Source organism: Aedes aegypti, chromosome 3 (assembly GCF_002204515.2).
Source record: "Aedes aegypti strain LVP_AGWG chromosome 3, AaegL5.0 Primary Assembly, whole genome shotgun sequence".
Taxonomy (NCBI): Eukaryota; Metazoa; Arthropoda; class Insecta; order Diptera; family Culicidae; genus Aedes; species Aedes aegypti.
The window spans coordinates 26077460-26221638 of record NC_035109.1 but is presented as its reverse complement, the minus strand read 5'-3'; the positions used below and the strand labels follow the sequence as shown (position 1 = coordinate 26221638).

Here is a 144179-nt window from a genome sequence, read left to right as displayed (position 1 = left end):
CGTAACGTGTTGTAACGGTTGCATGGATGAACCAATTAAATGAAATTAATTTCAGATAAAATAAACACAGTTTCTATGTTCAAACGGTTGATGCAAGTGCGGAATAGTCCTATCTTTCCAAATGACATGCGAATTGAGTTGGTCTCTCTATTAAAACTGGGAATTATGTAGGAAAAGGGCCCAGGGGTCCAAAATATATAGAGGTTCAAAATATATTGGTTACCCTATTTCTTTTTAATTGTAATGCTCGTTCTTTGAATGGTAAAGAGGCCGAGCTGATTAATATTCTAACAGCTACTAACATACATATAGCAGTTTTTACTAAAAAATATTCGAAACCTGAATCCAAACTCAAAAGAGATCCAAACTTTTTTGTTTATTGTAATGATCGACTTGATGGGGTATGTGGGGAGTTGCAATCAATTAAGTCCAAATGCCCGCGGGACGGACAGATTTTTACCTTTGCTTTCATCGGTAGCGAAGAGTTTGATATGAATTCAAAATTTTCAGCATGGATTAGACAGATATACTACCAAGCTTCCTTTTGAGACTAATTTTGTTAATTTCGGTCTATTCTTGTGAACGCACCAACCATTTATGTCGAAAAAGAGCCAAAAAGGTTGGGCAGGCCTGCTTTACTGCATCCTTCGGTATATAAGCGCTGATTACTGGCGAAATCAGGCCACACCTCAAATAAGCTAAAGTTATCGCAAAAACTTTCGTGCAACATATGAGAAACACTATTTAAACAGACAAACTGTCGCTAAAACATGTTTTCGTAGTTACATGGTGCGTAATGTCAAACTCAATTATATTGCAACTGGATTGAAACAAACAAATTTCTAGCTGTCAAACATGTAGTTCAGTGCAACTTTCGCGCAACTGGGATGAATCTTCTTGAGTAGTGGGCATTGAAAGAGAACTTGAATGCAATAAACTCAAGTTGCGGATGCTTTTTAAGTGAAAGTAATTTGAAACATACCCAAGTAACACACGAAACATCTTTCAAAGCATTCTAAAAATGGAGTAGGGCCTGGCAAGATGAGCACCCTAAGGATAGACCGTTTTTTACTGAATGTGACCATTATTTGTTCCAACATGACTGCGGGGCAAGCTATACATTTTTAATTTTGTTTGAGCAGAAAATTCTTAACCCATTTCACACTTTGGAGATATAAATGCATTGCCTATTTTATATTACTATAATGAAAATGAAAAAGGACTACCGGGTACCCCTGTTGGTTTGACCATAATAATCTGAACACTTTTTAATCTGTACCCCGCTAATTTGCACATCGTTCAGATGAAAAATGGTTCAAACGTCATTTAGCTCATGGAACGGAGTGAAGTGAGATGGAACGCTGTGAAACGGAACGCAGAATCAAAACAAAACAGTGAAAGAGGTAACCAGAAACACGTTTCTAGGGTGACTAGATGTTCAAATTAAAAATGAACCCCGGTGGTTTGCATGAGGTACCGTTCAAATTATATAACGACTCATTTTTTGAATACAAGCTAACCAACAGATATCATAAAGCTAAAGCATCCAGTCTAAGCATTGATAAGCATATTTGAAACATTTTGAAAAAAAAAATCTTATTTCCGTATGGGGTGCTGATCTTGCAACGACTTGTAAAAAAATACTTAAATTAAGTAAAGCACTGTAACATTGTTTGATGATTTTTTTCTTTATATACTAAAGGACTTTCGAAAAGTTTTGGAATTTCGGCTGTGTACCAGAAACTTGGTCAAAATATTGTTAGACGACACACTCAAAATAAACTTCTCATTTGATTCATGTGCCAACCCATATGGATTTTTGCAATGGGGGTATGCACATACATATGTATGTGCGAAACCAATAAATCAACACCAATCTTAATCTTAATTGAAATCATGATTACTTCATATTTAATCCATAATCGAAACACATACTTTTCATAGCTTGCTCAAATGGAATATATTGGTCACCTATATCGACTTTTTTCTTAGCATTAAAAGCAAGAATTTCCACTTTTGGTTCCTTGGATCAGGAATATTTCATCGGAATCACACACACACACATGATTCCAATGAAATAAAATCCAAGAAACAATAAATAATGAACAGTTATAATGAGCATACGAAATAAAAATTTATTAAAATAAACTTATTATTAAAAGATTATTTATCACGCGGAAATCATATCCGCGTATTAACATTCTTGGTGGAACTTATCTTCGATTTCATTTATGGCTTGCAACATTTGGTCCCGATACTATTCAGGAACTCTCTGTTTCATGATTCCCGCATCTGCACAAATGTAAATAAGTGTTATACACTAGAATAGATTTTTTTTTCTTTTATACCTGTATATTTAATCAAGACATCACCGAAATACTGCTATTAGAGTATACCGAGAAGATCACAATCACGGAAAAAAAAAATCAGAGACCATGTTTGTTTACTCCATGTGTTTCAGAAGGGTATGAACTTTGCACATACTTTGAATGTTCTTCATACTGAATATGAGGTACACATACAATTAATGAGAATGAAAATTCGACCAATGTATGTGCAAATGCACCTTTATTTAAGGGGGCTGTTTTCTTGAGTGCAGAATTCTTCAATTTGTTCTGGTTATTTGTTATAAGAAAAATCAGTGTTATCATAAGTTATGATAATTTACTCATATTTTAAAATTCATATTATGTTTAATAATGTTTATCAAGTGGTAGTAATATGAACCTCAATTCAGCAGTGTATAACGATATTTTATTCAAATTTATTCACTCAGTATCAAAATTGAGGGTTGCTCATCTTGCCCCGGGTGGCCATCTTGCCACGTCCTCCTCTACTTTTGCACTTCTCTATACGAGCAACGCGCGGCTGGTTTGTTCCTGAAAGTTCAGTACTCCCTAGCACCACTTGGTGGCAAAAACTGGGTTCTCTCTGGTAAAATAATTATAGATCTTGAGCTACTGAAAAGCTTTGTCGAAAACGTCAACTTTCTAAGTTGTCAGGATCCTGAGATATTTTCAAAACGAAAATTTCGAATTCCATTGCTCAAACAATGATAGTCTTGAGATACTGAACAACTTTGATGAAGACGCCATCTTCCTAAGAAGTCAGGATACCGTTTTGCATAGAATTGCCGGACGCTTCGAAAGCCACCTTGAAAGTTTGCATAATGTATGTAATATTCAAGCAAGTAATTGATACACAGCTTGATTTTGTTCAAAAAATGATCGAAATAATTAGTTTTGCTTAAAATATGACCTCCCTTGCGCCTATATATAGTAAACCTATTGAAACTTATTGACGGATTTCACGCCAACTCGACAAAGGGATTGGCAGCACCCCTTCAGAATTCAATGAAACTTTCTGGGTGTGAAGACTATGTGAAACTAAGATACTTTACATACAGATCGATTCGTTGGAATAAGAAGCTTATTTTAAGTGTTAATGCATCGCAGTAGGCTTTTAAATAGTTAAAATAATAACAAAAATGTTGTGCGTGTCAAATCGTTCGTGGATTTTAATCTCTGGTAAACAATTTGTTAAGACTGGTGCTCAGTCAACATACAATCAGATTTGGTATCCAATATTCGTTTCTATTCCATTCAATGCGATAAACAGAATAAGAAAAGTGTATTCACGTCGGCAGGCAGTGAAATTCACTGGATTATGTGTTAAAATAGTTTTTAAAACGATTAAATGTCTGCGTTCGTAGTACGAAGCATGATTTTCAGCTGCTTCAAAAGCCGGACACCATCGGATATGGAGTGAAATGTGCTTTTAAATATTGCTGTGTGCGTTTGAAATCCAAATATCAAATGCGGGAACACTAAACGCGGTAAGATTTTTAAGTAGAAGCATTAACCTAAGAATGCTAATGTCGCTACTGTTCGTGTTACCAACATCTAGTTTGCCACGCGGTGACAGCTTGAGTACCGGTCCTCAAAGTGTCAAATAAATTTTAAAATCATCCACAACAACATGGCATCGAAAAAAACAATGAAAAGATACAGTTAAAGGTGATAATAAACTAATTCAGTTTTGTGAGAACAGCGCCATTAGCGTTCTACTACTAATATTTCTATTGATTTTTAACAAGGAAGGCGAAGTCAAAATTTGATTTTCTATGCTAGGGTGGCGGTGATATGGGTCATGGTTGCTAAGTATCCTTTGGTTACTTTGTGTTACCGCATTTAGCTCAGTTAGACTGGATTTGCACGTCATTTTGTGGTGTCAGAAGTGCTTATAAAACTGTCAGTTAAAAAATGTGTATGTTTTATTTTTGTTCTGGTGGAATAATTCTCTAACAATGGGACGAGTTTAGTTCTAGATGCTACATGTTGCTGAACGAGAGGCAGCAATAGGAGAGAGTGGTTCAAATTTCCCACAACGCTCACCATATTTTAGAATGCTCATAAACAAATGTAACTGGAGCATGTACGGAAAACTGGTGAAATTATCTTTGATAAAGTGCACAAAATTAGTAATTTCTATTCAAATTGAATGAAATACTTACAAAATCTTTAAATATAACAGATACACAGAAGTGTCCGGAATTCTAAGCATACACTCCCGTGCATAAGTTTGGGTTCACCCCCTAAAAAACATACACTGCAAAAATTGCATTCATTTTCTGTATGTGTAACGACACATCATTGTTAAAAACAATCTCACACATTAATTTCAAATAAATAGGATTCATCCAAAGTTCATGACAGAGTGCTATTAAATCAAAAATATGTGTGAAAACACATACCAAAAATCTATGTAGTTTCACACATAATGCCTATATGGAGAATGAACCGTCATGAACATCGACAGACAAGGTCGAAACTGGACAGCAACCATTTTGTTGTTGCTCATACTTGTGTAACCGGCAGGAAAATTTTCAGTCAGCATTTAATTCAGTAAGTATCAAAGATACAACATTATCATTCAGTTTATTACAGAGCTTGATAATTCCATTTCAGCGATTCGTGATTACCGGTTTCGTTTGATCGAATTTCAAGTTTTGTGACCAACCTGAAAGATACCCAGTATCATAAGCAGCATGAAAAATCGGCAGCTCTTCACATTGTTCCTGCCAACTATTCCACCAGGGCCTGGTTTCCGTGGTGCAAGTAACTTGTTTCCCCTTTGAGGACCCAGATCATCTCCATCAACTAATTACCGATGCCCTCGAATCTTTCCTTCGAACGAGTCGGAAGGTTTTGCCTGTACCATGCAATACAGTGTAGTGCTGGATTCCAAATCACGAATTTTAGTCAACAGATTTATTAGCGGTAAATCAAATGCAAGAAAATAAATACATATAATTGCAAAAAAATAGTCTTCTGATTTAGAATGTCACTGAACCAACTCAGAATTTAATATGAAACCTGCATTCATTATAAACATTAGTGAGGTTGATGTTTTGTATTTGTGCTGACACATAAATTCAATATCCGTTAAAATGAACCCCAACTATTTGTATCACACATAGGTACCATTTTTTATCACAAATTGCAAACATCTATGTGGGCCACACATGCTGACAATATGAGGAATTTTATCAGTATACAAAAGTGTTCAGTCTATATCTCTGCAATTACACGTTCAATTGAAACTCTCTAAGCCGCATTTGAAAGGCAAAGAGTTATTTTTACTTCGTATGTATTTTTTTAAAAACATTCTTTGAACTTTGTTTACTATTTTTTACTTGAAGTTGTAACATTTTTCAAAAAACACACTGAAAAAACATTTGTAATTTCCTCAGCATTACTTACTTACTTATTTGGCTTTACATCAATTATTTTGATGAAGCCTCGCCAACAATATTACGCCAATTCACTCGGTTCATGGCCGCTTCTCTCCATCCTCGACTGTGACCCATGCTCTCCAGGTCCTGGTGCACCTGGTCAATCCACCTAGCTCGCTGTGCCCCACGCCTTCTTGTTCCGACTGGATTCGTAGCGAACACCATCTTTACAGGGTTGTTGTCCGGCATTCTTGCAACATGCCCTGCCCAGCGTATCCTTCCAGCTTTAGCTACCTTCACGATACTGGGTTCGCCGTAGAGTTGAGCGAGCTCGTGGTTCATCCTTCGCCGTTCTCCTGCACGCCGCCGAAGATCGTCCTTAGCACTCGGCGTTCGAAAACCCCAAAAGCTTGCAAGTCCTCCTCGAGCATAGTCCACGCCTCATGCCCATAGAGGACTACCGGTCTTATGAGCGTTTTGTACATCGTGCATTTGGTGCGGGGGTGAATCTTTCTTGACCGCAGTTTCTTCTGGAGCCCATAGTAGGCACGACTTCCGCTGATGATGCGCCTTCGTATTTCCCGACTAACAATGTTGTCAGCCGTCAACAAGGATCCGAGATAGACGAACTCGTCCACCACCTCGAAGGTATCCCCGTCTATCGTAACATTGCTTCCTAGGCGGGCCCTGTCGCGCTCAGTTCCGCCAACCAGCATGTACTTTGTTTTCGACGCATTCACCATTAGCCCGACTCTTGTTGCTTCGTGTTTCAGGCGGGTGAACAAATCTGCCACCGTTTCAAATTTTCTCCCAATAATATCCATGTCGTCCGCAAAGCAAACAAATTGTCCGGATCTCGTGACAATCGTGCCTCGGCTGTTAAGTCCGGCTCTCCGCATAACACATTCAAGCGCAATATTGAACAACAGGCACGAAAGTCCGTCGCCCTGTCGTAGTCCCCGTCGAGACTCGAACGAACTGGAGTGTTCGCCCGAGATCTTCACGCAGTTTTGCACACCGTCCATCGTTGCTCTGATCAATCTTGTGAGCTTCCCGGGAAAGCTGTTCTCGTCCATGATTTTCCATAGCTCTACGCGGTCGATACTATCGTATGCCGCCTTAAAATTGATGAACAAATGGTGCGTAGGGACCTGGTACTCACGGCATTTCCGGAGGATTTGCCGCACGGAAAAGATCTGTAGGCGAATTCCGGCGCGTATTTTCTTCGAAGAAAAGAAAATTTTCTTGCTGGTACGTAATGGAAGAAAATTTCTTCTCTTCGAAGAATTTGTTCGCCGGAATTCACCTACTGGTCCGTTGTCGAGCGGCCGTCGATGAAACCTGCTTGATAACTTCCCACGAACTCGTTTGCTATAGGTGATAGACGACGGAAGAGAATCTGGGATAGCACTTTGTAGGCGGCGTTTAGGATGGTGATTGCACGATAATTTTCACACTCCAATTTGTCGCCCTTTTTGTAGATAGGGCATATAACGCCTTGCTTCCACTCCTCCGGTAACTGTTCCGTTTCCCAGATTCTGACTATCAGCCGATGCAGACAAGCGGCCAACCTGTCCGGGCCCATCTTGATGAGTTCGGCTCCGATATCATCCTTGCCAGCGGCCTGTTGAATGGCATCCTTAACTTCCCCCATCGTGGGAGCTGGTTGGTTTCCGCTGTCCGCTGTGCTGACGTAGCCATCGCCTTCGCTGTTCTGACCTTCTGTGCCTGTGTTCTCTGCGCCATTCAGGAGTTCATCGTAGTGCTGCTTCCACCTTTCGATCACCTCGCGTCCGTCCGTCAAGATGCTCCCATCCTTATCCCGGCACATCTCAGCTCGCGGCACGAAGCCTTTACGGGATGTGTTGAGCTTCTCATAGAACTTCCGCGTTTCTTGAGAACGGTACAGCAACTCCATCTCTTGGCACTCCACCTCTTCCAGGCGGCGCTTTTTGTCCCGAAATAGGCGGGTTTGCTGCTTCCGCTTCAGTCTGTATCGTTCCACGTTTTGCCGCGTTCCATGCTGCAGCATTGCAGCCCGCGCTGCATTCTTCTCCTCTATAACCTCCTGGCACTCCTCGTCGAACCAATAGTTTCTTGAGCTCCGTTCCACATATCCGACAACGCTTTCGGCAGCGTCGTTAATGGCTGCTTTGACTGTCCTCCAGCAGTCCTCAAGAGGGGCCCTATCGAGCTCGCCCTCATCCGGCAACGCTGCCTCAAGATGCTGCGCGTATGCATTGGCGACATCCGGTTGTTTCAGCCGCTCGAGATTGTACCGGGGCGGGCGTCGGTACCGTACATCATTGATGACGGATAGTTTTGGGCGCAGTTTCACCAACACCAGGTAGTGGTCGGAGTCAATGTTAGCGCCACGATAGGTTCTGACGTCGGTTATGTCAGAGAAGTGCCGTCCATCGATCAAAACGTGGTCGATTTGCGATTCTGTCTGCTGAGGTGATCTCCAGGTGTACCGATACGGGAGGCTGTGCTGGAAATAGGTGCCACGAATGGCCATGTTCTTGGAGGCAGCAAAATCTATCAGTCGTAGGCCCGTCAGCCGGTGGGCGCTGAACTTTCCAATCGTCGGTCTGAACTCCTCCTCCTGGCCAACCTGAGCGTTCAAATCTCCTATGATGATCTTGACGTCGTGGCTTGGGCAGCGGTCGTACTCGCGTTCGAGCTGCGCGTAAAATGCGTCCTTGTCATCATCAGTGCTTCCGGAGTGTGGGCTATGCACGTTGATTATGCTGAAGTTAAAGAATCGGCCTTTGATTCTTAACTTGCACATTCGTTCATTGATCGGCCACCACCCGATCACGCGCCTTTGCATATCACCCATCACTATAAAAGCTGTTCCCAGCTCGCGTGTGTTGCCGCAGCTCTGGTAGATGGTATGATTACCTCTAAACGTTCGCACCAATGCTCCTGTCCAGCACACCTCCTGCAGCGCTACGATGTCGAAACCGCGGGTCTTCAGTACATTGGAGAGTATGCGAGTACTTCCAATGAAGTTGAGAGATTTGCAGTTCCACGTACCGAGTTTCCAATCGCTAGTCCATTTTCGTCGCTGTGGTCTATGCCGATTATTCCGGTCCGTATTCTCTCGTTGACGTTCCTGTGCTGATGTGTTTTTACGGTTGGCTTGCAGGGCCTGACACCAACCCGCTAGATTTCCGGAGGACCATTCCCCCTAAATGTTCGGAGGGCCATAGTGCGCAGTTTAGCTTAGAGTCCTTCTCTGGCACTCGGACGATGATCAGCCGCCCCTGACATGGGGAACAGACGCTGTAGTGAGCCGCTCCTAACATGGAGTACAGACGCTCGAGGTTTGCAGAAGCAGAAGCAAAAGCAAACCCTCCCTTCCCTGTCAGCATACGACCAAAGTTCCCACCGGGGGTTGGTTACCCGATCTTCCCCAAGGTTACTCGTACCCCGGCCAGTACCACGAGGAGGTAGGGAGAGGAGTTGCTGGGCAAGAGGTTAAGGACCGCACAAAGGGGTCTATTTTATTCCTGCAGGTACGCGAGGTACCAATGGTACGCCATGCCCAGCCATTTACCGCGCCATTGAAGCGACCAAAATTTTGAAACACGGTGTCATTAGAATCGTAATCTTATATTCTCTGAAGAGCGCTCAAGAAATTTTTGCGGAAAAATCTGAAAACTATTCAAAATTAATGAAACAGTCATTCAAGTCATCGTGCAAAAGTTTGGGTTCACCTGAACTTACTTAAAACACGAAAAATCTGTGAAATATCAAACCAACCATGTACGCGCCATTATTTGCGTTTGAAAAAGCTGTAAATTATTAAAATCGGTTGAAAAATGGCTGAGATATTGACAAAAATGATTTGGTGAACCCAAACTTTTGCACGATTTGCATCATATTGATGAGTGAACCCAAACTTTTGCAAGATGACTTGAGTGACTGTTTCAATGATTTTGAAAAGTTTTCAGATTTTTCCGCAAAAATTTCGTGAGTGCTCTTCAAAGAATATAAGATAACGATTCTTATGATACGTTGTTTTAAAATTTTGGTCAATCCAATGCTGAGAAATTAACAAATGTTTTTTTCAGTGTGTTTTTTGAAAAATGTCACAACTTTAGGTCAAAATTAAGTATACAATATTCAAAAAATGTTTTTGGAAAAATACATACGAAGTAAGAATAACTCTTTGCCTTTCGAATGCGGCTTGGAGAGTTTCAATTAGACGCGTAAACACAGAGATATGGACTGAAGATTTTTGTATGTTTTTTAGGGGATGAACCCAAACATATGCACGGGAGTATGTGTCCAGAATTTGAATCAGCTCTAAAATGCTGTCCGGATTTCGAAGCAAGAGTCACTGTTAAGATTTTAATATTTTAATTGCTTTTGCTTAATATGTGGTTTTTTTTTCTGTTCATTATAACAAATAAGAACCTACAAACGTTGTAGAAATGCAATATGGCTTGTGTATATTTGAAGCAGGGATGGGAAAAGTACTGTAGCAAACATTTACCGCCTCTACATTTACATGTTTCTACACGACCATCAAAATCCAAAGCAAACCATGACCGTTCAAAACAAGAAAGTGTCACGGCTCTTCAAAGCTGTAATCTTCTTCTTCGCAACGTTTTTTCAAACCCGATTGCGAAATGACTCGAGCACAGTGGTGATACGATTTTTGCGGTTTTCGGGGTTTTGCATTTTTGCTCGATAAAGGCAGCATAAAATTAAACTTGTTTACACGGATAGAAATCTGATCCCCACACCATGATTTACAAATCATGAAATTCATAAATTGATTAGGTCATAATATCAGAATCACAAATCATGGTTCCTGAAGTCATAATCATGATTTCTCATAAGCGTAAGATCCAGTGTGAAAACACCAAGCGGCGCACTTTGCTTCATCTCATTCGTATTGATCACTCCTAATTCAAGATGACGAAGCGGTTGAGTGGTAGAGTATGTGGCTTTCAATCGGAAGGTTCTTTGCTCGAATCTCAATGTATGCTATTTTTAACTTTTTTTTTATTTTGTCGATCATAAACGGATGCGCGACTCAGCAATTTTGGCATTTGAATCATGATTCCGAGCAATCAGCAACAAAAACCTAACGTGTGTGTTGCGTTACGGCAATCTGACTCATGATTTCATGAGTCCAAATCATGGTGTATTTTCATAAGATGAAAACACACTAGAATCATGATATCATGAGTCATAATCTTGTTTTTGGATTCTGATTTCTACCCGTGTATATGCATCGCAATGGAATGATTGTGCTCTTGCTGTTAGAGCTTCTTCTTCTTCTTTATGGCGTTACGTCCCCACTGGGACAGAGCCTACTTCTCAGCTTAGTGTTCTTATGAGCACTTCCACAGTTATTCACTGAGAGCTTACTATGCCAATGACCATTTTTGCATGTGTACGTGTGGCAGGTACGAAGATAGTCTATGCCCTGGGAAGTCGAGAAAATTTCCAACCCGAAAAGATCCTCGATCGGTGGGATTCGAACCCACGACCCTCAGCTTGTTCATGCTGAATAGCTGCGCGTTTACCGCTACGGCTATCTGGGCCCCTGCTGTTAGAGCTAATAGATTTCAATTAGTTGAAAATACAAGCGAAATATTAGGGATTGAACTATTTAATATTTTTTTAGATCATTCACCTCGGAATGGCTGCCCGAAAACGATCATAGAGGAGAGTCAACAACATTAAAGCAGTGTGTGAACCGTTTGCACCGCAACGCCTGATGGTATGGATCTTGCTGGTTTTGGTTGACTGGCAGAATCGATGAACTGTGGTGAATTGTGGTCACAGTTCCCAAGCCTGGTTTGAAGTTACCTGTAATAGGGTAACAGTCGTATTTTGGACCCCCTAAGGACGTGGTTTTAGTTTTGTGTCCTAATTAATTAATTGCACAGCGTAACAATGTCAAAGAACATGTCAAAATGTAGAGAAAAACTTCCTCTACGAGATAAAAATACCCAAACGGTCATGTAGGATCCAAAAAACGTCGAAAATAATTGAACTGTGAAGCACTGTTTCTCATTATTTTGGACACACCAATACATTTTGGACCCTCAAAGTATATATTTTGGACCCCCGGCATTTTTTTATCGTTTGGCGACAAAGTCCATGACACTGGATGTATAATATGCTTGCCCATAGTCTAATCAATCGATCGACAATGGAAAACCGAAGAAATTCAACGCTTTTTGTCCAGAAATTTGAAAAAAAGTTTTTCTTTACATTTGAAAAATTTCTGACGGCTTTAATGTCTGTGTGTAACGTGTTGTAACGGTTGCATGGATGCACCAATTAAATTAAATTAATTTCAGATAAAATAAACACATTTTCTTTATACAAACGGTTGATGCAAGTGCGGAATAGTCCTATCTTTCCAAATGGCATGCAAATTGAGTTGGTCTTTCGATTTAAACTGGGAAATTTGCAGGAAAATGGCCAAGGGGGTCCAAAATATATAGGGGTCCAAAATATATTGGTTACCCTATCTAGAAAGATTCGCGAATCAGGCGAAACTGACAAAATGTACACAATTTAAGAAAATATAGCGTTGAAATTGTAGCTCGATTGTCTATTCACTGCACTTGAACTTTTCCCCTATCGATAATTTAACTTAACTATTCAAAAAACGCAAATTTGTAGAAGACGAAACTTCACCTCATGCCAAACCACACACTTTATTGATTACGCCTGTGTTTTTGTTTATCAAAGTGATGGGCGCATCTGAAATCGAAATCAAAACAAGGCAAGAGTAAACGGCGACACTGCAAACAAAAATTAAACAAGGCGTACATAAGGCAATCTGACGTTAAGTCACCCTTTCCTTTCCTGCTCACGCACGCATATGGATTGTTTTCATACGGAAACCGTTTCCGTATGAAAACAACAAACAAAAAATCCCATTTGATCATGTTGCTGGAAAGAGAAGGGTGCGATAGCCTTATGGCGGGCTTAATTGAAACCAGAATGTAAACACGGCGCAAAAGTAATAGGCGACACTGAAAATAATATCGATTACAGGCTCATAACATTGGGCGATACTGGCATTCTTGAGTGCATTTAAGGCGAAACCTTATAATTTTTTTTTAGTACGAAATAGCTAGGGAAATTGTAGGAGATGTGTGTGGTATTGATGAGGATTTTAAAACTAGGTTTATAAAATGTGTATTTAAGTGAAAAGGTTAAAGTTTGAGTATATTTTCTCCAATTGGGATTAAAAATTGCACATGAGAATTTCATTGGTTATTTTCTCATTGTTATTGAATTGTCAGATAGGCCCTTATCGCGAATCCCTCTCGATATGTAAGTTTGAAATTACACTACTTCTTAGGTGTCCGGATTTCGAAGCAAAACGGTATCAGAAAACCAAATTTCGATGCCCACTAATGCCACCTGGTGCTGGAATTCCGCATTTCAATGACCACCGCATGTAAGCCCTTAATCTACTGAACAATTTTGCTGAACATCATAACCCTTTATTTTGATTACTTTTTTAGATACCGTGATGAATCAATACCCGGACGCTTAAGACGACAGGAGTTTTCAAGCTCGTGTTTAAGTATGTTTTGTTAGAATTTTCTTGAAAATTTATTGTTAAACACTTTTCAACAAACCAGAACTTCATGAAAGTGATAAAATTTCCAGTATTAAACATGATTTTCACAAGAAAATTGATAAAATATTGGTGCTTACCTTGTCCTTAAATCCGGACACTGGATGCATAAGATGTTTTTAAATCCGGACACTGTTGGATCGAAATCCGGACATCCGTGTTAAAGCTTGAAATATTTGAATATTTCTTATGAAAATCATTTCAAACTCACTTAAATATCACTCTACAATCAAATCGATGTACGTATTCCCCTCACGGTGTTGCAAATAATAGCAAGTAAGTGATAATAATAATGGGTCAATAATGTCAATATTCCTAAATAATGGAAGCAGTGGTGAAAAGGCTCTACAGATGAGGAAAAAAAAGTGATAATAATGTTTTGGTTACCTGAACTGGATCATGTATAGCTCGAACTGAAGTATATGTGGCTTGAGTGTCAATAACGAAAGACATATGCGGTATGTCTTGCATTAAATCAAACCCTGATTACTCACACCGCTTTTCATGAATTATTTTTCAAATCTTCTCTTATATTTCCATTAAAAAAATTACTTTCACTTGTTAAAATAACGTCTTCCAAATCATGTCCGGATTTAGAAACACTGAATCGTAATCCCAGACAGTCTATTTACACACCATAAAACACAAATTGCCATAATACTCTTCAACAGTGAGGTTATCAAACATTCAAAAGAGCCTTCTGTAAACCATTATGTTCACAACACTTGCATAAAAAATGTTTCATAAACTTTTTCTTCAACAAAACGTTGTTGTCATTTGGCTTGTGCGTCCATAGATTTTGAACTTGGCTTTATATAGACCGCGACGAAATGGCGTCCAACAGGAACAACTAGTTTATTATAATTGTTATCAATTATTTGGCAATGGTAACTAGATTTAAAATAAAAGTACAATGATCTACAATATTAAAAGTAAAGAATATGAGTTATATCCAAATATATAAGTTTTGAAATCTAGCTTCAATTTATTAATATTGTTAGAGTGTCCGGATATTGGTACCGTCCGGATTTTGATTCATCACGGTATTGGTTATTTTTAAAAACGGTCGTTAATCTGAATTTCGGTTTTAAAAAAGTGTTCGTAAAAATAACCTTCGTAAAAAGAGGTGGGAGTGTATAGTACTAATAATTTACATAAAATTTTCAATGTAGAAGCATTAGAACGATTGTCGAATAAAATTATTAATAACTAGTGGTCCCGGCAAACTTCGTCTTGCCATAAAGTAGGCTGCTAAAAAACATGATGAATCGTCCCATACAAATGACAGTTCCTTTCACGCTCGTTTTTCCGACTTTCCCGGTGAATATCCTGAGATTTTTATACTCACAAACACGTCGGAACACTTGACGAACAAAACGGAAATATAATCATTTAAATCCGTTGACCCGTTCGGGAGCCATTTCGTGACATACAAACACCACTCCATTTTTATTTATATAGATTTCAGACAAAAATCGTTGTAATCTTCTAGTGCTATGATTAATGCGTTATGTATCTAGGTTAAGTTAGGTTATGTGAATTGAAAGCGATTCTTTCTTTTATAAGCAGGTGAAATCAACTCACCTGTAAAAACTCTGAACTGCTACGACAAATAAATGTAATATTTTGTTAACAAAATGTTAATAAAAACTTAATTTAGTTTTACCATATTAGGATGATAATGTTGTCTAACATAGAACACCTCGATGAATGTAATGTTTGAAATGATACTAATAAAGGAATAAAAAAAAAACAATTTTTCTCGGAAGCGTATCCGAGTGACCGTGAAAGTTTCATCGAGATAGAAACGCGTTGCAATCTTCTGAAACAATGCTTACTTTTTGCAGATAGGACTGACTTGCGATTCACGGCAGTTCAGTCCTGATGGTGATGGAATGAATGGATAGAGAGGGTGGACAGGTGGTAAGATCATCACATTTGTTCGATTACATCACCATCATAAGCCGCTCACCAGATAGCGTTGGTGCACATCAAGAAGGCGAAGGCTAAAGTGCCCCATGGGAGAATCTGCAACCCGAGCTGAGCTGAGATTTTGCAAATTCGGTTCGGGCTACTTAACAGGTTTCGATGGCCCATGCTAACTGCAGACTTGAATAGGTTTATCAATTCAGGGAGTCCATTTGATTGATGATGGAAACATGTTCTCCAAATTTGAAATTGCACCCTATTTGTAGTTCTTAAATGAAGTTGGTAACACATTTCCACGATAATATCATCAATCAAACCGTAGAAACCTTCTCAACACCGCTCAACCATGCATCCTAACCGACATTTAGCAACATATTATTAATCATTAGCTTGTAGTTATGCTTTTTCAGTCGTTGCATATCTAGGTGTCATCATAATTTCACGGCTCTTAACGGTTGCCGTTCACGTTGTTCGGTTGGTGGCGTTTTTCGTTTACTATACCTTACAGACGAAAAACCACACACCAAAGTTGGTGAATGACTGCGAGGTATGTTGGGAACCAAGCCTTCCCCTCAGAAGAGGGGACCCATCCAAACAAGAAAGATCTGCAATTTCTCACAACAGTAAGCAGCAAAACGCGACTTATCTGTCCGGGCAAGGTGCGATCAATCTTTAGCGCAATGTGGCAACAAATAAAAAAAAAACACACAATGAGACCAACTTTGAGAGGTGCTTGATGGGTTGGTATATATTATAATTAGGCGCGATGTCTGTTGCGATCTGCTTTGGACCACAGCTGCAGCTATGACCCGAATGAGATTTTGATTTGCAAACCGAAATGTTTGAAACGTTTTGGGAAGGAATGGAAACTGTCGCAATAGAAGGGGGAATTACCTTTTGTAATATTTGCATTGACAAAACTACAAGTGTTTGACATAGTGAGATGATTATCTAGTCGCAGTCATGTAATGCTGCCTAAACGATGCATTTCAAACCGAAATTTCGCAAAAGACGTCAAATGAACAAGCAATAACTATAAACCCAAATCGTAAAAAAGCATTACGATCTTGGGTAAACTGTAGATCAAGTATAATTGATAAGATCGCAACACGCGCTTTGGTTCAAAATGTGCAAAAGACAACGCATGTACGGCGCATGAAATAATTCAGGTGATGATAAGATCGTAGACTTACCCGATGCTGAAACTACGACCCAAGGTACTTGGTATGGGCGTGACGAATACCTATTATGGTAAAAAATCTTTCATTTAAGCATATAATAGGATGATATAATGGGATATGATTACCAATCTGAATGCAAAACTGAATAATAATTGTAGCTTTAGTCGATCGAAGCATATTTGAAGTATTTTCTTTTAAAACCTCCTAGTTCCATGGTCGAAAGGTCGAGCTCACACACGATGGAAAATGATCTGGGATAACACTTTTCAGGCTACATTTAGAATGGTGATCGCTCGGTAAAATCCAACTTGACACCTTTCTTTTATATACGACATACCATGACCAAAGACAAATTAAAGGCCTCCATGTCCCTTGCAGTTGCCCAAAATTTTATGGCTCATAAGGTAATCTAGAATGCCGTGAAATGTGTACTGCGATCTGTCAAACTTGGGTACCTTTTGCACTACCGAGTGACCAAATGCAGTACTAGGAGTGGTACCCAATCTGAGCCCGAGTGGGACCCATCAGTTATGGATCAATTAGTATCGAATCCAACCTATTAAATTCAAAAAACAGCAACATAATATTTCAATATAAAAGCACGAATTGAATCGTTTTAGATTGGAATTTCGGTTAGTAAACTATATTGTATGTAATACTCACTCAGAATTGCGTAAAAAATATCTATCAATTTCTGAAAACACTATTATGGATCAATTTTCATATTATGGCTCAAATTGTGACATATTATGGTGCAGTGAAAAATCGAGGGATTTTGAACTCAATTTATGGTGCGGTAGGGATATTTACATGTACAGTAGGAAAAGGAATTGGCATTGGATCATTAGTAATACCCGGGATCGTTTTTTAGATAGTTTACACTTATTAGAAACCATTGAACCATGATAATTGTCCTTGTTTTCACGCATAATATTATTTAACATCGTTCTCCTGCACGCAACCGAAAACCGTCATTAGCACTCGGCGTTCGAAATTCCCAAGAGCTTTCAGGTGACTATGAAGACTATTTTGATTAAAATATAGATCTTCATTTAAAATAGAGACTTTTTAGAGACTTGTAATTGAAAAAGGCCAAGTCTCTATAAAGAGACCTGCTACCAACCCTGAGGTATACACAGTGAACTGTCCAAAATCACGTAGACAAAAGTGTCTCTGCAAAAAACAGCTCGTCATTTTGTTACATTTTCATCTCGACACGAAAATACTGACCCAACATAATAACATGCATCGCATCCGCATGCAAGCCCAATTGTGTAAGACTTGACGAAGGTAACACAGGGCGCCGGAAAAAAAAGACCTAGTAAGAGTACTCGCTTCACTCGGTCACTGGATCACGGCCCGAGTAAAAATTTACAATTTATTTAATAGTTGAATTTATTAAAAGACTTTACAACCTATGGTGTACAATAGAGTATATAATTTATTTATTGATTTCTTTTCGAAAGGTGAATCAATTATTGTGTCTACTCAAAATTCACAATTGCTTCTGTTGTTTTCCTGTTTTATAGTTGGCTGTAAATACAACCTTATTTCAAAATTATCTTGATCTTGCTATTCCTGATCTAACGCAAAGCTAAAAAGTTTTGGAAGAAAAATCACCACAATCATGTTCTGATGAGATGTTTTGCAATTCAAAGTAGGTTATTATTTATTTAGTTGGTGTTACATCAATTAGGGTTTCAATGCTAGTAATGGACCCCTTAGTAGCTGAAATTCATTCTAGACGCTTTTCCGCAATGATATTTCAGAGGCACATACGTTTTGTGAAGTCTAACAACAAATTCAATGTCTTTACTTCATAGTACGTCTATGAAACATGCAAAATCATTCGATTTTTCCAGCGAAATATGCATTTGAAAAACTGTTGTCCGAATGCCTATTATGAACCCTCCCGGGGTCCATAATAGGATTGTTTACAAATTTGACGTTGCGTATTATGGACCCTCCATTTGATTCCCATGTAATCCGGCTCGCTGCCGACGAGCCTATTATGGACTCACCTGGAAATGCGTATTATGGACCCTCTTGTGTGATTTCATTTACAAAACTGTTCAAATATCTGTATTTATGCGTCTCAAACCAAATATTTTGCCTGAAACTGCTGACTAACAATGTAATCGAAGTTCCCCCGGTGGATTTTCATAGGAATAAGGTTGCTTTGAGTGTTAATTTTATGTTTTTCTGTAGGGGGTCCATAATACGCACAGGGTTCATAACCGGCATCGACTCCCTAATTTGATAAAACCTCGTTAACGATGTTACGCCAATTTACTCGGTCCATGGCTGTGTCTCTTCAACTTCAATTTTGGCCCACGTTCTCCGGATCTTGTTGCACCTGATCAAGCCACCTCGCTCGCTGCGCTGTGCAAATGTTCTGCCGACAATATCCATATCATCCGCGAAGCAAACAAATTGACTGGATCTTGTGAGAATCGTACCTCGGTTATTGGAACTGGCTCTCCGCATGACACCTTTTAGCGCGATGTTGAACAGCAGGCACGAAAGTCCATCACCCTGTCGAAGTCCCCGGCGGGATTCGAACGAACTGGAATGTTCACCCGAAATCTTCACGCTATTCTGTCACACTGTCCATCGTTGCTCTTATTAGTCTTGTGAGCTTCCCGGGAAAGCTGTACTCGTCCATGATTTTCCATAGCTCTTCGCGGTCGATGCTTTGAAATCGATGAACAGATGATGCGTTGGGACTTGGTGTTCACGGCATTTCTGGAGGATTTGCCGTACAGTGAAGATTTGGTCCGTTGTCGAGCGGCCGTTGATGAAACCAGCTTGATAACTTCCCACAAACTCATTTGTTATTGGTGATTAGACTGGCCCTTAAACAAAAAAGTTGTAAAACTCAACGTGGCACCCCCTAGATATGATGCGTTTAGTGGCTACCTCCAAGCTATGTTGAAGAAATACAAGCAGTATTGCATGATATACTTCAGATGGTTAAAACACAAACTTTATTAATTTTGATCATGGTACAATCTTCTACAATATTCTTCGCTATTACATCAAGTAGTGTTTTTGACATTCGGGGTCCAATTGAACGTGATCATCATTTTTCCTGAACCAAACAGTAGATGATGTGCTGTTGATCATATGTTTGAGCTGAAAATCCCATATTAACTTCAATTCAATTGCGCCAGCTCATAAAACGACCAAATGAGTTGAATTTTTCAGAAAGACTTCGTCTAACCCCAAGAAATAATCCTGGAGGGTGCCCCGTGGAATCATACAACTTTATTTTTCTCCCATACTGAGCTGGGCCAGTCTATTGGTGATAGACGACGGAAGATAATCTGGGATAGCACTTTGTATGCGGCATTCAGGATAGTGATCGCACGATAGTTTCCACATTCCAGTTTGTCGCCCTTTTTGTAGATGGGGCATATGACCCCTTGCTTCCACTCCTCCGGCAACTGTTCCGTTTTCCAGATCCTGACAATCAGCCGGTGCAGACAGGCGGCCAACCTCTCCGGGCCCATTTTGATGAGTTCAGCTCCAATACCATCCTTACCAGCGGCCTTGTTATTCTTGAGCTGGTTGATGGCATCCGTCTTTATCCCAACACATTTCGGCTCGCGGCACAAAGCCTTTTCGGTGTGCATTAAGCTTCTCGTAGAAGTTTCGCGTTTCTTGTGAACGATACACAGCTGTTCCATTTCTTCACATGCCGCTTCTTCCTGGCGGCGCTTTTTGTCCCGGAATAGGCGGGTTTGCTGCTTTCGTTTTCTTTTATATCTCTCCACGTTTTGCCGCGTTCCTTGCTGCAGCATTGCAGCCCGCGCTGCATCCTTCTCCTCCAAAACCTGCCTGCATTCTTCGTCGAACCAATCGTTATATGTCCTCCTTTCCACGTACCCGACGATGCTCTCGGCTGCGTTGTTGATGGCTGCTTTTATGTTGCTCCAGCAGTCCTCAAAAGAGGCTCTGTCAAGCTCGCTTCTTCCGGCAACGCTACCTCGAGATACTGCGCGTATGCGGCAGCGACGTTCGGTTGGGCCAGTCGCGCTAGGTTATACCGAGGCGGGCGTCGATACCGTACATTGTTGATGACGGATAATTTTCGATTGTGCTACTTTTCCCCGAATGTCGTTTCCCCGAATGTCGGTTCCCCGAATGCCAGTTCCCCGAATGACCCGTTTCCCCGAAAAGGGTAGCAGTTCAAATAGGTGCTATAATAGTTTTCAGTGACGGATGGTGAATTAGAAAGAACGATAAGCAATCAAAAGAAGGAGCTATTTAATCATTCTCAACTAAAAATATGTTGCCAAAAATGCTGAGGACGGTAAAACTCGTAAGAACCGCCAATCAAATAAAGAAGGGTGCATATTAGATAATCAGTACGTTCACCTTCCTGAAATGTATGAAGTTATGAAAAATATGAGTGCCAAAAACTTTTCGGGGAAGTGGGCTATTCGGGGAAACGGAATATTCGGGGAACTGGCATTCGGGGAACTGGCGTTCGGGAAAACGACATTCGGGGAACCGACATTCGGGGAAAAGTAGCACAACCTAGTTTTGGGCGCAGTTTCACCGTCACTAGATAGTGATCACAGTCAATGTTAGCGCCACGATAGATTCTGACGTCGGTAATATCGGAGAAGTGAGGAATGTAGGTACAGGGAACTTCAAATATTCAAATGAGATTGCAAAACATTCGCAACCTAACCTCACATGTGATCGCCAATAAGCAAATTATGAATGCCACGTCAAAGGTTTGCTTATCTCTGACGGTCTTCTGAATTCCTTGAAGTAAATTAACGAAAGTAGTTGAAAACAATAGAATAACTTTAAAAATAGTTGCAATAAATCAATGCAACGAATAGTCATAATTTTGATATTTTCAAATCGACGGTTGTGTACTTCTATCGGAAGTATTCATTACGACCTTTGTGTTTCATTGCAAAATAACGTTTCCAATTATTTCAATGGTACAAAACAATAGAATATGTGATAATTGAGTTGTTAAAAATACTTTTAGTTCTATTGTAGATTTGCTGGAAAATATGGTATTATAACAATAAAACCTATTGCATTTTTTCAATATTTTTATCAGGGGTACCCGATGGTAGGTTGGTTGGTTGGCCGGTCGGTGGGTCACTTTGCGCGCAGGGAAATGAATAATGAAGATCAGATGTAAAAACAGTCCATTAACCCAATCTGAGTCTCGCGCGACCTTTGGCAAACTGAGCCCAGGAGAGTTGTTGAAGAAAGAAACGAAAGGTAATACCTACTCTCGGCACGTCACCGACTCTTGTCGTGCCGTCGTCATCCACCCCCTCCCTGCTGAGAGGTAGGGGGAGGGGAAGCCTATGATGCTGCACGGAGTTTGCAGTGGGCAACCAAATTAACAAGCATTTAAAGAAGAGGAACCATCTGTGCCTTATCAAAAATTAGCCAAATAATAAGGCGTGAGCAACAGTTTGAAAAAGCAATAAACAAAATCAATAAAGCACTAAAATATATATTTTACCGATAAATCGATAAAAATAATCAATGATTTATAGTAAACTAATAATAAATAATTAAAAATAAGCACCAAAATTTTAGTATATTACAAAAAAAAATAAAATTAACACTAATTAATAAAAAACAACAAATAAAACTTGAAACTGAGCACTTAAAAATTCAAAATAAATGCCAATAAAAACTGTAAAAAATATTTTTGTTTTTAAGATTTTTAGTGCTATTTTTTTTTTTTTTTTTGTCCAATTTTTAATTTTCTAATGCATATTTTCAGTTTTTGCTTGATATATATTTACCTTTCAAATGCTGATTTTCTATTCCTATTTTTCGACGAAAAAACATATTCTTAAATGCTATTTTGGAATTTTTAATCGCTGGTAGACACATCATTATTGTTTCAAATTATTTGTTTTTCTGTTTTGGGTAAACTAGTGTTGATTATCCTTTTTCCAGTAAATGATAATATTTTCCCCATTTGCACTGCGAGTTTCGAATTCGTGTGCAAAAGTCTGAATTGATGATTTTGTTGTATAATCCTCCTAATAGGTTTGGTTGTCGAAATGGATGGCGGCGGGAAATCAGAGGCAAGCCGGCAGGCCGCGAATAGGCCCATTGAATTAAGAGTTAGATGTAATGAGTGGTGAAAAGAGCATCGTTGTTCAGAAGATGGTAAATAAAAGAAAAGTGTCTTCGTGATTGTAGCGACGATGATATAAATTGGTAGGTTTTTCCATTTCTAAATTGGGGGCTTTCGGTGGGCGGGTTCGCCATTTCCCACGCCTTTGAATCACGATGACTTCGCTTCAACAGACAAAGCTGAACAGTTTTCTTGGTGAGAAAGTGTGCTGTGGATTTTTTAGATGTTTTTCGGTGAATACAGTTAGAAGCCTACCACTCACTACCCCTTACAGCAATTCTCAGCTATAATTATCCTTACAAGTCCCTATTACAGAACTAGTCCTCACAAGTTATGCTTCCACGGGTCACCCAATGATCGACAGGTAAGGCTTGCTGTCTTAGTTGGTAGTGCAGCGTGAACACTGATGTTCAACTGAAGCTATCAGTACCGTAATCTGGGGTAACATTGATCAGTTTTTTGGATATTTCTTACACATTTGGGTTTATTCTACGATTGGCGTGAGGTGACACTTGTCGGTGTCGTATAGCGAGGTGACAATTGTCGACTCGAGTGAAGTGACTCGCCGTGTAAATCAAATGGAGAGTCACTTCACTCGAGTCGAGAATTGTCACCTCGCTATACGAGACCGACAATTGTCACCTCACGCCAGTCGTAGAATTTTATTTTGAGTTGCAATATGGTGAGTCGACAACCAGGAAGGAGCGTCCAACATAGCTCTGGTCCTCACAAGCCCCTACCTCACGCTTCCACGGGTCTAACGATGGCAAAGGCGGCCGAGCGTCTGGTCCATCTGACCAGGGACTCAAGCATTAGTATGGGTAGTGGACGCAAAAGTGTCTGCTCTTTAAAGAGAGCTATTTTTCAAGTGAATCTGAGGTGCATTAATTTCGTGCTACACAGTGTTGTGATTCTGTCATATGGTGCTCCAATGATTTGATGGAGTTTAAAACAGATGTGTTATTTTTGTCAGTGAAAACTCTGAAAATTTATTTGCCAAAGTTGCAAAACCAATGGCCGAAGATCATGTTGTGCGGTATAACCTACATTACAATGGTGTGGTAAATACCTACATTACAATGGAATGCGAAGAACGTTCCCCTTTTACATATACCACGTAACGTTCTATGTTATGTGTACTGTCTTCTAATATAAGTGAGATATATATGTGTTCACAGGCACTCAATCTGTGGTCATCATTGATGACCATTTCTCACCGGTACCGCTGTAAAATTCTGATGCTGATGAGTAGTTAAGGGCTTTAATTGCCTTTGGATGATTTTGCTGTCAGAAATAAAAAAGAGGTAAGTTTTCTGATTGTAAAATTTCAAACGGACGTTCCCTTCTGGAGTCACACAACTTCGTGAAAAGGTCATTTATGGATGTTATGATCATTTTGTCTCGAAACATGCAGAAACACTTTTTTTTTCGTTTCTACGTAATGGATGAAATGAACTTTGAATGTTCATTTGTCTTTACCATTTGTATCTCAATATACACATATGTGTGCTATTACATTTCAGTTGTTTTGCGTTGGTTGTGTAAAATGTGTTATACTGTGTAGTATGAATTGTATAATGTACTGTTAGCCTACAACAGACATATCTGTTTAAGTGTATCACACAACTTCATTAGGTTAAATGTGTGATCGGCACATACCAAGTAATTACGTATGTGGTCAGTTCATCATACTGATGTGATGTCACAAACACAATAGCATATCAATTTCATCTACACAATAGTGATTTTTGAAGTTGGAAACAGTTCTTAACGCCAAGCTCTTTCTTTCTTTTGGTGGATTTCATCGAGTCAACATCGTTGTTTCTCCCGAGCTGTGATATTCCATCTCTCGATTTTTTTTATTTCAACATGGCTGCCAACAACGTTCCTGAAGTCGAGATGCAGAGTGCTGAGGCTACATCTGGTAAGGTTGTGACCACCGAATCCCAGTGTTCTGAATCTGGCGATTCTTGTGCCATAAAAACAGGTTTACTAGCTGTGCCTTCTACTGCTGTGATTAACCCAGGATACGGTGTTGGTTTGCCACGTGCTGAAGATGTGCCTCCCAGTGAAATTTCATCGGAGGCCTCTAAATGGCGTTTTCAAGTTAGGCTTGAGAATGGCCATTTTACACCTGCGTTAAAAGACGCCCTTCTGAGGGATTTGAATGCGTGTCTTTACTCTTCTCCCTCATCTTCTTTCAACCCTAGTTTTAGGGGCTGTGGCCTTAGGTTTGGGGTTGTCTGGTTTTCTCCAGACAACGAACCTAGCAATAATTGGCTTATTGAAAAGCTCACAGCAATTAATGAAAAAGCTGGAGACCTTAAGTTCGTAATCGAACCTTACGCTGCACACCAGAACAAAATCTGTGTGAATATTCCTTGGGATCCCAAGGAAGGTCTGCGTGACGCAAATGTTTTGAAGAGATTGAAATTTCAAAACCCCTCAATTTCAGCTGATCGCTGGAAGGTTGTGAAGACTAGAACAACTGACAACAATAAATTGTTGTTATGTAGCATTGATGATGCTTCTCTGGATGTTTTGCAGAAGCAAAACTTCCGGCTGAACTACGGGTTCTCAAAGGTACAAGTAGATGTACTTCTGCAGAAGAAATCTGCTAAATCAAAACAAATGTAATTTTTATTACCAGTCTGCTTATATTAAGCACCAAATGTTGCATAGATTTCTATGCAATTAATTAACTGAACTTCGGGTTCCCATTTTTAAGCAACTTTTGTAGCTTCGTCTTACAATTGAGGAAGGGGCTGAAATGGGTTGCGCAACAAAGTGATGTGGCTGGTTTTGATAGTAAATCCATGTTATTTTCTATCAAATCCTTGCGCATCGCTGCGATACACATTGCAGTCCATCCTTTACAATCCGTGCGGCGGTTCTTTCAGTAACATCTCCTTTAGATGTTCTGATAAATACAAGTTTTCTCTCTACTCTTTCCTATCTTTCTATTACCATACCACCCCCATCCTTTCCCTTTTCCGCTCAGGTAAATGATGTTAAGGCTGTTGTTTGGCGAGGCACAAATCTCCCAACTGGAGGGGAACGTGCTGCCAGAGCCATTTTACTGATACCTGATACGGGTCTAACGATGACAAAGGCGGCCGAGCGTCTGGTCCATCTGACCAGGGACTCAAGCATGGTCTACCTAGGATGTGGCGGGGGTTCATCAGTGGGCTCTGGTGAATTTCTACAAAAAAAATAACACATATCTGCAAGTAACCCTGAACAAGCGATCTGGAACCGTTTCCAAAGTACCTTAGCCCTCTGGAGTGCCAACCGGCATATCAGAATGGATGCCAGTACAATCCTGATTATGGTATACTGGTCACAGTGCACAACAACGGACAGGAAACGGATTACGGAATGGATACGTCGACTAACAGTCGTGGGCTGGCAGTATACTCTGTTGTTTCCTGAGTAAGGAACGCCTACTTGAAACGGTGAGTAGTAGGCTCAGATGTAACATTCCTGACTTACGCCGATCCGGCTCTGAACACAACCCCCATGAAGGATTGTGTCAACCCTAGCATGACCTCCCTGGTTGCATAGACAACCATGGGATCACGAGAGGCGACTATATACATAGATAACCCGATTTTGTCAGCCCCTTTTTACAAAATGTATTTAGCTCTCCTTCAAAAAGAAAACAAGTTATCAGAATTCAGACGCGATAGTATTCGCAAGGAGCGGAAAGATGCAGAGATCGCCAGTGATACCACAGACGGTAGCAGCCAGCACTAGCAGATGCAGCACACCGAGTGAGCTACCGGGAAACCAGCGGGATGCAGGCTTCCTGAGTCAAGTGCTCACACCAAAGTCGGGGAATAGCACCGCTCAAGACGACCAGCAGCATGAGAAGTCGGAGCAGTCGGAAGTAAAGAGGAAGGTCAATGAACTCTATGAGTTCGTCAAGACGAAAAACAACGTCCACCTCAGAATCAAGCAGCTGGTCACGAGCATCAAGTCTGCCGTTACAGCCGCAGAACGCGGACAGAAGGAATTGCGTAGTAGAGCGTAAAAAGCCGAAAAAGCATTAATTTCGGTGAATGCAACAGGAGACGCCTAGGAGCAATCCGACCACCCGCTTGGAAAAAAGAACGAGGGATACACCAGGAGAACAGGAAGATCCCAAAAAGCAGAGAAGCGACAATGAGTGCGTCAGCAAGCAGAACGGCAGTGAATGGCGCACCGTGAAAGGTCAAAAGGAGAAGAATAAGAAGAGGAATAGGAAAAAAAAAGGAACCGAAGAAAAAAGAAAAGCGACGGTCAGAGAGGAAAGTGACAAGACAAGCTACGCGGCGATTCTCAGGAGAGTGAGGGAGGATCCAGAGCTGAAGGAGCTGTGTAAAAACGTGGTGAGAACCAGGCGCACCCCGAAAGGTGACATGCTCTTCGAGCTCAAAAAAGGTCCGTCGATCAAGAGTTCGACCTGCCGGGAGCTCGTCGCGTAGTCGTTGGGCAACAAGGCAAGCGTGAGAGCCTTATCCCAGGAGGCAGTGATCGAACGTAGAGAACGGGACGAGATCACAACAGAAGACGACGTGAGGGGTGCCTGTTATCTCAATGCATCCTGGAAGAAGCACCGCAGTCCATCCGGCTGAGGAGAGCGTACGGGGGTATGCAAATAGCGACGATCCGATTACCAGTCGCAGCAGCCAAAAAAACTCGTCGAGGCTGTTAAGGTCAAGGTGGGATGGTCGGTTTGCCCGCTGAAACTGATCCCTCGGGAGACAAATTCGGTGGAGAGATGCTTCAAATGCATGGATTTCGGCTACCGGGCAATAAACTGCAAAGGTCCGGACAGGTCCGAACACTGCAGGAAATGTGGTGAAAAAGGTCACGTTGGCAGGGACTGACTGAAGACACCTTGGTGCAATGCTGTGTAAAGTAGAGGAAGGTAACGCCCATACGACGGAAGGCTTCAAATGCCCCAAATATCAGAAGGCGAAGGCAGGGCAGTAATGATGATGAAGATAACGCAGGTGAACCTTAATCATTGCGACGCCGCACAACAACTGTTGTGGCAGTCGACAACAGAAACAAAGTGCGACGTTGCGATCATTGCAGAACCGTATCGGATTCCTCCCGATAACGGCAATTGGGTAGCAGACAGAACAGAGACGACGGCGACCCAAGCAATGGGCCGATTCCCTGTCCAAGAAGTAGTCGAACGCTCATGAGGCTATCGCCGCAGCCCTACACAGAATGCGGGTTCCCGGATATCTGAGTAAAGTTCTGCAAAGTTACTTTCAGAAACGGGTAATGGTCTACGACACAAACCAGGGAGTGCTAACCTTGCCACTGCCGAGTGGAGTCGAGATCGTCGGGTTCGCAGATGAGGTCGTTCTTGCGATAACTGGTGAGACTGCGGAGGAGGTGGAGATGCTGACGGCGGAATCGCTAGACACCATTGAAACGTGGATGACTGGAGTCAAGCTGCCGTTGGCTCATCATAAAACGGAGGTGGTGCTGGTCAGCAACTGCAAAGCGGTTCAGCAATTGGAGATCAACGTCGGAGGGCACGCAATCCCATCGAAGCGCTCTCTAAAGCATCTTGGAGTAATGGTCGACGACAGGCTAAACTTCAACAGCCACGTAGACTATGCCGAAAAGGCAGCAGATATTGCGCTTGAAGGTGTCATGCGGAGAGCCGGACTTAACAGTCGAAGCACGATTTTTACGAGATCGGGACAATTTGTTTGCTTCGCGGACGACATGGATATTATTGGGAGAAAATTTGAAACGGTGGCAGACTTGTTCACCCGCCTTAAACGCGAAGCAACAAGAGTCGGACTAATGATGAATGCGTCGAAAACAAAGTACATGCTAAAAAGCCACTAGTGCGACTTTAGGAGACTGTCCACTAAGGGAACACTTGCCCTATTCGCACTTTTTCTTAAATAACCGCGAATTTCAAGGTGTATTCTCGAAAATGTCTATACAGTACTGACCCGATTTTGTCAGCCCCCGATTTTGTCTGCCCCCGATTTTGTCTACCCCCGATTTTGTCAGCTTTTTGACCCGATTTTGTCAGCCTATTTTAAATTTGTCAAAAAATTGTAATCGTCATGTTTTATCACGTTTACATTGAAGTTAATGATGATGTTTGATGTCATACACGTATGGGCGTAGCAAAAGGAGGCAATGGCAATGCCTTTTATTAAAAGTGAAAAAATCGATATTACCAATATGAGGGAAGGGGGAGCCCCTGATAAAAAATCTAGCTACGCCCATGTCTATTGCCTTCTTAAAAGTCCATGTAACCATGTAACACGTAAAAATTTGAAAAACAGAAACAAAATAAAATGACCCGATTTTGTCAGGTTGTCCATTTTGTCAGCCTAAAATTCATCGAGGGGCTGACAAAATCGGGTCCTTACTGTATTCTTCAGTGCTAGTGAGGTAATTTTGTTTTATACAACGTCAAAATGATGTTCAATCCTATTTTGTTCTGAAAAATTTCCCTTTAGTTGATCCATAACTGTGGGATGACTGGAATACAGGACGAACATACAGGGCTGTCATCAAACATGGAATCCGCTTCGACGAACTTGTTTGTCCATATTTCTATATTTATCATCTCTTTCGGTCTCATTCACGACACAATAATAAAATAACCTATACATTAGTTAAAAAGATGTATTTTTGTATTTCCTCTTATGTTTGTTTGCTCTTTGTGTTGTATTTCAGCCGCGTACGCCCACCAATGCAGGGTTGACACGCCATACAAATACGGCACGTTAACATAGTACACTTGTAATAGGGCGAACGCGGCTGCTGCAACTCTGTCTCAGTGTAAATTGGTGTAGATGTGTGTATGTGTTCTCAGGTTTCTGTCAGTTTCGAAAGAAAAAAAATATGAAAATCGATTGTGGGGATTGATCTGGTTTATATTGTATGTCAGGAGTTTCATCTTTATTTGCCAAACGTCAGTTAAATAAATCTTCCCGTTTTTCTTCGCTTTAATGTATAAATCATACCTCTAAGATGGCAAAAATATTAATCTGAAATTCTTTAAGATCTTTGTTTTTCGCCTGAAGAAATCGAATAGAAATAAATCTTCTTATATGTGACTTAATTTGGACATTAAATTCGAATCATTTACCCGTCCGCATCTGATTCAAAAACTACTGAAAAAAAAAATAACTCGGGAACAAGTCAAATTATATTCCAGGTGGTATCTTTACACAAGTCGAACATTACAGTCGTGGTCCAGCAATTGGTGGTCAAAGTTGAAGAAATCAGCAAATTATAAACTCTACATTTAAATTGGTTTCAGGTCAGAGAATCCATATGACTTGCGCTTAACATCTATTACCATTCAAAGTGGTTCCATGCCTGCCCTAGTAAATTCTATTTTGCCTTTGTCTGAACAATCAAAAGAACGAAAAAAAGAAACATCAATATTGCCTAAATTTTCTCAATCTGCTGCTTTACAGAGAATCAATCTGTGTTGGAATATGTATCCATTGTACATACTAATAGTTTGTATGAATTTGTTTTTTGTTAAGAATTCCCGCTGCGCTACTCCCGATGGGTTTTAATATGTGTTATTCAAATAGCCTAAAATCGATTGCCGCAAGGAATCTAAAAACCATGTTCGGGTTCGCTATCAGATAATTAAGATATCCCGACTACTGCACATAAGTGAACAATGTCAAAAAGTGTGTGAGAAGTTTTAAGAAACGCACATCTTTTTTCGGAAGATGTTACCATTTTTGCATAACTTCATTCGGTGATTTCTTCGTCTATGGAGAGGGGGTTGACTGATCATATCGAAGACAGCAAGAAAGGTTGCGCAATCGAAGTTATGTCAACGTTATTGTATGTGTGGTTGTGTGTAGGTGTTGTTCTTAACTGTGTAGTTGAAGCGCTGAAGAAGCACAACTCCATTTGTGCCCACGGGATTTACTGTGCTGCCGCAGTAGGTTCGACCGCTGTCGCTTCCGAGGGAACAATTTTGGGCTCTGCTGAAAAATAGAAACGAATGGGGAACGTTAGGGTCATATAATGCTTGCAAGGTATGAGAAGTTGGGAAGTTGTTGGATGGCTTTTGGTTTTGTACCGAAAGCTTGTGGCAATTGTGACGAACCGATCAAAGTTTTAATGTTGAAGAGAACCATTTTGCGTTCTTGAAGACTTAAGACGTGGCTTCAAAGCATTTTACATAATTTGGTGTCTCCAAGCGTGAGATATATTTGAAACATTTCTGGAGCGATTTTTAGTTGAATTCCCGTAAAAAATCAGTAGAAACTCTCTTAGATTGTCGTTTATTGAACTTACTGAAGTCAACGTACGGAGACAATTCAACTTAAATTATATGAAACATTTGTTGCTACACTTGTATGGAATTTTCTCGTTTCACATTGTTTTAGTAGATCGTATCAGAGTGAAACTTTTAACAGCTACTGTTTGTTTAAACGTCATAGTTTGTATACACTGCAAAAATGTGTTTTGGTATAATCCTGGAATACTAAAATCTTGATATCTGTACTGTTCGACCAAATATCCAAACCCTGTCAGAAACACACACATAAATGTTTTATAGCAAGTCTGTGGATTAAATGAATAAAACAGACCATCGAGGTCTTTAGTTCTGGACTGTGACTGAGAGCAGACGTGTTTCTTTATAGTTCCGAAATATCTTAAAAGTTTATACAAAAATTATAAAAGTGGCGACTGTAGGAGAAGATATTTTTTTTCAAGTTTGGTGATTTGAGAAGTTGTGTAATATTTATCTCAGCAGTGGTTTGGGGAAGCGTGCATAATCAATTGCCCTGTGAGAGAAGAAATCAGTATTCAAAAATCTACATAGCGTGGTCAGTGGGCTAGGACAAAGCATCTGACACGTGGGTGTATATTAGGAAGAGATTGCAAAGTGATATCGACATTGGTTGGATAGTGAAAATCGTGGAATAGCGTTTTCATGAAAATTTCATGCCGTAGTTAACAGATAAGTTTCATTTAGATTCAATCAATTTTACGATCAATTCAGCCATTTTGTAACTTGGAAGTCAAGCCTTAGAAAATTTGTAAAGCTGATATCTTTTGTGTATGGACAATAGGTTGAATTGTGTATTGAACGAAGGATCAGTGCCAGCTATTATACGGTGAGTTGAGTGTGAGAGACACCGGCGGCCCGATAGTGAAGCGTGAGAACTGTTAAAGTGAGTATTGAGTATACCGAAAGGCTTTGAAGGCATCAGTGAGCGAGGCAAGGCATCAGTGAGCGAGAGAAGACATCAGTGAGCGAGGGAAGATATCAGTGAGCGAGAGAAGACATCAGTGAGCGAGGGAAGACATCAGTGAGCGAGAGAAGACATCAGTGAGCGAGAGAAGACATCAACCTTTGGTGAGCAACCAAGTAGAAATTGATTGAGTGACGGCTGAAATTAGTTATTGGAGAAGCAGAATGTTATAACTCCGATTAAGGAATACAACCAAGGCTCATCGAAATCAATTACGAATAGTTCCACCTCGACCAACGAGCACTACTATACATATTCCAATCCAACGAGAAAAGCGACGTTACAGTGAGAGTGAATCTGAAGAGGAGTTTCATGGTTTCCCTGATGTCCCGGCAATTCCGCATGGAGCACAGTCAGAAAATGTGGACAAACGACTCAAGTATACCCGACGAAGTCCGATTGCAACACGTAGCTCAACTCGATCGAAACTCCACCATGATTAGACAACGCCGAATAGACAGATCATCCAGTAGCAGTGAAGTACGTTCCGTATTCTCATTGAGTCCTGGGAACCGGCCAAAAATGAAAATATTTCATATAATTGCTTTATATTGCATGTGTTAAGTTATTAATTCAATGAATTGTCGAAATCAAGAAGAAATAATTACTAGTGGATAAGTTGAAAGTAAATTTTGAATAGCATAATTGAAATTTTAACATTATTAAAAGAAAATTAATGTTCATGTTCTACATGATTTCGAATTAGTTTATTTTTTAAGGAAATGTTCAGAGTAGTTACTTTAGGGGAAAGAATTGTACTGTTCGACCAAATATCCAAACCCTGTCAGAAACACACACATAAATGTTTTATAGCAAGTCTGTGGATTAAATGAATAAAACAGACCATCGAGGTCTTTAGTTCTGGACTGTGACTGAGAGCAGACGTGTTTCTTTATAGTTCCGAAATATCTTAAAAGTTTATACAAAAATTATAAAAATATCATTAATCGTTTTTGGCAAATTCAAACTGTCCATAACTCGATAATGAAGGGACCATCGAGTTAGGGAGATATCGTGTTACAGAATATACTAAACCAGTGCAAATATGCGATTCATCGAGATAGCCATGAACACCAAATTTTAGATATTGAGATACGGAGGTCGACTAAGGGAGAGTTGACTGTACGTGAGAGCACACTTCAACCTTCAAACTGACAAAGAAATTGTGAAGAACTATAAACGCGTTAAATTCCCAAAGACATTTTCATCTGAATACGAGCAACCGCCAATGTAAGACTGATTTGGCGAATCGATTTATGGCGCTGATCAAGAAGAAGTTTATGGAACTGATCTAAGATCTCGCTAATATGCTTCATGCGCTGTACACCATGCAAAGATTGAACCCACAAGGTATGTGCTGACATACGAAGCACCCTTTGGTCCCCTTTTCTGTGGGTTTGGTGTAAATTTTGACAAAATCATAGTGCCCGAGCATAGTGTCCGGCTATAGAGGACGCATTTCAGTGCGCACCGTTTTTGGTACATAATGTAATCCATTATAAAAATTAATTGTAAAAGTTTATTTTTGTTCTCATGTGAGTTTTTACTTCAAATAATGTGAATTTTTAATACTGTAAAAAATTACCGTTAAAACTAATGTAGATTTTAAAATATTACCTAAAAACGAAAAGTGTCCGGGCATAGAGAACTTCCCCCTATTACTGCTCTTATTAATGATTGCATTTTTTCATGATTTTCTCTAGGAAATTTAAAATTTATTCAGGTATCTGCCCTAATTTGCCTACAGGCATGCATCAAGTTTCATCAGGAGTTAATCTTAAAGACTCTTAAAAAAAAAAATTCAAGAAATTTGTTCAAATTACCGTCAAGAATTCAACCCTAGATTTTCAAAAAAAAAAAATATAAAATTCCCTCAAAAATTGTCGTTTTGTCGTCGAAATTGATATTTCTCGAAGAGGTCCTCGAAAAATTTAACCAATTTTTTCAGGGTTTTTTTTATAGAAACCATAGGAGTAAATCCGAAAAAAACCCGGGAGGTATCTATATCTCAAAGACATCACTAGGTGTGATAAAACTTCTATGATTTTTTTATATACTCTTGGATACTAGAAGAGGATTTTCTTGGATCTCTTGGAGGATTTTCTAGATAAATTACTGAGATAATTATTGAAAACAAACAATCAAATCCCTGGATTGTATCCTACAGGAAACGTCGGATGGAAATCATGTAGAAATCAAGGTGTCTGAAAATTAAGACCGGATTGTATCAAATTTGCGACTAAACGTCCGAAGATAGAAAGTTCTAATATTTGATTTGACTCAATACTATTGTAGTTTAACAACTATTGGATCGTAAAAAGTATTGGCATTGCTTTAATCTAACTACTAACTTTTAGATACGTTTTTCCAATTCTTAAGCTGTTCTTGGATGTTAAATATTAAGTAATGTGTTCTTCAAAACATTTGCTACTTTTCTAAGAATTTTAGAGATAATCAGCCAAGATTCTTTCATAGAATACACTAAAAATCTTATTGAAAATCCATTGATATTTTTTTTTTTAATCTTAAAACAAATCTCATTTCAACAAAAATTTTGCCGGATATATCTAAATCAATCACCACGGGAAGGGTTTTGATTAGTGAGGTGGGAAAAAAATCTTGGACTCACCTTTGCTCGGATATGGACCATTGATAAGAGGGAAAATAGGACTCTTACTATAAACTACCTAGTATTGTGTTTTTGTCTCGCAGTGAAAAGATATTGGTAGAAGATTGAAAATACTATGTCGACATTCATAATTTCGAACAATTCAAAGGTTATTTCATTCTTCTTCTTCTTTCTGGCATTACGTCCAAACTGGGACAAATCCTGCTTCTCAGATTAGTGTTCTTATGAGCACTTCCACAGTTATTAACTGAGAGCTTTCTTTGCCGATTGACCATTTTTTGCATGTGTATATCGTGTGGCAGGTACGAAGATACTCTATGCCCTGGGGATCGAGAAAACTTACGAAAAGATCCTCGACCAGCGGGATTCGAACCTATGACCCTCAGCATGGAAAGGTTATTTTAAGTAATCGCAAAAAAGGTATGTAGAGAGCCGGATCCTATTCCTGGCACTTTTGATTCACTTCGGCAGTGGGATTTTTTAAAGCTACTGAGCTCATGTGATTTCATGTTTAAACGTTGCGTTAATTGATGCTGCCTAAAGGTTTGTGTCGAAAATATAGTGACGAACCATCCATAGATTGTTTAAAAACTACTTAAAACTGTGTTATGATAAGAATGTGTAATAAGAATGAAACGAGATCACCAGTTCGTAATTCATCCACGACTTAATACGAATATTTGTTCGTACTCGCACAACACGAACCTCTGCCCAGCAAAAGCAAAAGAAAACGAACAAATAATCCACTCTGGCGACGCAACGAACGAACAACTGTCTTGCTTGGGCTTTGCAAAGCGCACTCTCTTGTTTGAATCTTAAGCCAGAAGCCAGAAGCTCACAAAAAATCGGAAATTTTGTGACAAAAATATGCCAAACATCTGTCCGGGAAACAAACGATTATTTTACATAATTTTGCTGAAAAAATACTACAAATTGTAAACTATCTAATTTACAAACTCACCAAAACTTTATCATACAGCGAAGTGCAAGTTGTCAGGCTGTCGTGCACAGTGCTGTAAACATTCGACACTTTGCGCGACGTTCGTTTCGTTGCCATGGTCAGCAGTCACAGCACAAGCTTCAGAATGAACGTCGACTAACACAAAAAAGTGTCAATTGAATGTCATCTGGCACGGTGACATTTGCATAAATCATAAGTTTTGCATAGAATTCAGACATCAGATCATAAACAACATGTAGGGTCGATAGGGGCAGTATGGTCCACCTAAACAAAAGCTCTTGAAAAGCATAGAAACACAATACAATTTAATCGTTCCATAAGGTTAATTTGTAGTTCGAAGTTTCTCCAGGTCCGTCACACTCGGGCTCAGATTGGGTACCACTTCTAGTACTGCATTTGGTCCCTCGGTAGTAGAAAAGGTACCCAAGTTTGACAGATCGCAGTACACTTTTCACGGCATTCTAGATTACCTTATGAGCCATAAAATTTTGGGCAACTGCAAGGGACATGGAGGTCTTTAATTTGTCTTTGGTTTCTCCTTTCATACGACAGTTGTATTTTGTAAAAAAAGTTACTTATAATTTTCTTGTAATTGTAATTGCTCAATCCACACCCTGGCAGACAATTATCCGCCCATCTAGACACGGGCTGGGTGAGGACCTACCAAGCCTCCCCCGTTAACATGTCCTATACCGTTTAGCACACCGGGATCTTCCACAAGCAGGCGCCGGAATTAAAGCGGTCCCACAAGCTTCAGATACATTAAATAGATATAGTCCCTCTGGCACTAAACCGAATAGCGGCCTTCATATCATCACTAGCACTGCCTATCCCGCACGCCAAACAAAATGCCGGAAGTAGCGTGCCGTGTAGAACATCCGATGTTCTACACAGCACATCACCTCCGACACCATGCTCAACGTACAGCAAAGACATCGCTAATAAAAAGCGGAATGCGTCATTCGATTCAGTGCCAGAGGGACTATAAATGTAACGAAGAGGAAATGAAAAGATAGTAGAGATGGTTTGGTTGTTGGATTGCTGAAACGAGAAGAAATAAAGTCATTACGTTAAAACGTGGTTTTTATAGTTGAATAAATGTATCGATAGTTTCTCATCTGTTTCTTTTCCGTGTCGTAGTTGCGTCGATTCTATCCTCCTCGAGTTTTGTCGTCTCCGCTCGAGCAATGAGGACCGCGATGAAATGAAAATATAAAATATGACCATTAGTGTTTATCTATTATTTAATGTGGTTCTCATTTGCTTTTAAATACCTAAGTAACATGTGAACTCTGCCTCTATCAGAAAATTCTAATGAATTATATTTTATTCTCCTGCACTTTCCCTAACACAAAGTATTCCTATTTAGTAAGACATTTACAAGTGCAAAAGCGCAAATAAAAGTGTGGGACCTCATCGAATCATGTTGATTCCCTCAAAGCACTCATTCTTCGATTTGCGAAAAATGAGTCCGCTGAAAACACCGACCCGACTCGACGCAATCGCGCACCTCTACCAACGCCTCCGCACATGTAAAAACTTCTGCGATAAACCTGTGGTGTGAAAGAAATGCGCAATATTATTTTAATTTCAATCCTAACTGCATGACCCGTAGGCTCTATGCGTATGATTGTTCATTATTTTAGCTAAATATACCAGTTATTCCTGTACATCAGAAGAAAAGAAAAACGATTAAGAATATCTTGCAGCGTAAAGTTTAAGTGATCAAATATTAATCCTTTCTTCGAACCTAATTTCATTATACATTGGGTTATGCTATGCTTCGCGTGTGATACGAACAATTAGGTTTATCAATATAATGCATTAGCATCCAAACAAATACCCTAGAAAATTTTCTTATTGTCCGACAAACATTTCAAAACAATTACGAACTGCAAAAAATCAACGGTAACTTTACTCAACAAAGCTTTCATTCGATCACCCTTAAAATACACAGTCATCAGTAGACCATGCACTATAATATCCTCCTAATATAACGCAGAGCTAAAAATCCTCTCTTGCGTTACCCAATCTGAACAAGAAAACATTTTCAAATACTTCCCATAATTTGTGCACGGCAAAACAGATTCCACTTTCTACGTAATGTAACCTAGTATGAACAGCTGCCCAACTCTCCAGACCTGCGCCCTCCAAGATCCAAGGTGCTGCTGCCTTACGTTCAAAACTTCTTTCCTCAAAGTCTGTCTATCAATTCCGAACTCTATTGCATACTACCATACCAATCAGACCCTATTCCTGACAAGACACAGAGTCATAACCCCAATGTGATGGATTTACCCAGTAAATCCACAACCTTGTCCTAACCCCTCTTACGTTTCGCTATCCTCGAAAGTCACCCATATTGATGCTTGGCAAAAAATATCAGTATTCAATCCACAAATCCCAAATTACACCACATTACGTTGGTCCGTTTGGCGTCGCCGGTGGATACCTGTTCTGACATTCGTTTCTTTTAAACTCCATTTCAACCATGTCCCTCCACTTTATCAATACGAATGTTGACGAATCACGATAATCTGAAGATCGTGACCAGAACGGAGGTAGGATAAATCACTAGGGACCAACTACCACCAAAAGTTACTTATAATTTTCTTGTAAACATTTTTGAAAAACGTTATTTTGTGTGTGGTATTACACTATACGGGGTGAAATGGTCCACCCTACGGGGCAATATGAGCCACCATACTGAATCTTATTGTTTTAATTTGAAAAATCCTTTCCAAGACATAATGTAGAATCTTTCAAAATAATTCAATAACATGGCGGTTATATTAGTGATTGCTATGAACCTTATTTCAAAATAGCTACAAGTGTTCAATAAAATCATAATTTTATTCAATGCAGATTTTATTCTGCTTCACAAAATTTAAAGCTAAAAGAAGGAGAGGAGGGACAGATTCACAATGAATTCGACTGAAATCATCGTCAAAAATACTGATTCCATGCCAAACACTTACCAGAGTTCTCCACCTTCGTTTCTTCCACGCTGCTCTCCACCACCGGGGCCACATCATTGTTCGTCTTTTCCGCCTCTGTGCTGCTGACCTCGTTGCCAACTGGTACCACCGCAGGTTCTTCCACCACAGGCGTCGCTTCCTCCGTGGCTGGTGTGGAACTGCAGTTGTCCTCCGTCTTCGATTCCGCTTCCTGAACCTGGGGGGCCGGTTCGGATTCCTGTTTTGGTTCTTCAGAAGCGACAGGGGCAGGTACTTCTTGCTTCTTTTCTTCTGCTTCCACTGGTTTGGCGGGTTCCGGTTCTGCAGGTTTTGGTGTTTCCTCGGGAGCGGCCGCTTCTGTCGTTGCCGCCTCTTCCGGAACTGATTCTGGTTTGCTGACTTCTTCCTTTGCAGGTTTCTCTTCGTCGACTTCCATCTTTTCAGGAGCATCTTCGACCGGCTTAGATTCCTCCTTTGGCGCTTCTTCCTTTTCCGTGCTGCTTACCACGGCGCCATCAACTTTGTCTTCCTGCTTCTTATCCGCCTCATCGTCATGCACTTCATTTGTGTCCTTTGCGGCTTCATCCTCCTTCTTGCCATCAGTTTCATCGTCCTTCTTAGACTCCTCTTCGTCATGCTTCTCTTCCGCTTCGGCCTTGTCCTTGGCCGAAGGACGTCCTCGCTTCTTCGGGGTTGCGGACTCGGTTTCCGGCGATTTTCCCTCATCGTCATCATCCTTATTCCCTCGACCCTTCCGCGAAGGAGTGGCTGCCGTGCGGGCCTTTTTGGCCGGAGGAGTGGCCGGTGTGGCTGGGGCACTGACTCCACGTGTGCTGGCTCGGGTTCGTCGTCGGCCACCATCCTCCGCGGGATCCATGCCCATGGTCTTTAGCAACTCTTCACTTTCCCGCTGGAATGCATTATTTTTACGCTTTGATGGCGTACGCTTGGTCTAAAAATAGAACGGAAACAACAACGACCGCATTAGTAAGTCTGGTTTTTGCATATTTTTATTTCCCGCCTCTTTCGAGCTACTGCCACTTGGGTTTCCAAGTTTCCCGGGATTTGCATTCCCGGGAAACTGGAATACAATTTTAGTTTCCCGAAATCTCGAGAACTTCTCAAAACCGTGAAAAATGTTACGTTACAAAATTAAGCAAAAGTTCATACGATAAAAATAAGATTGGAGTTCATATTTGACGAAGCATACACAGCTCAAATCATGTTGGAATGTCGGCCAAAAAAGTACTGGAATAGAAATCACTGGTTAACTAAAATTGTTACAAATGGCCTAAGCAAAAATTGAGCATATATTATAACAGAAAAAGTAACTTTCTTCATTTGAATAGATAAAATTAAATTAGTCGAATAAAACGAAGAACTTTTTTCAGTTTTGACAATTGCTGGATTATTTCTTGGGCCTTCAGTATTTATAAAGAATTGTTTTACCTTACACGATTAACGTAGTAGATTCCTCGATAGATAATTTATCTTGTTTTGCATAATATTCTTTCAAAGGCATGAATATCTCCGGAAGGATAAACATTTTGCTCAGTACTGTTTGATAAAGACTAGACCCTACCAGTAGCTGCAAGATTTAAATACAATGAATCAATCGGTGTTCAGTCAGACTGGACCACGTGTTTTTCGAAAGTTTCAGAAAAGCGTACTCCAATCATTCGAAATAACAAAATGTTTATTGGTAATATTGGAATCGGATAAATCAGAATTAGTGAAGTCGTTTACTTATCTTCACAAGACCAAAATATCATCTAATCCGATCAATTGAACACCGACCATAATTCTGCATGAAAACCTTATAAATGTTGTATAATATCGTTGCATGTACAGAACAAGTTAGGTTTCTAAGCAGTATTTGTATTAAAATCTTATATTTTCATATTCATAAAATAAAACCACATTTCCCGGGATTGGAAACCCCAACTGCCACGAATCAAAACAATCCCATCAGAACGGGGAGAAACGTGCCAAAGGATAGTAACCGAAAGTTCAAACACACAGATGTGTGCCGGGAAACTGCCGCGCGAACCAGTCGCAATGTGTGCGAGTAATATTTTTGTTATTAACCCCCGGATGTCTGAGTTTGTGAGGGCCGTTGGTTGCGAGGTCTCACCAATATTGTGGTAATGACGCATTACCTCACAATCATCACCTGGCTGCTGATGCAAATAATGCTCATGATCGTCGTCATCATCATCATGGGTCTGTCGGTTGGTAAACAACCAGTTCGTCATAGGAAAAAAAGGCGAAACCGGGCGCAGTCAAGCAGCTAGACGCGACAATCCGAACTACCTAAACTGACCACTCGTAATCCCAACAGTGTAGGTAACTACGGCGCGGTGGGAGTGGCGCAAAGGGGGTTCGCCGCACATTTTACTTCATATAGTGACACAGCATGACGATAGAGAGCATCGTTTGAACACCACGAAAGCAGTGATAATGGAACATGCAGCATGGACCAACACAAGGAAACGAGTTGTGGTTAAACGTTTCCCTCGTTTTTTTTCGGCTGGGTAGATTTCCAAGCCAATTGTAGATGGACCTAGTGGAAACTTCTATCAAGGTCCATTGTCTGGGTTGCGCTGAATCGCAAAGAACTATGCTGGTGTCCGGTCAAGTTTTTGTAAACTAATGACCCGTCCAAGCTGAAACGGTGCAGGGATCTAATCTCCTTATCTGAGTAAGAAACGTGTATAACATTTAAACATGTTTGCAATTACCTACAGTTAGATAATTAGCTAGCAAATTGAATGACGATTTCTTAAACAGATGGAACAGAGCTCGTTCTTCGATCGGCCACTGCAAAAGTGTCGGACGAAGCAAATATTGACCATCAACCGGCAGACAGAAGCTCTGTATCGGGCAAACATGGGGGCCTCATATTTGGCTAGGCGTTTTGAGAACCGAAATAAAACTGTGCAATATTTATGCAATCAACTCCATTCCAGCCGAGCAAAGCGCGGTTGTTCGATTGTGCCTGCACTACATGAAGGTGAAAGTCTCCCATTGCCTCGTTAGAATTTCTGCTATCCGTAGTCATTATTGTTTTAACCATACCCGGCTAAGTGCAATATACTTTGTAGCATGTTATCGCTGATTAGTATTGGTTACATGTAGGTATGTATACTTATAGATAGCAATAATACTAGTAGGGCGATCATGCAACTGGATTGAAAAGAATATGATCAATGTAATATTTATTTTACTGAGACTTTCAATTTTAAATCGAGAGTTAACTGTCTTCGATACAGCCTGCTTTTAACTTTGTGCTCTCGCGAACACTTCTAAAGATAGTAGAGGAATTGAATCATAGAAAAATTGATCAGATCATCCTGTGAAGAAACTTGAGTGGGTTTCTAGAAAAATCGCTATAAAAAGTCAAGTATTCGGAATTAAAAAAAAAACGATATTAAGGTGAAACAGCTTGGAATCATAATTCAATAATGTACCAACACTTTGAAGGCACAAATCTCGCGAAAGAGGCATCAAACTACAGTGCAATTTTAGCTTTGTGCACTAACAGAAAGCCTAAAATAAAAAGATTGACCTTGTACATTAATTATTTCAACAGATTAGTGCCTTTGAAATCGTGAGTAGGGGCACAAGCCGGCCATTGTACCTGCCATGTTTGGATTCCGAGATGTGTCACCTTAACGATCTACGCTCCGTCATTGCAATCATCATCATCATGGAAACTTCAAAAGCAGTTTTTCTGTTCAAAACTAGAAATTATTCGATGAAAATGTGTTCACTGTGTTTCGTTTGGAGAAAAGAATGTATTGCTTTGAAAATTCTAAAATCAATGACGGATCCTGCCCCCTTAACCTAGAGCATAATTTGCCAATTGTATGCGTTAATCGTTACAAAGTCGAGAATATTCCAGATCCAATAAGATCCTGACTGTTGATCTTACTGATCCCACACTCAAAATAATCCAAACGTCAAGGCTACGTGAAAAATCACGTAGATCCTTTGAAATGATTTTTTCTCCAATTTACCGGACAACGGTAACAATCACCTGAATACAAATCTATTTCAAATAAATCCTCAATAGGCCAGGAGAAGTGGATGAACTTGTCATTCATTTTTCTGTCAAATCTCATACAAAATCTACTTTTTCTCTGACAGAAATTCACTCTAGGTGAACCACTTCCCCTGGCCTATGATATTCACCGTTGGTGACCGTTCCTCTTACGTGAAAAACACGTACGCGTGAATGAACCTATATTTTGACATTTCAACTTCTTGTTCATTCTGTCTGCACAACGATTTTGAACCGAATGGTATCGTCGCACAAACTTTAAGTTTCATATCTAAAACTAATATAACACCAACATCAAAAGATTATGGTGAGTAAATTTATCTGCAAGATAAACTTTTACGCTTTTATTCTTTCTTGATTATTTTCTCGGATTATCCAGCGCTAAAATAAGCCAATTCCAGCAATTGGGATCCTAGCAGAGAAGATTTGCAATTCATAATCGAAAGTGTTTGTGTAATATTTATATGAATATGTTTTATTTATTCAATCAATAAAAACATTGTAGCAGCGAAAAAGTATCCTAACATGAACGTCATTTTCATTCAAAATTAGCATGAAAGTCACTGGGGAAATTGTCTAGAATCCAATAAAACCCCACTTGAAAGGTACGCACAAAACACTTGGCTGCAATGTGAAACTCCCGTGGATCTAGAAAAATTCATCAGTTCATGTGTTCATTCTGCTCAACCCCCCCGCGAAGTGACAGATAACGCAATAGGCCAGGGGAAGTGGTTCACCTAGAGTGAATTTCTGTCAAAGAAAAAGTAGATTTTGTATGAGATTTGACAGAAAAATGAATGACAAGTTCATCCACTTCTCCTGGCCTATGTTCACGTACCTACTTTCAACGTAAACAATGGGGCCATCCACTGCTGCCGGCACAATTTTTCACTATGGCAGATCGAAATTTTGTTTCGTTGTTGACGGGTGCAAAACAACGAATGGAATGGAATGAAATAAGGGCGAGTTTGATATTTTCGTCTGCCAATGGAAATAAATTCAATAAAATCACTAAATTTAAGCACCAAATGAATTTAAGAGCGTACCAATTCGTTTGGTGAAAATATTAAATGACCTGTTAGTGCTTTGTTTTGCGGAAAAGTAATCCATAAGAAATTACTTACAATACAGCCTAACTGATTTGTGGATCGCTTTTATGCTCTCAAAAGAAAGCGCTGGCCGTAACATAAAATAAAATAAAATAGTGTTGGCCTCGTGGCCGTGCGGTTAGTGTCGTTAGGCATTTAAGCGCATCGTGTCATGGGGTGTGGGTTCGATTTCCGCTTCGGCCATTGAAACTTTTCGTCAGGAATGTTTCTCGGCTGTGCCACTAGAGCATGCTTATCCATTGTCTAGTGTTAAGTTACATTCCGTGCAGCTAAATGGCTGAAAACGGTGTCCTTATCTATATCTTTTTATTTGAGATCGAATCAATTCGAAAAGTGATAATTTGTTTATTAGCAGTTCTTTTTTCTATGCAGATTAGAACACTTTTTCTCATACTCACCCCCAGAGGTCTAAGTTTCAATCAAATAAGCCTATGAGATACGTCACGTTGCAACTTTCAGCGTGAAGAAAACCTATACTGCGCGCGATGTATACAGAAAAATAAACGATTTCGATGCACATTCATCCACGCATTGTTCATCCGGTGAACATTCGTGTTGGCGTGGATGTCATTTTATGTAAACATATTTAGATCGGAAAAAATGGACAAGAAAAGAAGACCATTGGATGAACTATCCAGCTTTAAAAAAGCGGTAATGGCCGCCAAAAGTTAGCTTACTTTCTGGTAAGCATCCAACATATTGATGTTTGGCTTTGGTCCGGTCAATTGACTTGTCCACCGGTGTGATAAATTCACTCGGTTAAAGAATTTTGACACGGATCACGCTTCTAGATGCTTCCCACGTGTTTCGGTCAAGTGTCAAAATTCATAGGCCAGGAGAAGTGGATGAACTTGTCATTCATTTTGCTGTCAATTTTCATACAAAATCTACTTTTTCTTTGACATAAATTCACTCTGGGTGAACCACTTCCCCTGGCCTATGGACTGAGTAAATTTAGTGCACCGGAGGATAAGTCCATATCAAGCGACCCAAGTCAAACGTCAGATCACTAGATCCCTTTTTGTAAAAGTGGTCTAATTTTTGGTGATATTAGCGTTCGTAAAAGCGGGATACTTCATCCAATAAGCTTATCTGATTGAAACATAGACATCTGGTGGTGAGTATGAGAAAAAAAGTGTTCAAATCCGCAAAAGAAAATATACTGCGAGTTGATATGATCTTAGATTGATTTCAAGCTTATAACTACAGTCAATTTCTCATAAATTAATGATTATCGTAAATATCCAAGGGATGATTCAAATATTACGTAACGAAGAAATTTGCCAATTTAAACCCCCTCCCTCCCTGAAGTAACAGGTTTTGTATGGGAAATTTTAATTTATTGTATGGAGCGAAACACTACAAAATATCCCTTACCTGCCCTTGTTGTGTTACGTAATATTTGAACGATCCCTAACAAATTTGTCTTACTTTGAATTGCCAAGTGGTCAAAAAAATAATTTCGTAAACAAAGGAACGGTTACTATAAGCATCTTACAGTATGCGGACCACATCACACCACTATCCAAAATTCGCTCGTGGGCCATACAAAATCTTCCCGATGACCGTACAAATCCTTTTAGAGAATCACTATTTGGTGATCACTCGTTTATAATGATGTTACAAATGCCAAACAAGAATTGTAAAACTTTGGTTATGCCCATCAAGCATAATTCTAGTTTACGCCCTATTTTGAGCATACTCCATGATTTCATTGAGTTTGACAGTACCACGGACCAAAATTTTTCGGTACATTGACGTTGTACTGCAGCTGTCATGATGCTCCCGGGTTGATTCTGCTTCACCTATGATTCACGTAAGTGTTACGTGAAAAGTTCGATGGAAAAAAAACTACGTATGTTTTCACGTAGCCTTGAAATGTGGATTATTTTGAGTGCACGATCCTTAGCTAATCTAGCTCAGGGTTTCTCAAGCGGTGGTCCGCGGACCCCTAGGGGGCCGTGATGAGCTCTCAGGGGGTCCGTGAAGCCATTGAGAATAAGTGTCGTTTCTTTCGATAAAAGGAATCTGTTTCTAATATATTAGGCATTGTCCACAAGTAACGTAACTCTCGAGGGGGAGAGGGGGAGTAGGCTCAAACGTTATGGCTCATACAAAAATTCTCGCATAACTTCTGATCTCGCCCTAAAAGCCATTGGTAACCATGTGTGTAGCTCGTTGTTTCTGAGAATTTGAATGGATTTTCATGCTATTTAACAACGCTATGGGGTAGAAAGGATCGTTATCTACCTGCTCGTGGTGTTGGTTTAGATGCTGATTATTTCTTTTGCTCATTTTACGCGCAGCTCGAACGCGAGTACGACCGCTGCCCAAGCCACGACGTCAAGATCATCATAGGAGATTTGAACGCTCAGGTTGGCCAGGAGGAGGAGTTCAGACCGACGATTGGAAAGTTCAGCGCCCACCGGCTGACGAACGAGAACGGCCTACGACTGATAGATTTTGCCGCCTCCAAGAATATGGCCATTCGTAGCACCTATTTCCAGCACAGCCTCCCGTATCGGTACACCTGGAGATCACCTCAGCAGACAGAATCGCAAATCGACCACGTTTTGATCGATGGACGGCACTTCTCCGACATAACCGACGTCAGAACCTATCGTGGCGCCAACATTGAATCCGACCACTACCTGGTGATGGTGAAACTGCGCCCAAAACTATCCGTCATCAACAATGTACGGTACCGACGCCCGCCCCGGTATCTAGAGCGGCTGAAACAACCGGATGTCGCCAATGCGTACGCGCAGCATCTTGAGACAGCGTTGCCGGATGAGGGCGAGCTCGATAGGGTCCCTCTTGAGGACTGCTGGAGGACAGTCAAAGCAGCCATTAACGACGCTGCCGAAAGCGTTGTCGGATATGTGGAACGGAGCTCAAGAAACGATTGGTTCAACGAGGAGTGCCAGGAGGTTTTAGAGGAGAAGAATGCAGCGCGGGCTGCAATGCTGCAGCATGGTACGCGGCAAAACGTGGAACGATACAGACTGAAGCGGAAACAGCAAACCCGTCTGTTCCGGGACAAAAAGCGTCGCCTGGTGGAATGCCAAGAGATGGAGTTGCTGTACCGTTCTCAAGAAACGCGGAAGTTCTATCAGAAGCTCAACACATCCCGCAAAGGCTTCGTGCCGCGAGCTGAGATGTGCCGGGATAAGGATGGGAGCATCTTGACGGACGGACGCGAGGTGATCGAAAGGTGGAAGCAGCACTACGATGAACACCTGAATGGCGCTGAAAGCACAGGCACAGAAGGTCAGGACAGCGAAGGCGATGGCTACGTCAGCACAGCGGACAGCGGAAATCAACCAGCTCCCACGATGGGGGAAGTTAAGGATGCCATTCAACAGCTCAAGAACAACAAAGCCGCTGGCAAGGATGGTATCGGAGCTGAACTCATCAAGATGGGCCCGGACAGGTTGGCCGCTTGTCTGCATCGGCTGATAGTCAGAATCTGGGAAACGGAACAGCTACCGGAGGAGTGGAAGCAAGGCGTTATATGCCCTATCTACAAAAAGGGCGACAAACTGGAGTGTGAAAATTATCGTGCAATCACCATACTAAACGCCGCCTATAAAGTGCTATCCCAGATTCTCTTCCGTCGTCTATCACCTATAGCAAACGAGTTCGTGGGAAGTTATCAAGCAGGTTTCATCGACGGCCGCTCGACAACGGACCAGATCTTTTCCGTGCGGCAAATCCTCCAGAAATGCCGTGAGTACCAGGTCCCTACGCACCATTTGTTCATCGATTTCAAGGCGGCATACGATAGTATCGACCGCATAGAGCTATGGAAAATCATGGACGAGAACAGCTTTCCCGGGAAGCTCACAAGATTGATCAGAGCAACGATGGACGGTGTGCAAAACTGCGTGAAGATCTCGGGCGAACACTCCAGTTCGTTCGAGTCTCGGCGGGGACAACGACAGAGCGACGGACTTTCGTGCCTGTTGTTCAATATTGCGCTTGAAGGTGTCATGCGGAGAGCCGGACTTAACAGTCAAGGCACGATTTTCACGAGATCCGGACAATTTGTTTGCTTCGCGGACGACATGGATATTATTGGAAGAAAATTTGAAACGGTGGCAGATTTGTTCACCCGCCTGAAACGCGAAGCAACAAGAGTCGGGCTAATGGTGAATGCGTCGAAAACAAAGTACATGGTTGGCGGAACAGAGCGCGACAGGGCCTGCCTAGGAAGCAGTGTTACGATAGACGGGGATACCTTCGAGGTGGTGGACGAGTTCGTCTATCTCGGATCCTTGTTGACGGCTGACAACAATGTTAGTCGGGAAATACGAAGGCACATCATCAGCGGCAGTCGTGCCTACTATGGGCTCCAGAAGAAACTGCGGTCAAGAAAGATTCACCCCCGCACCAAATGCACGATGTACAAAACGCTCATAAGACCGGTAGTCCTCTATGGGCATGAGGCGTGGACTATGCTCGAGGAGGACTTGCAAGCTCTTGGGGTTTTCGAACGCCGAGTGCTAAGGACGATCTTCGGCGGCGTGCAGGAGAAAGGCGTGTGGAGGCGAAGGATGAACCACGAGCTCGCTCAACTCTACGGCGAACCCAGTATCGTGAAGGTAGCTAAAGCTGGAAGGATACGCTGGGCAGGGCATGTTGCAAGAATGCCGGACAACAACCCTGTAAAGATGGTGTTCGCCACGAATCCGGTCGGAACAAGCCTAAACTTAAGGGTTTGGTATCAAAATTGGGACAGGGCTTTAGGACTCTATTGACTCCTTGGAATATTTTTGTTGAGAAGCTAGTGGGATTTAAAATTTGAAGAATGTATATTATCCTTTGCACTTTTGTTTCACGTCGACAGGATATTTTGTAAGCTACTGAGCTCATATTTGGGCTAACATACGTTGTTTTGAAAAAAAAAAACGTTGTCATTTAAGGGAATCATTGTTGTCCCAAGTTTTTTTACTCTATTTTAAAACCGGACATAAATGCGATTTACTGCAGAATTTCAGATCTTCAGATGGAGAAGAATCCACAATGTTAAAGGGAAAGATGAAGGCTCCAAAGGGGTTTATCCCACTTGCCCTGCATTAATTTGCATTGGATTTTGTCAACAAGAAAGATGTCCAGTGCTTCGACCAAAAAGGTATCAGAGGAATCCGTAACGATAGTAAAAAGACAAAGTAGGCAGCAGAAATGGGATAACCCCACTGAAGGTACAGTATCGGACGGCCAACTGCGGAGTGCTATATCTCCCTCCTCCGTTTCTCAACCGATTGTTCTCATTTTTTATGTGACGAACTACCGTGATGCTACCATATTTCGCACCCGCTTCTAATTTCGCTCACTGCCATTTTAGCCATATTTGTTGATACATATTGGACTATACAATTGCATGTTATATAACCATGGCTAAAGTAAATTTATTCAAGAAACTAGCCAACAAAAATTTCTTTCAAAAACATGTTTGAAATGTCAGAGAGCGAAATTAAGAGCGCGCGCGAAATATTGGTACTTTATGGTACTACCTCAATTTTTGATATCGTCAAACTTTTGGCATTATCACATTTGTCAACTATGAGGATTTGTAGTTCTAAGATTTATGGATAGATTTCGATCATTCTTGCATATATCTAAGTTGTATAGGTATACGCAACATTTCTGTGAGACCAATCGAATGCAGAAAGTTAGCCCTGCCGAGTCTGATCCCCTGTAACAATGTTTAAGTCTGCTAGGGGAAGCAGTTTACCAAGGCCATTTTTGCTACATGTGTTGTAACACATTTACATATCATATTTAGATTTTTTAAGATCTGAGCAATTGCTGCGAGTAAATTTGCAAATATCAAATTTTGCTATGGTCCAGAAGTTCCAGGAAAAACAATGTTGTTATTATCTTCAGATCTTTTATATTTCATGTCAATCAAGTCAATATCACGATTTGATAGTCAGAACTTCGCTTCAACTCGGTGACCAAGTTACTACTGTAAGTTCGGTGAAATAAATTAACAGAGTACGGTAATTTTTTAGTTTTCGGTAAAATTTCAGCGGAATCCGTCGAATTTCGACGGAATGAGGGTGTTTTATTTTACCGAACTGTTCAGCTGTTGAAATTACGGTGAAATTTACGGATTACGGTAAAATAATTCAAGTGTGTATATCGTGTGGCAGATAGAATGATACTCTATGGATTGTAGAGTGATGCAATTTTTGAAATTTGGCTCCCCTATGCTTAAATGATTTTTATTATGGTAAATAGCATTATCCCAGAGTTTGAAATGATTCGGAAGAAATTTGACAGTGCACGCCATTCTAAGTTTATATGGAGATTACTATGGAAAATGCCAACCTTTTGTTTTCAGTTCTCTTCATTCTCTTCATCTCTTCGTCATATTTTATGGAAAAATGAACAAACTCTTCTCATGTGAAATCCTTAAGCTAAAACTTTGCCGAAGACTACATTTTGATTGCACGTCAGAATAAATTGTTATTCATCGTCATAAAGTGGGTTTGCATTAGCGTTGGGCAATTTTGAATAGATGTTCCGAAAATCGATGTTTCCTTTCCGATTAATCGATTTTTTGAATCGATGTTTGGAGCACCTAAAATAGGGTGAATCGATTCTCTTCATTCGATTCGATTCATTTTGTTGAAATCGTTGAATATTTCTTAATGAGTTTGTCGAGAAGAAACCATATTTTAAACTAAGCTTGAAGTAGTAAATCTGTTCGATTGATTTTCAAAACTGATTTGATTGAAAGATGTTGAAATCAAATGCAAATGTGTTTGGTCTCATTTCAAGCTTTATAAATGTCAATTTTTATCCGATTCGAATCTATTCGAAAACATCGATTCAAAGGATTCGATTAAATCGGTGAATCGATTCAGCAGTTCAAATGTGAATCGATTCAGTAACATCGATGTTTTGCACAAATTTGCCCAACGCTAGTTTGCATGCAATATGCTTCGCCAATTGTTCAGCAGGCAACAGTGGTGCTCAAGGCGGGAATTAATCCAGGGTACCATGTTCTACAGCAGAAAAGCAGTGTTGCTCTGAAAGTATTTGAATGATCATCTCAGCATGATTTAGACTTTGTTATCAATAATAACAAATTATCTTCACGTCACATCAAAAAATGGACTTCGGTAAAGTAGGAGCTGGGAAGATTTTACATGAAAAGTGTTTGATCTCTTTTCCATAGATTATTATGACGAGCAGTTAGAAGGCTGAATACAAAAGGTTTGCCTTTTCCATAGCTTCCATCGCTTCAACTCGGTGACCAAGTTACTACTGTATGTAGTGGGAAATCAAGAAAATTTCAAGTATAAAATGATCTTGGGCCGTCCGGTAATCGAACCCTGGGTTTTGTCTTTTATCCGCGTACGTTACCATAATGATAAGAATAAATAAAACCCCAATGGTTATTGCTATGAAAAGCATATTGTTCCACTTGCCCTACCATCTTTTCCTTATGAGCCACGGTAACTTATACCTAACAATTACGCTCTAAAAGTTGGACAATTTATTAGGTAACCGGCGTAACAAAAAAGCTGCCTAATAAAACCTTAGCTCTGCGCTAAACTGGCCACTAACTGCTACACTCATACGGCTCATTTTGCTCGTCGCTGTATTGGACAGTTTGAACAGATGCATTATTTGGGAAAATAGACTTCTCCAAGCAATTAATAACCAATTTTCCTCACCGACTGGCCAGCGTTTGCTCAAGTGACCTCCAAAGAGCGGCACTCGATAAACAAACACGGATAATAAACACATTTCGATAGTGTTCGGGGGGACCTACACGCAGAAGCTGAATGAAACCCACCGACTCTGCGTTATTATATCATACGGTGCGGCCATAGTAACGCGTCTGCGTCCGCGAACGCGATGCGATCAAAGGATTTCCTGTTGTTGATATTCTGCTTTGCGGGCTCGCACACGCGCACGCATCGCTCGACGCGTTTACTATGGCAGCGCCCATAGACCATACAGACACGCATCGGCCGAATCCGTCCGTTACGTTCCTGCGAGTTCAAATGATATCGACACACCCACACCAGAGCGCTCAGGCCAGCGTAAACACGCACGCACACAGAACGAGGCGCGGTTGAAAACTTGTGCTCTGCAACTGCAATACCACCTATCGCAATGACGACAATCATCGTCAGTGGCAGCACAACATGATAACTGCATCTTTTACATAAAACAATGATTGTGGGCAACGTATGCGGTAAGAGTCCGTCGCGGTACCCCTTATAACGAATGTACCAGCAATTCCACTTATGTCTTTCTCAGCGACGGTCATAGCTTCGCTTCAATTTCTGTAACTTTTTCTCATTTTCGCAGCGCGCACGCACATTCATGGGCCAGTGTTGGCCGTTTCGCGGCGGATAGACCTCTACAAGGTGCTGCTTTGAAAAAATACTCCCGCAATAGATTCACCATAAATTGAAACTTCGTTGATACAAACAACTCTCCATAACTCGATATTCTAATTCACGATATCGAGTAACACAGAACCATAGTGAAAAATGATTTTAACTGATTTAGTGTTCTAAAGGGTGTCCATTTAAAATCAATTTTACAATTCCCGGAATTTTCCCGGGTGCATAAAAATTCAATGATATCATTTTCCTTCGACTTGAAATTTTCTAAACGTTCCATAGAAAGTTTGATTACATGATAGATTGCCAAATACTGGAAATTGACAGCAATACCATTGCAGTGGCATAAATATTGGATTAATTAGAGTAGAGAATTTAACAGATGTTTAAAACCAATCATTAATGGGTTTTGTAAATTCTGCAGCCCCTCAGTGCTTGCTTTTGTCTTTAATTATTGAGTAGTACAGAATTATTTAAAATATTTACAACTTAATACTTTTTCCACATGACATTTTTCAATTCGGAGAACTTGATTCATGCATTAATTTTGATGCTTATTTTAAAAATATTGTAGGTTCAAAATGTTAATGGTTTGAATTTCAAGAGTGTTGGAAAAACATACAAAGGATTTTTGAAAAACAAATCATTAGAGATTTCTTCAGCGATTTTTTCAAAAATCTTCAAAACTGAAAGTTTGCTTTAGTTACCTTTAGAACATGTTTTATTTTTTGATGTTCAATTATCAATCCAAACTGTTTTTGTCGAAAAATCATTTATATCTTTTGGATCAGTTTGGCCATCCCCCGTGTAAAAACAGAATCGAGTACATCGTCAAAAACTATTTATTTGTTTTCCTATAAAACCTGCTAAAGAAATGACATATAGTGTGTATGTCTTTCACTACTGAACTGCGAAGTGTGGCCTTATAAGTGCGAAAGTGTAAATAAAAGTGCGGGATTACATCAAATCATGTTGGTGTCATCAGAGCACTTATTCTCTGATTTGCGAGGAATAAGTCCCCCGAAAACTTCTACCCGATTAGATGCCATTGCGCACTTTTATTAGCGTTTCCGCACTTGTAAAAACTTCTGCGATAGTCCAGTGTGAAAGAAATGCGCAATACCCAAAACAGCATCTTCCCAGAAATCTATCAAAAATTTTCTCAAGATATAAACAAAAATCTGTCCAAAAATTCTCAAGTGATCTCGACATGAATTCATTAACGATCTCAAATCAAATTCATTGAAAATGGGCGGAAGGATTCACTATTAATATTCAAAAAAAATATATCAAACCACGTCATACATCAAGAGTATTAGCCAAGCTAGTATTTCTAACTAAGCTCCGTCAAATATCACAAAGAATCCGCCGAACAGGAATACTTGATAAATCTGACTAGGATTTCAGTAGAAAACCACAAAAGATCTCCCAAGAGAATTTTTTTTTTTTTTAATTAACGACACTTTACACCGTTCGGTGCATTCGTGTCGGAGATAAAATTTCAATCATTTACATTACTGCAATATTACAATTTTTTCTTCGACCTGGTTTGGTATACTCTCCATTCCGAGGTTTTTTCGGGTTTTGGGCTGGAATGACTACATGGACGTTTTGGAAAATCCTTCCTGCTTAGCTCTTCACCAACCACTAAGAATCTGCTGTAAATGTCAAGAAAAATCAGCCAAGGGCCTTTAATAGAATTTACTAAATTTGTTATTAACAATCCTCTAAGCGATGTTCTAAAGAATTCTCTAGTAACTCGTCAATTATCGCTTATATTCCCGTTAGGATTTCCGCAAAAATCTCATACTATGCATCCTAAAAAAAGGCTATCAAGTACCATCAAGAATCTAATCGGAAATACCTAAGTACTCTTTTAGAAATTGTTCAAGGATTTTAATAATGTTTCATAAGATCTCATTCGAATTTGCTTCACATTTTTCCAGAAATGTACCAAGTATCTCATAAGAAATCTGTATAAGTTGTAAGAAAAAATATTGAAGATCTCTTAAGATAATCAACGATTTTAAAGGATTTTGAAAAAAAATACTGGAAACCGTTAACTACCCATCTTGCATATCATCAACAGTTAATCAGGATGCAAAGTTCGAGTCATCAGGCAGGCGTCCACTCAAGCTTTTTGTGTTTCGTCCATAGTAATTCATATTGAAACTAATCCTTTTTTTTGAATGGTATTCAGTTGGAGCTGCCTGAGTAGATTTTTTGTATCTTTCAAATTGACCGATTTAGAGCTTTTTTCTACGGTGGCATAGGGTGGTCCAAACAAAACTGGTTTTCAATTCAAATATCTCATCAAAGTAGTCTATGAAACACTTTTAGAGCTTTGAAAAATGCGTAATTTGGTGGGTAAAGAAACTTTTAGAACTTAAGTAAAAGCAAATTTACATGCAAAAAGATTGTTGATATCTCCTTTAGTTCAAAAGTTATAAAAGTTTTTGTGATAAAAATTATTTGTTTTTCAAGGAATTTTATTAGATCTACAAGAATAACATATCTGTATTTTTTGATATAATATTCAATTCTATGTTGTCTTTTGAATGCCGTCAAAATATATATTTTTTATGTTTGCCCCAATCAGACATATTCACAATCAAAGTAGGTATGTTTTTGTGAGAAAAACAACAATAACTCCTAAATGGAAGAAAATAGCGAGTTTCTTTTCTTTTTTTAAGCATTTTTATATGCTCTAAAAGTGTTTCATATGCCACTTTGATGAGATACCGTTTTGACTCATATTCCGAACACTTTTGGGCTTAAGTGACTTCAAATGCATCTCATAGCAGTCTTCTAAGAGCATCCTTCTACTCCATGAGTCAAACAAGCATGCTTTGAATTCATCGCAATGAGCGAGATCGTTTTGAATCCTGATTTTTCAAATCTCAGCATGCGCGATTTGTGCACGGATTCAATCCCAGGATTGAATCCCTGTCATTGAGCTCATGGGCAATCAATCAAATGGTTATAAAAAACTCTCCGTCGTGAAGTTAGATAGTTCATAGAGGATTAGAAGAAATGAAGTCTATCAAACGGGAGGCGGTGTAGTAAGGAATGCAATGAAATTATGTCGATCATTAGAAACGTTTAAATAATACAGTCGCCTCTCCACATCTCGATATCGAAGGGACCGTCGAGATAGGGAGAGATCGAGACAAAGAACAAATTTTTAATGAATACTAGATTGGAAAACACTCCGTTACCAAGAAAGTAATACACAAACATACGTTATTTTGCGCTCCTAATTTGTTTTGAATCCCAAAACTTTGGTCTATTAACCTTCGATATTGGTCATATCGACATACGGAGAGAAAATTGAGAACGAAAAACACACAGAAGCACATCGAGATATGGAGATATCGAGATAAGGAGGATATCGAGATATGGAGAGTGAAAATGTATGCAGACTGAAGGGACTTATGAAATCATCGACATAGGGAGAGATATCGAGATGTAGAACATCGAGATGTGGAGAGTCGACTGTATCACATATCTGAAAATTGGCCCTACTAGCGGTCATCATCAAATTCGGTAAACATGGTCCAGGATTTGTCCGTCACATCTATGTCTTTCCTCCTACTTGACATACTTCAGCACTCTAACCGTCTAATAAAATATTATGTATACTCTCCGTTCAAATGCAAGGAGTTCCGTCTACATGAGAGTTGCGTTGCAATCGTGCAGAACAGGAGGCAAACAGATATTGACGGTAGTCTGCAGGACATATTCCAGATTTAGTTCACTAGAACCAACTGTTCATGTTAACATCTTTCACATTCCTAGTGTCTTGCCAGGCAGAAATTTCCAATTAAAACTGACGGAAATATCAATGCCGACTAGATATTTTTGCCAGCAAACAATCAATCAAGGATTGAATCCTGGGATTCAATCCTCGCATACACGTGGCATAATTCATTGCATGCCTGGATTTAAATAAAAAATGCGCGCGGAATAAATCTTGCTCTGATGATTTCAGATCTCAGCAGCTCTTGGAGTGAGATTTTTTGAAGACTGTCTCATAGGCATACATTTGCTCATATTTGTGAAAATTATAATTTCTTCGCACAGGCCCAGATAGCCGTAGCGGTAAACGCGCAGCTATTCAGCAAGACCAAGCTGACGGTCGTGGGTTCGAATCCCACCGGTCGACTTCCCAGGGCATAGAGTATCTTTGTACCTGCCACACAATATACACATGCAAAAATGGTCGATGGCATAGTAAGCTCTCAGTTAATAACTGTGGAAGTGCTCATTAGAACACTAAGCTGAGAAGCAGGCTCTGTCCCAGTGGGGACGTAACGCCAGAAAGAAGTGTGCCGATAAAATTGTTTATTTAAACTTCTTGGGTATTGTTTTTACGTAAAAGTATGGAACAACATTTTGATTCAAATGCCGAACACTGTGTTCATTCTGTCTCATATTCCGAACACCTTCATTCGAATTCCGAACAGCACGAATAAATCGTGTTCAAACGAATAATTTCCTAAATAAATTTATCTGAGCTAGTTTTTCTGACCTCAAACTAGAGAATCATAACCACTCCCGAGGTCTAAAATAGATTTGAATATGTTTAAATTAAATTGCAATTTACCGCCATTTCCTGTCGATTTGATGACATATTTCAGCGAAACATTTCAACCAAACCGCCATACAGACACAGAGTGTTCGGAATATGAGTCTGTTCGGAATTTGAGACAAAACGGTATATGAATTGAAAACGCTAGGGCTCTAGAAACCCAGTTTTGTTTGGACCTATGTCACCGTAGGGAAAAAGCTCTAAATCGGTCAATTTAAGATATGTATAAAAAAAAAACTTTTTTTGGCGAAGTTGTTTGAAATTGAATGATCTACAACCTGAAGCATGTATAACAAAATTTCTTCAAATAAGAAAGTTAGTTACACAATTTCTATGAAAATGTTGTTCACCCTAATTTTCAACAACACCAAATAAAGGGCTGAACTAATATGAACTTTGTGGAAGACCATTTTCGTCTAATGTTTCATCCTAAAGCTCAAAACGCATATTTCCTCGTAAAACTGCTTTTTGGACGATAGTGCAATGTTACTTGAAATCTTTGAACTTTGCGAATTCTTGTGGAACTCTTGGGTTTAATGTTTCTAGAAGCAATCTTCATTGTGCTCTGGAGAATATTTTGGAATATTTATATTGATAGTTTTTATGTAACCTTCTCAAGTATATGATTCTTCTTTAAAGTTACCTAAATATCTGGCCAGATTCTTCCTTAAAGTTACCTAACGAACTTTTGGGAATATGTTGCAAAGACTATTGGAAAGATTCTTAGCGGACTTAGTAAACTCCAGATGATGTTAGAAGAAATCGCGTTATCTTTGATGGATTATAGACAAATCTGTTTGGTGTGTTTGCCAACGATATCCATTGTTTCATAACGAAATATTTGGATGTTTGTCATATAGTTTCGTTTTGGAATCATCCGTTCTTAGGGGTCCGCGAAACATGTTTAATACTTCTAAAGTTGCCGTAGCTTCAAAAAGGTTGCGAATCACTGTAATACACCCCTATTCAGCGTAAAAGCTAGATTTAAGCTACAGTCAAACCTCCATGAGTCGATATCTGAAGGGACCATCGACTAATGGAAATATCGAGTCATGGAACAGTAATCCTATGTAAAGCTGTTTGAGGGGAGCATCGTAGTAACCATGAAACTTTGCTTTTAGCATGGTTCCATGAGTCGATATCGAGTCATGGAACATCAACTCATGGAGTTTTCACTGTAGTTGAAAAGGGAATGGGTTTAACATAGGATTAATCAATATGGTACTGAACTTTCGATCAAGATAAGTTCTTTTCAAATGTTTCGCTAGAATTATTCTTATTGTTTACAAAAATAACATACACAAATTCAGAAGTATTCCACAAAACAACCAATCTGGCAGCCCTGCTTCACGCACACACTTCCTCCCAAAACGTCTCGCATGCACCAACTCACGCACACATCCAAACGTCCAAAATCGAACGTCTTTCCCAAGGCGGAGGGAAAAAATGGAAGCAAAACTAGCGCTACCGCAAATCCATTCCGGGGGCAAATCGGAAACCACTGGAAACGTTACTCGAATCTTTAGGACCTGCCCAGACGCTTCTACCCGTTGCGGCGCAGTATTTCCTGAAAGTTCGTGAACAACCACGCCGAATCGAGGTCAAACGCAGCCAAACACGCACACTCCCCCGGGATCCCTTCCGGGAAGCGAAGCGCAAAAAGACGGCTTTTTTCTTTACCATCTCCCGCCAGCCGAAATGCCAAGCGGGAATATCGATGATGACGATAACGAAAATCCAATCCTGCTGGAGGCTCCCCTCCCTTTAGGGTACTTACCGGCGTTTTCACCTCGGCTTCCGCTGGAGGAGCTGGAGCTGGGGCAGCTGCTGCTGGTTCCGTAGTGGCGTTTTCCGTGGCGGCGTTCTCCGTAGTATCCGACATTCTCACGGTGTATGTTAAATCCTTTTTGTTTCGCTTTCACAACTTCACACCGATTTCCGTCCTTCTAGAAATGATTCCGGATCCGCGCTTTGCACACCAGCAGGGTCAAAATAACATGAAACGTATAGCTAATCGCGAACGCGCTCTTTGCCAGTGGCTACTTCCAAAATCTCCGTCGAACAGTTTCTTCTCTTTTGTGGCTGGCTTGCTACTTTGCTGCTTTGCAAGGGAAAAGCAAACTCACGACGGCCGTAATTTTCGTACCGTTTCGTTCTCGCGCCAGGTCAACGGTATTCCCGTTTCACTCGACTTTGACGAAAGGTTGCACTGCTCACTCCACCAATTTGTAACGGGACGGTGAGCGAGAGGGAGATTGGCAAACAAAAATGCGCACACGGAGCGCGGAGCAAATCGAACGAAAGCTTGACGAACAAAATGGACGCCCACGGCGAAGCGGCGCGGCCGGTTTTTGAAGTTTTTCACCGTTTCAAAGCTTTGCGTCGTTTTGTGACGCTTGGGTGACGACTGCCAAGAGACGCAGACGAACAAATTAGACTGGCTCAAAAATAATAATTATAGCACAGACAAACAGACGTAACACTGACGAAATTTTCATCGACCACTTATTTAACGATCATTTCTAATTCGCTGTGTTACAAATTTCACAACCAGACGCGCGCGCATCGTTTTTCTTCGCGTTTGACGTTCCACACTACCGCCATCTGCCTGTCTTGTTGCACGAAACACCTTTTTGTGCAACATGCTCACCAGATGATGATAGTGTAAACTGGGCGATGGATTATGAAGAAATTTGTTCTAGGTGTTTCGTCTGTTTGTCTGTGATTATAGTTTACAGACCCGTGCAAAAGTTTGGGTTCATCCCCTCAAAAACATACAAAAGTATTTTGTCCACATCTCTGTGATAACACGTCCAATTGAAACTCTCTATTATGCATTCAACAAAACTTGAAAACAATGGTGCCAGTACCTGTCAACTTTGACAGGTACTGGCACCATTGTTTTCAGATTTCCCGAAGGAGAGAAAGAGAACGATTTTCTTATGACATCATCGTGCAATGGGCAATGGCTTACTCGAAACACAGTGAGTTAAGGGTCAAACACTGCAACGGCATTGGGCAAAACTGTTTTAAAATGAATCATTTTTTTAAATTTTTTTCGCCGTGTACATTGCTTAAATTTTGCATACAATAAGCTCGCGTTCAAAAACCAGGGAGTTCCTATAATTTCCCACAAAAAAAATATTACAAAATGATAAGCCGATTTATTTAGTTACTTGCGACGTTTCTGTACCAGTGTAAAATCGACTTAAGTAGTGTTTTGTTTTGATCAAGGATGGAAAAAATCAGCTCTAACGACAAACAATACGGTCCAAGAGGGCCATCGCTCTTGCAGCAACATGATTTCAACACCTCACCACGCGAGCGAATCATACACACTTAGATTTTTTCTCGTTGTTCAGTAATTTGTTTTACCGGAAACGTACTGTAAATAAATATTTAACTGAATCTTCGGTATTATAAACGAGATTTACCGAACACCCTTAAATATCAAGCATAATTCTTCAATCTGACGTATCTGCAAAAATAAACAAATCGAGATTTGCTTTGCGTGGGCTTGACAAACGCATAATCTACGCACTGAGTCTATAAAAATATTCCTACAACAATTTTGTTGATTTAAAAAAAAAATTCAAATTATGCCCAATGTGTACTTTACTCAGTGTTTTTATTTTTGGCTACATACACCCTTCGTTTGCAATTTTGTTATATATAAAAAATTAAAACAATATTCGTCCACTTTTACCGAAATCGTCGTTTTATTTACCGAAAAAAAACTGTAAATCGTTTAGATTCGCCGTAGTCAACACGATAGTATCGAATTCAATACCGTTTATTTTCTGTGATTGTGGCCATAAACACTGTTTTTTGAGAAAAAAAAAGGAGACTACGACAGCAGGATGAGCGTCTGGAACTACTTTTCCGTAAGTACGACCTGGGGGATTCTACTGAAAACCCTATTTTTAAAGGTTGAATAAAGTATTTTCGTTGTAGTATCCAACTGCCCAATCACGTTTCCGGATAGAATCGTCACATAAACGAGAATAACCACCCATGACGGAATCGGTGGTGGTTTTATGTAAAAGGGGTCAATAGCTGCAAATGAGCCGGGATTGTAGCCCAAGATTTGAAGCGCGCGCTCGAGTTGTTGGTGATGCCGCTGGTGGTTTCATCTTCCATCTTCATGAAACAGACAAGCAGTTCATCTTCGAAAGGTTTAAAAACTAAAACGCGAAATAAATCGATGAACATTTGCTATCAATATGGTTTTTGCTTTGTTTTGATCATCCTTTTCTATCCCGACTGCCTGCTGTTACGAACAATGCGTTCGGTAGTTTATTTTACAATTCGTTCGGTAATAATTCACGAGCATATTGTAATTTTTTGACAGCTGCGAGTCGATTGCAATTACAGATTGTTTGGTAATGCTTAACTTTACCGAAAGCATTACCGAGCGCTCAGTGGTTTATATTTCGGTTATTAAAATTACCGGAGTCGGTGATATTTTCTAAGTGTGTAAAACACACGACCTTGACGTGTAGATTTTTTTCAGTGTACTTCAGGGCTGATAGCGGCTAAATGTCTAAAAAGGAACTTTAGAGACATCATGCCTGAAAAGAAGAAACCAAAACGAGACTGAACAGTAACCATGTTTCGATAAGGATTCCTCTAATAATCCGACCAGACAGCTCTCGAAGCGTTTTTCTAAATGTTTCTGAGATATTTCACGATTTTCTTCAAAAATTCTACAGAATGTAAATCAGGTATTTGTTTAAAGCTATTATGTAATTTCAAGATTTCTTCAGGAGTACATGGAACGATCCTTTCACAGGCTTCTGAAGTAATTCCTCCAGAATTTTCATTCGAGGTACCTTGAAGAATTCAACCAGAACTTTTTCCAATGATCCTCATAAATTTATTTTTCCGATGATATCCCGGATAAAAACGTATCATTCAGTGAATGGAATAAACCATTAATGTACAATATAACGTATTGGATACAATACAGCGTATTGTAATTGAATGTCGAAGCAATATTATTCTTGTTTGGATAAACAATTCAAAAACAATATAATATATTGTAACAGAACATTGTATTGTTTTTAATTGGTTTTATACCTTACAATTTTGGTCAAATTCCTATTTTCGAGTAAAACAACTGTTGCTTTTTTCTATGTAGCTTTGCTGAAAGAAATAAACAAAACAAGTTCAGAAAGCAAGAAATGTTGGGTGAAAAATATTCAAAAAGTAAAAATAAGTAGTTTTTTAGAAGTCACTTGACATTAGCTGTAACGACGAATGCAATCATGATACAGTTCGTTGAATTGTTTTTGTATTGTACAACAATACACGAATTGCTAATCAAGACAATACATGAACAATATATCGTACTGTATTTTCAAAATGTTTGTATGAGAAAATATCTATATTTGTATTGTTACGATACTTAACCACCCATACATTATATTGCCAAAATCTCATATACAATACAGTGAACTGTTCAAAACAATATATTGTACTGTAATTGTATTGTCATTGTACAATATACTGTATTGTATTTCCAATATATTGAATGGTACTGTTGCAATACGCTATATTGTTTTTGTATTGTATTTTTTATCCGGGATCCTTAGAAAATTTCCCTTTCACAACCAGTTATGTTTCTAATTTCCTCATATATTTCCAGATAACAGATATATAAACCAGAGTTGCTCGATGTCACTATCAATGCTTAAAATTTGCTGATTTGTACAGCCAACTGCGATACAAATCGGATCATTCCATATCACATCAACATCATGCTGTCTACTCCATCTCCAGTGCATTGATGGTGATAGACTATGGATATCACTAATGGGTTAAGTTTAGCTTTAAGCCTGATTCGCTGCTGACAAGTAATTTCTCGGCCTATCTTGATGCAAGGGAAATTTCTGCAAGAAATCGATCAAGAATGTGCTTTTTTCTGATCGCAGTACGCAGTTGAAAAGAAATGTCAGTTCAAATGGGAGTCGCTGTAGATAATTTCTGCAAGGAATCGGCTAAAAATTTCTTCAGCGATTCCTGTTCAGCAGCAAATCAGGCTTTAAATTAGAAAGATAAAATGGCAATTTATCAGTACGATATTTTCGACAGTATTGCAGATAGATTGAAACTATGTGTTGGTCACTGGAAAACATTAGTAGCATGGATAATGACCACGTGATCACTCATTCTGCAGTGATTTTGATCTAGAGTGCGATGTCGCACCACTGCTGTTGGTTGTCAAATCAAAGTGATATTGTCGCGCGCCCACCAAATCGGAACGCGCATGTGGGACACACGACGTTTGACTCGTTCCCGACATAACTGCCATAATGACATGTGTGCCGCTGCATTCTTACGATTTTTATGCACACAGCGCACTATTCAAATATTAGTCGCGACACTTGGAGACTGAGAAAAAATATATTTAAAAAAATGTTTCTGTCGGATCCATAATATTGATAGCTCGCAAGTGATATTGATAGTTTTGTTTTAGACCATCAGCCATCAGCAGATGTGATTGATTTTAAGCAACTCTGATATAAACAGCGAAAATTCTGTGAATTTATGTAGGTATTTTTTTTTTTACTTTGTACCGAAAGTGACCGGCTAATCGCAAAAAAAATCAGAAGAAACTGAAGATGCTTGAAAAATGTTTTATCGCGTGGAAACTCCATCAAAAAATTTTATCGTATCTTACGACGTTGATCGAGTTTTTTGTATATTGAACAGATGAAAAATAGTTTAAATTAATTTTCAATCTATCTGCTGAATTTTTTTTGTCAAATCGTGGGTAGGGCAATTCTTTAACTGTTCTACCCAGGTGTTTTCGTGCGTAGTACACGTCCTACCTGTCCTACCCACTTCCCACTCCACTGATTGAGTTGTTCAGATAGGTTCAGAGTTGTTCAGATGTATTAGAGCAATGTGATGGATTTTACTAAGGTGGCGCAGATGATTGAAGCGTGCCACTAGTTCTCTCTTTCATTCTCCCGCTGTTCTTATGCAGCGCAAATAGTGACGTCACTATTTGCGCTGCATAAGAACAGCGGGAGAATGAAAGAGAGAACTAGTGGCACGCTTCAATCATCTGCGCCACCTTAGTAAAAACCATCACATTGGTATTAGAGTACATTTTGTACAATTTAGGCTGCACCGGCACGCCGGTTCCAATGGTTGTACCAGTAGATTTGACCATGGCTTGGCTATTTGTTGGTGGATACTGGATAGATCGCAAGGGGTGGATCACTTCTGATGCATCTGATATATCGCCTATATTTCATGCATTCAAATGCATTTAAATGCACACTCGATTGACTCACAATGCATGGCTTGCTCAAACCTTTAATTGTTGTTCTTGTCGAAGTGTCAAACTATTTTTTCCCTAAATTTGAGAAGAGCTGTGCTACCTTTCCCAAAACATGGTCGACACGGTTATATTAAGAGGACTAAAAACATTCTTCATTAAAGTACCGGATATCGACATTTAAGTAACTACTTCTTTAAAAAGCGCAACATTTATGAAGCTGATGATAAGATGGTCTGCAGCTACCGGGAACGTGAAATCGGTCACATAGTAAGAAAGGAATGCTGGCGTGCTCCAATAAAAAGAAAACTTGTCCGATATGAGTAGGGGTTGTTTTGTTGTAAAAGCAACTATTTCATAGACAACAGATCAAAAGCGAAGGAGAGTTTATCCGGATGTGACTATTAACACGCTGTGCTACGTGTTTCATTACCTAAAGACCAATTCTATTCTCTCTTACAAATCTGATGATAGGATATCGACTTGCTGTCATTCATCAACAGTATTATCAGAGACATGTTTCAGAAAATATCTGTCCCATAAAGAACATATTCAATAACTACGTGAACATGTTTGTATAACTAAGCCGAAAGAATATTTGTGTAAAGTCCAAGGCAAGACTTCCTAAGGCAATATAGAAATGATGAATAAGACGTTGATACTCAATTTGCCCCTAGTGGAATTTAAAGAAATAAAACAAGATATTTAGACAAATTATTTCCAATATTTTTTTCCTTCCTGCTAGATTTGTAGAAGTCGAAGCGAGTTTCTGTCCGTCACCTGTAAAGCACAGAATGTGGGTTACTCGGTAAGGCAGTTCCGATAACTTCTGATTTCAATTTGTATCTGCAGGGACGTGGGACGATGTATTCTTCATCAAGCTTTCAGTTAAAATTTAATATATCCGTTCTAAAGCAACAGCTTGGTAATCTGAAACGATTAAAATTTGTTGTTAATTGCAGAAAATCAGGAAAAAGTTTAATTCATTAGGCAGAGTAAAACCTAGTGACACTATTTCGAACCTTCAACAACAAACAATGACACGTTGCTATAGCACGGCACGATAGTACGGGCCAGTGCTAAGCTGATGTGAATGTCGAAAAAATGCATTTGATGCAAATTGATGTACATTAGATGTACAGTGAAAAAGTGATAGATCGCCTCTAGTTTAATAGATTTATCAAATTTCAGATCAGTGCGCATCGTACCTTCGTGCTGTGCGTACACGAATGGGGTCCTAAAATGTTTAATGAAATCTTTTTTATGTTTAATGACACGAAAGAGCATGTTACTGAAACTAGTTTAGCATTTTTTCCCGCTCAAATAACGGCTACATCATATTTAAACTTTAATTTAAAAATTGGGTCCATAAATGAACCTTGACACTTTTGATCATGTTTGACGTTCGCTTAATCGACAAAAACACCACAGGGCTTTTAGTTTTAACACTGGGGTTGTTCTTATCTGACATTTCGGAAGGGACACGGAAAGCAAAATACACCCAAAATTTGAGTTTATGCCAAGGAGTGTGACAAAATCTAAAAAAATGTTTTTTGGACTTAAACAAAAGAATAACATTAGAAATTTGAGTAAACATGTGTTTTTGGCCTAAACTTAAGCTTTGGCATTAACATTGGCACAGGCCTTTACGACCCTATTCTCTCTGCTCTTGGAAGTTTTCTTAAAAACTTAAAACAGTACTTTTCAGTGCTACAAAAACAGTACTTTTCAGTGCTAAAATTAAAAACGGTACTTTTCAGTGCTACTAAAACAGTACTTTTCAGTACTATTTTTTCTACTATTGATCCCTTTACGATCCTTGTTTGGACCCGTGCCTTCGATTTTTCGTTGGACCCGTTGGCGAAAGCTAGCGGTGGTAATCCTTCTTGGACACCGTCTTGGGAAAAAACCTCTCGAAGGTCACGTCTTCTTTCGTTTATTAATTAAACATGGTATCAACAACAAACAAAAGGAAGGGTGAATCTCTGAATTCACTACTTCCTTCCAAAAAAGTGGGTTTTAAAACTGTCACTACACGTGGCAAGAATGGAAGAAAGGACGTTTCCCCGGAATGTGAACTTTCTTCCAAGGGTGAAATGAATAATTGTATCGAAATGAGCAATCAGTTCGATGCTCTAGACAAATATTCCGAACACCAAATCGAAGCAGCCTCTAGCCCAGGCCATTTGATTCAAGTGAGGAAGCAAAGAGTGCCGCCTATCGTGGTCAGTTGTTCCGAATTTGCGGGATTTAGGCAGGAGATCTTGAACTCCATTAGGGGAATCAAGGTTTCCTTCCAAATCGCAAAGAAAGGAGACTGTCGCGTTTTGCCGGAAACTCTTAAAGATCGTGAACTTCTTCTCAAACATCTTGAAGAGAAGAAGCATAATTTTTTTACTTATGACGACAAAACTGAACGTTTGTTCAAAGTTGTCTTGAAAGGTCTCTCAAGTGACTATAAATCACCTGAAGAGATCAAAAATGGAATAAATGATATACTTGGATTTTCCCCAGTCCAAGTAATCATTATGAAAAAGAGAACCCAATCTGGCATTGTTCGGAAAGGGCTTTCTCAGGAATTTTATTTAGTTCACTTTAACAAAAAAGAACTAAATAATATTAAAGCTTTAGAAAAAGCAAAACTTTTGTTTGATGTCCGTGTGACATGGGAACATTTCCAGAAACCTGGAGGAAATTGGCTTGTTTAGGGGTATCCGGTTTTTTATATATTCTGATTCTACGTTAAAAACTGAGCCAGAATCCAAAATCTCATAATTTTCCGTGCCCTGGAGCTATTTTTAAAACACGTTTGAATTTAGTATGGAAATCGCGTTTGAATCACCCCTCGGCGAATTTTACTTCGGGACGAGCTGTCATTATGTAAATTGAAATGTCATTGAGCCGACGGAATGACAACTTTTTTAATCAATTACTGTATCAAATTGAAGATATTGAAGCGCAATAAAATCGTGTAACACTTAGAAAAATGTGCTCTTTTGATCAAGCTACAAAAAACGATGAATTTTTCATAACTAAACAACCCAATTACCAGAACCCCACTCAGTGCCGTCGGTGCCAAAAGTGGGGTCATGGTACAAAAAATTGTCGCATGGATGCTAAATGCATGATTTGCGGAGGTTCTTCTCACGCTAAGGACGTCTGTCCAGTGAAGGAAGATACCACCAAATTCATATGCTGTAATTGCGGGGCTAACCATAAGTCCAATTTTTGGAATTGTCCTTCACGCAAAAGGGTCATTGAGGCTCGTGCCAGGCAGATGAAAGATAATATCCGTTACGATAACGGTCGTTTCCGGAATTTGCCTGGTAGAGTATCGAACAATGCTCATTTTTCAGTTAACGATCGCTTGATCATGAATCATACCCATCAGGAAGATCATAATCATGCTCATTCACAAACTAATTTTAATCCGTCGGGTAGCCGTTCGAATCTTTCAATTTCGAATGTATCTACCCACGGTAAATCCTTTGCCGATATCGTAGCAGGAAATTCAAACTCCTCCCCTGTTCGATCCATGGGTACCCATTCTACTTGTTTCAAATCAAATGGAAAAAACCCTACCGCCACAGGTAATTCCGCTTCTTCGTCTACCGGAAATTCTAATGGGAAATCACATGACATGGCTGCCTCTGATTTTAATTTTCTAACTGAACAATTGAATCTAATGATTGATGCAATGTTCAAAGCCACCACTATGACTGAAGCAGTCCAAGTAGGTGTAAAATTTACAAATCAAATTGTTATTGGATTACGTTTTTCTAATGGATCCAAATAATAATTTAAATATTTTAAATTGGAATGCTCGTTCTCTGAATGGTAAAGAGGACGAGTTGTTTAATTTTCTTACGGTTAATAACGTGCATATAGCAGTTATTACCGAAACGTATTTAAAACCTGGATCTAAACTCAAAAGAGATCCTAACTTTTTTGTTTATCGTAATGATAGACTTGATGAGGCATGTGGGGGAGTTGCAATCATCATTCATAGGCGTATAAAACATCAACTGTTTTCATCATTTGAAACTAAAGTTTTTGAAACTTTAGGTGTTTCTGTTGAAACACAGTTTGGTAAATATACTTTCATAGCTGCCTATTTGCCTTTTCAATGCTCTGGACAGCAAGTTGATTTGCTCCAAACTGACTTGCGTAAATTGACTCGCAATAAGTCAATTTTTTTTGTCATTGGTGACTTTAATGCCAAACATCGGTCAAAGTAATTCCAACGGCAGAATTTTATTTGATGAGTGCTCTTCAGGATATTTCTCAATTCAATACCCTGATAGCCCCACATGTTTTTCCTCTTCTAGAAATCCATCTACGATTGATTTGGTCTTAACCGACTCTAGTCATCTTTGTAGCCAACTGATTACTCATGCTGATTTTGATTCTGATCATGTCCCTGTTACATTTCAAATATCCCAAGAAGCGATTCTCAATCCTATCAGCTCCACTTTCAATTATTTACGAGCCGACTGGAATATATATGAAACGTATGTTGACTCTAATCTTGATGTTAACATTTCTTTAGAAACTAAACTTGATATTGACAATGCTCTTGGAACTTTAACAAATTCCATTGTTGAAGCCCGGAGCATTGCAATTCCAAAATGTGAAGTAACATTTGAATCCGTGATTATAGACGATAATCTTAAACTCTTGATTCGTCTTAAAAACGTGAGGAGAAGGCAATTTCAACGCACTCGCGATCCTGCTATGAAAATTATATGGCAGGATTTGCAGAAAGAAATCAAGAAACGTTTTGCTCAATTAAGAAACAAAAATTTTGAAAATAAAATTTCTCAATTGGACCCTGGCTCTAAGCCCTTTTGGAAATTATCTAAAATCTTGAAAAAACCTCAGAAGCCAATACCGGCATTGAAAGAGGAAAACAAATTATTACTAACTAATTACGGAAAAGCTCAAAAACTAGCTATGCTGTTTGAAAGTTCGCACAATTTTAATTTAGGACTTACTAGTCCAATTGAAAATGAAGTTACTCAGGAGTTCGAAAATATTCTCAATCAAGAGAACGTTTTCGAAAATGCCTGGGAGACTGATTTGGAAGAAGTGAGAACTATTATTAAAAAATTCAAAAACATGAAAGCTCCTGGCGATGATGGAATTTTTTACATCCTCATCAAGAAACTTCCAGAAAGTAGCTTATCATTTTTAGTTGATATATTTAACAAATGTTTTCAATTAGCATATTTTCCTGACAAATGGAAAAATGCTAAGGTTGTTCCAATTTTAAAACCAGACAAAAATCCTGCAGAAGCTTCTAGCTATCGTCCAATCAGTTTACTTTCCTCCATCAGTAAACTTTTTGAAAAGGTTATTTTGAACAGAATGATGGCCCACATCAACGAAAATTCAATTTTTGCCAATGAACAGTTCGGATTCCGCCATGGAATTCGACCACTCATCAACTTTTACGTGTAACAAATTTGATCCGTTCCAACAAATCTGAAGGCTATTCTACTGGTCTTGCTCTTCTAGACATAGAAAAAACATTCGACAGTGTTTGGCATGAAGGTTTGATTGTAAAATTGAAAAAAAAAATAATTTTCCAACATACATTGTTAGAATAATTCAAAGTTATCTGTCAAATCGTACACTTCAGGTTAATTATCAGAACTCCAGATCTGAAAGACTTCCTGTAAGAGCTGGTGTTCCCCAAGGCAGCATTTTGGGACCAATATTATACAATATTTTCACATCTGACTTACCTGAGTTACCTCAGCGATGTCAAAAATCTTTATTTGCGGATGGATATTGGATATTTTTTCTTCATACTTGCAAAAATGGAAGATTTCTCCTAATGCTTCCAAAACTCAACTAATAATATTCCCACATAAACCAAAAGCTCTTTATTTGAAACCTTCAAGTAGACATGTTGTCACGATGAGAGGGGTTCCAATAAATTGGTCAGATGAAGTTAAGTATCTAGGGCTCATGCTAGATAAGAATTTAACTTTCAAAAATCACATTGAGGGCATTCAAGCCAAATGTAACAAATATGTAAAATGTCTCTATCCCCTTATTAATAGAAAATCAAAACTTTGTCTTAAGAACAAGCTTTTGATATTCAAACAAATTTTCAGGCCAGCTATGTTGTATGCTGTACCAATATGGACTAGCTGTTGTAAAACCAGGAAGAAAGCTCTGCAGAGAATTCAAAATAAAATTATGAAAATTATTCTGAGACTTCCTCCCTGGTATAATACCAATGAGTTACATAGAATATCCAATGTTGAAACATTGGAACAAATGTCAAATAAAATAATAAATAATTTCAGGCAAAAATCGTTACAATCTTCTATTGCCACGATTAATGCGTTATATGTTTAGGTTAAGTTAGGTTAAGTATATTAAAAACTTTTTTTTTCTCTTATAAGCAGGTGAAATCAACTCACCTGTAAAAAAACTGAACTGCTACGGCAACTGAAATGTAATATGTTGTTAACAAAATGTTAATAAAATCTTAAATTTGTTTTACCAAATTAGAATGATAGTGTTGTCTAATAACACAGAACACCTAGATATAAAAAATGAATGTAATGTTTGGAATGATACTAATAAAGAAATTAAAAAAAAAAAAACAAATTTCAGATTTTTACTTTCTCGAAAAGTCATATAAATAATTAAGTTTTCGCGAAAATGTTGCTCCCTTGAACCAGTTGTTGCCATCGTGTTTCAGTAGTGGATCAACTGATGGAAACAGGTTTTTAAAAAGATTACAAAAGAAAAAGTCCCAGATATGGTATTTATGCTTCATTCGAAAAATTTTAACTGCGAGGGAAAGATTTAAGACCAATTTAAAAATCGACTGTTTTGTTTGAAATCCTTACATTTTCACAGAACGGCTTCTACTGGAGCGATAACGCAACTACTGGAACACGTGTACCAATAGTGGATCAAGCGATTTTATTTTCAAAACATGATGTTATCACTCTTCACGTGATTTCCACTATTTTTCCCTTTTAGTACAGGTTGAATTCTTTCGATTGACACTTCTAGGACTTTTAGTTATCATGTTTTTTTTTGCTTAGGTAAAATACCACTTTTTATGTTCATTACTACAAAATCCAGAAAATAACGTATGTTTTTCAATATAATTCAAATAAAAATGATAAATGCCCCATATCAATGGAAAATCAATCAATGGTAGGACTTATACAACGCATACCTTTAAAGTGCTTCAGTATTACTAATATGAAAGATCATAAGCAAATGAAGCAGAACAGAGCCTAGAGCGTAGAAAATCATGATGATACAAAACGATTTAGACTAAGATAATCACTGACCTCACAAGAGCGTCCAAAAATGATCCGATAGCTCCGAAGCAGCATAATTATCACACTTGTACACCGTCAACTTGCAACTAAACTTGTAAATTTCGCATCGGAAACGCTTTGCTACGGCGCAGTTACATATTCTAAACAATGACATCAATTTATGAAAGGTTTTATTTTCGTTAAACATTCGACCTCCAAAGCGGATACGGTTCCGCAACCAAGATATGGATCCAAGGTGATATCAAGTTACCATCAACGTCCGATTGTTAGTCCACATACATCTAAGCTTTATTTCAGTTGATAAACCTACATCCAAATCATGTGAAATGTGACACCCCTCTTGGTGCTGCCTCTTAGTGCGAATTAGACCTTCTCACCCAGAAACGCGCCCGGTAGTCGTCGGAGCAAGTCAGGAATGCCGGATGGGTGGGCGAGTGGACGATGAAGCGCACGGCTCCGTTGTGACCCAGAGACATCAGATGGCAACGGGATGCGTTGCGGGAGTTCCAGGAGCAGAGCGATGTGGTCACTTCGTCCGGGAAGAGCACGTAGTCCTCGGTGTGGTTGAAGACGGCTTGCGTTTGGTGCTCTTGCTTGCCGGTGGTTCCGGCTCCGGTATAAGCAATTAGGCACCGACTGGTGCTCAGTTCCCACAATTTGACCAGGGAATCTTCTCCGGAGGACAGGAGATACTTACCGTTGCGTGTGAATACTACGGAGCAAATTTCCGATCCGTCGTGCGCTTGGGCGAATGTGTTGATACAACGGCCACTGACGCCGTCCCACAGCTTGATGGAACCGTCCATACTTCCGGTAGCGTAAACCTTGGCATTCGGAGCATATCTCACGCAAGTGATCGATTCCGTGTGCTGTTGGGATGGGATTGCACTGACGAAACATTGGCCCGTCTGAACGTCGTACATCCGGAGGACGTGGTGATCCGTCCCTACGGCCATGTAATCCCCGGTGGGATGGAACGCCAAACAACGAACTGGAACGCAATCGCCCAGCACTCGGTACGCCTTTTTAACGGAAGCTTTCGAGATATCGAACAATTTCACGGTGTGATCACGCGAAGCGGAAGCCAAAATCTGATCCTTCGGATGAAACTCCAAATAGGACACCTCATCGGTGTGATCGTACAATGTCCTGATAACCGGATGACCCTGCTGCTCCCTTCCAGGTTCCTGCTCATCCGGCGCCGATTTGGCCAACATTCGGTCCACATCCAGAATCTTAATACTAGCATCCACACTCCCGGTGGCCACCAGCTGCCCGTCATAACTGAAGCACCCCGCCCGACAAGCGGCCTTGTGCGACGTAACATAAGCCGTCTCGTAGGAAGCCGGTTCCGGGGCCAGGGCACTGCTCTCGATTTCAAACTCCAGGTCCAGTCCGGAAGTGACCTCGTCGAAAACGTTTGTCGGCTTGTTGGAATCGATTTGGCACGCCTGGCGGAAAATGTTCAGAAGCCGATCGCTAGGCGGACAGGGAGGATCCGCCCGGACCAGACCGGTCAGTTCCACGGCCACCTGGTGGTGCCCATCGTAGAAAAGTTGACTGCGAAATGTGGGTAAGGGTGAATGTCAGACACTTTGGTGAGGGGCTTCGAAAATCGTAACTCTTACCTGATCATCATCCGATACAGAAGCTCCCGGCATTTGACCACGTTCTTCGGGTCGACGAAATCCGTGTCGTTCAACATTTTGGACGCTTGTGGGGTGGATTAATTCACGATTTTTTCACAGGATCGAAATTTTATTGTAAACACAACACACCGACAGGCAGCACCGCAAATCTGTTTGTGGATGGGGATGTCGAAAATTGTTCGATTAGTCCGATAAATCGATTAACTCAAGCGTGCGCTAGAATAGGCCTTTTCATGTGACAGGTCCGTCTATGCATTTGTTTACATCGGTGGAGGACCGGTGCATACACGAGGCTGTCATTTTCATAGAAGAACTGTCAAAGAGCTGTCCCAATCAGCTGTTTTGGAACGTCATGTGAATAGGCCCATAAGGGCGAAAGCAACATAATCGATTTCTCTTCATCTTCTGGGTTTTTGAACTACGGACCCTCCGGTTATTTTTTATTTTTTAGCTAGGTATGCTGTTCCGCTCAAGAAAAGTAAAAATTTCTGCTCAAGAAATCTTGATTACTTTTTCAAATCGACGTAAGTAACTTTTATACGGTTTTGAGAGAATTAATTAGGAAAAATCACAATCTATCTTCTAAAACTGTTTTAAAATGAATCACCTTTTTAACATTTTTTTGCCGTGTACTTCGCTCAAATTTTGCATACACTCAGCTCACGTTCAAAAACAAGGTAGTTTCTATTATTTCCCTCAAAAATAATTATAAGAAAATTATAAGCCGTTTCATTCAGTTACTTTCGACGTTTTTCTACCAGTGTAAAATCGGCTCAAGTAGTGTTTTGTTTTGAATCGTGGTTAAGTCACTTTGTCTCTCCATACAGCGGGGCGGCGAAAGTAGTGGTTAGGTTGCGAAAGTTGAAAATCTTACTTTCGTCGTTTTGTAAATCCGGAAATTAAACGTTCTAAAAGTGAAAAGTTGAGTTGGTACAGAGCGGTACGTGTAGAATTCCGCCTGCTTAACACGTAGGATCGATAAAGTAAGTTTGTATACTTTTTTGACTTGAGTCTGTATGAATAAGTTTTCGAGAAATGGTCAAGAAATTTCCTACAGTGAGCTCCATTTGAAATGACATTTCTTTTCAACTGCGTACTGCGATCGAAGAAAAATGCTTTTCTTGACCATAGGCCTTTTCATGTGACAGATCCGTCTATGCATTTGTTTACATCGGTGGAGGACCGGTGCTAACACGGGCCTGTCATTTTCATAGAAGAAATGTCAAAGTGCTTCCCGATCAGCTGATTTGAGACGTCATTTGAATAGGCCTATTTCTTGCAGGAATTTTCCACGCATCGAGATAGGCGATTACTTTTCTGTTGAAGTGCATACTTCGCTTAAAGCGGGGGCCACAATGGTCCGTCAACTTCGACTTCGACTTCAGCGTTAACGCATCCGTCAATGTACTACAGCGGGGATTCGCTGGTTGGAACACAACTGCCTTCCATCTAGCGAATCCGACCCGTTAGTTGGAACGACTGACAGCTGGTGAAAATGCTCCACATTAACGTATCCGGAGAGCAAATCGTCACGAAACGCACATATACATACGCATTTGTTCTATGTATGGAGACTTCAATGCAACGGTACTCAGACGTTAAAGTCAGTTTGACATTTTCTGTTGACATTTGAGTGCTTTTTAGTTGGAATATTTTCCAACCAGCGAATATCCAACCATCGAGTCATTCCATGTAGCGGACCTCCAACGAGCGAATCCCCACTGTAAAAACGTTGACGGATGCGTTAATGCAACACATGCACACAATACTGCGTTGCGTCGTGCGTTTTGTTATTGTTGAATTGCGTCATTCTCATCGTAGTCTTGTTTACCTACATCAAGTTGTGATCACTTTTTCCTCGGAGTTGAACTTTTGACGTTGACTGCATTTCTAGCAGAATCCGAAGTTTTGTTTTAAAAAATGGAACACTTCAGCGAAGCAGCGGAAATTCTGGAGGTCGTCTCTGTATTAAACGACTTGAGAACGGTTGTTAATTCTCGTGAATATCCCCGCAGAGCTACTCGCAGGTGAGTAAAGTATACACTGAGAAAAATCTACACGCCAAAGTCGTGTTTTTTACTTATAGATTTGCGCAATGAGGAAAACCACATGATTTGAGTGTGGTAGCCATATGGATTTCAACATTGAATTCACGGTATAATAACATGTGTATCAATATTAGGTTGTCATGTGAAACAAACATGAATTTCCAAATATTAAATCATGAAAACCAACTGATTTGCTTATTGAATTCGAAATGTAGTAGCTTTAGATAGTCATGTGTGATAGAACATAAATGTCATGGGACTGAAAGAAGAAATTTGGTAGAAGAACTTCTCCTTTTTCATCTTCTCGGATAGTCTCAGTTCAATCGAGGCACTCCAATCGATGAAACCTGTAAAGCATGCATCTTACTTTCTTACAAAAATAAGAGAGCAGATGTGTGCACTGGTCGAAAGTGTTGGAATTCCAATAGCACAGTGGATTTCCCGAAAATAAGCAATCACGAACTACAACGGGAATTCAACGTTTTAGGAAGAATACACAGAATTTCTTTCTAATAAGCAATAATACGTTTATTAATTTACAACGTAACACGATACACGGCTCTATCTTTACTCGCTCTCGATTACAACAACAATGACATTCGCGCCAACTTTCTCCATCGGGGGGTCGCACACTTCTCTCATAATCGCACCGATCTGCGAGGGGTCAGACACTATCTAATTTCCATCACTCCTCCTTAGTGTCAACGCCTCGCTTCCTGATACTCCTCCTGAATCCAAAATAATTATGACTCCTACAGTTTTCAACTTCCTTTCAATTATGTGGCTCACGCAGATAAAACAGAGCACCTCGTTTTTCGCCAACTAAGATCACCCTGTTATCATGGCAAATTTTGCAGTCTTTTGCTCCAAACGTAACAGTAAACCCTTCTTCCACCAGTCGAATTACGGAAATGATATTTGCAGCTAACTCAGGTACATATGCTACATTTCTCATCTTTAAGGCCCAAACGCAATGATAGCGGAACGGCAACGGAATGCGGAACCGGTTCGCCAGCATGAACTACAACAAGCTTGTCCACTCAGTGTTAATCCAATTTCATTCGTTGTCAGCTCAGTCGAGATAGTGTGATTCATGCTGGCGAACCGGTTCCGCATTCCGTTGCCGTTCCGCTATCATTGCGTTTGGGCCTTTACTCCAATCGTTTCACCGTTTGCTCCACATCCTTGAAACTCGCAGGTTCCGGTAGCTCTTACTGGCACACGTTTTCCATCAGCCAATAAAATTCTGTTGTCACACGGAATAATGCTTTTCAATCGTCCCATCTCTCGTGTCATGTGTGAAGCACTTCCGCTGTCAATCAACCACCCTTGAGTTCCGTTGAAATTTGTCGTCGTTGTGGTGAAACACACGTTGCGCCCATTATTCCATCTCGAACCACGCTCATAATCAGATGCATCTTCATTTTCCGTTCTTGACTTTTCTCCAGCAATTGGTCTACTTGCGTTCAATCTTGGACAATCCCGCCGGATATGACCATCTTCATGGCAATAATAACACTCACGTCTGAAATTATTTCCTCCTTGTTGCCTTTCTCGTCGCTGCATTCCCGCTTTGAGCGCTTTGTCGTCCCAATCTTCACTAATCTCATTTTTCTCGCACCGTCGTCGCCATTCATCCAGAAGTTTGCCTTTCACGTAATCAAGCTTTAACTCATTTTCCGCTCGGCCTTCCAACGTTGTAATCAGTGGATTGTAGGACTCTGGCAAACTCGACAACAACATTGCCACGATCCAGTATTCCGCCAGTTTCTCTCCCATGCCGAGCAGCTTGTGCACCAATCCTGTCATCTCTGTTAAATGCTTCGACATGTCACCTCCTTCCATCAACCGCAATGAACATAGCTTTCTTAGAACATGTATTTTGTTACTTAAGGATCCACGCTCATGGTATCCTTGCAGCTGCGTCCACATTTCATTCGCTGTAGATGCTCCCAGCACATGGGACAACTGACCATCATCGAGAGCTAGTCCAATAACCGCACGAGCAGAAGCATCTTTACTGATCCATGTTGCATCAACATCTACCGGTTTGGGATTACTTACTACCTCCCACAATCCATCTTTAACCAACAACAGTTCTACGCGAAACTTCCAGCTTGCCCAGTTTGTGTCATTTAGTCGCTCCACAACTACTTTCGCTTCCGCCATTTTGACAATTCAATATCACTAAGCTTGCAGTCTCTCACGGTAGTTCAATTTGAAAATTCTAGTCCATCCGAGCGCACAATATCAATTAAAAACCTACGATTTGGCTCCTCACAGCCGCAACAAGCGCAATAACAAAAACACAGTAGCAACAATGTCAGCTTTAACAACCAATCTTCGAATCGCACTGAAAAAACACCGAACTTGCACTGGTTCTTCTTCCTTATTCTGGGACCATTACCTGTTGGAATTCCAATAGCACAGTGGATTTCCCGAAAATAAGCAATCACGAACTACAACAGGAATTCAACGTTTTAGGAAGAATACACAGAATTTCTTTCTAATAAGCAATAATACGTTTATTAATTTACAACGTAACACGATACACGGCTCTATCTTTACTCGCTCTCGATTACAACAACAATAACATTCGCGCCAACTTTCTCCATCGGGGGGTCGCACACTTCTCTCATAATCGCACCGATCTGCGAGGGGTCAGACACTATCTAATTTCCATCAGAAAGATCATATAAGATTACCTTTGTATGGGTCCCCTCACATTGCCTAATTTATGGCAATGAGAAGGCGGACTCTCTCGCAAAGGTGGGCGCTGAGGAAGGTGAGATTTATGATAGACGAATTTCACACGATGATTTTTTTCATTTAGTACGTCAAAGTTCTCTTCACGGTTGGCAAAGCGATTGGCTAAATAGCCAACTGGGACGGTGGTTACATTCCATAATTCCTAGAGTTTCCTTGCGAGCCTGGTGGAAAGGTTTGGACGTAAGTCGAGATTTCATTCGCGTAATGTCAAGACTTATGTCCAACCATTACTCGCTAGATGCACATCTACACAGGATTAACCTCGCGCTGAGCAATATTTGTAATAGGTGTGGTTCCGGTTATGATGACATCGATCACGTAGTTTGGCAGTGCCCGGATATGGACGCCTCCAGAGCGCAACTTTTGGATACCCTTGCGGCCCGAGGTAGACAACCCTATGTTCCAGTTAGAGATGTGTTGGGCACCCGCGATCTTATTTATATGGTCGCAATTTACGATTTTCTTTGCTCGTCTTGTATAAAAGTTTAATTCTCTTGTGTTCTCTTCCCAAGGGGTGGATCACTTTTTCAGTGTACATCGAATGTGCATTAATTTGCATTAAATGCATTTTTTTCTTCATTAAAATCAACTTAGCCCTGATCCGCCTGGCCTCCCTGCTCTCTTGATTTTTTTTTTTCAAACCAGTAAGCCAGCAACAAGCGGGGCGCCACAAATCCATAATTTGGGAAGCCAGGGATAAGCATATTCCAGTTTTTCGAAACTGAAAGCCAGGAAAATCTGTTAGTGGAATCCGATTTTTCTACTAAACAATACATTATAATCAATGTTTTCTTATAGAAAGGTAGAATTCTCGTATATCGGTCAACTTCACTAATAAAAGAAAAATCGAATTCACAAATTTTCATCTAACACTTTCAGCTCCAAAATTTGCTCTTTGGAAGCATGATGATGACTGTCGTTCGACACGAGGTTCAACCGCAATTCAGTTCACTATGCATCCCATGGGTTGATCACAAACAATTTAGAAGCTTTGAACATGGAAATCGATAGCATAGCTCATGGATTTCATCATAACAATCTCATTGCGCGTATCAATGAATCGACCAACTTGAACATGATGATTATGACACTAGATAACCATAAGCAAAACACACTGAATCCGTGTTGGAGTGATGATCTATGCGTCCATAGGTTGACACATACGAATCTGAAGAGAAAGCTTCGGGAACTTATGTGGAAAAAATATGGAATCCCTGTTGTCGATTGATGAATCAATCCATGAAGCAAAACAAAGGAATTTAATGTGTAACACACACGAAGTTTGCAAGAAAATCATAGCAAATCGATATGGACATTCATGAATCAATCCATAATTTTAAACACACAGATCGAGCGTGTGGATTTTTATCAGTGTATCATCAGATTTTTTTTTTATTTTTGTCGGCGTAACATTTCTGTTTTTAGGTGGTGGGTTCAGCCTGCCAATGAACAGCGAGAGAAAAAAGGATTTTTCGAAACCGATTTTCACTTATTGAGAAGCCGAGATCCGGAATACTTTTATAAATCCGTCCGTATGAGTCCGAAATGCTTTGATTTAGTTTTGAGTAAAGTTGGACCAAAGTTGCAGAAATTTTCCGATTTCCGCAGAATGTAGGCTGTTCATGACTTTAATGTAAGTACACATTTTCATATAGATTCGTAGAATGCGAGAAAGCAATGCTGAAGTTGGTTGGATTCTGCTCGATTAAGTTGAAATTGAATCCGTTTTCCATGGTTGCCTTCAACCATTTTTCTATTTTTTGATAAACTTTTTCTGAAATCCTCCGAGATTCCTCCAGAAATTCCTTCAGTGATTCCTCCAGGAGTTCGTTCAGGGATTCCTCCAGGAATTCCTTCAGGAATTCGTTCAGGGATTCCTCCAGGAATTCTTTCATGGATTCCTCCAGAGATTCAAATTTTTCCAGAGATTCCTCCAGGGATTCCTCCAGGGATTCTTCCAGGGATTGTTTCAGAGATTCCTCCAGGGATTCTTCCAGGGATTCCTCCAGGGATTCTTCTAGGGATTCCTCCAAGGATTCTTTCAGGGATTGTTCCAGGGATTCCTCCAGGGATTTTCCAGGGATTCTGCAGTGGGATTCCTCCAAGGATTCTTCCAGGGATTCTGCAGAGGGATTCCTCCAAGGATTCTTCCAGTGATTCTTCCAGGGAATGTTCCAGGGACTCCTCCAGGGATTCTTCCAGGGAATGTTCCAGGGACTCCTCCAGGGATTCCTCCAGGAATTCGTTCAGAGATTCCTCCAGGAATTCCTTTATGGATTCCTCCAGGGATTCATTTAGTGTTTTTTCGAGGGATTTTTCCAGAGATTCCTCCAGGGATTCTTCCAGGGATTCCTCCAGTGATTTTTCCAGGGATTGCTCAAGGGATTCTTCCAGAGATTCCTCCAGAGATTCCTCCAGGGATTCTTCCAGGGATTCCTCCAGGGATTCTTCTAGGGATTCCTCCAAGGATTCTTTCAGAGATTGTTCCAGGGATTCCTCCAGGGATTTTCCAGGGATTCCTCCAGGGATTCTGCAGAGAGATTCCTCCAAGGATTCTTCCAGGGATTCTGCAGAGGGATTCCTCCAAGGATTCCTCCAGGGATTCTTCTAGAAATTTCTCCAGGGATTCCTCCAGGGATTGTTCCAGGGATTCCTCCAGGGATTCTTACAGGGATTCTTACAGGGTTCTTCCAGGGATTGTTCCAGGGATTTTTCCAGGGATTTCTCCTGGGATTATTCCAGAAATTCCTCTAGGGATTCTTCCAGGGATTGTTCCAGGGATTCCTCCAGGGATTCTTTCAGGGATTCCTCCAGGGATTGTTCCAGGGATTCTTCTAGGGATTCCTCCAGGGATTGTTGCAAGGATTCTTCTAGGGATTCCTCCAGGGATTCTTCCAGGGATTCCTCCAGGGATTCTTCCAGGGATTGTTTCAAGGATTCCTCCAGGGATTCTTCCAAGGATTCTTCCAGGGATTCTTTCAGGGATTCCTATAGGAATTCCTCCAGGGATTCCTCCAAGGATTCTCCCAGGGATTCCAAAACGATCCCGGAGGCTCCTCCAGCGGGCTTTTACTTGCTCAGCTGAAAAACAAAGGTTATTTTAAGATTGATGTTTAATTTATACAGTAAAATACAACATTTAATAATTACCTGTTTTATTTAGCTGCCCCGCAATGTGCATCCAAATGTGCTCTTTTTTTTGGGCGTTTCGGTACTCTTTTGAGCCCTTTGAGTACAGACATGGGTACTCCTTTACTAGAACAATTAACTGCTCTTCAAAACTAGCCATTTCTATTTATTTTGAATCTTCCTTCACGCGTTGGCTGCTGCTGCGTCAACTTTGAAGATTTTCAAAGTTGAGCACAGCGTCAGCGTTTTTAGTACATGCGTGCGTTTGACGCAACGCATCATTGTGGGTTGCTGCATTGAATATCATTGCTTTAAACTTAGCTGTCAGTTAAAGCTGACGGTGAAGTCGACGCTGACGGACCATTGTGGCAACGCAGTCTGGAAGGACCTGCTCTAGAGACGGTAAAAAGCCGGCTTCTGTTGCCAGATTCCGTGCCACAAGTCATGAATACATTGGGTAATCGATTAATGAAAATTCTGCGACACCCCTATTTCTGTCAGGGCATCATCAAACTTAGCCAGGGTCGCACTCTTGTTCCGCTTCCACTCAGGGGTCAAATTTGCGATCATCCGCCCTGTCGGCACATCGTCCGACACCGATTCCACTGACAGCTCCAAGTTGGATGTTTTCGTTGTGGAACGCAAACATCATCAGTTGCAGGACGTTTTCCTTCGCTTCACTGCTGTTCTAGCAGCATCAACAGTTTGTTCGTCGCGAATCAAGTTTTTTTTTCGGTCCGTGTTCTTACGCTGCAGCAGCATTAATTATCCCTTCTAAAGTCTCAATCAGTGCCGCAGAAACGTTCGATTTACTCTCGCGTTTATCGTGTGATGAGTGTGGATTTGGTGGGGGTGCTTCCGAGTGCAATCTCGATCATCCGAACCAATGTCTGGAAGTAGCATCCGCAAAGAGTGTTGTTGTTTGTTGAATTGATTGCCGAACTATGCCTACGTTCTCGACGCTGATTGGGCCGCTGCTGCTGGCCGGAATGGTCCTGCTTGGTGGGTCTGGGGCAGGGGCCGATGCTGGACCTGAAGGTGCCCCCCCGGAGCCAGCCGTGGAAAAGCTACCGTTTTGCGACGACGATGTCGATAAGGGACGAGATATCAGCGATAGGTGAGTGCGTTGTATTCGATTAATTCGCTTCGACCATATCTATGTGCGTGAACTTTGTTGCTGTTGTTGGACAATATTGGAAATTGATGGTAATTAGCGCTCTCTGCAGTTGTGGCAAAGCAAGGTCAAAAGACGCTTTGCTGGGGAGAATTTGTTGGGGGAGAAGAACGCATCGGACGATGTAAAAGCAATACACGCAGGCAAAGACATTCTTCAGTTTGTTCAGGTACTCAGAAGGGTTTTCGCATTCTGTTTTGTGTGCTATCTGTCAGGTGAGATGATCATGTTCAAACATGATTGCATCATTCGAAAATGTTATCGGAAAATGTTATGCATTGATCGCATAATCAACGAGTGAAAATGTTTTACTATTTCATTTAAATGAAATTAACTGCCGGGCTCATAGCGAGTCACTATTTATTGGCTTCGTTATTTTCTTCGAGCTGATCACTAAAGTTGCTATTATCGTGGAACTAAAGACTTGGTCAGCTTCTCAAACTCAAGCAGCAATAAATTCCGAAGCTAATCCAAATACAGTCGACTCTCCACAACTCGATGTTCTATAACTCGATATACTCTATAAGTCGATGGATTTTTCGGTCCCTTCAAATTTCCATACATCGTGCTCTCCATAAGTCGATATTTCTATAACTCGATATCTCCACTAGTCGAAGTCACGTGAGAGGGAAATTTCTCTCCATAACTCGATATCTATTTTAAATTCATTTTTATTTGGGGAAACATGGTCTAACTCTTGTTTGGAGATGAAAAAATACTTGCAAATTGTAATACAAGTTGAAAAACATGAAAATAAAAAAAAATATTGTCAGTCAAAATAATGTGATTTTTTGAGCATTTCGAAAAAAGTTCTCAAATAATAGTTTGTAGAGTACAATCAACAAAATAATATTACTTTTTTACAAAGGTGATCATTTATGTATTAGAAATACAGAAATTTGTTCCTTCGATTTTGTGATTTTTTGTTTCGGTACATTCTATAACTCGATAATTCTATAAGTCGATGGTCCCTTCAATATCGAGTTATGGAGAGTCGACTGTAAATGCTTTCAAAATCAATGATTTTGATCGTTGGAAAAACAGTTTTAAATTATGCACAAAGAAAAAGCTATATTGTAACAGGGTGTCTACTCGCTTTTTTTAGGGTTTTACAAAATAAGTCCAGGTAAAGGGAATACTAAAAGTAATTCCGATTTGCTACTCCGATGAAACAAAGAGGATAGAAATCCTGGTCTGTTTTTGTAACAAGAACGTTGGGAGATTGTGAAATTTTGGGCTATTTCCAGGAAGAAATGAAGGAACAACACAAATCGTACGGCCCGCTCTCAGGCAATAAGTAGAGAGTAGAGAGAACATTTTGAATGATTCCAGTTTCACGACGGTTTTTGTCAAATATAACCAAAGAACTTAATTCAGAGATCATCAGGAATTTATTTAAAGATTCTTTCAGATATTTTTTAAAAAGCCCCAAGTCCTCCAGAATTTTATCCGGTGATTCTTCCGTCGATTTTCCCAGGACAAATTTTGAAAAAAATGTTAGGTATTTCTAGGCAAACTTTAAAGTAACCTCTGATGAAACTTTGTTAAAGTTTTAAACCCATCTTTGATGAATAAGGTAATTGAAGTTAGAAAATAGGTATTACATTCGAACATTATTGATAAGGAAATAATGACGCGCAAGATAAGCTTCCCCATTTATTATCGAATACCGGCCACGTGCGGATGTGTCATCTTGAACGAAACGTTGAAACCGACTTTTTTCTGCCAAAGAAATGCGCGCGAAGGAACTGCGCACTCTATTGTCTAGTAGATCGTTTATGAATCATCGAAAATAGCGTCACTGCGGTAACAGCGTATTTCCATATAGACACCTAGTCGTCCGGATGGGAAACAATAGGTAAATGAGTTTGAAATTTTTGCATTATATATTTCGAAATAGATTGAGCCTGAATAATCTGGTCATGGAAACCGACAGTAATGCTACTGATCAGAGTTCACGCGAGGATTCTTCTGGTTTCTTTTCATCTTTCTTCATTTTATATATTTCTCGTAACTTACGGCATCTGCGCAGAATCCTAAGTTGGTCTTGCGACTTGTTGTATGCTCGGCTCAGCTTTATTCTCTTCGACAGCGGAGATTTTCTTAAACATATTGGGTTCAAAGTTGTATGATTATGCTTTGCATAACTGACAATACTGGGAAAGTAACTCAGTCATTACAAATTTGGTTTTATGTAGGAATTTTATAAAAAGCACTATGAATAAAAAAATGCAGATAACTAAGAATTTCTAAAATAAGTTTCTTGTCAAGAATAAAAAATGTTTCGCAATGTACATCAACAATTTTATTTCGTCATATTTATAAATTCATTTGAATATCAATGCTGTAAATTTGTAAATTCAAAGTCAGACGCACATGCATTTTCGCAGAACCAATGAATTTCTTTATATTTTACTATGCAGTCATCAGCTCTGATAAAAAATCAATATTTTTGGCCCACAATATGCTGCAGCTTGAGCACTATTGATCTAAAAGATCTGTTTCAATCCCACATTAATATTTTAATAGATTTTAAAAAGCTAATGAACGAGTTTCCTCTTAATGTTGTTTTATTACAATCTCAGCCATCATATCGAAATCATATTGGGACACAATAATCAGTAATTCACTAACGGTTACATATAGCACAAAGCCCATGTATCAAAATTGCAATTGATGAACTCTAGGTACTATATACGAAGACTATCATTGATAATGGAATAACGGCTTTGCCTCAAGATAAGCTTCTTCATTCTCGGCCACCGGTCGCGTGTGGGCTTGTTATCATGAACGACGCGTTGAAACCGATTTTTTTTCTGCTAAATAAAAAGCGCGAACGAAATGCACTCTAGTGTCTGGTAGATCGTTCCTGAATCATCGAAAATTGCGTCACTGCGATAAAAGCGTTGCTTCCATGGGTATTGGCACCTACATGTACGGATGAGAAACAACAGGTGAATGAGTTTGAAATTGTAGCATTCGGGCCATGGAATCGGATATCAAAGAGTAATGTGCGAGATCACGTGAGGATTCTTCTTGTTTCTCATCGAATATCTTTCTCGCATCTTACAGCTTCTGCGCAGAATATTACGGTGGTCGGGTGACTTTTTTATCGTTCGGCTCAGCTTTGTTCTCTTCGTCAGGGTTTTTTTTAACATAATGGGCTCAAAGTTTGCTGCATGATTATTAGGGGATGAATTCAGAGCTGTCAGCAAATCTCTTTCAAAAGACTTGGTCTCTATTTTAATGGACAGGATTCCCAGGATTTTCTACACCTTTTTTTCGGTTATTTGAAAATTCAGTTGATTTGAAAATTCAGTATAAAGATATACCTAGTAAAGTTCTGTATAGTAAAAAAGCTAAGCTCATGCTTAAGCTATAATCATCTTTATTAACTTCCTTGTCCCGAAATAACAGCATATGTTTAACAACGACATAACAGCAAATATTCAACTGGCTTGGCTGACCATACGTACCGTATTTCACGGGACAGTATCGTTTTCACAACCTTGGCGAGCTGTCCCGTCGTTTCATTGAAAATGCTCAAATTGTCCCGTTTTTTTTTTTTGGATACACACTCAATCTGTTCGGTAAAAATAATTGGGTTTTGGAACTACCGAAAACGTCAGTAAACTAAAAAAAAAATGTCAGAAATCGAAAAACAGAGATTTTTAACTGAAATTTTGCAGAGAGCTTTCTTTTTATATATCATATATTGATAAAAAATAAAACATGGTGAAATTTGCTTTTCAATTACGCGTGGCGACAGTTTTAAAAGTCAGTAAACTTTTTCAGTAGTTCCAAAACCCAGTAAAATTTTACCGACGCCAGTTATATAATCTAAATGTGTATGTGGATATTCCCCACAACAAAAGCAGTTTAAAAAAACAACAACAGAGTAAAAAGTTAAAAATAGTTTTTAAAAGTTGTAGTCTTGTTAGTCCATTTGTCCAGTAGTTTCTACACTGAAAATAATCCACACGTTCGATCTATATTCTTTTCAACGTGGATCTGTCGTGTCAAATGGCAGGGTGAGATAACGTGTAAAACTTGTAATTATGTTAAGGTTTGACTTTGGTTCGATAGCAAAGGCTTTTACATACAATTTCAACGTGTTTTACGATTGCGATATCAATCACTAGTAGAACTAGTTTGCCTTACATGACAAGGACTAACATTTGCTACCCACGCGTGACATGTTTATTAACATGTCATTTTTTGGGAAACTGTGCGCCCGTAATGGGTGCCTGGTATCAGAGAACCAAGAAATCGCTAACGAAGTCTGCAGCAAACTTTTCGAAAATTTGTAAATTAACGTGTTTTACATTTGAATTCGGATTGTCGATAGCGACTGGGTTTAGACCATCGATTGATGTGTTTTACAATTAGTGAAAATTGACGTGTGAAATACATTGATCGAGCTTGTAGAATGTTTTCAGTGTACTTAATTCAAACTTGATTTGTAGTCAACAAATGGTTTTGATTACTGTTTTACGTTTTCATGTTCAAGTGAAGAATTTACCAGTTGCGCTAATATTCTCATAAATTAAGGTACGAAAAATAATTCATGGTAACGTCAATTTTCGGCCAATTTTTCATAACATTGATCTTATTCGATTAATTTTCATGTAGGATCCAAAATAACACTGCGGAACACGTTTTTGTATCAAGCATCAAAATACCGCAATTTACTTAATTAAGGATTGCTGAATCCATTGCCGTTTTCAAAAATATCATAGCACGTCTAGATTTCGAGATATTGGCTATTGAATAAGTAACATTTGACTATTTCAGCCAACTTGCATGCAAGTTTGTCAGACTGTAAGCATGTTGAAAAATCGAATTATTCTAAATTTCATTATGCAATTTCAATTAAAATATATCTGAAATGAATGTTGAAGTCCTATTTTGCATGCTTGCTGGATTAGATCACAGAAAAGTTTGATAAATCATACTTTAAATTTCATATAAACATCAATAAAACCAGTGTTTTATACTACTTTGGTGACCTGTAGCTAAAAATTGTGACATGCAGGGAGATTTCTGAAAACGGCATTAAGTGCAGCAACCCGAAATCTGCTAGAGACACATAATTTAATCCTTGAGACACTCAAAAGTGTAATTTTTGTTACGTTGTGTAATCCAGGTCATAAGAAATATTTACGAAATATTTTAATGAATATTTTATGTATCTATAATCTGGTTTAAACTTGAGGCTGTACTTTAAAACTTGAGAAGACCAATTTTTGAGATAAATCAAACAATTGAAGATTCCAATGAAGTTCAAACATTTAGAATGATTTTCATTATTGAGCTTAACTTGTTACGAATTGCGAGGTTGAACACGAAGCTGCCTGAATCAGCCTGGATGAACTTTTCATTTCAATTTAAAGTTTACAAATGGCTTGTAATCAGGATTCTGAAATTAAATTCCAAATTTTCAAAATAGTTTCATAGCTTAAAAAAATCTCAACACCTTCAAATAAAACCTACTTAATCTCACAATTGATCATCATAACTAAAACATTTTCTAAAAAAAAATGCTGCTAACTCAAAATAAAAATATTTTTGAAGGTTCCAAATATAGCTGAAAATTGTTACAAATATTCTGTTAGATATAAGTTTGATTATAATTTTGTACACCACTGTAATAACTTAGATTGGTTAGTTGAGTGACCATACATAGGTTTCACACAACCCGTATCGCTACTCGAGAGAGGTAGATACGAAGATTCGCTCTCCCCGCTTCGATAGATTAGAAGCAAGTTAGTTATAAATCGACCGTCGAGATAATCGGTTACGATCTGTGGATCGTGCGTCCCTTTTGATACGTAGAAATACAGTCCATACAATCAACTCTAGTTTCTAATTAATTACCGTTGTAATTAATAAATTCTACATAGTGACCGTATCACCAGTATTCGTCGCGTGTGCAATCCGAAACTCTATCTTTCGCGGGTGTTTTCGCTGAAGTGCGAACCGGGAGTTCCCACATATTTGGTCCTTCGAGCCGGATTGGCCAGCTAGTGAAGAAAGTGCTTTCGGTAACAGTGCGCGTCGCTTGGGTTTGATACGGTTATCGACCCGATACGGAGCACAATAGACCAGTGCGGTCTGATTGTTCGCCATTGCTCATATTGCTGATCGCAGCAAAGTGGTTCTACGCTGTCTGCGTGGAGATACGCAGGAGAAAGTGAAACGATTTCATTGCGGTTGGTGCTGATTGTTGCTGCTGTGCTTGGTGCTGATTGTTGCTGTTGCGGCTGGTGCTGATTGTTGCTGTTGGACGGTGTTTGGATATACGCACGCGTGATCGCAGTGGATACTCGTGGAGGATCGAGAACGATCTGGTTCGTCTGCTGTGGACATCACCATCGTTACCCAAACCCAGGACGGCTGGAGTCAATAATAGGAAGTCAGATAAGTACAGTGTGCGTGAGATTGTGTGGTTGAGGTGGTTTAGTCTGGCTTCATTCCTCTTACCAGCTATACCAAAGCTCTACGAGCGGTAGAGAAAATTTAGGCACTAATTGAATACTTGTTTTAATTATGAATCGTGGTTTACGGCCAACCAGCCGAGTGGAAGTTTAACAACTACCGAAAAGCTAAACATTACATATAATTTGCAATTGGATTAGATGGACAAATTGATGTGAAGATTTGCGAAAAAGTTACACGTCTTCTCAGTGAGAATCGAACTCACGACTCCCCGATCTCTAGTTGGGGCGCGTTAACCACTACGCCATGAGAGGACTCATGAACGCAGAAGTTAACCTGAATTCGATTTCAGCTCAATAATCACGTGGTCCTCTTTCGCAAAGTGCACCTCTTTCGGAAGAATTAGATGCCCATCCAAACACAACGCTTTCTATATATATCCAATGCCTAGCCCGAGAGCGCATTGTTTTTTAGGTATAGGAATAGCACACTACACTAGCCAGCAACTGCGCTGGCTGAGGTTTCTATTGTGTGGGCTTCCAATGGGTCGCGACGTTCTCAAACGACCGGTTACGGAACATGAGTCCGTTGCTCGATAAATACTTGTTTTAATTATGAATCGTGGTTTACGGCCAACCAGCCGAGTGGAAGTTTAACAACTACCGAAAAGCTAAACATTACATATAATTTGCAATTGGATTAGATGGACAAATTGATGTGAAGATTTGCGAAAAAGTTACACGTCTTCTCAGTGAGAATCGAACTCACGACTCCCCGATCTCTAGTTGGGGCGCGTTAACCACTACGCCATGAGAGGACTCATGAACGCAGAAGTTAACCTGAATTCGATTTCAGCTCAATAATCACGTGGTCCTCTTTCGCAAAGTGCACCTCTTTCGGAAGAATTAGATGCCCATCCAAACACAACGCTTTCTATATATATCCAATGCCTAGCCCGAGAGCGCATTGTTTTTTAGGTATAGGAATAGCACACTACACTAGCCAGCAACTGCGCTGGCTGAGGTTTCTATTGTGTGGGCTTCCAATGGGTCGCGACGTTCTCAAACGACCGGTTACGGAACATGAGTCCGTTGCTCGATAAATACGATACTACTAATTGAATATTAAATGCATGCGATATTGTACACGTCAGTAGCATCCTGTGGAGAAGTTGTTTGTGATTCTCCGGTTTGAAAATTTATTGCGCTTTGAGATTGCTTACTTTCACTCAGAATTTACCATTTGGTAGTATATTTGGTCTGTCAACAGTCAATCGTTCGGTCGCTTGAGGTCCCGGGAGTGATTTGTAGTTGTGGTGATTCACAGTGCGTGAAAATTAATCAACAACGATGCCGATACCAGAACTGAGGCAACTGGTGAAGCAGGAGCGACATGCGTGGATATCTTTGGAGAATATCGAGGAGTTTCTGTCGACGTACCAGGAAGATCGGGATAAAAGTGCAGTGAATTTACGAATGAAGAAGTTAGACGACGTGTATGACAAATACTGTGAATTACGAGTGAACATTGAAGTGCTGACCGATGATCTGGATATTGGTCAAGACCCGGAGAATGCTGCTGATGGGGAAACTTCGGCGCAAGCTGCCATGGCTGAGGCTCGCCGGAGAGAAAATGAAGAGATTTTCAAAGAATTTGAAAATAAATATTTTCGGCTGAAGCAGGCGCTTCTTTCGAAGATCAGTGAATCTACGGAGGTTGTTGCGGACCGAAAAGATGAAGCCCAAACTTACCAATCATCACGGACGAGATATCCTGAATTGAAGTTACCAACGTTTTCAGGAAGGCTGGCAGAATGGATGAACTTTCGGGACAACTTCAGATCACTGATACACGATAACAACCAACTCAGTGCGATAGATAAGTTTAATTATCTGCGCACATCGCTGAAAGATGATGCTCTTTGTGAGATCAACCAAATTCAAGTTACTGCTGCTAACTATGCACTTGCCTGGGGCATACTGGAGTCAAAATTTGAAAACCATAAGCTCATCGCCCAGGAACATTTGAAGGCATTGTTCACTGTGGCTCCCATGAAGTGTGAGAGCTTCCAAGGTCTCAATCATTTATTGATGACATTCAAAATCAACCTTCAGCAATTAGAGAAATTGGGTGAGGATCCTGCGCTTTCATGCTTTCCCAGAAGCTAGATGACGATACACTTCGTTTATGGGAAACACACCATAGTTCGAAGAATATTCCATCATATACATCGATGGTGAACTTTCTGGAGAACCATTGCTCGATTCTACAATCGACGTCGGCGCGAAGGATGTGTGATTTCAAGAAACCTTCGAAGAACCCAATTGTTCATGCTGTAGTGTCAAACAAAAATCGCATGGTATGCAATAGCGGCCCACATAACGTGGAACAGTGCTCCAGTTTTGGAAAAATGAAGATCGTCGATAGAAAGGTGCTTGCGCGAAAACTTGGACTGTGCCTAAATTGCTTACGATCTGGTCATTTCGTTGCGGATTGCTCGAGGTCATCGTGTGGTAAATGTGGACAGCGGCATCACAATCTGCTGCATCCTTACTATAGTCCTGCGAACCAGGGGCAGAATGTGAATCAGCCCTCCTCCCAGAAGCACACTAAAGGACCTCAAGCCGCGAACTCTAATTCTCAGCAATCCAATCAAGCTCAAAACCGGAGCAATTCTCAACAACCACAGACTACACCAACTCCAAGTACATCTTCGCAAAATGCATGCTCACCACCTCCCACCAATTCTTCTACTGTACACCACACTGCTACACCTTCCCAAACACACCACCATTCAAACACTGCCATATTATCCACTGCTATCGTGAAGCTCGGTGATCATCATGGGAATACCGTGCTTGCACGCGCATTGTTAGACAACGGATCTCAGGTCTGTCTCATGACTGAGAATCTCTCTCAACGGTTGAATTTCCGAAGAGTTCGGGAAAATTTGTCGGTGGATGGAGTTGGTGGTTGCCATTCTGTTGCTAAACAAGCTGTATTAGCAATAGTTTTGTCGTGTAATTCGTCGTACGTGTCCGGTGAAGTCAAGTTCCTGGTACTACCGAAGATTACATCAAATCTGCCGCAGCAACACATCGATACTTCGGCGTGGAATCTGCCTTCAGGAATTTGTCTTGCGGATCCAGCCTTCAACGAACCAGGATCCATTGATGTGATTCTTGGAGTAGCTGTCTTCTACGAGTTGTTGCTGACTGAACAGTTGAAACTTTCTAGCTCAAGTCCGATTCTACATAACACGGAGTTAGGGTGGATTGTCGCTGGAGAGTTGCCTGAAACATCTGTCGTCAGCTACAGCGCAGTAGCTTCATCGTCTGTGACTACAGAAGAAATTTTCGACGAACTTGCAAGGTTTTGGGAGTTGGAAGCTTGCCACACAAAGAATTGCCTTTCCATCGAGGAGTCTGCCTGTGAAACCTTCTTCGAGGAGACAACCACTAGAGATCCAGATGGAAAATATCGGGTGCAGTTACCGAAGAAGAAGCACGTGTTGGAGTGACTAGGGTGTTCCAAGACTATAGCAAAGAAACGCTATTTGTCTATGGAGAAGCGGCTTGATGCCAATCTTGAGTTAAAGGCCATGTATACGGCGTTTATGCATGAGTATCTTCAAATGGGCCATATGAAAGAGGTGCTCACGGAAAAGGAAGAACATGGTCAGGAATACTACATTCCACATCATGCTGTCCTGAAACCAGACAGCACCACTACGAAACTTAGAGTTGTTTTCGATGCATCCTGTCCAACGGATTCTGGTGTTTCTTTAAATGATGTGCTGATGGTGGGACCTGTTGTCCAGGACGACATACGGAGCATCTTGTTGCGGTTTCGTCTGTTCAGATACGCCGTTGTAGGAGATGCAGAGAAAATGTACCGAATGATTTGGCAGCATCCATCGGATCAGCTTCTACACAAGATATACTGGAGGGATTCTACTCAGGAGCAGGTACGAACATACCAGCTCACCACTGTAACATACGGTACATCATCTGCGCCATATCTTGCCACTAGATGTTTAAACAAATGTGCCGAGGATGGAGTGGATCGCTATCCAGCGGCTGCAGCAGTGGTCAAGAAGAGTTTTTATGTAGATGACATGTTGGCCGGTTTCCACACAATTGAAGAAGGAAAACAAGTATGTAAAGATGTTCGGGAGCTACTGAAAGGGTCAGGCTTCAATCTCAGAAAGTGGAATACCAACACACCGGAAGTTTTGTCAGAAATTCCTTCTGATCTACGAGATGACCGCGTAGTTCTTGAATTAGATGAAAAGGCTACAGTGAAGACATTGGGTCTCACGTGGGAGCCAGCTACGGATACGTTGCGGATCAGAGTTCCTAGTTGGAGACCTGAAGGTCCTGTTACCCATCGTGTTGTACTGTCGGAAATAGCACGCCTCTTCGATCCTTACGGTCTAGTTGGACCAGTGATAGTCCAAGGAAAACTTTTCCTACAAGAGCTTTGGCAAGCGAAATACTCGTGGGATGAGTTACTAAGTGATGATCTTCACACAAGGTGGCTAGAATTTAGAAGGAATCTCAGTGATTTGGATGCAATTTCTGTGCCTAGATGGATTGCTTTTGGACGGGATGTGATATCGTGTGAATTTCACGGATTCAGCGACGCTAGCGACAAGGCTTACGGAGCAACCATCTACCTTCGATGTGTTAGTAGAGATGGAGAAATAGCAGTCAATCTGGTGATGGCGAAGTCAAAGGTTGCACCTCTAGAAGACCTCAGCAAAAGGAAGAAGAAGCAATCCACGCCTCGTCTGGAGTTGTCTGCAGCGCTACTGTTAGCCCATCTGTATGAGTCCGTTGCTAGCAGCCTAGAAATTGCAGCCGCAGCATTCTTTTGGACCGATTCGACCATTGTGAAATGTTGGATCTCCTCGCATCCGTCAAGGTGGCAAGCCTTCGTAGGAAACCGTGTATCTGAGATACAACACGCCACGAAGGGTGGAGTGTGGAATCACGTGCCAGGAATTGAAAATCCAGCTGATATAATATCGAGAGGAGCAACGCCATCACAAATTTCAAACAATTCTCTCTGGTGGAGTGGACCAGAATGGTTAAAAAAGGACATCGGATACTGGCCAAAAAATATGTCAGTGCCAGATCAACAATTCGATTCAGTGGTCCTGGAGGAAAGACCACTGGTTTCTGCAGTTCTTCAAGCGTTGCCTCCTAGTGACGTGTTTATGCTTCGGTCGTCTCTGTTAACTCTGGTTCGTCTGACCGCTTGGATTCGTCGCTTTTCCTTCAATTGTCAACCGAGGAATAGACGACGGAGAATGTCTGGATTACTATCAGCAAAAGAGCATGACTCAGCCTTGCTGGCCTTGGTACAGCTGGCCCAATCGGAATGTTTTCCGTTGGATTTGGCAGATATTGCAGCTAAGAATGAAGTAAGACCATCGTCGAAGCTGCACAGTCTGCATCCTGTTATGATCGATGGTTTACTCTGTGTAGGCGGGCGGCTCGGAAACGCTCCGGTGTCACGAAGCCGTAGGCATCCCATGATTTTGGATAGCCATCATCCTTTTACGAAGCTTATCTTGATCGATTATCACCATAGATTACTGCATGGAGGACCGCAACTAATGATAGCTTGCGTTCGAGAGAGATTCTGGCCGCTTTGCGTTAGAAACCTGGCCAGGAAGGTCATGCATGAGTGCGTGAAGTGCTTTAAAGCCAAGCCACTTGCTCATGAACAACTAATGGGAGATCTGCCGCTGGAAAGAGTATCTCCAGCACCTGCCTTTCAACGTGTAGGCGTTGATTATTGTGGCCCTTTTGAGCTGCGACCGGCCACTCGAAAAGGAGCACCTATAAAATGCTATGTGTGCCTGTTTGTATGCTTGGTCTGCAAAGCAGTACATATAGAAATCGTGATGGATCTCACAAGCGAAGCATTTCTTGCTGCGCTCAGGCGATTCGTAGCTAGGCGTGGGAGGCCTGATATAATACTATGCGACAACGCTACAAATTTTGTCGGTGCTCGAAGAGAGTTGAATGAGTTGCATCGATTGTTCCAACGTCAACAGTTCCAGGAACGTGTGTCATCCGACGCAGTTCGAGACTTGATCGAATTCAAGTTTATACCTGCCAGGTCACCCAATTTTGGCGGTCTTTGGGAGGCCGCAGTTAAATCGCTGAAAGGGCATATGCGGAGAGTGATTGGAAATAGGATGCTGAAGTTTGATGAATTCTACACCGTTGTTACGCAGATTGAAACATGCCTCAACTCAAGACCACTTACTCCGTTGAGCAATGATCCGCGTGACTTGGACGTTCTAACTCCAGGGCACTTCCTCATTCAACGTCCACTTACTGCGGTAACTGAACCCAGTCTCAGCGAGATACCAGAAGGAAGACTTAGTAGATGGCAGCGTGTCCAAAGTTACAGTCAGCTGATTTGGAAGCGATGGTCTACAGACTACCTGTCGACCCTGCAGAGTCGAAACAAGTGGACACGGCAAAGAACCAACCTAGGTGTCGGAACAATGGTACTCTTGAAAGAGGATAATATTCCACCGCTCAAGTGGAAGCTTGGAAGAATTACGGAAGTTCATCCTGGTCCAGACGGGAACACGAGGGTTGTCACCGTACGTACGAAGGATGGCTCATTTCGCCGAGCCATTTCGAAGATCTGCATTCTTCCCTTGCAAGATAACCAACAAAACGTCGAGGAGAGGCCAAATGCAGTTCAACAATAAGTATTATTGCCCCCATTGGGCCACTTTGGCAGCTTGCGGGATATTTTCGCCGCTTTTCGCCAGGGGGCTATCCCCAAGTTATGTATTTCATCTTTTTGCAATCGGAAACGAACTGATCGGCTTTCCTTTGATAGTTCTCCACGGTACGATTCCTGAGCATCCTTTTCGTCTGTCAGCAAAGTGTTCAACGCCCCCATTGGGGGCAACCATTGGCTTTCGTAGCGTATAGCCGAGGGGGCCGACACCTGAGTTACGTTAAACAAAATTGAATTTCTACTTCGGATCCAATGCGTTGTTATTCTTTAGCAGATCTGGATCCACCACAGCATCGTAATTCATCGCTTCTGGTGATCAATGGAGATCCAATCAGCTAAGGGCCACAATTGAAGTTACGTTTAGTTTTAATCAGAATCATTTCGGAAGCCAATCGATTTCCCTCTCATCAGGATCAATTTCTCAACTCTAACCATCGTCGTCCATCAACTCCTCCTACGGATCAAAATCAGGAAATACAGCTAAGTATGGCCCCAATAGGGGCACAATTGGCAGCAAACGGCACATTCTTGCCGTATTCGCCAGGGGCCGCCCTAAAAGTTATGTTTTTCAACCCTCAATGGTTGTTCGGAGCCCAATCGGTCTTTCTATTCGACAGAATTCCTCTACGGTGTCTTCAAATCCAGTGCGCCAGCCACATAGCCGTTGTTTATCTGCCCCCATGGGGCACACTTTGGCAAGGTCGGAGATTTCATCCGCTATCGCCGGGGGGCGCAAGATAAGTTATGTCCTTCCAACTTACAACTACTTTGGAATCAAGCCGTTTCATTCTTCGACAGCGTATGGTGGAAAATCTTGCGACAGGAAGCACTGTAGAGCAACAGCGTGCATTGGAGACCTGACGGCATAATCGGAAGACATCGAACGAGTTTCGCGAATCAGTTTGACGAACGGGCAAGAACGGTCTACACATAGTTCAATAAGGATATCAGATCGAGAGTTACAAGAAATTTGAGTAGAAGTTGGGTTTGGGAAAGATGTTCTATTCTTGAATTGTTATAATAAGTTTGATATTTGAATTGAGTGAACTCAAGGCGGGCGGTATGTTAGATATAAGTTTGATTATAATTTTGTACACCACTGTAATAACTTAGATTGGTTAGTTGAGTGACCATACATAGGTTTCACACAACCCGTATCGCTACTCGAGAGAGGTAGATACGAAGATTCGCTCTCCCCGCTTCGATAGATTAGAAGCAAGTTAGTTATAAATCGACCGTCGAGATAATCGGTTACGATCTGTGGATCGTGCGTCCCTTTTGATACGTAGAAATACAGTCCATACAATCAACTCTAGTTTCTAATTAATTACCGTTGTAATTAATAAATTCTACATAGTGACCGTATCACCAGTATTCGTCGCGTGTGCAATCCGAAACTCTATCTTTCGCGGGTGTTTTCGCTGAAGTGCGAACCGGGAGTTCCCACATATTCTTAAAACTTGCTTAAAACTTTGTTCTTTATTTGTCCCGTTTTTATCATTTTAGTTTATGGTCAGCCTACAACTGGCTCTTTAGTTATTAATGGCTCCAACGGTCTTCAAGGCCATAAGTCTTGAAAGAAAAGCTACTTAAGAAGAAAATAATACCGATAGTGGGCTCGTGTCATTCGGGCTAGTGAGATTATTTTAAGGGGATCGTGATATAAACTAATTCTCGCGTAACTTTTCAAAAGGATCTATGCAAGAATGGGAGATTCTCTCGTCTATCAAACTTTTTCGATTATATCAGTGCAATACTGAAGCTTTTGGGAAGCTTAGATGCGCACTATAGATCGAATGATGTAGGAGTAAATCGGTAACGCAGTGTACCGATGGTCTGGTACCCTGGCAATCGAAGTTTTCCTGAATGCACAACAGTGCAAATTTGTTCATTCCTGTTCAAGCTTCCACACAAGCTAGTTAATAAAATGTGTATTTGCTGCTAAAACCTTGCCGTCCGGTTATTTCGAACCATCAAAAGGTTATGAGCGACTCACGTAAGGATTCGGTCCACGGGATTCCACTGTTCTCGGGCACCGGTATCGACAACTGACATTTTCGAGTGGAAACATATTTGAAGTCCGTGAAGCTTTTGGATGTCATTAAGAACGACCCTGTGGTAGAAGCGGACGAACTCACAAGATCCATGACGACTTGTTGGATCTAGTGCGGGGCAAGGAGACGTCCAAGGAGATTTGGGAGAGCGTTGAAACTGTCTACGCTAAGAAGTCCATCTCATTGTAAACTTCGTCAGTAAACAACTTGTGAAGCTGCGAATGCAGGAAGGTTCGTCCGTTCAAGACCTCCTGAAAACCATCGAAGAGCTGATCCGGCAATTAAAGCTGGCTGGAGAAAAGATTGATGAAAACGATATTGTGTCCCAAGCTGTTTGCTACCCTTTCCGAGTCGTTCGATCCGTTAGTAACGGCGCTGAAAAATCTAGGTGAGGAAAATTTCAAGCTGGATGTTGTTCGCGAGCAACTTAGTGCCGAGGAGCTAAAGAAAACCGACTGGGCGGATTCCTACCAAGAGAAACCTGCAGCATTCCACGGATCGAAGCAAAAGCCTGGTAAACTCTCCAGAAAGTGCAACCGCTGCCAGATAAAAGGACACAAGGCCAAAGACTGCCTTGTAATATTGAAGACGGATTGGCACGCTGCTTCTGGAGGTAAGGCGAAGGCTTGGATGGATGGATCTGGAGAACCAAGCATCCTTTCAAGCTGAAAACTTAATCGATTGGTCACTCGCTGGTGGTGACCAATCGAATAAGTTTTCAGCTAAAATGGGTGTTCGGTTCTCCAGATCCGTGCTCTTGAAAATTTGAGGTTTGGCTTCGATTCAAAAAATCCACCGAGGGATTCCGAACATTTTTTTTCTTTTAAATCTGCATTGTTCGCGCTGGGGCGAACGGTTGGCGGCGGTGGACTGTACTTGAGTTGAATTGAGCGGAGGAGGCAAGCGTCGATTGTGAAATATCGAACAACTCTTTGGAGCTCTAAAAAGAGCTGGGGTTTGACGCTGCTCCTGGTCTCAGAGGGAATGGTGGCTGGAATGAAGAACTCCGACGGCTACACTAAAAACCACTGTTTTATCCTCTACTTTTCTTTTTACAAGGTTTGATTTCACTGCTGCTGCTGCTGCTTCGATGTGGATTCGCGCGCGGTTGGGACTTGAATGGTGACTTCACGGCAGCGACCGCTCTTTTATACTTGTCACCGATCGCTGCTCGTCGCTGATTGGTGGGGAGTTTTCCGTGGTCTGTTTGGCAGGACGCTTAACATGTTCGGACGTGTTTTCTGCGGGAGACGGAACATGCATTATTTTTAAATGTAATCATGATTAAAGGCAGTTTAATTTCACTCAAGCTTGATTCACTTGAAGCTTCAATTTCAAATGAAAGTTGATAGAACGAAGATAAATGAGGTTGCATAATGTGATAGACAAAACTGTCCGATTTTCAGGGTTGAAAGAGTCACAGGACACTTATTCGTAAAATAGAGATATATCAATAACAGTATATAACTGTATTTTTATGTTTAGAATACAACCACTTCCTTCATCTTCTGTCTGTCTGTCTGGCATTATACATCTATTGGGGCAAAGCCTGCTTCTCAGCTTATTTATTAGGGCACTTATTCATTAACTGAACGTTTTATTTGTCAATAGTCCATTAATGTGTTTGTAAGAAAGATATTCTCGTCCAGTGAAATCGAACCATAATTGAGAATGAATAACATAAGTTATAACCATTTGTTGTAGCTTTTCCTTAAATTAAATATTTTAGCGTTCAATTCCGTATAAATTTAGAGTTGAAAAAATTGAAACCAAATAGAACTCATATAACACACGGGGCCCAGATGGCCGTAGCGGTAAACGCGCAGCTATTCAGCAAGACCAAGCTAAGGGTCGTGGGTTCGAATCCCACCGGTCGAGGATCTTTTCGGGTTGGAAATTTTCTCGACTTCCCAGGGCATAGAGTATCTTCGTACCTGCCACACGATATACGCATGCAAAAATGGTCATTGGCATAGTAAGCTCTCAGTTAATAACTGTGGAAGTGCTCATAAGAACACTAAGCTGAGAAGCAGGCTCTGTCTCAGTGGGGACGTAACGCCAGAAAGAAGAAGAAGATAACACAATTCAACACAATTATTGTACAAAATTCTTTGTTTCCTTTATATGACCAGTAGGTGAATTCCGGCGCACATTTTCTTCGAAGAGAAGAAATTTTCTTCCATAACTGACCAGCAAGAAAATTTTCTTTTCTTCGAAGAAAATACGCGCCGGAATTCGCCTACAGATTATAACTTTTATGGCTTTCCTAACTTATCATAGTACAGTGCTGCATCGAATTGCCGGACGCTTCGAAAGCCGGACACTAGCCTTTTTCACGGTGAATTTGGACCAAATTCTGATTTTTTCGCCTAGAATCCATAATTAAGATTTCTGCATAACAAATGTCAAAAAAAAAATAGGTGATTTAAAGCCAGTGTCGGGGATTCGGGACACTTCGAATCAATACGATCTTACAAACTTTGTTGAAACCTATTCTTTCTTATGAGCACTTCCACGGTTATAAACTGAGAGCTTTCTTTGCCAAAGTTGCCATTTTCGCATTCGTATATCGTGTGGCAGGTGCGATTATACTCTATGCCCAGGGAAGTCCAGGAAATTTCCATTACGAAAAGATCCTGAACCGACCGGGAATCGAACCCATACACCTTCAGCATGGCTTTGCTTTGTAGCCGCGGACTCTAACCAAGGAAACTTCAGGGTGTCCATCCATCCGGGAAATCCGGGAAAAGCGGGAAAAACCCGGGAATTCCAAATTACCGGGAAAAATACGGGAAATACCCGGGAAATTGTCGAACACACCGGGAAAAGCAATACGGGCGAAACTAGAAAATTTTGTAAGGGGGACACGACTGCTTAACAATTCACACTTTGTATCAAAACTTTTTTTTTTACTTTTTGTGAGTTGATGGAGTTAGTTTTTCTAGCAAAATCCTGTAAAAAAAGTCATTGGTTTTCAGAAGATATCTGGGAAATTTTTCCTCACATTTTTCACCGGTTCCTTTTTAGATCTTTTGTGAATTTCTGGCTTAAGACATTGAATATTATTGAATTGAATTGAATCATAGGAAATCATAGGAAAATGCTTAACAAATTTCCATTAAGGCACGGAGATGAACCAGCCATAGGGCTGAAAATCTCCTTAATAAAGATAATAATAATAATCCATTAAGGCTCATGAAAATGATAATATCTTTGTAAGAATCCTAACGGAAATCGGAGCGAATACTTTGCGAATTCCATAAAAGACTTTTTGGAAATTCTTCAATTTTTTTTTTTAATTTCCTAGCAGTTGATAAAAAAATATTTTTTTTGTGAAATTTCTTAGGAAATCTGAGTGGTTTCTTACTGAAATCCTGGACTTCCTGGTGGATTCCTAGAGACGCTATTACTGATTATTGGTGAAGCCTTGTTTGGATTACTATAGGGTGTCCCAGAATGTATGGGCACGACTTTGATAATGAAAATCATAGTACTTTTCCAAACAATCAAAAGTTTTTATATTTTTGTATTTTTGATTTTAGAAAATCAATTCTTATCTGGTCAGCACAGACCCTATATTTTGTTTTTTTTTTTAAACTAGTAAAATATGTTTTTATTAAAATCTATCGCCGTGGTGATTTCAAGTACATTGTTTCAAGGATGTTTCACTTAATTTTTTGTTTGAATTTTTTTTGGCTTTATTATGCTTAAGTTTAAAATTTTAATTTGAATAAATGATAATCCGATCAATTATCATATCGTTGCTAATATTTTTTTTCGCTATTTTTGAAATGGAACAAATTTTGTAAGTCGCTCAAAAATAACGCGATTCGTGCAAGACTGGTAGAAGATGCTTCAAATAAATGTTACAAAGTCAACACATTAACAAATAAATTGAACATTAAAAAATCGCAATCTACTCTTGTTGGGTATAGTAATCAAATGTGTAACAATAAGATTTTCATTTTCACTAGTCTTGAAATGGCAGCATGGTGAAGTCGTGCCCATACTTTCTGGGACATCCTATTGCTTAATTAATCTACAGTCTTTATGAGGTCCCTGACGAGATTTCTTATGGTTTTCTGTAGATTTACCAAATTCTTACTGTTCTTGATAACGAATAGCTTGCAAGATCCAGTATGAATTCAAGGGGCAGATTTTTGTTTTGTTCTTGACGACATTCTTCGAAAAATCGTTGATGGATTTGTTTGGATTTACGTCTTTTTAGCAAGCAAGCCATTAAAGTTTTTTATGGCATGATATCATTTTAAAGTTATGCCATAACTCAAAAACGAGATCATGTCAAATTTTGTCGTTTTGTAGAAATAATTAACTTTTTTTCATATTATTTTTAAATGTCACCTATGATTTTTAATTTATGCACGGTATCCTTCACCCTTTCGAATGAAAGTACTGTAAGTATTGAAAGGTTATTTTTACTGTGCCAAACATTCAAGGCTTTTTTAAATATACTAGAGATCTTTTTGTAAGAAAAGTTAATTGATGTTTTCTAAAAAATCTAAGACCTGGTGCAAGTTGAACTTAAACAAATTTTCAGTTCTGTAAAGTTTGCTAAAAATCTTTACTTTGTCTATTATAATTTTTAATCAACAGTATATCTGTTTGTCCAAAACTGTTTGGAAATTGAAGCTGTCAGTTTACAAACCACAGAATTTTGAGGACTTTAAAAAACTCCTAAATATTCCAAATTTGACCAGTTTGTACGAAAAAATTGGAGATTTGCAAATGTTTTGATCGATTCGTTATACTCAATATTTATCATCCAATAGAAAGCAGCTGGAGAATTCGTAAATCCCTTCTAAGAGGAATAGGTTTACATAATCCTCTAATCTATTTGTTACAATATTTATGAAACTGCAGTTACATTTTTTATAGTAAATATTTCAGGAACTTGTTAATATTTTCCATTATTCGACAATCTATATACTGGACAATCTACATATTGAACAATGCAATGGTGTCTGATATGATCTAACTGCATAAAGTTTTTTTTTAAGTGAAAACAAAAATATTATGCATTTGATGTTTAAAAACAAATATTTTGAAGGTCTAAACAAATATCACAACCTTCTATACAAATGTCTGGGTCATCAGTCACAAGGACCATGATGTCATCCGGTTTTAAATTTTTGGGCATCCGGGAAAAATCCGGGAATTTGAAAACTGATTTTGAATGGGCACCCTGAAACTTGCATAAAAGCTGAACTCAAAAACCAGACGTACTATGACTTTTGAAAACGGCAGTAGTTTCAGCTACATCGAGCTCCAATTTAGTAAAATACCAAAATAACTTTTTCCGTTACGCTATGGAAGTATTTTATGAACCCTACAGAAGAATGTTGATCAACCTATTACGCATGATCACCTTGAAATAAACCTCTCTTATTCCTCTCCTTTTCAGACTCCTCTACGTGACCACCCTGGATGGCCGTTTGTCCGCGCTGGACCTCATGAACGGTGGCAGCATGCTGTGGAGCGTGGAAACCGGTCCCGGTTCCCTGCTGTCGTCCAGCATCCACCGGCTGGAGTTGACCAACAACGGTAAATGGGTCCGTATGATCCCCTCCCTCAGCGGGGGCTTGTACAAGTTCGACGGCGATACCATCGAACCGATCCCGTTCAGTGCGGAGGATTTGCTGAAGTCTTCGTTCAAGTTTTCCGACGACCTGGTCATTTCCGGTGGCAAGGAGACCCGATCGTACGGTGTGTCGACCCGCACCGGTCAGCTGATCTACGAGTGCACGATGCGAGGCTGTCGCAATGCTACGGAGATCATGGAGGACAGCATGAAGAATGGTCCACCGCGGGAGGGAACGGAAGCGATTCTACAGCATGATCCCCTGCAGGACGACGTGGTGGTGATTCGGCGGCAGACTCAGACTGTGCGGGCGGTTGAATCGAGAACCGGCAGTGAGCGGTGGAATTTCAGCATCGGCCATCACGAGTTGGAGATGTTGAAGAATGAGGACTGCCGGGGAGGCGGCGGGAAGGATACGCTGGATCCGGCCCTTCTTGATTTGGAACTGAAGGTTGTGATTCCGGAGGGAATGGTGTACGCTGTGAAGAGGTCGGAACCGGGGGTGACCGTGTGGCAGTACAAGTTTGACCACCCGATAGTTAGTGCCTGGAGGGCAGGGGACAAGAATGCACTGAAGAGTGTGGATCTGTTTCGCGGAGCGGAATGGGTGTGGAATGGAAATGGACAGTCGATCGGAACGGATGAGAAGGACAGCAACCTAATGATCAATCCGTCTTTGTACTTGGGGATGCACCAGAGGCAGTTGTATATTCAGGAGTCCAGTGCTTTAATGGTTCGACAAATGATGGATGCACAGAGTGTTCTTTTGACAGACGAGGGGAAGTTTCCGACGATTCCGTGGAAGCCGTATCCCGCGAGGAACAAAGTGGCGGGATATCTGACCGATGGAAGTGAGCAAGGGCAGACCCCGGATGATAAGGAGTATGCTGAATCTACGGCCATTGCTCGATCGGTTTTGTACCAATCGAAATATGTCGATGGCGATGGATTCTTTCTATTTACTCCGGATGATTTGGAGAGAAAAGATCACGAACTATGCTCGAACAGCTCCTCGATTCCGGCTTTGACGGATGGAGGATTGAGGAATGAGAGTTCGATTTTCGACTTTGCAATGGATCCAGATGCCCCGGTCAAAGTGATCATCATCTCGATTTGGTTCTGGTGGAAGGAGATCCTGGTCATATCTGCGACTACGGCTTTCCTGCTGAACGTAATGCTGCGTTTGAAGAGCGAGAAGGAAGTGGTGGTGTTTGTGGAACGTAAAGTGGAGGTTCCGGTGCCGATGGCAGTTGAAGCGACTGAGGAAGAATTTGCACCACTTGAGGCCGCGGTACGGAGCATGGGAGGGAGAAGTCTTTCAGAGTCAAACAATGAAAACTTCACCTCACGTTTCCAAGAGGACTTCGAACTAGTTCAATGTCTAGGAAAAGGTGGCTTTGGTGTGGTATTTGAGGTGAAGAACAAGCTGGACGATTGCCACTACGCCATCAAAAGAGTAGTCCTTCCGAACAAGCAGGAATCGAAAGATCGTGTCATGCGCGAAGTGAAGACTTTGGCTCATTGTGAGCATAGCAATATAGTGCGATATTTCCACGCTTGGATAGAGACGCCTCCGCGAGGATGGCAGGAAGTTCATGACAAGATTTGGTACGAGAGGAATTGCATGTCCACATCGATTGATATTGAAACCCCGACGGAAACTTCTCCGCCGAATTCTAAACTCATTCCTACAAGCCAGAGCAGCATTTTCCAAGGAAGGTACAATCATCAGAGACACCATTCCAGTGGCCAGCAACCTTGGTTGACGAAGCTTCCGGAGCCCAGTTTTTCAATGTCCCACACCGAAGCAGAACAGTCGGACAGTTGTTCTTTTATCCAGTTTCAAGCCAATCCGGGCAAATCAATTCGAAGCAACACTGACGATGATTCGTTTCAGATTGAGTTCAAGCATGATCCCGAAGATACCGGGGCAGGGGGCGATTCCATGGACATCGTTTTCAAGGAATCCACACAGGACGAAATGTCCAAAAGTCATCACGTTATTTCTATCAGTGATACGCCGCAAAAGAATGATATTCAGCCGCCTCGGAAGAATCGCCATCGTCGGCCTCTTTCGTTGGATTTGACCAGCACCGGTAGCGTAATTCGGCCAGCTTCGATAGCCACCGGATCCCAGATGGTTGAATGTAGTACCGCTGCTTCCAATTCCGTGGCAGCTAGTACCGTTAACAGCAAAATCTATCTATACATCCAGATGCAACTGTGCCAAAAGCAGTCGCTCAAAGAGTGGCTGAAATTGAATAATCTGCCTGCTCGCCAGAACAAGATCATTCCCATCTTTGAGCAAATCGTGGATGCCGTAGAGTACGTCCACCTGAAAGGATTAATTCACAGGGACCTGAAACCAAGCAATATTTTCTTTTCGCTCGATGGGCGAATCAAAATTGGAGACTTCGGACTGGTCACCGACTCGAGTGACCTGCAGTATGACAAAGATAACAATCTGCCTGAGATTGATATGATAAAACCTGAGGAGCGTCACACTCGGAAGGTCGGAACCGAGTTATACATGTCGCCGGAGCAGCAAAAGGGCCTTCCTTACGACTACAAGGTGGACATCTTTTCGCTGGGGTTGATTCTGTTCGAACTGCTGCAAAGCTTCGGTACAGAGATGGAACGCTTTAAAAGGCTGCAGGATGTTCGGAAGAACAAGTTTCCCCCACAGTTCGAGGAGACCTACCCGGATGAGGTGAGTTGCTTTTTCGAACATTATTGCTTCAATCTTTTTACTAGTAGGGATGGTAGCAAGTCTCGTTTTATGTATTTGGGCACAATGCTAGTCTCAAAAAAGCTGTATTTTTAATGAAAGGTCTCTAAAATCTCTATTTTATTTAAAATAGTCTATAAAGTCTTTTCATACTCATTCTGTTGACAGTGAATCCTGACGTCAAATGCTGGATATTCCAGAAAAATCTTCAGACACTATTATGCGATTATTCCACAGTTCTTCAGTAATGTATCCCTAGATTCATAAAGGAAAAGCTTCAGGAATTCTTCTGATGATTTTTCTGTAGAGATTTATTCTGGAACACATTCAGGGACTCTTCCAGAGATCCCTCCAAAATTCCTCTAGAAATTCCCCCCACTAATTTGCCCAGAAATTCTTTCTGAGTTTTTCCAAGGGATGCTTGAAGGAATTTCTCCAAAATTTGTGCCAGGAGGTTCTTGAACACTCTTACTCTCTTATTTCTTGGTATAACTCTGGATTCCTATCGTGTTTCCAGAAATTAGGTTTTTTTTTCAAGAATTCAAATACCATTACTATTAGGAATTGTCCGTAAATAGCTACATGGATTATTCGATGAAATCTTTCATAAATTCTTCCAGGAATTCCTCAATAAATTGAATCTACGTTTCCACATAAAGTCCCTTCAAAATAAAAAATTGGGAGTTTTTCCAAACATTTCTTGAGTGATTTTTAAGTAAAATCTCCATGAATTCGTCAAAAGTGCACACAAGGTTTCACATGACTTAATACTACAGCAAATATCCCACATCATTCCTATAAAAAATCTTTTGAGATTCTGTCTGTTTTTCAAAAAAAAAAAAAATCCTTCGATCCTCTTTACATTACTTATTATTATTACATTACTTTTGTAATTCTCTTTACAGTTCAGAGTAGCCTTCAGAGACTCTTACGCGATTACTCCACAGTTTCTTCAGAAGGTGTCTTCTCAGATTTCTCGTCGAAAAGCTTGAGAAATTTTGTGATTTCTACAGCGTTTTTTTCTGAAATACCTTCAGGGACCCCTCCAGGCATCCCTTTTGAAATTTCTCTAGAGATTCTCCACCAATTCTCGCTTAATTTATGATTTCGATCTAAAAGCCATTTGTAACTAAGTGTGTAGCTATTTGTTACTTAGCAAACGAATGGATTTACACATAATCTATCAACGCTACGATGAAAAGAAAACTCTCCTCTATCTCCCGGTGGTGATAGATTTTATCTTTGTCCATTCTTACTTGATACTTGATGGACAACAATTCCTTGCTATTGCGTTGAATCTATCTCTCCCTGGTTCTCTGCTGAATATTAGTTTAGCTTGACGTTCCTCCGACATGCGAGCTACATACTTAGCCCACCGCAGCCTGCCGATCAGTCCCGATTATGTCGGTATCGTCCGCAAAACCAAGGAGCACTTACGAACGTGTGATAATAGTGCCATTCCTATGCACGCAGGCTTTTTCTAACGGTATGTTGAACAATAGGTTTGAAAGTGCATCTTCATGCTTCAATCCGTTTAAGGTTACGAAGGTTTTTGAAATCCCATCCGCAACCCATCTACTTGATTTCGATCCTTCCAACGTTGCACGAATCAGTCTAATCAGCTTCGTAGGAAAACCATGTACCATCATTATTTCCCACAACTCGTTTCTTCTAACTAAATCGTACGCCGCATTGAAATCAATGAACAGATGATGAGTCTGCAAGTTGTACTCCCGGAATTTATCGAGGATTTGTCGCAGGGTAAACATTTGATCCGACGTCGATCGGCCCTCACGAAAACCAGCTTGGTATTCGCCGACGAAGGACTCTTCAAGCGGTCTCAATCTGTTGAACAGAATACGTGACATTGTTTTGTACGCCGAATTGAGAAGCGTTATTCCTCGGTAATTGGCGCACTCCAATCTATGCCCTTTTTTGAAGAGAGAGCAAATGAGGCCATCCATCTAGCTAGCAGGCAGTCTTTTTCCTCCCATATCCTTAGTAGTATATGGTGAATTATTCTATGCAGCTGCTCACTACCGTGCTTGAGAAGTTCGACCGGGAGCTCATCCTTCCTAGCAGCCTTGTTGTTCTTCAGCTTTTTAATCACTTTCTTAACCTCATCTAGTGATGGAGGCATCACAGCTTGACCATCGCTGTCAATTTTTTTCCTTATGTTTATTTGAAAGTGTTGGGAGGCCCCTCACCGACATCGCCACAAGGGCTCTTCAGCTGATTCGCGATGACGGAAGCAATTACCACAGTTGACCCTATGCGTGAAGCTCCGATTTCTTTACATGGCAAAGCATAGGGAGTCAATTTTCAAATGCTTTTTAAAAATTCAAAACATAATTTAATTAAATTCAGTCAAGTGTACGGGGTTAGATTTATGATAAGCTATAGAATCCGCAGAATATTGAGGGAAAAATATAAAAATCAAAATAATGTGTCTATAATGTAGCCCATCAAAAGTTTGTCAACATGTACTGAAAAGATTTTAAATAGCTATTGTGGTTAATTTTATATAAGCATTTGAAATTTCACTTCCTATACCTTGCCGGGTAAAATTTTCGACGTTTCACGCACAGAGTAAACTTTTTCCAGATGGCAGCACCGTACCTCCGTCAGAGCGAATAGGTGTCAGACTGACAGATGCCAACACGATCGTCGGTGTATGACCCGGAAGGCGTCATCAGTTAGATTTTGCGATAGTAAGTGATTCACACGTTTTTAGTAATTGTAACCTGTAGCAAATAAAGTTATATTTTATACTGTCCGTGAATCGCGTGCGTACCTTCATTTCCAATATCGCAACAGTGGCGACGAGGTACAGAAGTTTTCGTGCGAAAAAGTTGCGCGTTCGTCGAAAAATACCGCATTTTTGTGGATCGGAAGACCGGGGATAAAGTGCAATGGCGGTGACTAACGGAGGATCAGCGTCAGGAGGGCAACCGCAGCCAACAAACATGACAGAGGCTGTGATACACATTCTGACTAATCAGCAAGCCCTGATGAGGCAACTTGCGCAGCAGCTGACCGCCACACAGATTGCCGTCAATAACTTGTCCCGCGACGAATCGGTGCTGGATTCTCTGTCAAGCAACATGGCGGAGTTCACCTACGATAAGGAGAATGGGCACACATTCGACGCTTGGTTTTCCCGTTACGTTGACCTCTTCGACAAAGATGCCGGCAAATTGGATGACGCAGCAAAAGTGCGACTTCTTCTGCGAAAGTTGAGCCCACCCGACCATGAGCGCTACAACAGCTTCATCCTTCCGAAGCTCGACCGGGAGTTTACCTTCAAAGAGACGGTCTCTAAACTTAAATCGCTGTTTGGTGCCACAGTTTCCACATTCCGACGGCGATATAACTGCTTGCAGACCAATAAGGACGACGGAGATGATTACCTGGCTTACTCCTGTAAGGTAAACAAGGCGTGCGTCGACTTCAAGCTATTCGAATTGACGGAAGAGCAATTTAAGTGCCTCATTTTCGTTTGTGGCCTTAAATCAAAGCAAGAGTCTGAAATTCGGATGCGCCTAATCAACAAGCTGAACGAATCGGCGGACTTAACCCTGCAGCAAGTGGTGGAGCAATGCAACACCCTAGTCAACCTGAAGCAGGATACGGTGTTGGTTGAAGGTTGTTCGTCATCGGTGAATGCGATCGCTTACCCCAAGCGGACGAAACCGAAGCGGCTGGCGTCGGCAGATAAGAGCCATGAGCAACCTAAGACCCCCTGCTGGTCATGCGGGGGCATGCATTTCAGCAAGGACTGCCGATTCAAGGACCATCGGTGCAACGAATGCGGAAAGTATGGGCATCGTGAAGGCTACTGTGCATGCTTTTCGTCCAAATCAAGCAATACTGCAGTCAGTACGGAGAAAAAGAAGAAGAAGATGCGGAATCAACCATTGGCGAGGACGGTAACAATCCGAAGCGTCGGCCAGCGTAGGAAATTCGTCGATCTCCAACTCAACAATGTCCCTCTTCGTCTCCAGTTGGACACAGGGTCCGACATCTCCATCATTTCGCATCGGTCATGGGTCAAAATTGGTCGGCCGAGTGCAAAACCAGCAGTATTTTGTGCCAGAACAGCGTCCGGAGAACCACTTCAGCTAATTGCGGAACTGGAATGCAATATTACCCTCAACGGCATCACACGCGGGGGTAAGTGTTTTATTGCATCTCCTAACGTCCATCTCGACATTCTAGGCATAGACTGAATGGACTTATTTGGTTTGTGGGATCATCCGATCGCTTCATTCTGCAACCAGATAACGTCGCAGCCAACACATCAGATGGTTGCTCTTCAAGCGCAGTATCCTGAGGTGTTTACCAGTGAGATGGGTCTATGCAACAAGACTCCCGTCAAACTGGTACTCAAAGGCAACCCCAAGCCGGTGTTTAGACCAAAACGTCCGGTAGCATATTCCATGGAGCAAGCAGTTGAGGACGAACTGCTGCGACTGCAAGGCTTGGGCGTTCTAAAAAAGGTGGATTTCAGCGATTGGGCGGCACCCATTGTCGCAGTACGGAAGCCAAACGGACCTGGGGCAGATTTTGGATGGTAACGGAATTAAGCCAGATCCTGAGAAGACGACAGCAATCGTTAATATGCCACCACCGCACGACGTTTCTTCGCTTCGTTCTTATTTGGGAGCCGTAAATTATTATGGCAAGTACGTCAAGGATATGCGCAACTTACGACACCCCATGGATCAGCTGCTAAAAGCAGGAACGAAATTCGAGTGGACGCCCGCTTGCCAAGCATCATTCAATCGATTTCGAGAAATCCTGCAATCGCCGTTACTCCTTACGCACTATAACCCCAAGATGCCTATAATTGTATCCGCCGATGCATCTGCATTTGGGCTGGGAGCTCGAATTGCACACCAGTTTCCTGACGGGACGGTCAAGGCAGTGTATCACATTTCCCGTAGCCTGACAGCAGCTGAAAGTAACTACAGTCAGGTTGAAAAAGAAGGCTTAGCACTCGTTTTTGTCGTTACCCGCTTTCATCGAATGCTGTTCGGTCGAAAGTTCACCCTCGAGACGGATCACAAACCGCTACTCGCTATTTTCGGATCCAAAAAGGGGATTCCGACGTACACGGCTAATCGTCTCCAAAGATGGGCATTGACCCTACTCCTCTACGATTTCGAAATCCGCTACATCTCAACCGAGAGCTTTGGGCACGCTGATGTTTTGTCACGATTGATTGATCGCCGCATGCGCCCAGATGAGGAAATCGTCATTGCCAATCTCGAAATGGAGTACTCGATCAAAAGCGTTATCAACGAGTCGTTAGAAGTATTTCCGCTATCGTTCAAGACAGTTCAAGCGGAAACTAAAGCCGATGAGACTATACAGCAAGTCATTCGGTTCGTCAACACAAGTTGGCCTTCGAAAAAGACGGATCTATCTGATCTTTCAGTGCAACAGTTTTATTTGCGCCGTGATTCTCTCACCATTGTAGCCGATTGCCTAATGTATGGAGAACGACTGGTTGTTCCACCAATGTTCCGTAAACGGGTGCTCCATCAGTTACACAAAGGTCACCCGGGTGTGGAACGCATGCGGTCAATCGCCCGACAGTATGTCTACTGGCCACACATCGACGCAGATATTGCCGATCTTGTCCAGACCTGCACCGCATGTGCCTCCGTAGCAAAAACTGATCGTAAGACATCACTTGAATCGTGGCCTGCACCTGAGAAGCCGTGGCAGCGTGTGCATCTAGATTATGCAGGTCCACAGGATGGATGGTACTACTTAATCCTGGTGGACTCCTTCAGCAAGTGGCCCGAGGTGGTACGAACCAAGGAAATCACCACCGCAGCAACCATACGCATGCTTCGCAGTATTTTCGCCAGATTCGGGATTCCTGAAACACTGGCATAATGGCACACAATTTACCAGCGGTGCCTTTGAATCGTACTGCGAAAAGAATGCTATAGTCCACCTGATAACTGCTCCTTTCCACCCGCAGTCGAATGGCCTCGCAGAGAGGTTCGTGGACACCTTTAAAAGGTCGCTCAAGAAAATCACCGCCGGAGGGGAATCATTAGATGAAGCCATCGACACTTTTCTCCAATGTTACCGGTCAACACCATGCCGTAGCGCACCAGCTGGAAAATCTCCCGCAGAAATCTTGGTTGGCAGACCAGTTCGAACATCACTTTGCCTGTTACGGCCACCTTCACAGTTCCACGATTTGAAGAACTCGAGACAAGAAGAACAATTCAACAAGAAGCATAGTACAAAGCCGAGAGAGTACACTCCACAAGAACTTGTCTGGGCTAAGGTGTACAATAATAATAATTGGAGCTGGGAAGCTGGGAAAGTGGTGGAACGCATAGGCAAAGTGATGTACAACATTTGGATTATTTCGAAGCAAACATTAATTAGATCTCACTGCAACCAGCTTCGAACTCGCCACCAACCCGATGATCACCAAGAACAAGCGCAGTCACCAGATGACTTTCAAGTTCCCCTTAGTATTTTGCTGGACAATTGCGGTCTCAATACGACATCGGCTTCGGAGGTTGCAGTTGGCCCTGCTCTGCAACCAGGACTTCAACAGCAGCCCACTCAACGTGAAAACCAACGCCGTCCCACAGGCAACCAAATGCAACAACCGATTCCTACTCGCCAGTCTACGAGGGTTCATAGACCGCCTGTGAGATATGAACCTTATCAACTTTATTAAAAGGGGGAGGTGTTGGGAGGCCCCTCACCGACATCGCCACAAGGGCTCTTCAGCTGATAGGTGTCAGACTGACAGATGCCAACACGATCGTCGGTGTATGACCCGGAAGGCGTCATCAGTTAGATTTTGCGATAGTAAGTGATTCACACGTTTTTAGTAATTGTAACCTGTAGGAAATAAAGTTATATTTTATACTGTCCGTGAATCGCGTGCGTACCTTCATTTCCAATATCGCAACAGAAAGGCACTCTGTGCTCGTGGCCACCACTGTGTCGGAATCATAGATCATCTGTAGCTTCTTTACCGATACAGATCTATTTTCAACTAATCAATATTTACATCTACTTTCACTCTCTTCTACTCTTTACACACACCGAGCAGGTAGGAGAGTGCTCTGCTGTTAGTCCAATCAATTTCCATATAAGCCATAGTCCATTGCTCTTGCGGTGGTTCATTTTGCCGTGTTCCTGAGTCGTTTGAGGCTACCTGCCTTCGAAGAGGGTCAGTTTGTCACAGTCACAATCTGATACTGGCGGAGGATGGATGTGCTCCCCAAAGCACGGTCCTTCGTACGGCGTCTTCTGGTGGCTGGACGGATTTTTGGTGGAGGGGCTTGGGAACCGAACCCATGACCTTCCGCTTATATCCATCGTTGTCGATGTTCATTCTGTTCTCCGATGTTCTATCGTTCCCTCCATTCAGTAACGTTTCGAAGTGCTCTTTCCACCTGGCAGCCACCATCGTTTTATCTGTCAGCAAACTACCTTCACGGTCGTTGCACATGACGGGATATGGCGCTGACTTTCTCCGCACGCCATTGACAGTTTCATAGAATCGTCGCATATCGTTCTGTTCCATACAGTTTTACACCTCGGCTATCACATTCTCATCATACTCTTTGTTCCGGCTAGGGAACGTAGATGGAACTTGGAGGGCTAAGACTAGGGACAAAATCGCTGGGTTTCTCCTGTATCAATGCTGGCTTAAATGAACTTGTCGAGTCCAATCGCTGGGTTTCTCCGGGACCTAGACGGAACACTTGGTGGTAGAGCCTTAAATTAAACACAAAAATCTACTTTTAACAAATTTACTTCTGTTCTTCTTCGTGGCTCAAATACTTCTTTCCTGAAATGGGCTTCGAGGGGCGCATCAATGTGATGATTGATCGTGACGGACGGAACATATTCCCCCGGTTGTAACTACGTTGCAAGATTCTTCGGCTCCTGTAATTTGTTATCCTCAATGGGAAGAATAGACAGCTTGGTTATGGATCGACGAAACATTGATCCATCGACGAAAACATATATAACACGCACTAGTCCTTCCTTGTCAGGGTATACGGTGGTAATTCTTCCCATTTTTCATTTTAGCTGTGGCAATGTTTTATCATGAACGAGTACGACCATACCAGGTCGCAGATTTGGCATCATCATACGATTTTTCTTGCGTGGTTGCAATGAATGCAAGTAGTCCTTACTCCAGGCACGCCAAAAATGGGGTTGCGACCATTGAGAGGTCATCAAACACCGCATGTTAGGGCGGATCAGGGGGAGGACGCCCCCTGGACAACTGTGGAGCGAAAGAAGAAGCACGAAGTGTAGGAGCGTAGAGATACCAGGCCAAAGAAAGGTAGAAGGATAGGTGTCAAGCGCGAAAAGGGTGATGCGATCATCATCAAGACGGAAGAGTCCAAGTACTCGGAAGTCTTGAAGGCGATGCGCAGCGACGTGAAGCTCGTAGATCTAGGAGCCGATGTACGCAGTGTTAGACGCACTCGTACAGGTGAAATGATCCTCGAGCTCAAGCGTGACAAGGAGCGCAAGGGCGTCGCCTACAAAAGTTTGGCGGAAGAGGTCCTTGGCAAGGGTGTCGAGGTGAGGACTCTAACACAGGCAGTGACTCTGAAGGTGATGAATCTTGACGAGATCACTGACGTTACGGCACTGCGGCAACAGTGCGAGGTACAGGTGCCTACCGCAGCCGTTCGGCTACGGAAAGGTCCGGCAGGAACTCAGGTGGTCTTAGTACAGCTACCTGTGGCGGATGCTAATAAGTCCGCTAAGGTAGGGAAGATCAAGGTGGGTTGGTCAGTATGCTCATTGACCATACACGAGCAACCGGTGATCTGCTTCAGGTGTAGGGTCCTAAGGCACGAGGCTGCAAAAATCCTCCCAAGTGTTTCATTTGTTCCGGGAAATCTGTGAACAACAAGCATCCAACGGGAGGCTCAAGGTGCTCGACCTTCAAAAGAGCCATAGCTGACAAGTCACAGTACAGGTAACGCAGCTGAACCTAAACCACTGTGACGCAGCTCAGCAATTGATACAGGCAGTTGCTGAGTGGGAGACGGATATCGCCATCATATCGGACCCATACCAAGTACCCGCCGGCAACGGCAACTGGGTCGTGGATGGATCCGGAAAAATGGCGGCGATATGGACGTAGGGTAAATACCCCGTCCAGGAGTTGGTGTCTACTACTTACGAGGGCTTCGTGATCGCCAAGGTAAACGGGGTCTTCTTCTGTAGCTACTATGCGCCTCCGCGTTGGTCGATCGAGCAGTTCACGCAGATGCTGGACTGTATGACGACCGCGCTGACAGGGCGAAGGCCAGTGGTAATAGCGGGTGACTTCAATCCCTGGGCCGTGGAATGGGGAAGCCGGTCAGCGGGGTCAGATCCTGCTAGAGGCACTGGCCGTGCTAGATGTCGATTTGGCTAATGTTGGTACTAAAAGTACCTTTAGCCGAAACGGAGCGGAGTCGTTTATCGACGTTACTTTTTGTAGTCCTGGCCTAACAAGTAGTTCAAACTGCAGGGTAGACGATGCCTACACTCACAGCGACCACCTGGTGGTTCGCTACAGTATCGACTACAACAACAGCAGGCAGCGGGTAGAGGAATCGGCGGCTAGGTCAAGGCCAAGCCCTCGTAGGTGGAAGACATCGTATGTCAATGACGAAGTATTTAGAGAGGCGCTCCGCCGTGAGCGTAACCTACTCGGCTTAAGCGGGGACGAGCTGGTAGCGGTGTTCTCGCGTGCATGCGATGCGACCATGCCTAGGCAAGTTCGCCCTAGGAATGGGAGACAACCGGCGTACTGGTGGACTTAAGCGATTGCGAACCTGCGCCGAGCCTGCCTACGGGCCAGGAGGCGGATGCAGCGAGCACGTACTGAGAAGGAGCGAGATAAACGACGGGTGCTAATCACTGCTGTCAAAGTCGCGCTGATGTTCGAGATAAGGGCAAGTAAAAAGGCCTGCTTTGAGGGACTCTGTCAGAGTGCCAATGCGAATCCGTGGGGCGATGCCTACAGGATCGTTATGGCAAAGATAAGAGGTGCAATGGCTCCTACAGAGTAATCTCCAGAGATGCTGGAGGGGATCATCGAGGGGCTTTTTCCGCGCCATAACCCTAGTCCTTGGCCTCATTTCGTAGGACAGCTGAGGACTAGGGCTGGTGATGAGGAGAGGGTAACCGATGAGGAACTTGCAGGGATTGCAAAATCCCTTAGAATAGGTAAGGCATCAGGTCCGGACGGAGTTCCAAACCTGGCCTTACAAGTAGCAATTGCGGAGGCTTCCGGGATGTTTGGATCTGCCATGCAGAAATGCCTGGACGAGGGAGTTTTTTCAGAGGTGTGGAAGCGGCAGAACCTGGTACTATTGCCAAAGGCGGGAAAACCACCCGGTGACCCGTCGGCGTATAGACCAATATGCTTGATCGACACGGCGGGGAAGGTGCTCGAGAAGATCATCCTCAACAGACTGTTGAGGTACACCGAGGGTGTAAATGGTCTCTCAAGCAACCAGTTCGGCTTCCGGAAAGGGAGGTCGACCGCCCAGTACACACAAAGTCGTATACGATAGCTCATAAAAGTACAAATGTGGAGGCGATATACGTACATGCGCCATAAGGCTGCATGCAAAATGTACGTATATCGCCTCCCCATTTATACTCTTATATCCCTCCATATACGATGGTGTCACAGACAAACAGACGTAACACTTAGAACAAATCCCGATCAAAATCATAGTCATGATGACATGTACGCCCAATGCTAAAATCGGTGTAAACATGTACGCCCAATGCTAAGTGTCGGTGTGTAAACGTCAAACACGAACAATAACGATGCGAGCGCTGCGGGTGGCGGATTCGCCACCTACCATGTTTTTGAATCGACCGTTAAAAAGGTGGTCGATGGACATTGATGAGAGTGTGACGTCTGTTTGTATGTGATGGTGTGTTTACTGAGCGTAGATGCTATTTTGACGGTTAAAAAACCGCTGAGATAGCACTCCAGCGTAAGAGGACGGGGATTTGCTACACTGAACAAAATCTCCCGCCTTTAATTGAATGATTTTTGCCTCATCTGAGCCCCATACCTATTTTCAGACACATTCAGGATGATTTTCATCATTGTCAAAATCATCTGTTTACAAATCACACTGGATGAAAATCATCCGGCCTTCGGATGACTTTAATCGTTCCAAAAGATGTTTCATATTGAATGAAAATCATACACAGATGTAAACAATCGGAACTGGGCTACTTTTTTATATTTTCAAGAAATTTAAGTTTAGGAAAATAATGTCCAAAGAATTATGGTTTTGTGTACTTAATCACATGCATTCATTCAATCAAAATGATTTTTCAGCTTTTTATTCATTAATATGAAAAGTATTCCCATGCATGCCGCAACTTTATATTTTCAGGAACAGGTGTCTCCCCAAAGCGTGGTCCGAAGTAAATATGTCGTGAATCATTATTAGGCACCAACATCATTAGGTAGATTACGTTGTTGTTCTAGTATTCTTCAAAATACTAAACATATGCTGGAAATAGAAGTAAATATTGATAATTATAAACTTACTTGTGAAATACACGAAGAAATACTGAACACCACGATGCTGCAGCCATATTTGTTCAATGTTTACAAAAAGGATTTGACATTTACGTTCATTATCTTTCTACATGACAACTCAGACGATAATTGAATGATTTTTGTTTTGGAACATAGGATAAGATAAAATCACTCAAAAGTTGTATGTCCATTTGTGTCATCTTAATTCAATTATCTAGTTATTACCATACAGATGTGTACTGAAAGTCATCGTAGAATTGGATGATTGTTGTTTATTACTTCGAAGATCATCATGCTATTCTATATTCATTCAAAATAGAGAATATGCATGTTTGCATCCGAGTGAATTACAAATCATTCAATTTGGGACAGGAGCTTTCGTTCAGTGTAGTGCGCGGTAGTGACTCTGGATGTAAGGAACGCATTCAATAGTGCTAGTTGGGCGGCTATTGCTGATGCACTCCTGCGTCTGGGGATATCCGAGTACCTGTACAAGATTCTCGGGAGTTACTTGCAGAATCAGGTATCAATCTATGACACAGAGATGGGTCGGAAATGCTTTCACAGGAGTCCCGCAAGGTTCCATCCTGGGTCCGGTGTTATGGAATGTCATGTACGACGATGTGTTGAGATTAAGATTCCCAGCGGGTGTGGTCATTGTTGGCTTTGCCGACGATATTACGCTGGAGGTCTACAGTGAATCGATCGTAGAAGTGGAATTGCCTGCAATTCACTCGAACGCAAATGTGGAGGACTGGGTGAGCTCCAGGAAACTGGAATTGGCTCACCACAAAACTGAGGTTGTTGTTGTTAACAGCCGAAAATCGGTGCAGCAAGCGGTGATCAGTGTAGGCGATTGCACGATCACTTCGAAGCGCTCCGTCAACCACTTGGGGCACGGTATACACAACAAGGTAGACTATTCCCATGTGTAAACAACGATTTTCAATCAAAACATGTGTCGTCATTCCTATCGCCAAGCATGGGGCTAGAAGGATAGTAAAAGAGAGCAGGCTTTGCTTTCTCTTGTATTCGTTCGAGATTGCGATAGGAATGACGTCACTATCAAGTGTCTTTTTATCGTGACTTGGGGGTGATGATCGACGATAAGCTTACCTTCGGTAGCCACGTTGATTATGCCTGCAAGAGAGCCTCCACAGCTATTGTGGCACTGTTCCGGATGATGTCCAATAGCTCTGCGGTGTACGCCAGTAAGCGAAAGCTTCTGGCCAGTGTCGCCTCGTCCATACTGAGGTATGGTGGCCCGGCTTGGGGCACGGCTTTAAGTACCAACAGCTACCGTAGTAAGCTAGAAAGTACTTATAGGCTAATATGCCTGAGGGTTGCGAGCGCGTACCGTACCGTGTCACACGATGCACTCTGCGTCATCACTGGTATGGAACCTATTGGTATCCCCATCATGGAGGACATAGAGTGCTTTGAAATGCGCGGCACAAGAGGCATACGCAGGACTGCCAGACTGGCCTCTATGGTCAAATGGCAGCGTGCGTGGGACAGTTCCACCAAAGGAAGGTGGACCCATAGGTTGATTCCGAGGGTAGATATCTGGGTCAATAGGCGCCATGGGGAACTAATATTTCACCTGACACAGGTCCTTTCGGACCATGGTTGCGTTAGACAGTATTTACATCGTTTCAGTCATGCGGGTTTTCCCGAATGTCCAGTTTGTGCAGGTTTAGCGATAACGGCGGAACACGTTTTGTTCATGTGCCCGCGTTTCCACACAATGCGTGACCGCATGCTTGTCACATGCGGTGGGGATACGACTCCAGACAATCTGGTTCAGAGGATGTGTGAAGACGAGCTTGGCTGGAATGCCGTTTCATCGGCTATCACCCACATCGTCTTGGAGCTACAAAGGAGGTGGTTAGTGCAGACGCTAAGCAACAGGTGGTCCAAGGGTTCGCAGTCGGTTACGTAGGTCATACCGGTGCCCTACGGTCGAAATCGACCCTTACAGCGATTATGTGGCCGCGGGGAGAACATCCTGGTAGCGTTGCTGTCGTGGCGCCGGTCTACTGGGTTGGATCCGAGCCTTTGGTTGTTCGTAAGGGTCGGGCAGGTGGAGCAGTTGTTGATACTTGCAGAACAACTGGGCGCGGGCGTTGTTGTTGACCCTGCCCGCCTTCAGAGGACAATGGGAGTGGTAAGGACCACCCGGGAAGCTGGCAAAGCGCCAGCATGCTACCTTGGTGGGCCCCCCTAAGCGTGTCATCGATGTTCGTTGCAGCATGGCTACGAAGCAATGCCTTGTCCCGGAGAGACGAAGGGTTTGGCGGCAATGGGAATGGTTTAGTGGGTCGGGGGTGTAGTCCTGTCTGCTGCTTTACATGTAGTAAACGGTCCCCAACCCCGCACTCCTGGACCTTCAGGGTCCGGGTGTCTGTTGAGTAGATTATCCCCCATTAGTAAGAAGGGGAAAAAGGGGACCTGCAACCAGCCCTCATTAGGCAGCGTCCATTTATTACGTAACGCTTGAGCCTATTCCCCCTCTCCCTAGAGTTTGTGGATGGCGCCATACTGGAGAACTTAGGACTTTGAAACGATTCTATAGGCATCTTTGGATGAGTTCCTGATGGAATATCTAGAATAATTTATGTAGTTATCCTCAGAAACATTCCAGATTTAATTCTTTAAGGTATCTAAAACGAAATTCTCGTATGCATATTTAGAAAGTAACATCTAAAGAAAGCCTTGGGCAAATATCTTAATAAATTTCCCTGTCATTTTTCTGTGAGAAATGACTACTCAGGTAAGGATTCCTGTTAGGATTATTCTTGTTTTCTTGATTCCTCTTTGATCTCTTTGTTCAAGCAAGGGGTATCTAAAGCTCCTATTTTCAGGACACTAAGTAACTTCCCCTTTCTCGTTGCAGTACCAACTCCTGAAGATAATGCTGTCGACGCAGCCCAGCAAACGACCCACTACTTACGGTATCAAGGCGCGTCCTCCACTGAAGCGCTTCCCAACAAGCAAATCCACTCCGCAGCTGAATCAGCAAGTTTCAGCCATTATTACAGCACCGGAAGCAGCGGCGGATGCTGATGATCTCCACCGGCGCAGCCTTTCGGACTGCTCCGACAACAGCGAGTGGCACTTTGAGCTGCCTCCACGGCGAAAAGACAGCCGCTCCACAGTCACCACCACCAGTTCCAGCTCCGGAGGCAATCAGAATCAAACATGTTTCTGAGTGCAGGACGATACAAATTGTTAAGTTATTGTGCAACAACGTGAAACTATACATATTTAAAACCCCCAATTTGTAGTATTAAGACAACATGTTCCTTTCTAGTGAACACACTAATTCAGTGGATGACGTTTTTGTTGAAAGGATTAATGTAATATTCACTATTAGAATGAAAAACTAATAAAACAATTTAAAATCCAACTTACATTCTTTACTTCCTTCAACTAAAAGCTACACATTCTACTTTTTGGCTCGTTTCCCTTCGCCCTTTTTGGGAGGCGCCTTTCCTCGCAGTGCTCGCAGTCGTTTCATTTCCTCCTTAAAGTCCTGATGCTCGTCCCGGAACAGACCGTACTCGCGGAGCTTCATGGCCAGCAGATGAGTTTCCACATGCCGTGGGTACCAGTTGGCCACATAATCCCGGCATTGGATCGGCTCTTCGCTGAACATTTTTACCACTTTCATCGATTGGGGATTGGTTGGTCGCGTTACTTCGCCGAAGATCCGGTTCGACAGGTGATTCATCCGGCGGGCGTAGGTCGTCGAAAGTTTCACCAGATCCTTGTATTTGGACATTGTTTGATGTGTTAATTTGATCGAAAAACCGCACAAAATTAACTTTGTTTCGGCGAAACAAAAATTGTGTAACCAAACGAACGTGTTATGAATCCGCGACTGCTTGCTGGAAATCCAAAGAAAGGTATGAAGATAACGACGAAAATGGGAGAAACGTCAAGATATAGTCAAATCAGAGTTCCGCTAATGTGCCGACAAACACTACGCCGACAATAACACCGAAAACTTTGAGAGATTGGATCATTTGGTATAAGTAAGTTTTGTCGTAAATTCCTACACGGGAAAAAAATCTGTAGTAAAAATTACTATTTTAGCTGACTACGCCCATTCTTAAAACAACCATGGAATTTCATGCCATTTTACCAAAGACACATTACCATGTTTACGGTACATCCCAACACATTACTGGTACATTCGTCAAAAATCATTTGCACCAATCTGATTTCGACTACAGACATAGTAAAATCAAGCGCATTACTAATCTGCTAAAAATCTCCTTAAGGAGATTATAAAACGAAGCCAAACTTTGAATTTTCAAATGCACAAGACCAGAGAATCTGACAACAGTTCGCGTTGAAAATCAATCAAATTGCTTGCTTGCTGGTGGTGACCAAGGGGATAGATTTTCAAAGCTGAGCGCTGTTTAGTTCATGAGTCTTGTGCTCTTGAAAATTTGAGGTGGGGCTTCGTTCTATAATCACCTTAAGTTAACCCCCTAAAATGGTACAATTTTTTTGCGTGTATTTGTTGTTAAAAAGCAATTGGCTTGTTATTATGCATCCAAGTAATCGCGGCATTGTTGTCCAACTGTCACGTCACTGAACTGGCGAGTGCTTTGTAGTTTATTGCTCCAGCGACACATTGAAATAGCGTGTGTCGCTCGAGGCTCGAGCACTAACGTTCACCAGCGACCAGTGGTGTTTTGGCCGCGCGAAGTTTGTGTTCATTCTTAATTTTGTAGGCACTGACAATAAGTGGTATATTTCCCCTCTCATAGAACTATTCTTGCATAGATAATTAGTGTGTCATACATTTAAAATAATCAAAATGCTGTAGCGATTACGGTTAGCGTTTCATGAACAGTTTTTAATACAATGAACAATATGAGAGTTACAGTATTACCTATTACAATGGATGGTATGAATAACTTACAGCAAACTGTAACAATATATTTAAACAAACGTTCGAACATTGTGAAATATTTTGGGGATGGAATAGGTATATAGAATAAAAAGCAGAACGTTGGCAGGGGGTGGGAAACTCGGCTCACTGTGCCCAGCACAACGTTCGGCACATCTGGACAAGACACCCTTCCAATCCGCAGTTTGTTTTTTTTCCACGAATTGGATTTGACAGCTGAAACTTTGTTTTTGCTAACTACAGGAAATGGTCGTGGGACTCAACAAAATTGTTGTTATCTCGAATTTGTTTGGTAAGTACAAAATGAAGAATGTTTACGATGCAGGAGACCTTTCTGTGCCACAATCCGATGATGGGCAATCTAAAGATTGCGTCTCTGCTATGCAGGTACCAAAAATCGCACCTTGTGAATGGTGGTGACCCGCTCAAAGGTATTCACGATAGGAACTGAAACATCTCCGAGGGTCCAAAAGGCGCTACAAGTATTCATTCGTGATCAACTTCGGAAGAGGAACAAGTTTCAAAATCTCTGCCAAGGAATGCTGGGAGTAAACCGGATCGAGATGGTTAAGTAGTACTTGCATCCAGTACAGCGGGATTTCGCTGGTTGGAACGCGACTGCCTTCCATCTAGTGAATTCGACCCGTTAGTTGGAACGACTGATAGCTGGTAAAAATGTTCCATACTAACGCATCTGGAGCGCAAATTGTCACGAAACGCACATATACATACACATTTGTTCTATATGGAGATTTCAATGCGACGGTACTGAGACGTCAAAGTCAATTTGACATCTTTTTTGACAGTCGAGTGCTTTTTAGTTGGATTTTTTCCAACCAGCGAACATCCTACCATCGAGTCATTCTATGTAGCGGACCCCCAACGAGCGAATCCCCACTGTACAGGAAAAGACAAACATCAAAGAGATTACAGATAGATGGTTGACATCAAGTTGTCGAGACTGAAGCGGGTAGGCAAATTCATCACCAGGGTATTATACGAGTCTGCATTGATCTTCGCCCTTTACTGAAGACAGCTTCTACTGAGAAGTATCATCAGCGGCGTTCCATGGTCACGTCCAATCTCAAAAACGATTAGTCCCTCTCCATTACTCTTCTGGCCGGTAATATCTACATAGTACGTTCTCAACGAGTCATCTTTCACCGCATCGGTGCCGGCTTTGTTTATTATCTGGTGTGGTCGCAACTAATAATAATGATAGTGCCAAAGTGGTTCTCAACCATGTTTAGAACTTCCGCAAGAACTACTCATCTACCATATGCAGGGTTTCTGATGAATCACGTTTTTTATCACCAGCTTTTCCTTTCGTGTTTCCTCCGGATCCGATAGCTAATATTGCAAACTCCACTGTAATCCATCAGATCTTTAGCACCATTAGCGCCCTGGTGGGCATCCAAATCTACGATCTGAGATTCTGAGCTCGAAGCAATCGTACAGCTTGTCGAACTCATCCGGATCTGCCACGTAGTAGATCGGGGAGAAAAACTAAAATAAGAGAAAGGCTAAACTGCACCAACTCGGTTGCATTGTTGATTAGAACCACAGTGTAAACGTGATGACCACTTTGGTTGCGCAGCTGGAGTATATTTTCCCGCGTTAACTGGTGTGCCACCAGAACCGGACCGTAAGGAGGGGCAGGATGGCCTTACAGTTGAGGTTGAAATACGCGTATCTGTCAAAGGATACATACTCTAGTGGAATTAAATGGTATAGTACAGCGGGGATCCGCTGGTTGGAACACGACTGCCTTCCATCTAGCGAATCCGACCCATTAGTCGGAACGACTGACAGCTGGTGAAAATGCTCCACACTAACGCATCTAAAGAGCAAATCGTCACGAAACGCATATATACATACGCATTTGTTCTATATATGGAGACTTCAATGCGACGGTACTCTGACGCCAAGGTCAGTTTGACATTTTCTCTTGACATTTGAGTGCTTTTTAGTTGAAATATTTTCCAACCAGTGAACATCCAACGTGATCCAACCATCGAGTCATTCCATGTAGCGGATCTCCTACGAGCGAATCCACACTGTACTTAATTCGTTTTTCTTCATCTACTTATAGTTATTCTACTAAACAGCTCGAAGATTTATTATCAACGATAATACATATATCCATCGTTTCACATGCTGCAATTGAATATTTTCGCTAGAAGGCCGGTTTGCTACTGACAAGAAAAGGAATCGCCTATCTCGATGTGTGGAAAATTTCTCCCAAGAAATGGTCAAGAAAATCACTTTTTTCTGATCGCAGTACGCAGTTGAGAAGAAATGTCACTCCAAAGGGGGCTCTTGACCCTTTCAGTCAAGATATTTCTTTACTTTTCTTGAGCAAAACAGCATACTTAGCTTGAGATTGAAAAATAAATGATTAAGTAAAAACATTTAGCGTTTTTTTAATGGTTAGGGTGCAGAGCTACTTGGGTACTTTAATAATTCACTTTGGCATGGGAGATTAATTTTTATCGGCCGAATGCCAAATCGTCTGAAACTTTGCAACAAAAAGCACTTTGATACGATGCATATTGTGACCAAATATGAACTCAGTAGTGGGTGGGTGTCCGCATGGTGTTACGGCTCAGACAAAATTTGTAAAATACTCATACAAAAAGTGTTACGAGGAGGTGGGTGGGTGTCCAAAACTGCCATTTTCAGTGTTATGAAATATGTGAATAAACCCTAACGATCATTTCAAATATGCTATGTTACAATTTCCACAACCAGAGGAGCGCGTATCGTTTTTCTTCGCATTTCTACACTACCGCCAGTAGTGTACCCGCATAGATAGAAACCATATTTGTACTGTTTCCCATACAATTTGAAACCATTTTAGACAATATCTGGATAATTTCACATAACACCTAAAATAACAATAAGTCCACAATACCCGAAACGGTTTTGACAGCATGATAAACGGTAAATGGCTAATCTACAATATGGGTAATAGGCGGTTAAGTTATGTAACCATTCAAAAACGCCGATTTTCTCGAACAAAATTTTTCGATTACAATTTGTCAAACAATCTATATACTATCCATTTTTTGGATAAATCACTGTATAAGAAACCGTTTCATTACAGTTAAACTATAAAGTAGGAATTAAAACGAATAATGTTTACATAATAGTTGATTTACGGTACATTACGTTATTTTACCCACATACCGTACTGTTATGTTATGTTTGAGCCATAAGTAAAGATTGAATTAATAAATCAAATTAAAAATGAAATACGCAAGTACTTGTCACAAATCACACTTACATTGTAATATGTGTTTTACAAGTATTGCTTACATAGCAGATTAAACTGTATATCTTCCAATTGTGGTGAATTTTTTACAAGTACTTACTGATTTCACTGTAATCTGTGTTTCCTAAATTCACAATCTATTTATTCATTATACTGAAACGCCTTTACAACTTCACATTCCAATTATTGCTTAATATTTTGTATCAAAACACATCGTAGCGGAGACACACAGAGTCTTTGTGTATGGTGAAGGAATACCAAGGTGCAATCGAACGTAGTTTTCTCTACCAAACTCCTTATAGAACGGCTGGATTCATCCTCCTGTTGCGAATATATTTTGCAGCTATCCAAATATTGCTTCCCGTTTTCCATGATCGTTGAAAAAGAAATCCTATGGGAAGAAATAAGTAATTTACTGAATAGAAGAAATTGTGCATACCGGAGATTTTTTTTTAAGTAATTTCGAACACTCACCAATGGATTACGATAGAATTCGATCTTTCGGTACTGAAAGCGGATTCCCACGAAGAGGTTCCGGCACTGCTGGGGCAAATAATCGCTTTATTACATAGACCGCAGCTCAAATCCGGAATATATTCCGGGAAAAGTATACTTTCTGGCCACTGACCGTTTTTTTCTTTTCTTTTCTTTTCACTAGCAAAACAATCATGACAAATGCACGCTTGAAAACATCAACTCAGAGACTGCGTAAATTTGACTCAGCCTTAAATAAAATGTTATAAATATCTCAGCATTTTTCAACACAAAGATGAGAAATAATCAGGAGAAAAACACATTATTTGAATAATTCTTCATTTTTCAGCCGAAATTTGGAGAAACTCAAAAATATGTTTATAGAATTTCTCTAAGAATGCCAAACACCCAGTGTGGTGATTTTTAGCGTGCTTAACAAAATGCTTACGAATACAAATGCCCGCAACTGTTCGCCAAACTGTTGACTATATGTTTTGTATAGTAAAATGCACATGTGTAAATGTATTTGTCAAATTCAAACATGAATACCATTTCACGAAAGGTGAGATTATGTTTCCACAATTTCTCCCAAGTTTTCTATCTCAATACAGTTCAACAGTATCTGGGTTTAATATTATAGTGTCACTATTTGAAATGGAGCTCTCAAACCGTTTTGCATAGTTTACAGGTTTTAGATTTCGTATTGTTCAACAGAATGGCAAGTGTTTGTGATACACTAACCTTATCGGTTGAAGGTATTTTACTGTTTTGACAGTAAGACAAATTGTATTTTTCTATGCGGGTAGAAACAGTAACAGTATTTCGTGCAACATGCTCACCAGATGATGATGGTGTAAACTGGGCGATGGATTTTGAACAAAAAAATGTTCTAGGTGTTACTCCTGTTTGTCTGTGTCTGTGGCTTAAAAAATAAACTGCCGAAGTGAATCAAAATTGCCAAGGATATGATCCGGCTCCTTAATTATACCAAACTTGTTTATATCAATTACCTACACCAAATCCTCCTAAATCAAATTGGCCTTTTTGATGTTTTTAAATCAGATTCGATGTTTTTATTACAAATGTCATTTGGATTTCGTTTTGTGCCGTCTTTCGTAGCAGTAGTGGCAAAGCAACAGTGCATTTCGATAGACACCGTCTCCATTGCTGTGCCAGTTTTTTAAAGTGAAATTATTTCCTTGATTTTCCAGTTTGTGACTATTGCGTTGTGTAAAATTCCGAATCTAGTACAGTGAGAAATCGGTCGACATCAGTTTCCGGTTGAAATGAGTGGTCTTTCGGTGAGTATCCTTTAATTTTCTTCCACACGAAAGTGTTCGATGCGAGCTGTATTTTAATCACTTGCAGAGCCAACAACCATCCGGAAGTGGTGCAGGATCTGCGGGACCACCTGTGTCCGTTCAGGAATTCACCATCCGGGTACCGAAGAACCTGAAAAAGAAGTATCACGTTATGCGTTATAATGCCACGTTGAATGTGGACTTTACGCAGTGGCGCACGGTAAAAATGGAACGGGAGAACAATCTGAAGGAGTTCAAGGGCATGGATGAGGACATGCCCAAGTTCGGGGCCGGATCGGAATTTAACCGGGATTTGAGGGAGGAAGCCAGAAGGAAACGGTACGGCATCATTGCGAAAAAGTATCGCCCGGATGCGCAGCCTTGGATTCTGAAGGCGGGTGGGAAGAAGGACGGAAAGAAGTTCCGGGGAATCCGGGAAGGTGGAGTAGGTGAGAATGCATCATTCTATGTGTTTACCCACGCACCGGATGGGGCCATTGAGGCATATCCGCTGAACGAGTGGTACAATTTCCAGCCAATCCAGCGATACAAGGCTCTGTCGGCTGAGGAAGCGGAGTTGGAATTCGGCCGGAGGAAGAGAACCATTAACTACTTCTCGCTGATGTTGAAGAAGCGCATGAAGAAAGACGATGATATTCCGGAGGATCTTGAGGAAACAAAGGGCAAGAAGGGTGGAGTGGGGAAGGCAAAGGATCTTAAGATTAGCGACATGGACGAGTGGATCGATTCGGATGAGATGAGCTCCGATGACGACGACGATGGCGAAGGGAAGCCAAAAGAGAAGGACAGCGACGATGAAGCGGACAAGAAAGCCAAGAATAAGAAGGCACTGGCCGATAAGAAGAAGAAGAAACGGGACGTGGATGAGGAAGCCTTTGAGGAATCGGACGATGGTGATGAGGAAGGTCGTGAACTGGATTACATTTCGGATTCGTCGGAAAGCGAGTCGGAACCGGAGGCAAAGGTCAACAAGGAACTACAATCGGTAGCCGAGGAAGATGCCCTGAGGAAATTGCTTACCTCGGATGAGGATTCGGAAGACGAAGAGAAGAAATCCGATGAGGACGAGAACAAGAAGGATGAGGAGAAGAACGGTAAAACAAAGGATAAGGAGGAGAAAACAAAGGAAAAAGATTCAAAAGAGTCAAAGAAAAAGAAGAAAGACAAGAAGAAGAAGAAAAAGGCCGAAAACGACAAGAAAGACTCGTCCAGTGGGTCCAGTTCGGACAGTTCCGATTCCGATGGGGACAACAGCAATTCCAAGCAGCAGAAGAAGAAGCACAAGAAAGACAAGGAAGGGGTGGGTTCAAATCTGTCCAGTGCCAATAATTCTCGATCGGCGTCCCCCAGTATGTCCCAGCTGGAGGGCAATAAGCGGAAGATGGCCGGTTCCAATATGCCGATGGCGGATTTCACCGGGTCGGACAACAGCAACAGTCCCGTTTCGACGCCGGCCAAGAAGGCCAAAATGGACTCGGCGCCGGCGCTGCCGCCTACGTTTACGGGACTTGTGAGCTCCAACAATCGAGAGTGAGTACATTCTTTGTTTAAGTTTTTCTCCATTCTAATTACATTATCTTGAAAAGAGGGCTGGTTTCAAATCTCTTTTAGAGACTAGGTCTCCAGAGTCTATGAATGAAGAGTTGCGCGAAGAGTGAAACCAAATCTACCTAATCGAACTGTCAAACCGTCTACCTATCGAGCAGCCCAGCAAAACAGATAGGGGCTGTTTTCGAAGACGGAGAAGAACAAGCATTCAAAGAAGTCTCTTCGCGCAATTCTGTGTATATAGACTCTGTAGGTCTCTATTTTAATGAATGCATACAAAAAAGGGAAATTTTTTAAAGCCTATTTGAATCAAAATGGTCTCCTGTAAAATTCAAATCAGAGACTACCACGAAAGTTTTTCACATGTTCTTCTGGAAATTCTACTCAGATCTCTCGAGGAAAATCTTCAGAAATTATTCTAGTAATTTTTACAGATATTTTTTCCGGCATACCTCATGAGGTCCGTTTTGTGATTCCTCCAGCAATTATCACATAAAATCTGTGTTTCGTGGGATGCTTAGAGAAATTTCATCAATAATCGAAATCCTTGAGCACATTTACTTTCCGTAATTTCGACAAGGATCACTATGAAAATTCCCCCATTTTTTTTTTTTTGTTATATTTTCTCCACATATAGGAAGCCGGATCCTATTCTTGGCACTTTTGATTCACTTAGCAATGGGGTTTTTCGAAAGCTACTGAGCTCATATTTGGTCACAATATGCGATATATCGAAGTGCTTCTTATTGCAAAATTTCAGACAATTCGGCCGAGAAACAAACCCCATGCCAAAGTGAATCATGACTCTGCACCCTACTAGTTGTTACTAGAGAAGATCTTTCGAAGCATCCTACAGGAGCTCTTCCTAAAAGGTTTATTCTAGAGTTTTTGAAGCAATTGGTTTAGAAATTTTTCAGAAAGATCCACAAGAACACGCAAATTTTTCTAGTTATCCTTCCATGCTTTTCCATAAGAATTCCTTGAAGAATTCATCTATATTTACTCCCTGGAATTGCTTCAAAATTCCTCCAGGGATTTATCGAGAAAATTACCCTTATTCTTGTTTTTTTTTCTGTTCGGATTCGCCACTGCGACCATTATTTAGATCTCTTGTGGCATTACCCGTATCCTTAGTGTACAGTGCATGTCGCATTACTCCATTTCCATTGAAAGGTAATGAAGCATCGATTTCTGTACAGTTCTTGGCTTGATTCCTCAGACATTTATAAAAATCGAATGTGATGAAAAGGTCCCGCTATTTGCACCCTTCATAGAGACTTACATCTCAGCGAAGGCGCGCCCCTTAATGTTCGATTTAATTCCTGAGGAACCAAATCAGTACTACTGATATTTGACCATGCAACGGAACTCTAGTCCCATCTTTGTTTCGCTTTTAGTTTAGTCCCAGAAAAATACTAGAAAAAAAAGGGGCTTCGTACTAGCAGCAAAACCGAATCAAGCTAGAAAATTTGCGCTGCAGAATCGTTACCCATTCTGTGGCGTAGTTGGTTAACGCGCCCAGTCTAGCGTATTGGGAGTCGTGGGATCGAAGCCCACCAGAACGATTCTATTATTTTTCACAATCTTACATCTCAATTTGTCCAAATTGACTTTTGTGTCTACGACCTTCAGGTATTTTCTAGAAAATTTGTTTAGTAATCAGCATTCACGTGAGTCCTTGAATTACCAGTATTTAGCAGTCCTTGTTGAGTAATTACTCATGATTGTTGTCCTGGCTTCAAGTGTAGTCTCGGGACTGGCAAACTCCGAGTCTTTAACCATCTGCTAGGTAAAATAGATTCAATATCAGAAACTGTTGCTAGTAACAAGGACTTTGTACCGCGAATCCTCGAATTACCAGAACATATTACCCTAGCCCGACAAACAAGATGAGACTAGGGTTCAAATTGGTAGATCTTACCCCGCAACGCACCACGAAAAGGTGATCTACCCGCGTTACGGGAATTATTCTTGTTTACGGTGTATTCAACATTCGTTGGAATGAGACCCACTTGAATTTGCTAACGTAAATGCAAAACGGCTTTCGATCAAAAAAGCATTCGGACGTTAACATTAATAGGGGTGAATACATATAATACTAATTAAGGAATTAACTCACCAAATTTCTCTAGAAATGTCCTCAACAGAACTGCATTCCAACCAATTTCTTGAGAAATTTCATAAGAAAAATCTCCATGACTTCTTCATAAGTTAACCCTCTAATACCCAAATTTTTATTTTCGATTTAAGTATTATTTTACGTTATCTAAAATCGTTCTAAACACGTTTTGGGCATTTATTTATTTTTATTCGCAAATTTTTAAATTTTGGTTTTTGATTTTTATAATTTTTATTTTCGAACATCCCCAGCTTTTTTCATTTTTTCTTGAAGCCTTTTCTAGTTGTGGATTTTTGGCAATAATAAAAATTTCAATTGTTACGGTATTTTTAAAAATATTAAATTTTAATTTTTTTTTTTCGGAGCGTATTTTATTTTCCGTGTAACTAACGGAAAAACAGGTTTGAAATGATTTTAATACCACCAGGCTCTTCTTTTGTGATAGGTTAATCGTAGAAAGAATGCAATTTTTCAAACAATTTCTAAAAATACAAAAAAGTTTCAAAAGTCATAAAAAACTTTTCTTATATGTGTGTTATGAGTTGAGGTTTAAGCCAGAAATAAAATCATTTTGATTTACGAGCTACAAAAAAATACACAAAATTCCAAAGTGTACCCCGTCTAAAGGCGGGGTTGGGTATTAGAGGGTTAATTAAAGGTTCCACACCCGTCAGTACTACTGTAATCATTCCAGTAATTCTTTCGATCATTCCTACGAAAATTTCTTCAGGGATTCCGTGTGATAATTTTCAAGGAATCCATGCAGCATATTATCCAGAGATTTGACTCATTTAGTTCAGCATGTATCCACTAAGACTACCTCAATAGTCCATGAGTTCTTTCAGAGAACCTTATGAGATTTCATGAAGGTTACCTAATTGCGAACTAAATCAAGTTTCACCGGATAATAGCTTAGGAGTTCCTTCTGGAATGCCTCCAGCATTAAAAAAAAAATCCAAACGAAATACTAATTGAATTCTCGAAAATGTTCTAAGGCGAGAAAATACCTTCAAACTCTAATATGTTGCTTATCTTGACAGATATTATTTCGTCTGCGACTTACAGACTTCTTCAGTGTCGAGTGCTCGACTTTTATTTTTCTTTTGCAAAAGTTAATAAATTTAAAAATAAATTTGAAAAAGTGTAATATTGTTAGTTTAAATATCTTTGTCGTGAATTCAAACAATGGCAACGTTTGAAAACTACCTTACGCTGGAACGGAGAGGGAATTTGTAATAATTACGAAAAATTGGTTGAAAACTAGAACGAATAACAATCCGTTCCAAAAATGGCCATTTGAAAGTCTGCTTAAATTATAACACGTAAAATGAAACTACATCTCCCCCTCCCCATTTTATGTACTTGCTTTTTGTATGTATCATGCCCATGCAAAAATTATCGAGAAACGTATATGAAATCGTTCATTAAGTACGTCACGCTAGTAAGGGGGCAGGAGGTGTACTGCAAGGTGTGGCGATCCATACCTTTTCTAAAAAAGATTTCATATGAAAAGTGTGACATACGGCGAAGTAGCGAAGTTGATGTAAAAATGGTAAGTTTTTGCATGATGTACTTAATGGACCCCGTGTTGAATAAATTTTACTAAACCGATTAACGAACCAACACCCTGCCTCCTTACGTTATTTGTTGAAGCTTCCTTCTTAAATTAGGGTATGTCGATAAATTATGTCACGTCCTCCTCCGCCTTGGCCACGTGATTTTTAAGGAATGTTGAAAAAATTGTATGAATCGTCGCGTTTCTTTGGCCCCTCTCCTCTTCCTAAAAGCGTTACGTAATTTGTGGATGGATCTTCACATGACGGATATTTTGAATGCAAGTACTATAAATGATATTTTTTCTCCCTGGGCTTGGGATTATATTTTCCAGGGAGCGATGAGTTTTGATAATTGATCGCTGTTGTTAGTAGCTTTGATTAGATATTGGGTGAATTTCAAAGCAATGGCAACCTTTTTATTACAAAATTTAGATTTTGTCTTCTGACCTAAAGATTCTGGTTAAACTACTGCATAGTACGGCTATCACTCATCAATTTCACTTCGGGAAAATATAATTTCAAACTGGCGAGAAGATTACAAACTGAGGGTGGGTTAGGAGCACAGTCAGACCCTTGAATGTGCAATGTGGGGTAGTAATTAGGAATGCCATTGACGGTTTGTAATCTTCTACGAGGTTTTTGAAAACCAACAGGGCGCGTGCACCGGGTTGCGGATAGGAGCAAAGGGAGATCAATAGCATTTACTTAAAATAATAGAGCAAAAAGCCGTTCCATGATTAGGTAATGTTTAACGATCTTCTATGGTGTTCTAGTACTATAAAATTCTTCACTAACTGGGAATTCTGGCCTTGATAATATCCATAGTGATAAAAACATAAAATAATACCAAATAATAAATAAGTAGAATTATCACTGTAGTAATAAACGAAATAAAATCAATCTTCTATACTTGACAAGGTTTTGAAGACAATTAATGAATGGAAGAACTACCTATTAGAAAAGCCACATCAGCTAAGGCTATACATATACAAATGTTGATCATATGGTCGTGGCGAGCATTCGGTATGTATGTCTATGACTGATTATTATCTAATAGGGGCACTAGAAGACCACGCGGACAATTTCGAAACAAATTATTTTTATACATCGGTCTTACGATCCGAAAGGCTCAGCTATGCTGTAATGTCATTTTATAAGCTATTCATTAGTGCTGTTTAATTGTTTATTATTCTAACAAAACTACATAATTACTCATTACTAATCACTGTTCCTATATTCTCTCTTTCTCAACTTCTTATCTGTTGCATGATTATGATCATTACTAATATAATTCATGAGCATGCACAATAAGAATAATTTCAGAATTGCAAGCAGTCAATGGATAACTGGATAGAATAGCTTCGAAAAGGATGCTCAAAACAGAATAATTCTGGTCAGGGAAGTATTAACATCATGAGTAAGTAAGACATTTAATTTTAATAATATCAAATATTTTTATGTAAATGAGCACCGCCAATCAGTGAACTGAATTATAATTTTATATCTGTACATGATAAAAACAGATAAAGTTTGTAAAGTTGTCACCATCGATTGAATTGCGTTCTTTATAGTAATGTTCAATCATTACCAAAAGCTCCTAAAGCGTCTCATCGTGCCATCAGCAGTTCTTAGCATCACTCTCATATTGTTATTACTTTGTTGTTTATTTAATTTCTATAAAGCGATCAGCTCATGCTTTCTTACTTGTACAATTGTTTGGAATTTTAGTAAATCAAACCAAACTTCAAAACTCAAATTAAATTGCTCTCAGCACATTTACATTTTGCAGCATTAATCGCATTACTGTGTCAAGTCTTCTCCAATTTCCTATACCCTACCCCAACCCTTCCTATCATTTCCGATGGTGTTCAAGTGGTCCGCATAGACTATTACGGCCATTACCTACCCCTGCCCCCGGCTTTGGACTGACTTGCGCTCTCATTGCCCCACCAAACGCTGCAAAATGAAAATGAAAGTACTATAAATGATATTTTTTCTGTTTTCGATCCATTATTTTATTCAGCAAATAATATGGAACATTGTGTGCCTAACTTGACACATAAGATTTTCATACAAAAATATGTTCTAATCCTTGAACATACAACGCATGACGCACTTGTCGGATACAATTTCAAACAAATTTTATGTTTGGCCCATGAATAATCGAAAATAAACTTTCTCCGATTGGGATCTTTCAAAAATATGTACAGTTGTGTTCAGAATAATAGTAGTGAAAGTCGATTTCCATACAAAATGCTCAACTTTGGCATTCTGTAATTTTGTTTCCCTATGAGCAATCGGCAGGAAATTTTGGCAGAGAACTACAAACATACTCAATTTCATTATCACACTATCGGTTAAAAAGTTAAGCAGCAGGTGAAATCGCTCAAAATTATAGTAGTTTATTTTTTGTAAATTTTTGTTCAGCAACAATTTTGTAAAAGATTGGCTTGTTTAAACATTTATAGTTGGAGGGGACATTGTTGAAACGATGAGTAAAGAAAAATTCAAAACTTCAAATACAGCAGACGTAGCCATCACCTTCGCTGTCCTGACCTTCTATGCCGGTGTCCTCTGCGCCATTCAGGTGTTCATATTAGTGCTGCTTCCACCTTCCGATAACTTCGCGCCCGCCCGTCAAGATGCTCTTATTCATATTCCTACACATTTCAACTCGCGGCACGAAGCCTTTCTGGATGCGTTGAGCTTCTAATAGAACTTCAGTTCGCCCTCATCCGGCAACGCTGCCTCAGCTGGGAGCTGGGAAAAGTTCTGAGATTCACACTGCAGTAGCCAAGCAAAGCAACTCACAGTCAGCGAAGCCAGTGAAACTCACGCCTATCGCTGTTGTAGGCTAAATGCCTTGAAAATAGCAAAACACTCGTTGCTAAGGGCAACCCAGAACTACTGTAGATAAATGCTCTATTTCCCGTTGCATTTCCCGTATTTACAGCCTTCAATGACACTACTGATTTAGAAAATTCATGTACCCAACATAGGCCACTTGATGAGATTCACCATTTTAAGCTGAGAATTTTAAGCTACTGTAGGAAGAGAAGCCACGTGATTTTCGCGAAATTCAAGCCTACTACTATTACCATACCCAGCCCTGCTCAAGATGCTGCGCGTACGTATTGACCAGGTCCGTCCGACTCGGGCTCAGATTTGGTACCACTTCTAGTACTGCATTTGGTCCCTCGGTAGTGCAAAAGGTACCCAAGTTTGACAGATCGCAGTATACTTTTCACGGCATTCTAGATTAGCTTATGGGCCATAAAATTTTGGGCAACTGCAAGGGACATGGAGGTCTTTAATGTATCTTTTTATTGACGACATCTGGTTGTTTCAGCTGTGCTAGATCGTAACGAGCTGGCCGTCGGTACTGTACATCGTTGATGACGAATAGAGCTTAGTGACATTTGAACACACGTAGACTAGCATACGCTCGTCATACACAGTTTGTTTTTGTTTTCCTCAAAGAAACTTGCACACGCTTTCCAGACTCATCAAAATGCATATGGAAATATTACCCAATTTGCAAAAAATATACCCGGGTTCTGGGTGTTTTTCGAGACAGAGTGCATATTGTTTTCCTCTAAGGTTCACAAATACATCTACACTAGGGCACCCATACCATTGAGCGTGAAAACCACTATAGTTTTGGGCGCAGTTTAACCATCATCAGGCAGTAGTCAGAGTCCATGTTTTTTTATTATGATTTATGTTTATTTGAGAGGCACTCTGTGCTCATGGCCCCCAATTTGCCGGAATCATAGTTCTTCTTCACCGATACAGATTCTATTTTCAACTATTCTTTATTTATCATCACTCTTTTCTACTCTTTTACTCTCGCACCGTGCAGATAGGAGAGTGCTCTGCTGTTAGTCCAATCATTTTCCATATTAGCCATAGTCCATTGTTCTTGCGGTGGTTGATTTTACCGTGTTCCTCCTGAGTCGTTTGAGGCCCGCTGCCTTCGAAGAGGGTCAGTTTGTCTCAGTCACCATCTGATACTGACGGAGGATGGATGTGCTCCCACGGTCCTCCGTGCGGCGTCTTCTGGTGGCCGGACTTTTTTTGTGGAGGGACTGGGAATCGAACCCATGACCATCCGCTTATGAAGCGAAAGCGTAACCTCAAGGCTACGACCCCCCCTCTTTACTTTTAATCAAAACGCAGTTTACCGAATGCTTGCAGGGTTGGTAGCGTTAAAGTTACTTATAAATAGGAAGTTTAGAGATTCCATGCCTGAGAGCACGTACCAAACTGGAACCAAGAAAACAGAAGGAAGCCAAATGAACCACCAGATAAGTGTTTTACTTTTTCTAAGGAGTTATCAAAGAATACGACCAGACATTGCTCCAAAAATATTTCTAAATTACATCCCGCATAGAAAATCACAGTTTGCCTTACTTTCCAAACAGTACGGTTCTCTTAACTGTAATGGTTAGTGTACCACAAACAGTTGTTTTAATGCATGACAATATGAAATCAAAAACCTTCAACTGTATGTAATGTTTTATGTTGCATATGCCAAATAGTGACAGTTTATTGAAATGTTCAAATAATGTTGAATGGTATAGGCATGAACATTCCCACAAAACAGTGGCAATATTACATTACAATTTGTCAATTGGTTTTCATTTTTTCTTGCGGATCACATCAATACATGTCCATTTCACTATATGTTACATTTATGGAACAGTTCGGCAAACAGTCACTCGCCCAATGTATTTGTAACTCACATTCTGAATAAACACGCCAGAAAAAAGCACGTTGGATACGTAAATTTCACAGTACAATCAATGTTTAATTTGCGTTTTCACACAACTTGATTAATATTTTTTTCATGTGACATAATGTGTGTACCACCCTTACATTTTTTTAACGCATTTGATGAATAGTCATCTCTTTTTATTTTGTAAAGAAAACTGAACTACGCTAATTGAAAAAAAAAAAATAATCCCATTACCAAAATGTATAAAATCGTGTACAATGTTTTGAGCGTGCATCTTTTCAGTTGCATGTGAAAAAAAAAACAAAACAAAAAAATACAAACCGTTCGATTGACTCAACACCTCGAGTAAAATTAAAGGGATTAAAGTTTTAAATTGTGATATGTGTTTGATTCGAAGAGCAGCGAGTTTGTACCGGCATCTCCACTAGTACGTGTGCGTAAATGTTGTGATACAGCGCTAAAAGCGAAACATTGTTGTGAACCAGCTCAAACAAAGGCGCTGCTGATGCCTTCATTGGCCTCCCAGCCGTAAAATGGGAGAACATTCATCGGAATTCGATTCTTCTCGACACTGTTTAGTACGGAAAAGCTAGACCGGATAGGATTGGATCAGCTAAAGCCGTTGGAATCATCAAATAGGTGAGCTCGCGAATTTTATTATAAATCAGAAAAAGATAACCAATGCTCGATGTTCCTGTCAGGTTTTCTACCATCTAACCGTATCTGCCGGATTCATGCCTGCAGAGCTAGTACCAGCTGGAAGCTTATGTGTCGATTGAGCTGAGACGTCTCTGCCGGAATAAAACAAACCGTTAGGGGAAAAGCACCAATTTTCGACCTAGCACTAATTTTCGACCCATTCATACGATTTTGGCCTACTTTGTATGAAAATCCGAAAATTAGCACAAAATTCTTGTGGGTCGAAAATTAGTGCTTTTCCCCTATGTCGGATTTAATCAACCCTGCCTAGAATGTTTTGCTGACGAAATGCGGGGAACGTGCCCCGGGAGCCGGCCGTCTTCAGCATTGAAGTGACTAGTCTGCGCTGTTGATTTTTGCAAAAGAAAGACAATAGTGTTTAATGTTCAGAATGAAATTGTGTATGAACTTGATTCCCATGTAATAATTAAGAAAAAAATGTCCATTTTGTATACGTGTATTGCTTCTTATTCGGCATATGGTGCTTTGCGGTAGAAAATGGATAACCCAAGGTGCGAATAAAGTATTTTCATTCATTTTTAACTCGAAGTGAGTAAAAAATCGTTGTTTGCTGGTAAATCATTTTCTCACGAAAAGCAATATAATATTCATCCATTATTTCCATACAATATAATCACAATGCAACAGTACAGCATAGTGTTAAAATACCACATCGCACCATAAATAAATAATTTAACGTACAGTATTTGCTTCCATTTAAATTTTATAGTTTAACTGTATCAAACCTATTTTGTAGATTGTAAAATGGACAAAAAATGGATAGTTTGTCTACCATTTAACGAATTGTAAAGGAAAAATTTTGTTCGCGAAAATTGTCGTTTTTTTATGGTTACATAACTTAACCGCCTATTCCCCATATTGTTATTTTCCCAATAACAATTTCCCAAACTGTAAAACCCATTTGCGGTACGGTTGTTTTATTGTTAATTTCGATGTTTTACCAAATTATTCAGATACTGTCGTAAATGGTTGTGGATGTTCTGGGAAATTGTTTCATTATGGTTCATAACTATGCGGGATTACAAGTATTACTTCTTGTGATAGCTTGTATTGAATACGTCCACCCTCTGCAGGTGCATACAATAATCTGAATTTCTTATTTCCAAATCTAATCAAAGCTTACTACTATACAACAATAGCACACCTCAATTTTCTTATAATCTTTAAATAGCAAATACATAACAGCTTATAACATTGTTCAAAAGTTCGTAGAATAATATTATTTTAATTTAAACATCAATAGTTTATTGTGCACATCCGCAAATCAGTCATCAGAAAAGAATCCTCGGAACTCAGGTTCATCATCATCCGAAGGTAGGATTGTTGATCCCTTCGTCATCACTGAACTGGATTCAGTAACTGCAGGGTTGTTATAGTCTTCACAATTGAATGTTGTGGCTGATATGAAAGGGTTAATCTTTTTCAAATGTGCAATGTTTCTTCCGTACGTTGTTCCTATTTCTGGATCTTCTACTACACGGAGAAAATGAAGTACTCAAAAGTGAGTTCATTCCACTCAATTCCGGGGGTTCGAGCGTTAACCTAATTTTGAGTTGATGGAATATAAGTTGTTTTCATTTGCAGCCATGCAAAAAATACGTACTGGCTAAGTTCTTTTCACTCAACCGGCAGATCAAATAACTCATCTTCCAGTACTATGCCACTTACTCAAATTTGAGGTACATAACGCACAAAGGTTCGGTTTTTGGGTTGTTTTGCTCTTCGCTCTCTGACAACAACAGAAGAAGCGAATGAAATAGGGAGAGAAAAATAACTCAAAAGTAAGTTTAAAATAACTCAAATATGGGTTTTCCGTTTTCTCCGTTCTAAATCTTCAATGGATGGTATCTTAGATCTCATTGTACTTCCATAAAATAATTCCGTAGGAGTATTGCCAGGTGTTGAATGCGGGGTCGTGTAATACATGATCAAATAGTCGTTCAAATCCTTCTTCCAATCTCTTCTCAATGCATTACTTATTTGCAAACTTTTCAAAAATGATCTATTTTGTCTTTCTACCAACCCATTTTCCTGTGGTCAATATGGTGCTGAATGATGGAAATGAATGATTGAATGAAATGAACGCCGTGTAATTTACAATATTCTTCAAATTCTTTCACAATGAATTATTTCGCATTGTCGAGAGTTATAGTTCTATTAGTTGGCATCCTTACCTTTCAATCAAGCTCGATCTCGTATCGGCTATAGCCGTTTCTTCATAATCGACTCTCCTGGATGACCCTCATGTGCTAACTGAAGCATTCTAGGATGTAATTCTTGTGGCACTACCAATTTATTTCCTCGTACAATTGTATCTTCTATGATTGAGCTAATTCGAAATGGTTCATAGGGTTTAACTAAAGGATCAGTCCAGTTATCTGGCACTGGAAGAAATAATTACATGGAAGATATATAATGATTTTCTTGTATATTTTATCTTATATTACTTATTAGACCCTGTTGGTCATTTGTGAGCGGTAAAATTTTAAAAGGGATCGTTTACGATCTATTTGCAAACAAGTGGACTTTAATGTTGAATATTTCATAATAATGGTTTTGGCGCTTGGTGCGGTTTAGCAGAACCCCGACCAGTTATTGATGAAATCCTGGAATATTTCTCAATAGGTTTCCTGGAATAATCCCGGGATAAGTTTTCGAAGCTCATTTTTCCAGATATTGGGGAAACTGAGGATGAATTCTTGAAGAAATCTAAGTGCATATGGGTGGAAGAATAACTATAACATCGGCGTAGGCATTCCTCGAGAAATTATTGTAGGATCTCCTGGAAAAATCTTTCAACGAAATAGTGGAGTGTATTTGAGGAAGTCCTGTAGAAATCTTTAGAAGATCTCTTAGAGTAACAACTGGTGAAATCGGTGGAAGAATTAGTAGAAAATCTCAGAAAGAAATCCTGGAAAAATGTTTAGACGAGTTCATGTTGAAAATTCTAGAGGCAGAAGCGTTTAAGTGCTCAAGTATTTCCAGAAGCAAATGCTGGAGAAATTATTCAAAGAATCCCGTCAAAATTGCTGGAAGAATTATTGGGAGATTATATGTAAGGATCCCTGGAAGATTCCCTAAAAGTGTTTCAGTAGAAACATCTGTAAAAATCAATGGAAGAATAGTTAAAGAAATTTCGGAAAACCTATTCGCGTAAGAATCCAGGATTCCATAAAAATATTTTGTAAAAATTATCCAAACATTTGTTTTTTTTTTGTCAAACTTTGTTCTAGAAATTATGAAAAATTATAAATCGTTCTGGACACCAAATGAAAGAGACTAAGCTTTGATTTTGTGGATCTCTCGAGGATACTGTAGATAACATAATTATTATTTTACAATCCTTTATCCAAAGAATGATTTGTTCAAGTATATTTAAAAATCTCCATATATCTTCCTTCTTGCAGTGACTACGGTATCACCGAGGAAGCCGTCCGGCGCTACCTGATGCGCAAACCGATGACGACGACCGAACTTCTGACCAAGTTCAAGAACAAGAAAACTGGCGTTTCGAGTGAGAAGCTCGTGGAAACGATGACGGCCATACTGAAGAAAATCAACCCGGTCAAGCAGACGATCCAAGGGAAGATGTATCTAAGCATCAAGGTTCCCAAGTGAGCATCATTATCCATGAGGTAAGTTGAATGTACGGGGAAAATCAACGAAAAAATCATAATACCTAGCTTAATTTAATAATTCTAGTAAGATATCCGTAATACAGAGGCGAAACGCCGCAATTTTGAAGCCACGGGGTAATAATAATCAAAAGCGTATTCGAAATCCTTTTATAGTCATTTATTATAAATCCAATTGTAACATGCGCTTAAAACTTATTATACTTTTTAAACATTCAACTTCCTGTACGGTACCTTCTTTGCTGGCTTCAAATGGAACACTCTGGATACGAGTTTAGTCATACGGCTCTTCACGGTGCTTGATTTCTTGCTCATCCTATGGGATCCATTTCGGCGGAATTTCCGCATCGATTGTCGTCGCATCAGATGAGGTGACTTTCCGGGTGTGAGGAGTTTTCTGTCGTCGCTTGTGGATATCAAGGTCTCGTTCAGATCCACTTGGGGAATTTCCGCTGGCTTCTTGGTTACTCTACTGCTTTTCCGATGGAGTGACGCCAGCCGATCCAGCTTCGACGGATGTCCCGGTTGATGCTTCTTCACTCGGATCGGTCGACGATGAAGAGCTGATCGTTGAAAGAAGGTATTCTGCTGTTCCATGTTGTTGTTTGATTGTGACTGATGATGACGAATCGGATTTTGGTCCGTTATGTAGCAAAGGAGAAGAAGATGTTTCTACCCGTACGGAAACCTCGGACAAAAGATCAGGTACGATAGGACTCCCAAACAAATCGGAGCATGTTTGATTCATGTATTCAGCCGTTTGTGTACCCACATGGAAGCTTTATCTTGCCACGCGTTTTAGGTAGACAAAAGGACATGCACTCTGAGTTAGGCAAACGACAAACTGTACGAGGAGATGTCTGGCGACAGTGAAGATTAACAGCTAACAACAAAATTCGTATCGTCAATTACTAAATTATGCCGGAATGCCTTTTCGACAGGATTTCAATCACATTCTTCACACCGATACAAAAATGTGACAAATTAGCTGTGAAACGCTGGTTAGAATCTGTTAAGGTAATTAGAGTAGTCTGCCCCTAAGTTCAGTGTACACGCAAGCATGTTTAGCATCAGATCCATGGAATCATTAAAAGATAGAAGCAATCATTTGTTTTTTTCAAAAAGAATATCAAAATTTATAGTCCTAGGCAATTGCATTGATCCTTTTTCCTTTATCGAATTTCTCTTCTGTATGTTGTCGGTTGCATTGCGTTCTGTTTCGATATTTTTGTATCGACATTTCCTATCCACTACATCGGTGCTATCGTGTTTTCGATATATCGTACGCTAATATTTGAGTAACATTTGTACAGTTTTATGTAATTGTTTTTGATGTTTCAAAACGTAATAGATACTATTTAGTTGTAAAATGATATACATTGAAAAAAAAAAATGTTTATTTGAGGCTACCCCGTTTGGCATTAAGTCATTAGGCACAAAGTCACAATGTTAAATCCCATACACGGTGTCTGCACTGTTTGAATGCAGTGAGAACCGATTTTGCTTCAATCAAATATATCATATGATGTTGCGATATATGGACATATTGAATCAATATATCGGTGGTTTCGATACTTTGATTCGATAAATGTATTGGCATAGTGCTAACGTATACGGCTACATAGAGCCATGCTAAAGGGTCAGAGTTCGATCGACGATCGGTCCAGGATCCTCTTGTCATCCTAGTATCGCAGTACATGACAGTATGGCACACGAAATACAAATGCGAAAATGGCTACTACGGCTATTCGAATGAAAAAATCTCTGAAAACTTGAAAATTTGAATGTTTATTTTTAATGTTTTCAGAAGCAAAACAAGTAAAGAAAGGTCTCACATAATTACCCTTAACCGATTAAGCTCATTATCAATCTTTGCTCCCTTCTTTCTTTGTCATTATTGCTGTTTCGTATGTTTGTCTTTGTTTGGGAATGATGATACTTTGCGGTTTAGGCTTACTTCTGATAATGATATAAATAAATAACTCAGTCACTTGAACCGGTTTGCAATATCTTGTAACTTTAAATGAAAATGAAAATGAAAAATCTTAAACAAAATCATCCCACAACTCGACAATCTTTTTCCATGCAGAAACATTGTACCTATTTTAAACAGCACAATTCATCAAGCATTTTTCAAAGTAATTCTGAGACCATTAATGAACCAACCAGTTATATAACACTAAATCAGTACAACTGTAGTTCAAGGGACCACCGAGTTAAGCTAAGTATGCTGTTTCGCCCAAGAAAAGTAAAGAAATTCCTTAACTGAATGGGTCAAGAAATTTCCTACAGAGAGACCCATTTGAAATGACATTTCTTTTTAACTGCGTACTGCGATCAGAAAAATATGATTTTCTGGACCATTTCTGGGACGAAATTTTCCACGCATCGAGATAGGCGATTCCTTTTCTTGTCAGTAGCAAACCAGCCTTTAACCATTAAAACCCAACTTTGTTATGGTTCTGTAACTCGATATCGAGATACTTTACTGAACGATCTTCTTCCAGCTCCAGGGTAAAATTTTAAAATTAAAAAAGGTATTATAAAACTGAATGATTCTAGTCCAATGAATCTAACAAAACGATTTATCTGTTAATCCCAAGCGTCAAATTTGACAATATTCGGTCACTTGAAAATGGCTCTTTAAAATTATATTTCTTGCATAGTAATCTCATATCAATGATTGACTACAGTCAAAGGGCAAACAGAAAAAGCTGTATCAGTTGCTGTACACAAAAATAATCATATTTTTCGGAAAAGAATGTTGACTAAGCCT

At 40.7% G+C, this 144179-nt stretch overlaps 5 protein-coding genes and 2 long non-coding RNA genes across 9 annotated transcripts; 3 read left to right on the top strand and 4 right to left on the bottom strand.

Annotated features, from left to right (window-relative positions):
* Window positions 1–4772: 4772 nt before the first annotated feature.
* On the top strand, window positions 4773–5323 carry LOC110679558. The gene is made up of 2 exons (XR_002502586.1): window positions 4773–4904; window positions 4968–5323. It is a non-coding gene; the product is annotated as an uncharacterized LOC110679558 (long non-coding RNA).
* A 23847-nt stretch (window positions 5324–29170) lies between these two features.
* Window positions 29171–71222, bottom strand: LOC5563787 (pollen-specific leucine-rich repeat extensin-like protein 1). Of its 3 annotated transcripts, none has more exons than XM_021852480.1 (3): window positions 71163–71222; window positions 38436–39366; window positions 29171–30589 (listed from the first exon to the last, which is right to left on the bottom strand). In XM_021852480.1, exons 1-3 carry the CDS (start codon window positions 71205–71207, stop codon window positions 30528–30530), a joined length of 1038 nt encoding a protein of 345 aa, XP_021708172.1. In that variant the 5' UTR covers window positions 71208–71222; the 3' UTR covers window positions 29171–30527. The 3 variants fall into 3 exon arrangements, with proteins under 3 accessions (XP_021708172.1, XP_001648073.2, XP_001648072.2); XM_001648023.2 differs by lacking the exon at window positions 71163–71222 and adding an exon at window positions 58327–58694 and having other exon boundaries at window positions 29171–30586; XM_001648022.2 differs by lacking the exon at window positions 71163–71222 and adding an exon at window positions 58327–58693.
* Window positions 71223–71416: 194 nt separating this feature from the next.
* On the bottom strand, window positions 71417–72970 carry LOC5563784 (cleavage stimulation factor subunit 1). Its single transcript, XM_001648021.2, has 2 exons — window positions 72782–72970; window positions 71417–72713 (listed from the first exon to the last, which is right to left on the bottom strand). The coding sequence occupies exons 1-2, from the start codon at window positions 72856–72858 to the stop codon at window positions 71507–71509; spliced, it is 1284 nt and encodes a 427-aa protein (XP_001648071.1). The 5' UTR covers window positions 72859–72970; the 3' UTR covers window positions 71417–71506.
* An 8394-nt stretch (window positions 72971–81364) lies between these two features.
* LOC5563776 (eukaryotic translation initiation factor 2-alpha kinase) lies at window positions 81365–120502 on the top strand. The gene is made up of 3 exons (XM_001648020.3): window positions 81365–81865; window positions 102611–105497; window positions 119990–120502. Exons 1-3 carry the CDS (start codon window positions 81693–81695, stop codon window positions 120302–120304), a joined length of 3375 nt encoding a protein of 1124 aa, XP_001648070.2. The 5' UTR covers window positions 81365–81692; the 3' UTR covers window positions 120305–120502.
* Window positions 120491–121012, bottom strand: LOC5563782 (28S ribosomal protein S33, mitochondrial). Its single transcript, XM_001648019.2, has one exon. It carries the CDS (start codon window positions 120875–120877, stop codon window positions 120542–120544), a length of 336 nt encoding a protein of 111 aa, XP_001648069.1. The 5' UTR covers window positions 120878–121012; the 3' UTR covers window positions 120491–120541.
* Window positions 121013–125416: 4404 nt separating this feature from the next.
* Window positions 125417–126376, bottom strand: LOC110679444. Its single transcript, XR_002502491.1, has 2 exons — window positions 125766–126376; window positions 125417–125682 (listed from the first exon to the last, which is right to left on the bottom strand). It is a non-coding gene; the product is annotated as an uncharacterized LOC110679444 (long non-coding RNA).
* A 504-nt stretch (window positions 126377–126880) lies between these two features.
* Window positions 126881–141512, top strand: LOC5563781 (general transcription factor IIF subunit 1). Its single transcript, XM_001648018.2, has 3 exons — window positions 126881–127066; window positions 127134–128617; window positions 141176–141512. Exons 1-3 carry the CDS (start codon window positions 127052–127054, stop codon window positions 141384–141386), a joined length of 1710 nt encoding a protein of 569 aa, XP_001648068.1. The 5' UTR covers window positions 126881–127051; the 3' UTR covers window positions 141387–141512.
* Window positions 141513–144179: the final 2667 nt, after the last annotated feature.

Excerpts from the sequence above, each read along its gene's own strand:
- LOC5563784 (XM_001648021.2), bottom strand. The coding sequence starts at position 72,858 with ATGTTGAACGACACGGATTTCGTCGACCCGAAGAACGTGGTCAAATGC. Across the intron at positions 72,714-72,781 it reads CTGTATCGGATGATGATCAG|TCAACTTTTCTACGATGGGC; the intron begins GTAAGAGTTACG and ends CACATTTCGCAG.
- LOC5563782 (XM_001648019.2), bottom strand. The coding sequence starts at position 120,877 with ATGTCCAAATACAAGGATCTGGTGAAACTTTCGACGACCTACGCCCGC.
- LOC5563787 (XM_001648022.2), bottom strand. The coding sequence starts at position 58,431 with ATGTCGGATACTACGGAGAACGCCGCCACGGAAAACGCCACTACGGAA. Across the intron at positions 39,367-58,326 it reads AAGCCGAGGTGAAAACGCCG|ACCAAGCGTACGCCATCAAA; the intron begins GTAAGTACCCTA and ends TTCTATTTTTAG. Across the intron at positions 30,590-38,435 it reads AACGAAGGTGGAGAACTCTG|CAGAGCCCAAAATTGTTCCC; the intron begins GTAAGTGTTTGG and ends TCTATTTTTCAG.
- LOC5563776 (XM_001648020.3), top strand. The coding sequence starts at position 81,693 with ATGCCTACGTTCTCGACGCTGATTGGGCCGCTGCTGCTGGCCGGAATG. Across the intron at positions 81,866-102,610 it reads GGACGAGATATCAGCGATAG|ACTCCTCTACGTGACCACCC; the intron begins GTGAGTGCGTTG and ends TCTCCTTTTCAG. Across the intron at positions 105,498-119,989 it reads AGGAGACCTACCCGGATGAG|TACCAACTCCTGAAGATAAT; the intron begins GTGAGTTGCTTT and ends TTCTCGTTGCAG.
- LOC5563781 (XM_001648018.2), top strand. Across the intron at positions 128,618-141,175 it reads GTGAGCTCCAACAATCGAGA|TGACTACGGTATCACCGAGG; the intron begins GTGAGTACATTC and ends TCCTTCTTGCAG.